The 144179-nt window shown below is 43.6% G+C and overlaps 4 protein-coding genes across 8 annotated transcripts in view; 3 read left to right on the top strand and 1 right to left on the bottom strand.

Annotated features, from left to right (window-relative positions):
- Positions 1-50307: 50307 nt before the first annotated feature.
- LOC309690720 (activin receptor type-2A-like) lies at positions 50308-58191 on the top strand. 2 transcript variants are annotated; one of them, XM_082507994.1, is made up of 12 exons: positions 50308-51759; positions 52153-52372; positions 53032-53150; positions 53270-53424; positions 53998-54021; positions 54319-54462; positions 55473-55616; positions 55815-55948; positions 56019-56133; positions 56838-56976; positions 57279-57409; positions 57561-58191. In XM_082507994.1, exons 1-12 carry the CDS (start codon positions 51705-51707, stop codon positions 57750-57752), a joined length of 1572 nt encoding a protein of 523 aa, XP_082364120.1. In that variant the 5' UTR covers positions 50308-51704; the 3' UTR covers positions 57753-58191. The 2 variants fall into 2 exon arrangements, with proteins under 2 accessions (XP_082364120.1, XP_082364121.1); XM_082507995.1 differs by lacking the exon at positions 53998-54021 and having other exon boundaries at positions 50311-51759.
- Positions 58192-61145: 2954 nt separating this feature from the next.
- LOC309691605 (uncharacterized protein) lies at positions 61146-66392 on the top strand. 2 transcript variants are annotated; one of them, XM_082509388.1, is made up of 5 exons: positions 61146-61451; positions 63691-63742; positions 64616-64771; positions 65005-65097; positions 65279-66392. In XM_082509388.1, exons 3-5 carry the CDS (start codon positions 64658-64660, stop codon positions 65516-65518), a joined length of 447 nt encoding a protein of 148 aa, XP_082365514.1. In that variant the 5' UTR covers positions 61146-61451; positions 63691-63742; positions 64616-64657; the 3' UTR covers positions 65519-66392. The 2 variants fall into 2 exon arrangements, 1 of the variants encoding a protein (XP_082365514.1); XR_014272067.1 differs by having other exon boundaries at positions 61169-61451; positions 65238-66392.
- A 755-nt stretch (positions 66393-67147) lies between these two features.
- On the top strand, positions 67148-119464 carry LOC309691493 (kinesin heavy chain-like). Of its 3 annotated transcripts, none has more exons than XM_082509173.1 (26): positions 67148-67469; positions 77049-77136; positions 77226-77299; positions 77385-77489; positions 77723-77771; positions 77894-77949; positions 88046-88133; positions 88228-88352; positions 88440-88544; positions 88688-88836; positions 88939-89087; positions 91035-91204; positions 94859-94927; positions 95006-95212; positions 96044-96190; positions 96272-96460; positions 96580-96697; positions 96811-96887; positions 97008-97117; positions 97320-97421; positions 97741-97801; positions 103123-103194; positions 103543-103647; positions 108758-108974; positions 109069-109236; positions 116199-119464. In XM_082509173.1, the coding sequence occupies exons 1-25, from the start codon at positions 67338-67340 to the stop codon at positions 109227-109229; spliced, it is 2925 nt and encodes a 974-aa protein (XP_082365299.1). In that variant the 5' UTR covers positions 67148-67337; the 3' UTR covers positions 109230-109236; positions 116199-119464. The 3 variants fall into 3 exon arrangements, with proteins under 3 accessions (XP_082365299.1, XP_082365298.1, XP_082365297.1); XM_082509172.1 differs by having other exon boundaries at positions 96990-97117; positions 119050-119464; XM_082509171.1 differs by having other exon boundaries at positions 96990-97117.
- A 6977-nt stretch (positions 119465-126441) lies between these two features.
- arhgap15 (Rho GTPase activating protein 15) overlaps positions 126442-144179 on the bottom strand; it is a 23025-nt gene continuing 5287 nt past the window's right edge. The window contains exons 4-13 of the mRNA XM_082508570.1: positions 137929-138069; positions 137743-137832; positions 137544-137642; positions 137256-137385; positions 132302-132436; positions 129544-129642; positions 128056-128133; positions 127525-127659; positions 127166-127271; positions 126442-126790 (exon numbers count right to left, since the gene is read on the bottom strand). Of these exons, the coding sequence (XP_082364696.1) occupies positions 126607-126790; positions 127166-127271; positions 127525-127659; positions 128056-128133; positions 129544-129642; positions 132302-132436; positions 137256-137385; positions 137544-137642; positions 137743-137832; positions 137929-138069 (1197 nt within the window). The 3' untranslated portion in view covers positions 126442-126606. The remainder of the gene's footprint in view (positions 126791-127165; positions 127272-127524; positions 127660-128055; positions 128134-129543; positions 129643-132301; positions 132437-137255; positions 137386-137543; positions 137643-137742; positions 137833-137928; positions 138070-144179) is intronic.

Raw genomic sequence — 144179 nt, 5'->3', positions numbered from 1 at the left:
CTGAAGGCTTTTCAGTGAGTTTTTTGGACTTCCTGATAATAATGAATAATGAGTCGTCCAGCCTGGAAGTAATAAATGCATGAACTAGTTTTTCAGCGTCACTCTGAGACAGGATATTTCTAATTTTAGAGATGTTGCGCAAATGGAAGAAAGCAGTCTTACATATTTGTTTAATATGTGCATTGAAGGACATGTCCTGGTCAAAAATGACTCCAAGGTTCCTCACAGTGTTACTGGAGGCCAAGGTAATGCCATCCAGAGTAAGAATCTGGTTAGATACCATATTTCTAGGCTTTTCAGGGCCGAGTACAATAACCTCAGTTTTATCTGAATTAAGAAGCAGAAAGTTAGCGGCCATCCAGGTCTTTATTTCTTTAAGACATTCCCGCAGTTTAACTAATTGGTGTGTGTCATCTGGCTTCATGGACAGATAGAGCTGGGTGTCATCTGCATAGCAGTGTAAATGTATGCTATGTCTTCTAATGATGCTGCCTAAGGGAAGCATGTATAATGTAAACAGAATTGGTCCTAGCACTGAACCCTGTGGAACTCCATAATTAACCTCAGTGTGTGAAGAGGACTCTCCATTTACATGCACAAACTGGAGTCTATTAGATAGATATGATACAAACCACTGCAGTGCAGTACCTGTAATACCTACAGCATGTTCTAATCGCTCTAATAGGATATTATGGTCGACAGTATCGAATGCTGCACTGAGGTCTAGCAGGACAAGCACAGAGATGAGTCCACTGTCAGAGGCCATAAGAAGATCATTTGTAACCTTCACTAAAGCTGTTTCTGTGCTGTGATGAGCTCTGAAACCTGACTGAAACTCTTCAAATAAACCTCTGCAGATGATCTGTTAGCTGTTTGACAACTACTCTTTCAAGGATGTTTGATATGAAAGGAAGGTTGGAGATTGGCCTATAATTAGCTAAGACTGCTGGGTCTAGAGATGCTTTTTGAGTAAAGGTTTAACTACAGCTAGCTTGAAGGCCTGTGGTACATAGCCGATCATTAGAGATAGGTTGATCATATTTAAGATCGAAGCATTAATTAATGGCAGGACTTCTTTGAGCAGTTTTGTAGGAATGGGGTCTAAAAGACACGTTGATGGTTTGGAGGAAGTAATTATTGAAGTTAACTCAGAAAGATCAATTGGAGAAAAAGAGTCTAACTTAACATCAATGGTACTAAGAGTAGCTGTAGATAATATTACATCTGTGGGATGATTATTGGTAATTTTTTCTCTAATGATAAAAATTTTATTTGTGAAGAAGTTCATGAAGTCATTACTAGTTAACGTTAAAGGGATGGTTGGCTCAAAAGAGCTCTGACTTTTTGTCAGCCTGGCTACAGTGCTGAAGAGAAACCTGGGGTTGTTCTTATTTACTTCAATCAGTGATGAATAGTAAGATGTTCTGGCTTTGCGGAGGGCTTTCTTATAAAGCAGCAAACTATTTCTCCAGGCTAAATGATGATCCTCTAAATTTGTGACACACCATTTCCTCTCCAGATTACGAGTCATCTGCTTTAGGCTACGTGTTTGAGAATTATACCACGGAGTCAGGTACTTCTGATTAGAGACCTTAGTTTTCACAGGAGCTACAGTATCCAGAGTCGTACGCAGTGAGGAGGTGAAATTATTAACAAGATAATCGACTTCTCCTGGGGTAGCGTTCAGATAGCTGCTCTGCTCTATGTTGGTACAGGGCATTTAAGATGATAACAGTGGCTGGATTATATTCTTAAACTTAGTTACAGCGCTTTCAGAAAGACATCTACTGTGATAAAGTCTACTCTCCACCGCTGTGTAATCAATTATTGTAAATGTAAATGTTATCAGGAAATGATCAGACAGGAGAGGGTTTTCAGGAAACACTGTTAAATGTTCAGTTTCTATGTTAAAACAAGATCTAGAGTGTGATTAAAGTGGTGGGTGGGTTCTTTTACATTTTGAGAGAAATCAATTGAGTCTAATAACAGATTAAATGCCATGTTGAGGCTGTCATTTTTAGCATCTACATGGATGTTAAAATCACCCACAATAATTATTTTATCTGAGCTCAGAACTAAATCAGATAAAAAGTCTGAGAAATCAGACAGAAACTCTGTGTAAGGCCCAGGTGGACGATAGATGATAACAAGTAAGACTGGTTTCTGAGTTTTACAGCTGGGGTGGACGAGGCTAAGCATCAGGCTTTCAAATGAATTAAAAGTCTGTCTGGGTCTTTCATTAATTAATAGGCTGGTGTGAAAAATTGCTGCCACACCTCCCCCTCGGCCTGTACTTCGAGATTTCTGGTAGTTAGAATGACTCGGGGGTGTTGATTCATTTAAACTAACATAATCATCCTGCTGCAACCAGGTTTCTGTAAGGCAGAGTAAATCAATTTGTTGATCATTTATTAATTATACTATGAAAGAAGAATGTATTTAAAAGTTGTTAATTAAATTGCTAAGCAAATAAGCTACTCAGAAACACCACTGTGTTTGAGCAGGAACAGGAAGTGATACTCTACCGCAGAGCGAGCGAACACCAAGTGACAGCGCCACCAAGAGTCAGGAGGAGCCAGTTGATGGTGTGTAGCGGGAGGTAAACTGTTCCACAATATTGGAGCCAAGGTTTGAAAAGCACGATCACCCTTCGTCTTCAAACGGGTCCGTGGAATGGTAAGAAGACCACTATCAGTGGATCTAAGGATCCGGTTTGTAGAGTAGGGTTGGAGAAGCTCAGTGATATAAGTGGGGGCTTCACCTTGTAGGGACATGAATGTAAAAGTGAGGATTTTAAACTGATATCTATACTCAACCGGAAGCCAGTGCAAGGATTTTAACACAGGGCGATACGGGAGAATTTATGACTGGGATAAAAGCCTTGCTGTGGCATTTTGGACCACTTAGAGGCGATTTAGGGAAGCCTTAGACAGACAAGAAAAGAGTGCATTACAGTAATCTAAATGAGTGGAGATCAAGGCATGGACAAGCATCTCCAATTCGCCTGTGGATACAATAGTCCTGAGTTTGGCAATGTTTCTTAGATGAAAAAAAACAGGAGCGGGTCACAGACTTGACATGAGCATCTCTCACCCCCATTCTCTGCGACCTGCTGGAGCAGGGGGGCTAGGACTAGGAGGAGGAGTTGGCCGTCCGACTGCGGTCTGGAGTGTGGAGCCTTCCTGCTGCTGCGGAGTCGGGGCGGTCTGCCTCCCCCCACCGCAGGGAAAAGGGAAACACCACCTGGGTCTGGGTGCAGTTCCCCCCTCCAGGGGCGGGGGCACCTAGACCCGGTTTGTAGAGTACGCTTGGGGAGTGTGATCGTGTGTACAACGTCTCTTTATGTCTGTCTCCACGTTGGTTGAGTGTGGAGTAAGTGCATATGAGAGCATGAGGGTGGGAATGGATGTTTGTATCTGTGTGTGCCTGTATGTCTGTGTCTATATGTCAGGTTGGGTGTCAGGCGCCACCTCTCTGGGGACATCTCAGGCCCTCCAAGGTTTGGAGGCCTATCTCCCCCTACCACCACTTCCCCTGCCAGTGGCAGACCCCCTCAGACATCGGTGCGTTGGTGGTTCTTTGTGTCCGGGGATGGGCGTCCAGGTACACACCGGCTCACTCCTTGGTGGCCGCTTATCGGGGCCTGGAGCCTGGGGCTCGCTCGGGCCACTTCGGAGGTGGGGTGCCCCCGGCCTCTCGGCCTGGGGCTCGGTCACTCAGGCACAGCTGGCTGCCGGCGGAGCTCACGGGCGCGTCACTGCAACTCCCCCTGGCTTCTGCTCCGCGGCTGCTGAGTGAGCCCTCATCTGGGACTCTCCTCAGCTCTTTCCGGGACAGTGGTGCAGCTGCCCCTCTGGTGGTCTTCCTTGGTCTCTTGTGTTCTGGGGGCCTCTGGATGTCTGGAGTTTTGATCTCCTCCACACCTGCTTCATGCCCTGGAGGACGGGGCTGTGGCCCCCCCACACCCTCTAGCAGATTATTACATGAAGGAACCTTTTAAAAAACAAGCGCGTCCATGCTCACAGGTGTACACACGGGTGATCACACCCACAAACTACACCCTTTTTGGCTCCTACCTCAAAGCACACTGTGTTCTGTTGATCTTATGTGCTGCACAATAATGTTTAACATTTAGTATTTACTGTCATATTCCCATATATCATTGTGATGTTGTTTATTCTATTACTCTTGTTCTCTTCTGCTTGCTTTCTTTTTTCTTTCTCAGCAGGTGATCCAGGTGATTGATATATGCATTTTTTTTTCTCTGCCCGTTCTGTTGGTTTTTGTCTTTTGCCCTTCTCCCTCGTCCCTCTTCTCAGCTGTTTCTCTTTCCCTCTTTCTTTCTCCCCTTCTTTCCCCCAGTCAAGTCTGTCCCGTATTCAGTAAGTGAAAATAAAATAAACAATAAAAGGTGAATCAAATGGACCATTACGGCAAGGCTGGGATGGTCAGTTTGGTAAAGTAAATCCGTTGGGCATCTTTCTTTGCCTTTAGACAACAATTCTGATGCAAAAGAGCCAAACGGGACAGGCCAAAAAAAAAAAAAAAAAAGACATGAGCATCAAAAGACAGAGATTGATCAAAGATTATCCCAAGATTCCGAGCGGTAGCTTTTATTGAGGATGAAAAAGGACCCAGACGTTGACTACTTTGGGACTTGATGCTCTCTGGGGCAAAAATCAAACACTCAGTCTTGTCTGCATTCATCTGCAAGAAATTGTTTGTCATCCAACCATTAATCTCTTTAAGACAGTCCATTAGAGTGGATAATTTGTGTAATTCCCAGGGTTTAAAGGAGATGTACAATTGGATATCATCTGCATATTGATGGTAGGTAATTTTTGAAGATGATAATGATATGGCCTAAAGGAAGGATATATAATGAGAATAATAGAGGGTTTAGAACCGAACTTTGCGGAACACCCGATGACACAGCCATCATGGGGTGTATCTGGGATGATCAGGAAGAGGAGTACAGAAGTCTGGTGAGGAACTTTGTCGCATGGAGTCACACAAACCACCTGCAACTCAACACCTCAAAGACTAAGGAACTGGTTGTGGACTTCGGGAGGTCCAGAGAAGGTCCACTGCCGGTTCAGATAGAGGGGGAGGAGGTGGAGGTGGTCAACAAGTACAAGTACCTCGGGCTGTGGGTGGACAATAAACTGGACTGGTCATGCAACACAGAGCACCTGTATAAAAAAGCCCAAAGCCGACTGTACTTCCTCAGGAGGCTGAGGTCTTTTAACATCTGCAGGAAGCTCCTGAGGATGTTTTACCAGTCGGTGGTTGCTGGAGTACTTTTCTATGCTGTGGTGTGCTGGGGGAGCAGCACAGCAAAGAGGGACTCATCCAGGCTGGAGAAACTGATCAGGAAGGCTAGCTCTGTGGTCGGCATGAAGCTGGACACTCTGGTGACAGTGGCAGAGAAAAGGACATTAAAGAAACTGCTGGACATTATGAACAATGCTGGGCATCCTCTGCACACGGCCATAAACAATCAGAAGAGTCTGTTCAGTGACAGGTTGCTTCTCCCAAAGACAAGAACTAACAGACTTAAAAACTCCTTTGTCCCACACGCCATCAGACTGTTTAACTCCTCTCTGGAGGGGAGAGGGAGGGGAAACAGGAGGACAAAGGAGAGGGAACAACTAAGCTGTAGTGCCTCTTCACCTCACTGTACAATACCTTGTGCAATACTTTTTGTAAATAGTCAACAGTGCAATAGACTCAATACTTGAAATGTGCAATTCACTTGTATTTTTATTTTTTATTCCTATTTATTCTATTTATCCCCTTTGTATATTTTATTTATATTTGTCTCTGTATTTATATGTGTGTGTGTGTGTGTGTGTGTGTGTGTGTGTGTGTGTATATATATATATATATATATATATATAACAATTCTGTAACTGTAACTTCGGTCGTTGCTGTGCTTTTTTTGGAAGTTGAATTTCCCAGAGGAACCCACCCGAGGGATTAATAAAGTTCTATCTTATCTTATCTTATCTTATCTTAATTTAGCTACAGCTGAGCGAAAGTTTCCCACCGAAACTAAGAATGTTCTATCTGCCAGAAATGAGGTGAGCCATTTCAGAACAGATCCAGATATCCCTACCATATGATTTAAGATAAGATAAGATAAGATAAGATAAGATAAGATAAGATAAGATAACCTTTATTAGTCCCACACGTGGGAAATTTGTTTTGTCACAGCAGGAAGTGGACAGTGCAAAAGTTATGAGGCAAAAATTAGAATACAATAAGAATAAATACAGTACACAACTGTACAGAATAGAATAAAATAAAATACTATATACAGTAGAATAAAATAAAATAAATATACAATAAGATAAAAATAGAATACAAATACAAATACTATATACAACTGAGTAAAAATACAACGATGACAGAAAGGATTATTGCACTTAGTATTATTGCATATGTATGGATGTGTGTGCTTGATCAGTTAAAGTCTTTATTATGGAGTCTGACAGCAGTGGGGAGGAAAGACCTGCGAAATCTCTCCGTCCCACACCGTGGGTGCCGCAGTCTCCCACTGAAGGAGCTGCTCAGTGCTGTCACAGTCTGCTGCATGGGGTGGGAGATGTTGTCCATCAGGGATGACAGCTTAGCCGCCGTTCTCCTGTCACTCACCACCTCCACTGGGTCCAGAGGGCATCCTAGAACAGAGCTGGCCCTTTGGATCACCCTGTTCAGTCTCTTCCTGTCCCCAGCAGAGATGCTGCCGCCCCAGCAGACCACGCCATAAAAGATAGCAGAAGCCACAACAGAGTCATAGAATTTCTTCAGGAGTGGGCCCTCCACCCCAAACGACCTGAGTCTCCGCAGCAGGTACAGCCTGCTCTGCCCTTTCCTGTAGAGGGCGTCTGAGTTATGAGTCCAGTCCAGTCTATTGTTCAGATGAACACCAAGGTACCTGTAGCTGTCCACAGCCTCAATGTCCATACCTTGGATGTTCAGTGGTTGCAGTGGAGAATGCTTGTGCCTGCGGAAGTCTACCACCAGTTCCTTGGTTTTACTGGCGTTGATCTGGAGGTAGTTCAGCTGGCACCAGTCCACAAAGTCTTGGGTCAGACCTCTGTACTCCTTGTCGTCCCCATCAGTGATGAGGCCGACTATTGCAGAGTCATCAGAGAACTTCTGCAGGAAGCACTGGGTGGAATTGTGGGAGAAGTCTGCAGTGTAGATGGTGAAGAGGAACGGAGCCAGAACCGTTCCCTGTGGGGCCCCCGTACTGCAGACGACCCTGTCCGACACACAGCGGTGGATTAAGCGGTGGATTAAGATCTGATGATCAACGGCATCGAAGGCCGAGTTAAGATCCAATAGGACAAGGACTGAGCAATCACCTCTGTCCATCAAAAGTTCATTTGTGACTTTGAGGAGAGCAGTTTCTGTGGAGTGTGACTTTTTAAATCCCGACTGAAGATTATCAAGAATGTTATGTTTCTCCAGTGCCTTCTTTACTTGGGACCAAACAACTTTTTCTAATATTTTAGAAATGAAAGGAAGTTTTGAGATGGGTCTGTAGCATGACTGAAGAGTTGGTACCAGGTTCGGCTTATTCAGCATAGGTTGAATAACACCCTGTTTAAAGCACCTGGGGACAGAGCCAGACAGCAGGCAACAGTTTATCAGTGTGACCACAGAGGGCCCAATGGTGTCAAAAACTTTGCAAAATAAAGAAGTAGGTCGGACATCAACTGGACTCATTGAGGGTTTCATTTGGGTCACTATTTCTGATAGATCTTCTAAAGAAACTGGGTGAGAGGATTAGGGATGGGTATTGATAAGATTTTCACGATTCCGATTCCATTTTCGATTCTGTTTAATGATTCAATTCTTTATCGATTCTCTTATCGATTCGCATCCTCAGGACCTTCTATCACTGTGCCATTGAGAGCATCCTCACTGGATGCATCACCACCTGGTATGGCAACAGCACCGCCTACAACTGCAAAGCTCTCCAGCGAGTAGTGCGGTGTTCTGAACGGATAATTGGAGGTGAGCTTCCCTCCCTCCAAGACATCTACAGGAAGCGGTGCCTGAGGATCATCAAGGACTCCAGTCACCCCAGCCATAAACTGTTCAGACTACTTCCATCAGGAAGGAGGTTCTGCAGCATCCGGTCCCGTACCAGCAGACTGAGAGACAGCTTCTTCCACCAGGCCATCAGACTGCTGAACACGTCATAGACACCTCAGCTTCACTACTGGAACTTTAACATTATGCACTCCATACTGTACAGTAATGCCACTGTTTTGCACATGTCTCAACTCTGTATATTTTATTTTATTTATTTTATATATTTTATTTATTGTTTACTCTATTTAATTTGTAAAATATGTGTACACACACACACACACACACACACGTAGAAAAATATTTAGTATACACATCCAGAAATGCATATACTATTATATATTGTACCTATATTTATTAGTTTCAGATGTAGCCATTCTTGTATTTTGCACAACTCTGTTGCTTGTGAAGCTCGCACACAAGAATTTCACTCACATGTGCTGTACCAATGTACCTGCACATGTGATGTGACAATAAAAGTGATTTGATTTGATTTGATTTAAAAAAGGAGAACACTAAGGTCGAATAGCTTAGAACTTTGTTTTATATCTTCTCTTTGAACAAGATAGAAATTTAGGAGTAGCATGGCCTTACAAACCCAACAGTGAGATCTTAAGAGATCCAGCCTGCGGCTCTTCAATGGGGTGTCACAGGGTCCCCGGGGAAAAAAACTGTAAATGTAAAATAATAAAATAAATATTCTTCTGTAGCAATAACAAAGTATAACATAAATTATTCTGTAGCCATTACACAAGAATATCCAGTAATGTCCCTGCCTACAATTAAACACATTCACTTACTGAAAATCATCTGCTGTGGCAAATGGGTGCAAGCCTTTGACCACAAACTGAGTCACTGCTCGGTGACATTCGTCTATCCTGGCCTGAAAGGAGACGCTACCGGTAGACTGCAGCGAGAACTGCTAGCATCTGAGCCAGACTCTGTCTCTCTCATCATCGTCACCTAAATGCACAGTAATGGCAGGTTTTGTAATAAGGCAGATCACGCTAACATAATATGTTAGTTGATTATTTACCTGCCGCATTAACGGGAGAGGACGTGCAAACGTTACCGCTGCTGCTGGGTTGAGATTCATGAGTCCGGAGCGGAATTAAAAACACGACATTCATTCAAGGTCATCGCGTGTTTTGTGAGCAAATGCTTTTGCATATTCGTAGTGTTTCCTCCCTTAAATTAAATATCTACTTTGCAAGTATTGCAAGTTGCCCTGTTGTGATCCGTTCTCGTAAAGTATAATCAAACTTTTGAGCGTTTGAGCTGCCATGTTTCCTGCCAGGTAAATGACGCTCCTCAACGTGGTGACGTCATTCGGGGCGACTGGATTCAATAAGGGAATCGTTTGCAAAAGTGGCAAACAATTCCAAGGAACTGAAACAGTGGGAACCGGTTCTCAACAAGAACCGGTTTTCGATACCCATCCCTAGAGAGGATTCCATAATTAAAGGGTGTGGAAGATCATGGTTGAAGGGACTATCTGAGCTAAGTTTCCTCTTACGCCACTGATTTTATCTTGGAAAAATCTTAGAAACTCACTACAGTCCTTATCTGAAAAGACAGGTGTACACGGAGTGCCTCCGTGTGTGATCTGCATTTCAGTCCAGTTGTCTGGTTCGGCCTTGGCTGTGACATCCCTTAGGCAGTATCATTAGAAGACATAGCATACATTTTCACTGCTATGCAGATGACACCCAGCTCTATCTGTCCATGAAGCCAGATAACACACACCAATGAGTTAAACTGCAGGAATGTCTTAAAGACATAAAGACCTGGATGGCCTCAAACTTTCTGCTTCTTAATTCAGATCAAACTGAGGTTATTGTACTCGTCCCTGAAAATCTTAGAAATATGGTATCTAACTAGATTCTTACTCTGGATGGCATTACCTTGGCCTCAAAAATAAGAATACCGACTTCAAGTACATCACAGAAACTTGTCTCCTATAGAAATTCAAGATTCAAAGCGTTTATTGTCATGTGTGCAAAGAAAAGCATTTCTCTCTACAATGAAATTCTTTCTCTGCTGTTCACACACAGATGCGGGTTAATATGTACAAATTGATCAAATACAAATAGCATGAATAAATAAATGAGGACAAAAACATTTAAGTATTAAATAGATATATGTGCAAAAAAAACTATAAGCTTATGGCATAGCTCTGATGACACAGCCATTATTGGAAGTGTGGAGATGGGATGGGTAGAGGAGTACAGAGGACTGATTGGTCGGTTTGTGAGGTGGTGAAAGGAGAACCACCTGCAGCTGAATGTGGCTAAAACAAAGGAGCCTGTCGTGGTGTGTGGAAGGAGCGGAGTCGAACGCAGATCTCCTTTTGCAATGAGACAGTGAATTTCTTTACAGTGTGAAATCATAACAGTCCAGTGTGAAATCCTTCGGCTGTGGCTCCCCATGGTCAATTCACCCAGCTCCCGAAAGTGCAGTATGGCGATAGCAAAACAGGCGACACTCCGTGCGTTAAATCCCTGCTCGTGATTCAGCTCCCGTGTTCTCCTCTCCACCTGCTGGTGCGAAAGACAAAAAAGAGTGAGAAGCAATCCAAAAGGGAGTATGAAAGAGCACGCGATCTAAACACTACTAACGAGCTTAGTCTAATGATCCAGCGCTGACTGAAGCCTGGTCACAGCGTTAAATACATCAGGGTCTGCCGGCGGATAATTCACGGCAGCTGGTGAGTGTTGATTAATCAGCGGTATGCAGAAACTCCGAACGGAGCTACTTCCGGGTTGGCGGACCCGCCTCCAGGGAAGTAACTGAGTTACAAGATTCTAAAAGTAATTAATTACTTGAAAAGTAACTATTGTGTTACTTTAAAAAAACGTTTAACCCTCTGGGGTCCAGGGTATAATTGGCCATTTTTAACTACTTTTGATGTTTCCTCTACATTTCACCTTTAAAAACTATTTATTTGCCTTGTTTGGTATCATTCTTTTCAGCACAACCTCACGTGTCTGAATTTACAGTTACGTTTTCATTTTGACATACTGTATTAACACAATTGATCTAAAATCAGACAAAAAACATGAAATCAGAGTAGAAAAAGTTATATTTTTTACTGTAACAACCACAAACATGTTTATTAAATCATATTTCATAACTTTAAATGCAAATATAAATTGTCAATTTTAAAATCATATGCACAGGTTTTCAAACAACAAAATTATTTGCAGCCATTTACCTTTTACCTTGATTTTTTAAATAAACATTTCAAACTATTTACAGAACAATCAGCTGTTCTTCAATAAGATGCCACACAAATTATTTGTGCCACTCCAAAAACATAGTTTCTGTCCACTATAAAGGAGAACATCACAGCCTGATACCTGCAGGTCTGACAGCAGCAGGTGTGTCACTCCTGTTTCTACCTGGAGACAGCAGTCGCCTCATTGTTCTGACACACAACACAAAACTATCCACAACACTACACACTAACTACACACTCCAAACACGCTAAACGTCACAAATTTAGTAACGGCATTACTTGTAACCCTGTTATTCCCATCACTGCTCCCATCCCCTCCATAATACACTGGACAATCTGAAGAGCAGTTTCAGCAACAGGCTCCTTCAACTAGGCTGTCTGAGGGAACATTACAGGTGGTCATTCCTTCTGCTGCTGCATCTATCTATCTATCTATCTATCTATCTATCTATCTATCTATCTATCTATCTATCTATCTATCTATCTATCTATCTATCTATCTATCTATCTATCTGTCTGTCTATAGAGAGAGAGACATGTATGTATACACATGTATTTATCTTAATATTTATTTATCAATATCTCTGTTTCTACACTTCATTTCATATGAGTACTAGATGTTTGTTTGTGTATTGCTGCTATGACAGCTCAATTTCCCTCTGGGATAAATAAAGTCTCTCAGACTCTGATTCTGATTAACACTGTGAGGAACTTTGGAGTCATTTTTGACCAGGATATGTCCTTCAATGCACATATTAAACAAATATGTGGGACTGCTTTCTTCCATTTGTGCAACACAGCGTTCCCTCGCTATAACGCAGTTCACCTTTCGCGGCCTTGCTGTTTCACAAATTTTTTTGTATTTTGCATTTTTTTAATTTATGTTTTTTATTTTTTTACAGAGCATTGTGTTCTGCGTCCTGTTTGGCTGTAGACCACTGTTGGAGTCAAATTGTTAAATGTTCTCATTGTGTTACATAAATTTGTAAGTCTTAGTTCAAGCAGCAGGATCTCTGAGCACCTCTCCAGCCTGTTTGTTGGTGGGGAAGGCTGAAGTGTGTTATTACAGGGACATCTATGTGATGGTTCTGTTTTCTTGCTTAGTAAACTTCCTGCCTTTATGACCAGGACATGTCCTTCAACGCACATATTAAACAAATATGTAAGACTGCTTTCTTCCATTTGCGCAACATCTCTAAAATTAGAAATATCCTGTCTCAGAGTGACGCTGAAAAACTAGTTCATGCATTTATTACTTCCAGGCTGGACTACTGTAATTCATTATTATCAGGAAGTCCAAAAAACTCATTGAAAAGCCTTCAGCTAATCCAAAATGCTGCAGCAAGAGTCCTGACAGGGACTAGAAAGAGAGAGCAGATTTCTTCTGTTTTGGCTTCCCTTCATTGGCTTCCTGTTAAATCCAGAATTCAAAATCCTGCTCCTCACATACAAGGTCTTAAATAATCAGGCCCCATCTTATCTTAATGAGCTTGTAGTACCATATCACCCTATTAGAGCACTTCGCTCTCGCTCTGCAGGCCTACTTGTTGTTCCTAGAGTATTTAAAAGTAGAATGGGAGGCAGAGCCTTCAGTTTTCAGGCCCCTCTTCTGTGGAACCAGCTTCCAGTTTGGATTCAGGAGACAGACACTATCTCTACTTTTAAGATTAGGCTTCAAACTTTCCTTTTTGCTAAAGCATATAGTTAGGGCTGGACCAGGTGACCCTGAATCCTCCCTTAGTTATGCTGCAATAGACGTAGGCTGCCGGGGGATTCCCATGATGTACTGGGTGTTTCTTCTCAGGTGCTTATATACCTGACATTTTGTCCTGCTTTCGTCCACTCACCCCAAACCAATTTCCCATATGGCCCCGCCCCTCCCTGAGCCTGGTTCTGCTTGAAGTTTCTTCCTGTTAAAAGGGAGTTTTTCCTTCCCACTGTTGCCAAAGTGGTTGTTCATAGGGGGTCATATGATTGTTGGGTTTTCTCTGTTTTCTCTTTGTTACCGCAGGGTCTTTCCAATTCAAAGTACCATACGGCAACTGTCTTTGTAATTTTGTGCCAAAATATGAGTACCACAGCCTTCTGCAGCTCTCGACTCTTCTTTTTTCTTTTATTTGTATAAATTTTATTAGCACGCTTTTCTGCTTGAGGTGACCTTTAGGTGATAGTCGACCGCAGCAGGAGCATGATGTTGGAGTGTGTACTTCATTCTGCACAGCTGCTTCAGGTCCTCAGAGGATCTGCAAGCTGCCTTTAAAATGGGCAAATGAAGGCCAGAGAATTGTGCAGAGATGCATGAACCTCACAGATGTTCTTCATAAATGTTCTTGAGTCATTGGACCATAGCCAAAGGGTTGGTGTTGTTTCAGGTGTGCAGGTGTGCAGGATTTAGACTCTGATAATATTGTGACTGCAGTGAGCTCATTGCATCTGTTTTGGCTTTCTACTGCACTTCATGAACACCTGCTCCTCTCAGCTCCCCTCATCCCCCCTCCCCTCTCAGAATGGAGGGTGAGAGGATAGTGTCTGCTGTCTCACCTCTGAATGCAGTTTGGACCTCGCACAGTTAACACTGGTTCCATCTCATAGCAACTGGGACTCAAACCAGAGTCAACATCAACACTAATGAGTTCTGTTAAACCTGACCTAAGAAGTCACTGACTCTGGTGCAAAATAATCCCTGTGGGTCTGTGCATGTGTGCTCTGAGCAAACTTGTTTAAATGAGTGCAGAGAGCTGAGTTCTTCATTTAGTGAAATCAGATTTAAAGAACATCAACAGAACTGAAGACGACGCTGATCTGAGATCAGACCGAAGCTGCTGCTGAATATCAGAAAACTGCAGAGACAGAAAAAAAGATGCAGGAAGTAAAACTCCTCAATAATTCAGAACGAGGAGCGTGAGATGAGGAAGAGAAGTTTCATTAAAATCATACTTGAATGGAAATGAATAAACAGAGAACATCTCTGCTTTGTTAATAACAACACCTGTAGGCCCCGCCCCCAACCACAGGACAGGAGGATCTGCTGCCGGCATCCCGGTTAGAGCTGAGAAATTTTTAATGTTGTGGCTGATAGATGTGTGTGTTCTAGCATCAGTGTGGGTGGTGTTTAACACGAGCCGGACTCTACTGTGTGAAATGCGTTCACATTATCTCTGCTGGATAAACCTTCAGTCTGCCTGAACCCACAATAAAACCAGCACAGCTCTTTGTTCCAGCGTGTTTACGCCTCAGGAGGAGATCCAGGACCGATGAAGGATCAGAGGAGGAGGAGGAACACAGGAGGTAACGGCAACAAAAGGAGGATGAGACGAACAACAACAACACAAACAGTAGCAGCAGCACAAAGAACCACGTAATTCTCCCATTCAGCCAATGTGTGTGATCAGGGTGTAATCCACACACACACACACTGAGATGGCAGTCCACTTCTGTCAGGTCACATAACCTACAAAGACAAATTGATAGGCACTAACATCTGGAGGTACCACAAGGCAGTTAGTCCAGATGGGTTAACCAGGAGGGCCCTAAAAGGGTGTGCAGACCAGCTGGCTGGGGTCTTCACTGAGACCTTCAACACTTCACTGTCTCAGTCCTGTGTCCCGCTGTGCCTAAAGTCAGCCACAGCTGTCTCACTGCCAAAGCAGACCAACATTAACAGCCTCAGCGACTACCGACCAGTTGCTCTAACGCCTGTTATAATGAAGTGCTTTGAGAAACTGGTCCGACATCACATCATGTCCTGCATGCCACCCACACTCAACCTGCTCCAGTTTGCACACAGAGCTAACAGATCTACTGAAGATGCCATTGTTACAACGCTCCACACCACCATCTCTCACCTGGAACAACAGCGGTGTGACACCAGGCTGCTCTTTGTTGACTTTGGCTCTGGTTTTAATATCATACTCCCGGCAAGACTAACAGTAAAACTGCTGGATATCGGACTTCCTTCTACCACCTCCTGCTAGATCAGAGACTTCCTGTCAGACCGTGTACAGAGTTAGAGTGGGGCCTCATCTTCCCTCAGCCCTCAGCCTTAACATCGGCTCTCCACAAGACTGTGTACTGAGCCCCCTACTGTAAACTCTGTACACACATGACTGTGTTAGTTCCCACCCAGACAACGCAGTCATCAAGTTTGCAGATGATACCACCGTGGTGGGGCTCATCTCTGGGGAGACGGCGTACAGAGCTGAGGTTCAGAGGCTGTCAGATTGGTGTGCCGACAACAACCTGGACCTCAAAACCACCAAGACAACAGAGCTGGTAGTCGACTGCAGCCTGTCAGCATCAATGGGGAGTGCGTGGAAAGGGTGTCCAGTTTCAAGTTCCTGGGTGTGCACATAGACACAGACCTCCAATGGTGCTCAAACACCTCGGCTGTTGTAAAGAAGACCCAACAGTGTCTCCACTTTCTGACAATCCTCAGAAAAATCTTTGGTCTCTTTTTTCTGATGGTCTCTTTGCTGTGATGGTCTCTTTGGGACACTGTGTTTCGTCTGTTTACTCTTTTTTGTTCCTGGTCCAGCCTGTCGGGGGCGCAGCTCCTGCTCCACAGTTGTTCTTAATGGTTAATGGTCTTCAGCTGCAGGTTGTCTGAATGCTAACCCAATGACTCTAAATAATTTCTCTTTGTTAACTGAAGCAAGAGAGCTCAGACGTCAAAGGTCACAGACTGCTGTCAGAAAACAGGAAGCATCCTCTGGCTCAGCTTGAAGGTTGTGTGAAGATCGTGCAAGGCTTTCCTTGGTGCAACTGTCACACTGACAGACTTCAGATCTTTTCCTCTGCAGATCCTTCTCACTTGTTTCTGCTGCCTCACACATTAATCAGTCTGCAGGTCATGTGACTGCAATTATGGGCTGTTAGAGGGAAACCAGATTTCATCCATTTGAATCTGGGACCTTCAAGCAGGTGAACCAACATGACATTCTGACATGTTCTCCATGTTCTTTCCCTGAGTCTTTGATGTTGGCTCATAAATGTGTAAAAAAAACTCCCTTTCTCCCAAAGAGGATAATAAACCGTTTATTCAGCCAGTGCAAGAATTATCAGAGATATTTATCAGAATTACTTCTTTAATCTCAGTTTTGGTGGAATCCCCAATGTTGGATCTGCTGCTTCATTACAAACTGCTTCCTATGAGTGAAGAGTTAATCGGTACATCCACTGTTTGAGCTCCACGGAGAGCTGGCATCATATTTATTCTGCTGTGTAGTGTCATGTTATGGTCTGTGATCACCGCCATGTTTTCACCTGCCACTCAGAGCGCTCAGCCTCGTCTCTGCACGCGTTCCAAAGTGAAGGAACGAGTGAAGCTCCTGTTTGAAGTCGTCTCCACAGGAAGCGCAGCAAGAGTCAGAGACGAGCGTCAGACGGAGCAGGACCATCAGTATGTGCATATTAGATTCCAGTTAAAATTTGATTACACGTGTCGTTTTTGAACATTTCTCACATGAAACTGAATTTCTTCACTTCACTCTGGTACTGCCCCACATTTCCTGCTCAGCAGAAACACGACAGCCGTCAATCACAGCCAAAAACACGGCACAGTTTAAGACAGAACAGCTCCACAGTTAATGTACACTCACATACAGTGGGGCAAAAAAGTATTTAGTCAGCCAGCGATTGTGCAAGTTCCCCCACCTAAAATGATGACAGAGGTCAGTAATTTGCACCAGAGGTACACTTCAACTGTGAGAGACAGAATGTGAAAAAAAATCCATGAATCCACATGGTAGGATTTGTAAAGAATTTATTGGTAAATCAGGGTGGAAAATAAGTATTTGGTCAATAACAAAAATACAACTCAATACTTTGTAACATAACCTTTGTTGGCAATAACAGAGGTCAAACGTTTACTATAGGTCTTTACCAGGTTTGCACACACAGTAGCTGGTATTTTGGCCCATTCCTCCATGCAGATCTTCTCGAGAGCAGTGATGTTTTGGGGCTGTCGCCGAGCAACACGGACTTTCAACTCCCACCACAGATTTTCTATGGGGTTGAGGTCTGGAGACTGGCTAGGCCACTCCAGGACTTTCAAATGCTTCTTACGGAGCCACTCCTTTGTTGCCCGGGCGGTGTGTTTTGGATCATTGTCATGTTGGAAGACCCAGCCTCGTTTCATCTTCAAAGTTCTCACTGATGGAAGGAGGTTTTGGCTCCAAATCTCACGATACATGGCCCCATTCATTCTGTCCTTAACACGGATCAGTCGTCCTGTCCCCTTGGCAGAAAAACAGCCCCATAGCATGATGTTTCCACCCCCATGCTTCACAGTAGGTATGGTGTTCTTGGGATGCAACTCAGTATTCTTCTTCCTCCAAACACGACGAGTTGAGTTTATACCAAAAAGTTCTACTTTGGTTTCATCTGACCACATGACATTCTCCCAATCCTCTGCTGTATCATCCATGTGCTCTCTGGCAAACTTCAGACGGGCCTGGACATGCACTGGCTTCAGCAGCGGAACACGTCTGGCACTGCGGGATTTGATTCCCTGCCGTTGTAGTGTGTTACTGATGGTGACCTTTGTTACTTTGGTCCCAGCTCTCTGCAGGTCATTCACCAGGTCCCCCCGTGTGGTTCTGGGATCTTTGCTCACCGTTCTCATGATCATTTTGACCCCACGGGATGAGATCTTGCGTGGAGCCCCAGATCGAGGGAGATTATCAGTGGTCTTGTATGTCTTCCATTTTCTGATGATTGCTCCCACAGTTGATTTTTTCACACCAAGCTGCTTGCCTATTGTAGATTCACTCTTCCCAGTCTGGTGCAGGTCTACAATACTTTTCCTGGTGTCCTTCGAAAGCTCTTTGGTCTTGGCCATGGCGGAGTTTGGAGTCTGACTGTTTGAGGCTGTGGACAGGTGTCTTTTATACAGATGATGAGTTCAAACAGGTGCCATTCATACAGGTAACGAGTGGGGGACAGAAAAGCTTCTTACAGAAGACGTTACAGGTCTGTGAGAGCCAGAGATTTTCCTTGTTTGAGGTGACCAAATACTTATTTTCCACCCTGATTTACCAATAAATTCTTTACAAATCCTACCATGTGGATTCATGGATTTTTTTTTCACATTCTGTCTCTCACAGTTGAAGTGTACCTCTGGTGCAAATTACTGACCTCTGTCATCATTTTAGGTGGGGGAACTTGCACAATCGGTGGCTGACTAAATACTTTTTTGCCCCACTGTATACTCATCAGACATATACCGTATTTTCACGACCATAAGAAGCACTGTACTAAAAGGCGCAGTCTCAGTTATGTGTGCCATTACTGTATTTAACACACACATAAGGCGCACTGGATCATAGGGCGCATACAAGTACCGTATGCGTATTTAAAAATAAAGCGGGAGCAAACCTGAGTTCGGTACTCACATTTTTATTACCAGTAATCGTCATCATCAACAACACACAAGCATACAAGTGTGCATATTTAAAAATAAAGCAGGAGCAAAACAAAGTTTGGTACTCACATTTTTATCATCAATCAAACCCATCGAAGTCCTCATCCTCTGTGTCTGAATTGACCAGCTGCGCTAAATCTCCATCAAACATGCCAAGTTCACTGTCTTCACCGTCAGAGTCACTTTCCGTGCCGTGCGGCTCCTCGGAAATGATGCCGGCTTTTGCGAAAGCTCGAACAACAGTGCCAGCAGACATGTTAGCCCAAGCATCTACAATCCATTGGCAAATTGTGGCGTAACTCGCCTGGCGCTGCCTTCCACTCTTGGTGAAACTGTGGTCTCCATCGGTCATCCATCGCTCCCAGGCCGCTCGCAGCCTTACTTTGAACGGGTGGTTCACACCGATGTCCAGCGGTTGGAGTTCCTTTGTCAGGCCTCCCGGAATGACAGCAAGCTCACAGTTCATTTGTTTCACTAGTTTTTTCACATCGGCTGTGAGATGGGCATGCATAGAGTCACAGATTAAGAGCGATGGTGATGCGTGGAAAAAACCACCTGGTCTCCTTACATACGCCTCCCTCAGCCACTCTTTCATCATTTCCTCATCCATCCAGCCCTTTTCATTTGCCTTAATGATGATTCCTGCTGGAAACTTCTCTTTAGGCAAAGTCTTTCGCTTAAAAATCACCATAGGCGGCAGTTTCTGTCCATTAGCATGGCAGCCAAGCACAACAGTAAAAGAAGACTTTTCATACCCCGTTGTGCGTATCGCTACCGTGCTGGTCCCCTTCTTCTCCACAGTGTGACTCACCGGGATGTCAAAAGTGAGCGGGACCTCGTCCATGTTAGTGATGTGGCTGGGCTGGATGTTTTTGTCGCCGATGTGTTTGCTGCAGTAGGAGCGGAAGATGGCCAGCTTTTCCTTATAATCCGCTGGAAGTTGCTGCGCTACCGTAGTCCTGGTCCGGATGGAAAAATGGCACCGTTTCATAAAAAGTGAAAGTGAAACTGCTTTTAGCCGAATGGTGACCGTCGAAACGCTTCTCCCGCTCGTTCTTTGCTCGATGATCCACCGCTCGAGTCTTTCCTCCAACTCGGCCACACTTCACCCTTTAGCGTTCTCATTGTGTTCTCTACTACGTCCTCATTACAACACACAGGGCGCACTGCGCTATAGGGCGCACCGTACTTTTTGAAGAAAATCTAAGACTTTTAAGTGCGCCTTATGGTCGTGAAAATACGGTATGTCTATATACACTCAAATTTACATAATGTCAAATCTATAAACATCCACATCTAAATATACCACACTGAGTATGTGGTTGTGGCCATCCGATTATTCTGCTCCTGACTCTTGTTTTGAGCTCCTCGCAGACACGAGATTGGGGTCAGACGTACAGGAGAAGATCTGGAGGGGAGCTGACAGGATGCCATGTCGTTTCCCAGAAGAAGATTTTTGTTGTGGTATAAAACTGTGTTGCCTGCTTACAGGGTGATCCTCTTTGTTAAGCAGAGTTCAGGCAGCAGGGGTTTTTTGGTTTACATCGAGGTCCAGCGCGCTATAACTTGTAATTTCAACTACTGAAACGGATTAAACCTGTAAAAGATAGTCGTTCTCCTGTACGTCCTTAAAGAAAAAAACAAACAAACACAAACATACCCCAGGTACTGACAATCAGGTGCCTGATTGGTGCTGGATTAGCAGCACCTGTGAGAATGGACCCTGCTACAGCAGGCATTTGGTATCTACTCCAAGCATGCCATTCTGATGGTCCTTGCCACAGGGGAACTTTGACCAGATATTCCTCAAACCAAGTTCAGCATTATTTTGTTTTTATTTATACATTTTTCATGGACGCCATCCACTTCAGTTTGCCTACCAGCCTGGCATTGGAGCGGATGATGCCGTCATTCACCTCCTACACCGTTCCCTCGCTCACCTGGAGACCGCTGGAAGCAGTGTGAGAATCATGTTCTTTGATTTCTCCAGTGCCTTCAACACCATTCTTCCCACGGTCCTGAAGGACAAGCTGGAGAACTCTGGAGTGGACCATCACCTCACTACCTGGATTTTGGACTACCTCACCGACCGACTACAGTATGTGACAGGGGATTTCTAAGAATCGCCCCACAGTTCTTCAGCTGAGACACCTGAGTTAGAAAACACAAACACTGCAGAAGTTTTTCACTCGCGAGGGCAGTCATGGAACGCAAGACGTGCGCCCCATCACTGTCTGCGTTCTTTATGTGTGTGTGTGTGCAAAGATAACAACGTCACTCAGAGCAACGGTTTTTCCCTTTTCTACATCTGTATGTTCACAAAAAGAGCTGAGGTTTCTCTTCTCTACATCTGAATGTTCTCTGTAGACAGGAAGCAGTTAGTAGCTGAATAAGTCCATCATCACTAAAGTTATTAGGTGAAAAGTCACGTAGACATGTAGATTGCTTATTGATCAATAAAAAGAGCACATCTCATGAAGCTGATCACATTATATACAATTTTTCCTCTGACAGTATGTGAGAACTCAGGGCTGTGTGTCGGACAGGGCCGTCTGCAGTACGGGGGCCGCACAGGGAACGGTTCTGGCTCCGTTCCCCTTCACCATCTACACTGCCGACATCTCCCACAACTCCACCCAGTGCTTCCTGCAGAAGTTCTCTGATGACTCTGCAATAGTCGGCCTCATCACTGATGGGGACGACAAGGAGTAAAGAGGACTGACTCAAGACTTTGTGGACTGGTGCCAGCTGAACTACCTCCACATCAACACCAGTAAAACCAAGGAGCTGGTGGTAGACTTCCGCAGGCACAAGCATTCTCCACTGCAACCACTGAACATCCAAGGTATGGACATTGAGGCTGTGAACAGCTACAGGTACCTTGGTGTTCACCATGGTTCATCTGAACAACAAACTGGACTGGACTCATAACTCAGACGCCCTCTACAGGAAAGGGCAGAGCAGGCTGTACCTGCTGTGGAGACTCAGGTCGTTTGGAGTGGAGGGCCCACTCCTGAAAACCTTCTATGACTCTGTGGTGGCCTCAGCCATCTTTTACGGTGTGGTCTGCTGGGGACAGGAAGAGACTGAACAGGCTGATCCGCAGGGCCAGCTCTGTTCTGCCCTCTGGACCCAGTGGAGGTGGTGAGTGACAGGAGAACGGTGGCTAAGCTGTCATCCCTGTTGGACAACATCTCCCACCCCATGCAGCAGACTGTGACAGCACTGAGCAGCTCCTTCAGTGGGAGACTGCGGCACCCACGGTGTGGGACGGAGAGATTTCGCAGGTCTTTCCTCCCCACTGCTGTCAGACTCTGCAACAAAGACTTTTGCAGCTGATCAAACACACAAACCCACACATGTGCAATAAGACTGCTATATGTGCAATTCTTGTGCAATTCTTCTTCTGACGAAGTTGTATTTTGGTATTTTCCTACTCAGTTGTATATGGTATTTGTATTTGTATTTGTATTTTATTCTATTGTATATATTATTCTATTCTGTTATTCTATTGTATATAGTATTTTATTTTAGTCTATTGTATTTTATTGCATTCCAGTGTTTTCTAATTTCTGCTACATAACTTTGCACTTTTGCTGTAACAAAACAAATTTCCCACCTGTGGGAGTAATAAAGGTCATCTTAGCTTATCTTATTGATGTTTCCCTGGATAAGGTGGAGGAGGTGGCAAGAGGGAAGTCTGGGTTTTCCTGCAACTTGACTTCAGGTAAGCAGAAAAACTGGATGATGAGTTATTGTTTTGTTATTTTATATTTTCACTGTTACTGAAGTGGCTGTTGTGAATGTTTGAACAGCATGCATCATTCATAATGCACAGCACATTTTTCCATCAGTTTATTAGTATTTCAAATATCAGTGTGTCACATTTGCCGAATATCTGTTGTCCTACTTGTTTTCATGAAATACTTAACATTGTTTATTTTAAGTGTTTTCCTTCGTTGTCTGTCTGGAGGATATTGTGTAATGTTGATAATTCACGATGTGAGGTGCCGCCAGTGTTGCCAATTTAGTGACTTTGTCGAGTTTTCAGACCCCCTTAGCGACTTTTTTTCTAAAAAGCGACAAATCTGGCGACTTTTTCTGGTGTTATTGGAGACTTACTTATGACGACTTTTTGATGTGAAAGCACGTATTGCTCTTCTCAACAAGCAGCGGGTGCTGCCGTGGGCACCTCGCCCGTGCCAAAGCGCTCACCGGCGGAGGATAGTCCTCCCCCCGTTGCTATCAGGGCAGAAGATGTTCACACCTATGCGTCCAAACTGCAAATGAATTGCACATGAGCGAAGCCACTGCTCCCGCACTGACTGTAACGCAGTCAGTTCTTCTTTTACTGTTATGTAGTGATGGGATTTCCGGCTCTTTTTAGAGAACCGGCTCTTTCAGCTCGGCTCACTAAAGAGAGACGGCTCTCCAGGTTGTTTTGTTGCTTTAATTAATTTATTATTAACAATAAAATAAAATTATGCACAAAAGGAATTACTAATGTAAAAAAAGGTGGTTTTATTTATATATGTTTATATATAAATATATGTGGTGGCCCCTCGAGACAAAGCACGTACAAACTCCAAAACACATTTCTAGCGTTAACTGAACTTCCAAAACAGAGCTACCTAGATCACTTAAATTACACAATTGAAAGCATGAAAGCATGTGTGTATTGTTTGTGTATTTATACACAAGCACTCATATATATTCAAATAATTTTTAAAAAAAAGTTAATTTACCTGTTACTACCACACACCAAATCCGGTCGTTGGTACTTGTCGGCTTGTGTAGCCACTAGGTAACAAAAGCTCAACACTGCGCCCTAGCATCCTGGAGCACTTCTGTTGTCTTTTGTACGTGCTTCTGAGTTTTTACGTGTTTTGGAGTTTGTACGTGTTTTGTCTGTAGGGGCCACCGTAAATATACTTTTATTTATTCACGCCACATAAAATGTAATAAATAAATCATATAATACAAAAACCCTCTCCGTGAATTGCTACCTTATCGTGGTGGAGCGGTTTGTGTGTCCCAGGGATCCCAGGGGCTATGTTGTCTGGGGGCTTTAGCCCCCTGGTAGGGTCTCCCATGGCAAATTGGTCCTGGGTGAGGGACCAGACAAAGAGCGATTCAGAAGACCCTTATGAAGAGAACATTGAGGGAACAGTTTACCCTGCCCTGGATAGTGTTACCGGGGCCCCGCCCTGGAGCCAGGCGGGCGAGCGTCTGGTGGTCAGGCCTTAGTCCATGGGGCCCGGCCGGGCACAGCCCGAAGAGGAGACATGGGCCCATCCTCCTGCAGGCCCACCACCCGCATGAGGCGCCATAGGGGTCGGGTGCATTGTGTGCCGGGTGGCGGCCAGGAGCGGAGGCCCTGGCAGACTGATCCCCGGCTGCCAAGACTGGCAATAGGGACATGGAATGTCACCTTTCTGGTGGGGAAGGAGCCTGAGTTAGTGCGTGAGGTTGAGAGGTACCGGCTAGATATTGTCGGGCTCACCTCTACGCATGGCTTGGGCTCTGGAACCAGTCTCCTGGAGAGGGGCTGGACTCTGTCTCAGTCTGTCTCAATTATGCAAATTAGGCAAAGACGTCATTTTGCGACTTCTAGCGACTTTTAGGACAGCCAATAGTGATTTTCCTTACAGAGGTGTTGGCAACACTGGGTGCCACACAGTTAAGGGGTGTGGATCGTTTAAAATGCCTTTGTTTACAACGGTTCTCAGATTTAGCTTGAAATCAGAGTATTTCTTAGTTTTACACGTGTTGGTTAGCATAATGTTGTCCTCGTTTAGAGGACGCACCTGCACGGCATCCGCAATCACGCCCACGGCGCGCGAGCCGCGCCTGCCGGTTGAGGCAGCGTGGGTAGCCGCTCCAGCCGGGAGCGGCGGAGAAGCCGCGGGATAAGTGCCCATGCTAGGGGAGTCCACGCCACCCAAGCCCGAGGTCTGCGGGCTGAGCAGAGCGGCCTCACCTCCACCAGAGGCCGGCGCGTGGTGTGGTCCAGCGTGCTGGATGCCTGCCCAGCCCCCCGTGAGCCCAAGCTCAATGCCACGCCGGCTGCGCCGCTGCTTGCCTCATGGGCGGCCCCCGGTCCAGCTCCGGGGCTTCCTTTGGATACGTGGGCGACCCCCGGACCCACTTCATCACCGGCGCCGCTGGATGCGTGGGCCGCCACCAGAACAGAAACCTCCCTGTCGCTTGGCCAGGGCCTGGGGGCGCCGGCAGTCCGGGCTAATCCCCTCTCCTGCTCGCGGTGGGGGGAGTAGGTTCGGCCGGATGGCTCCCTGGCCTCAGTCGGGCGATGGGGGTATGTGGCGGGGCGTGGCCTGCGGTGCCGTGCGGGGAAGGCGGACACACCGCAGACTTAAATATTGTACCTGTCCTCCCTGGCCTCACTTGGCCTCCCTGCTGCTGCGGAGCCTGGGACGGTCTGCTTGCCTCCACCCCGGGGGGAAGGGTAACATCTCTTGGGTCTGGGTTCTGTTTCCCCCTCTGGGGGCGAGGGTACCTGGACCCGGGGTATAGAGTATGTTTGGGGAGTGTGATTGTGTGTACATGTCCATTTATGTCAATCCTTACGTTGGGTGAGTGCTGAGTGTTTGTATATGTGTGCATGAGGGTGGGAATGCATGTTGTGCAATGCAATGCTGTGTGTGCCTGTTTGTCTGTGTCTATATGTCACGTCGGGTCTTAGACTCCACCTCTCTGGGAACTCCCAGGCCCTCCAAGGCCTATCTCCCCTCACCACACTCCCTGCCGGTGACTGATGCCCTCAGGGGTCGATGCATTGGTGGTTCTTGGTGTTCGGGGCTGGGCACTCAGGTATGTACCGGCTCACTCCCGGTGGCTACCTGGCGGGGCCTGGCGCCTGTTGCTCGGTCAGGCCTCCTCCGGGGTGCGGGGGGCCCTCGGGCCTCCGGCCTCTGGGCCTGCGGCTCGGTTCACTCTGGCACAGCTGGCTGCCGGCAGAGCCGGCGGGCATGCCGGTGCAGCCCCCTCTAGCTTCTGCTCGGTGGCTACTGGGTGACGCCTTGTCTGGGGATCCTCAGCTCTTCCCATGAGGGGGGCACGATGCCCCTCCGGTGGTCCTCCTTGGGCTCTCGCACAGGCCTCTGGATGTCTGGGGCCTGGATCTCCTCCATGCCTGCTTCATGCCCTGGGGGACGGGGCTATGGCTCTCTACATCCTCTTGCAGACCATTACATGTGGAAACCATTTGAATACAAGCGCGCTGATCCACACAGGTATGCACACGGATGTTCACTGCTCGTAGACTTAAATTACACCTTTCTTGGCTGCTACTTCAAAGCACATTGTGCGCTGTCTGTCCTGCGTGCTGCACAACAACATTAAATATTTAGTATTTACTGTTGTTTACACTTAGCTAGATTAATGCGATGGTGTTGTGTTTAGTATGTTGCTTTGGGGTTTTTTTTTTGCTTGTTTTCTATTCCTCTTCTCTCAACAGGTGATCCAGGAGATTTTTTTCTCCCCCCTTTCTCACTGTCCCTCTCCCCTTCTGTTTTTCTTTTCCTTCCTCTTTCTCTCTCCCTTTCCTATCCCTCACTCATGTCTGTCCCGTCTGTAACATCTGAAAATAAAATTAAATAAATAATAAAAACAAAGGTCGATCAAATGGACCAATACGGCAATGCCACGATGATCCATTTGGCAAAGTAAATCCATTGGGTATCCTTGTTGGTCTTCAGACAACAATTCTGACGGCTAAAGAACCAAATGGGACAGGAAAAAAAAAAAAAAAAGAACACAAATCCAGCAAGAGTGGTTTTTGGTTTAGTCAGATATTATATTCTGCTTCTTCCACTTGAGAGGAAAAAAATATAATGTGTAACACTGTATGTCCATTAGTGACAAAACTATTGTTTTCATCAATATTACATATTTAATAAGCTTTTTAATGTGATGATACATGAAACAAATATGAATCAAAGTAGGGGCAGCTATCCTATAACATTCACACATTACTATAAGAGTGCAGTGGATTTTCTCAGCTTAATATTTATAAAAATATGTATCTAATGGAGGGCAATGAGTATACAGTACATTCATCTGTTCAATACTTTGGTCCAGACCAAAACATTTCAAAAACTAGCTTCACTGTAAATGGATTTGTGTAGCTCGTAGGAGAGGGACATCAAATTCATTTCTCATATCGTGGGCCACATACGGCGCACTTTGATCCTAAGTGGGCCAGACCAATGAAACTTCCTTTTCTATCAGACATTTAACTACACATTTAATCCCCGAGAAGTCTTAATACCAGGAAAAGAAGTGCAATTTCAACGTGATAGTCTCGCATGATAAATGTGTAAAATTACAGAAAAGGTTGTGGTAGCTCATTCCCTTGACAAATCTTTCAGCAGATATTTCTGTAGTAGACGGATAGAAACTGGAACTTTTCTGTTAATTAATTTTTATATACTGCTTTACTTAATAATTATAATTATTATTATTATTATTAATGGAAAAGCTGTAAAATGGTTAAAAGTTTAAAATCTATGCACTCCAAATTTTCCGCAGCTTTCCGTGGGCTGGACTTTGTTGGGCCAATTCTTGCAGACTGGTTTGGAAAAAATGAAACCATTGTGGAAGTGCCTTAAACCTGCATTCTGCCTGAAGGCCAAGAGATGGCAATAGCTGTGGTTGAAATAACTCTTCTGGTCCTATAGAGGTCTATCAGAAAAAAGCGTTCTGCCTTGAGCTCTGTAAACACACCTGATGAGTTTATGCACTCAGTCACTCCTTCAGGATGATATGGAATAAAAAATGAACCAAAAAGATGATTATTCATGGTATGTGCAAAGACTAATAGCCTACCAATGACAAGTTGTTAGAGGACGAGCAAGCAGTTTCATATTCAGACACCCCCCCCCCCCCCCCCCCACGTGGCAAAAAAGAAAAGAAAAAAATATATATATATCGTAGCTGTCCTATGGTTGGGGTTGGTAATGGTGAGCTGGCAGCAGGAGAGCTGCAGCTCTGTGTGTATTGTGAACAGCAACCGTGTATGTGCTAATAAAGAATGCTGCAAAGCATGTTAATGTCACCGGTTCTGCTGTGGTCATTTACAGATATATAATATAACACCATGGAAAACACACATGAAATTAGTCTCTGAGGAAGAAGGTTTATTCTGAGACGGGTGTAATGTAGTGATGAAGCACTCTGGAGCCATTCAGGAAGCTGACAGCAGAAATAGTCAGTATGGAGGAGTTAGACTGAGTCCTGCTGTAAATCTGACCTTTGACCTTCAGATTTTTTCCTCTTCATCATCACTTCTGCGGTTTCATGTTGGTCTTTTCTTCCCTCCCGTTTCCTCGCTTCAGCGTCTCTCCACCTCTCACCTTGTTGCTGGGAAAGCAGAACTTGTTACAGTGCGTTGGGTAACGGCGGTCTGATTCAGACTGCGGTGGCTTTCAGATCGCACCGTCAGCACATTTCATCACACTCAGACCGTTGGCAGGTAACTCAAACTGTCAACGATGTGGCAACTTGAGGCGACCTGCCGCTCCCACACTTCCTCTGTGACCGCCGCTCAAGAGGAACTGCTTTTACCTTCAGTGACCTGATGGCCCAACGCCCTGCTGACAAAGCTTAACTCTTTCCACGTGAGTCACCTCCAACTGTCATCGGTGATCACAAGGAGGAGGCGATTCCTCCTGATTCACACCTGTAGTCCTGTTTCTTTACCCCATGTTCAACTGTCAGCGTCTGACCTGTGGAGCAGTCAGCAATCTTTCTACCACAGGAATCTGAGGAGGCACCAACGTTCTCAGAGATGGCCCCCGACTGAACCACCAGAATAATAAAAACAATGTCCATCTTGTTGTGCCTGAAGCTTCTGTTTGCCTCTGAAAAGGTTCAATTTCTGAATTTGTCTCTCCTGGTTTAGTCTGTAAACTTGTTGGCTCTATGTTCACTCGCAGTGATTCCAGGAATTAGTCTGATCCGCAGCCCTGTGGCAGCTTCTTCGCTGTCAGTTTCATGTAGTTCACCTGGTTTCTATCACAGGTTCAGGCCAGACTGCCAGTCTGTTCAGACTCTGTTCCAGCGGTTAGACTGGCCCATTTTACCTTCAGGGATCAAACCAGAACAGTCTCAACAGTCATCACTGATTATTAATTATTATCGCTGATTATTATTTCTTATTACTAATAATTCAGTTCAATATTATTATGATTATTACTGCCTGTTACCTGATACTGATACTGTTTCTTAATGAGGAAAAGTTATGTTTGAAATGATGGAAATGAAAATTTAAAAAGTTAAAATTGTTGAATTCACATATTAATATTCTTTCATTTTTGTGCTACATTTAAAACATTTTCTGACATTTGATAAAGTTTCTATTCGACCTAGACTCCAAATGTTTTTAATTTTTAATTATTTTTTTATTTGACATTTTATTTGTTGAATCAGATTTTTTTGCACAAACTCTTTTGTTTCTCCTCATCAAAATATGTACATGGATAAATAAATGCTAATTTTCTTCTTTAGTTTTGTGTGTGTGGCACAGCGGGCCTGAGAGGACAGACTTCAAACCTTAGAGAGAAGCAGCTTCATCAGAGCTCACAGAGAAATCAGCAGTGTGTTTGAATAATGAACTAATAACAGCACCGAAGGCAGCGATCACTGTGATACCCAATGTAATGCTCTCTGGGTCTGACACGGGGACACGCCTGGCAGTTGCAGCGGGCTCCCTTGCTCGCTCTCAGACTGTGGCGTTGGACTGAATTCAGGGATTAGCTGTTCCAGGGAGGGAGGAGGGTTTGCTGGCTCGCATCATCCCCCAGAGGATGCTGGGAAAGAGGAGGGAAGGCCCCGAAAAAAAACACCATCCACCCCCATCATCTGTGTGTGTGTGTGTGTGTGTGTGTGTGTGTGTGTGTGTGTGTGTGTGTGTGTGTGGTTGGTATGCAGGGTGATGGCGGCCGACCAACCAGCCCGACATACCGTCAGAGCTGTGGAGGCCCAGAGCTGCCAATAACAGAAATGTTTGAACAATAAAACCTCCACAAAGATTTTAGTGAAGAGAAAAAACAAAAAGCAGCTGTTTTCACAGCATCAAGTGTAACCTTTCACTGTCAGAAACAAGAAGGAAATCATTAGACCTTAGGCTTTTGAACAATCTTGACTCATAGTCATGTTTTTAGTATTTAGTATTCAACAGATTTACTTTTTTTTAATGTAATATTTGGACGGACGGGGGGCGGGGGGGGGGGGGGGGAACAGGTGGAGTGCCCACTCTACGTCAGGGATGAGTTCTCCTGAGTAGGCTGAGGTGTTCGGCCGTCTGACAAGGATGCCTCCTTGCCGCCTCCTGGGTGAGGTGGTCAGGGAATGTCCCACCAGGAGGAGGCCCCGGGAGGGAGTGTGTGAGGAGGACCCAGAAGCAGACGCAGGCGAGGAGACAGACTCAGTTCCAACAAAAGGCGAGCCTTTATTTCGGGCAGATACACGTGGAACATAAATGAAAGCGAAAACAAACTAAAGCACAACAAGACTGATGAACTCTGACTTCACCAGGTAAACTATGAATCAACTATGGCACTATGACGACTATGAACTAACCAAGAAGGTATGACGACTGTGTCCACTATGACTTTAAACTATGACTTGGGAAAAGTAGCACAGACGACCTGACGCCGACTGAACGAAAACACACAAATACACACATGAGGTGATCAGGGGAAGTGGAAACACACGGGGACACAGCTGACACAAATAAACATCATGACACCACAGGGAAGTGAACTAAGACAATGAACAAAGAACACAACACCTCTTCAAAATAAAACAGGAGACATAACAGGACACATACATGACACAATCATGAAACATGACAGACAAACACACACAGATACAACATGACAAACCAATAAGAGACACTTAAACACAGGCATAAGTGAAAGGAAGACACTGACGACAAGGCCACATAGTGCACAGGAAAACACTCATAAGAAGACACAGAATAACCTTAACTAGACCTAAACTTAAGGCAACCTGATAATAATCCTGAAACTTAACATTCTTTCAATGTAGCATAAGAAACCACTAATACCAAATGCACACAAAATGCCGGGTCACAGACCCAGCCCCTGACACCCGCCACCCAGCCCCGGATAAGAAGAAGAAGATGGAAGTTTTTAAACACAACTCTCCTCCTGAGTTCACATTTTATGACTTTATCGTCAAATATCCTCCAAATACAGAGGAGATTATTTTGGTCACTTTTTTACATGAACATCAACTAAATCATAAATGTCAGAGTCTATTTTAATAAGTAGACTAATAATTCATAACAATGTGCAGAAATTAACCGATAATCTGGTGCAGTGTTTGTGTCCTCAAACCTGAACAGATCTGGAATATTTTAATATTCAAAGACTTTCAGGCATCATTTATAATTGATTATCTCCCCAAAACCTTTTTTATAAAGTCAGTGGGCCTCCGTACAAGAGTGATGTGAGTGAAGAGTGAGAACCAAAGAGCAGAGACTCCTGAAGCTGTGAGCAGCTTCAGGAGTCGCAGATGGAGCACACAGAAGAGGAGAAGAGCTCCACCTGCAGGACAAACAAACAAACACATCCAGCTCATTTTATCCTGAGACCTGATAGAAAAGCATCATCATCACTATTATTATTATTATTATTATTATTATTATTATTATTATTATTATTATTATTTATAATAATGTTATTATTATTATTAATAATGTCTGTATTTGTTTTCATCCCCAAACTGAAACAAGCAGCAGGATAAAATCAGAGCTGGAGTTTAAATCTTTACAGTCTCAGAAGGACAAATCTATGGTCTGTCTGATTTGTCTCAATGATACACATATATACTCATATACACTTCACATATGTGTATTATACTCACTGTATACACTGAATATATACATGACTTGTAAAAAGTCACAAAGCACTGAAATGATCCCACTCTTAAATAAAAACACATGACACATGGCTGTGACTGGTTTACCTGTGAAGCTGACCGCAGCGCCGCAGTGCTGAGAGCGCTCAGGGTGGCCGTTCAGCCCATTAACCTCCAGATGAGGGGCTGCTGTGAGCTTTGTCCCACATCAGAGAACAGCTGCTGGTCTTAATGAATCTGCAGCGATGCACATGGAGCTTTCATTACCATCTAAGAGCTGCCTACCCCCCTCGTCTGGAGGCTCCACAGAGGTACGAGCAGAGCTGTGAGAGCTCCACAAATCTGAAAGAACTTCATTCAGGAAAACACACCAGGTTCAAATAAAGAAGAGCCAGCTGCTCCCTCGCTTCCACGTGATTGATTTGCAGATTTCACTTCTAAGTTATCCGGATAACTTTCATGTGTGAACTTTTTATTTCCTTATATAGTGTAATATTTTGTTTTGTTTTAAGATCTAGAGCTTTCACCCCACAGGCCTCACATGTTCTGGATGAATTTAGAGTTGTTTTTAGATCAGTGCTGAGCAGGAAGTGACAGGCAAGTAAGGGAAAGTTATGCTGTGGTAAAGTGAGACACAGCGAGCATTGAACATGACTGAGAACATTCCAGCCACTAATTTTCTCTGCAAGTATGTTCCTGGACAGCTTTTAAGGTTACAGCAGTAGGAATTAAACTCCAACCAACTTCATCACTGGAGGGGCCACAAAGAAGATCTGGACAGTTCGCAGCATTATACTGACCAGTTTTTTGTTCTTATGTGGAAACCAGGTAACAAGGTGCCGACTCCCTCCAGCAGCAAAGGAACACCACCCTCGAAATGAAGCCACACCGAAGACTCACCGGAACCAGCTTCTCCACAAAACAACAACATCGTGGACCTTTTGCCGTTCATACACAAAGCACTGTCCAACTTTGACCCATCCTGGAAATCCCCCATAAAGACTTTCAGGTGCTGTGTGCGTCAGTTCATCCAGCAGCAACAATTACTGCTGAAAACTTAGAGAGTTAGAGAGACTTAGAGCTTATATTGTCACTGAGCGGTTTCTTGCACAGCGAAATTGGGTAGCTGGACCACAAAGGTGGAAAAGTAAACAAAAAATATATACAATAAAGGGGGGGAGCAATATATATATGTATATATTAGGGGTGCAACGATACACAAAATTCACGGTTCGGTTCGGTTCGATACTTTGGTGTCACGGTTCGATATTTTTTCGATACAAAAAAATGTTCATGCCTTTTTAATTTGTCATTTATTAAAATTATAAATATATATTTTAACTCAAAAGTACAGTTTTTAAATTTAACCCTAACCCTTGTGCGCGTTTTTTATTTTGACAGCGAATGCGCACCTGCGGACCACTTATGTGCAGCCCTGGTTATTTAGCTCGTCATATTGCAGCCACAGAAATTCTTTTGTCCATGAAACCATAAAGCTGCACTTTCTTTTTGCCTTATTGATTTGTCATAACTTTTCCGTTTTGCGGTAAGCTTTTCTTTGGCTGTCACTTCTTCACCCTGACCTGTCTTATTTGGCTCAGCAGAACTAAAATATATATCTGTCTGTGAAGGTTCTCAGTCATCCAGGTCATCGTAGTCAAATATAAATCCTGCTGCTTTTACACACGCACTCACATAAGCTCAGCGATTCTCTGCGCGATCAACCTCTCACATGTTTAAGCTTGCTGCGGGAGATTTCACTTGTCATGTTTGCATAGTAAGCTAACAATTAATAAGACGATGTCAGAGGAATTGGTGCACAAATTATCATCACTCACAGATCAGTGCTGTCGCTCTCTATACACAGTTCGCACGATTGCAAAGTGAAAGCAAAAAAACAAGCGCAAATATGTCACATATTGACAGTGGCTCACCGATGCCAATGACATAATTACCCAGCTACATTTCTGAAAGAATGCAAAAGCATTGACATATATTTTTCCTTCCTACAATAGCCCGACGGGCAGGGCAGAGATAGATTTTGGTAGCCCGACTGGAAAAATCGCTAGCCCCAGGACGTCGGGCTAGCGATATTGCGAGCCCTGTATCTGATTGAGGAATCACTCATCTTTGGAAAAGAGAGTTTATTACAGAGAAATGTCTCTTTCCAAAATAAAAGTTATACTATCCGCTTCTTCTGGGAAATGACCTTAACGCCACAACACGGCAAATCTCCGTTAACGAGCTACCCCTGATCGCCCCGGGCATGGGACTAGACGGCCAACACGTTAACGAGCTAACTGCGCTAACACACTAGCTCCCACCCATGTAATTGAGCATTGCTGGCACATCCAACTGTCATGGTCCTGGGCCATGTTGGCCCAGTATTCTTAGTTCTCATGTATTTTTGTATTTTGTTCCTTATTTAGGCCATGTTGCCTGAGTTGCCCTGTTGTGTTGTTCCCTAAGTGCTTTCCCTTCGTGACTCTTACCCCCTGTGTGCCCCTCTGTGTATTCATGAGCCCTCGTCTCTCTTTGTGTTTATTCTATGTTTTCCCCAGCCCATTATGTCTGTGTTCTCCCCGTGCTCTCTCTCCTCCTGTCTGAACCTCTGTACTTCCTGTTTTACTTCGCCCGTCTCCCGTCAGTGTTGTGTTCACTCCTGCCATGTCTTGTTATGATGATCAGTGTCACCTGTGTTCCCCATGTGCTCCCACTCCGCTCGTTAACCCTCTGTGTATTTATGTCTGCGTCTCCCTCAGTTCTGTGTCGCGTTCTCCCTCATGCTGCGTGGATTTCCCTGTGTCTCTCTGCGAGTGTTAGTTTACTTTTCCCAGTTTAGTTTTGTATTTCCTACGTTCTGCCGTTCCAGCATTAAAGCTGTGATATTTGAGTTCATCCCCGTGTCTGTGAGTTTTTGCATTTTGGGTCCTCCTCCTGCCTGCCACACAGCGATCCATGACACCAACATACTGTTTTACTTTAGTCCATGACGCGCTTACCTTCAGGGTCATACGTCACATGAAAACCAAAATAATTCCAAACGCCACATCTGAATGAGGGTGGGGGAGGTTCAATTTGCCATGTTGCAAGGAGAGCTTAACTTCTGTCTCGCTAGCTTGCCCTGCGCTCTTCCTTCTGACTATGCTGTCTGTGTTGAGCGCTCAGTGGATCTGCGCTCGACAGTGCAGCCTAGGCGGAGTAGTCGAACGCAGATTCACTGAGCGCTCAACACAGACAGCATCGTCAGAAGGAAAGTTGATAAAATAAATTACAAATGTTGTATTGTTCGATACATATGCGTACCGAACCGAAAGCACTGTATCGAACGGTTCAATATCGATACGAATATCGTTGCACCCCTAGTATATATATATATATATATATATATGTGAGTGAACTATATAAATGGTGTATGGGTAGACACATTGAACAGGATATTGAAAAGGTTGGTGGTTAGGGTGGAGGTGGTCTTTAATAATCCCCCTGGCTCTGGAGAAACATTTTGAGCTGGCAATTAAGTCCAGAGTGGAGAGTGGACAGCCGATCACCTTCTCTGCAGTTCTGATGACCCTCTGTAGTCTCTTCTTGTCAGCTGTTGTGCAACCAGCGTACCACACAGGCATGGCGTGCACCAGCACACTCTCGATAGTGGCACGGTAGAAGGACACTAGGAGGTCAGTCTGCAGCCTGTTCCATCTCAGAGCCCTCAGAAAATGGAGGCGCTGCTGGGCTTTCTTCACCAGGGCTGATGTGTTTGTGGACCAAGATAGGTCCTCAGATATGTGGGTGCCGAGGAACCCTCCCCTCTCCACATAGTCACCTTTTATGGAGAGGGGAGGGGGATCAGTTCTTGTTTTGCAGAAGTCCATGACCACTTCCTTTGTTTTCTTGGTGTTTAGGGTGAGGTTATTGTAGTCACACCATTCTGACAGTTGCTGGACCTCACACCTGTAGGCGGTGTCGTCATCGTTGGTGATGACCCCATCAGAGTAGTGTCGTCTGCAAATTTGATGATGATGATGTTGCAGGGGTGCGTGGGGGTGCAGTCACTGGTGTAGATGGTGTATAGAAGTGGACTCAGCACACATCCCTGTGGTGAGCAGGTGCTGAGTGACAGGGTGGATGATCTCTGGTTGCCTGACTGATTGTGAGCGGTCTGTGAGGAAGTTTTTGATCCATGCACATGTGGAGGGGGGGAGTCCAAGTTCACCAAGTTAATTTTACTCTTCCTTTATTTCTTCACTAGTAACACTTCATGTTTTTTGGTATATGACCACCAAACTTTACTGGACATAAGAGCTAGGCTTTCTCATCATTCCCTGAAGTTCAAGTTGCAGACCCCACATTCATGTCGCCTGAGATGCCTCTGTTGGTCCGCATAGCCGGCGATAAGTCAGACTCGTTCCTGGTGAGTGATGGCTCCGCCAGGGCTGCCCTTTGTCACCAGTTCAGTTTGTAATTTCTATGGACAGAATTTCTAGGCAAGGCCAAGTGGCAGAAGGCTTTCACTTGGGTGGTCTCAGAATCTCATCTCTGCTTTTCACAGATGATTTAGTTCTCATGGCTTCATCAGGTGATGCCCCCCAGCTAGCTTAGGAATGGTTCGTATCATTCGTATCGTGCTGTGAATCAGCACCTCCAAGTCTGAGCCGGAAAAGGGTGGAGTGCCCACTAAGGACATCTTAGACAAAAACAGCAGCTTCGACATAAGTCTAAAATCATTATTAGCTGACAAATACAAACCAGTTTGGGGTTTATTGTGGCTGAAGAAGAGGTAGTTTAAAAATATGAAGAGGAATTCCACTTGAGGCACTAATACTTACAATAGTGAGGATGTTAGGGCCAGTTGTCTACAACACATCTCTGAGAAATGGCATGGGGACCAGGTCCAGGGCACAAGGATCAGGTTTCATACGCATGATTATATCAGTAAGATAAGGTAAAGTTCAAGGAGGAAAGAGCAGCATATTGGTCGATCAGAAAGGCCTGGAGATGGGAGCAGAATATGAGCTCTGATAACTCTCAGTTTCTTCAGTAACAAACCCTCACAAGTGTGTGAGGCAGGCTCACGTATAGCTGTACTCGTGGGATGCAGGACATAATTAAACAGGACTTTGGGACAATCAGAATTCTTTGTAATAATCTCAGAGAACCGATTTGCTTTGATGGTGCGCTAATATCTATTCAAACAGTCTCTAAACACTCTTTAAGAATAAGCTTACTTTTCCCTGGAACACTCTCTCACAGTCTGTTTCTAAAACCTAAAAGAGAATTATGGATTTGATCAACTGGTCTCTGAATGCTATTGACACCCTTTTCTCAACGAGAAGTCTGGGCTCGGGAGAGCCTGAGTGCCCTGGAGGGACTTTCCCTGCCAGATACACGATGGACGGGTGGCAGGAATGGAGGGTTGTGTGTCTGGCGGGACTGTCGTTCGAGGACGCTGAAGATATCTACCTATTCGGAACCATGGTAACAGGGTTCTTGCTGATCGGAGCTGGCTTGGCCTTGGCTTATCGGAGAATTAAGAAAGCGGAACCGGCTGTTCAAACCCCCCCAAGGCTGCCCGCTGGGATTGAAACGATGGGACGAGGCGTGACTTCTCAGAACGGGCTCATTGAGAGCAGCACGGTTAAGAGCTTGGAGACGCTTACAGCTGCCGTGAATACTCAGAATAACACCTCTGAGCGTACATTGGATTACATCGTGGAACAGCTCACTGCGGTCGTGAGTTCTCAGAATCGGCTCTCTGAGCAAACGAATGACAACACCACGGAACGCCAGTTTGATACCATCATCGGGAAGCTCGCGGTTCTCCAACGGGAGATTGAGAGACCAGTGTCGGAGTGTTAAAGAACAGCTTGAAATTCTCATGAGTTGTGGCAAAAGAAAAATCACCATCATATTCCGGCTACCCCTTCGGCGCCAGCTGTGGGCTCAAGGCTGGAGCCGAACAACAACACCCTGATAACGACTGTGTTGATACTGTTCCTTCCCATTCCATGCAAGGCCACCTGGGTTGGCTGGAAGACTGTTTACTTAGCCTGGCAGGGCGAAGGACACTGTCTCAGCTGAACTATGGACACGCACACACATACTGATACTGATAAGCACTCACTGACGCATCACCCTCCCTACCCCGGATCCAACGCCACCTCCAACGCTTACTTCCCCTCTGATGTGGACATCGGGTCAGCTGGAGGCGCAGTTGAAGATTGCAGCGGTCCCAGATCAGCTGTACACACTGGAACACTTTCCCATGTTGCTTGTCTGTGTTTATTGTGCTATGGTGTGTTGATATCTGTGCATTCCTGTATTATCCTTCTGTGTTACACATTTCGATGTTTTTTTCCTCGCTACCTAGCCTGACCTGTCTCCCCAATGTGATGTTTGTGTATTGTATGTACGGTCGGCAAGGTCTGTCATCTCTGCAACTGACAAATAAAGGCTATCTCATCTCCCATCTCATCATGTTTCGCTGCACTGCTGTCACAAGTGACACTATTTAACCAAGGTGGAGTTTTTATTTACACGCTTGTCAGGTTTATCGTGTTTCATATGTTTGTATCTGTATGATGTCACAAGAGTAGAGCAGGTGAGTGTCACCCACCTGCTCTACTCTTTTGTGAGAGGCAGCCAATGAGGTTCAGGTTCAGGTTAATGTTTATTCGTCTAACAAAGTTTCTAAATGTGTGAAAGATGATTTCAGACTGAGGTTAAGCTGACTGCTGCCACTGCCTACTTACACTCAGGTGCCTTCATGAAGCAGCGGTCCAGCAGCACAGCTCTGTGAGCTGGACGGAGGCTCGGCCTGGTCTGTAGAGTAAACAGGAGGTTCATCAGCCTCGTCCCTGTCACAGTGTCCTGTAGACGTCCCACTGGGTAAAATCACTCAAACTCTGGCAGCCTGTAATTCATCTGCAGCTGTAAGCGCATGAGCGGCGACTGATGGCGTTCAGTGTTTGCTGCTAATCAGCTCCTACTCTGTATTCATGTGAAGTGAGCTTGGAGAGGATAATGGGCAGCTTTCTGCTGCAGACTATGACCCAGCCCTCCAAACCAAAAAAAAAAAAAAAGATTTTAGAAAAACCAGACGGCTGATAATGTGAATAAACATGGAGTGCTGCAGCAGAGGAGTAAAACTGTGACACATGACTCTGGACTGTACCTTAATGACTGCTGAGGATCATTAAACATACAGAACCTAAGACCGGCTGATGGAGCTCACAGACATACTGAAACCAGCTCTCAAGATCTGGGTCTCTGGGTGCCTGTGAGTCGGCATTCAGGGCTGATGTTTGTGTAAAGAGGCATTAAATCAATAAAGTGTGTTATTTATCACGAGGTGTGTAAACGAATGGGACGATTGGGTGTAATAATGACGCAACTCCCCATCTCTTTAGAAGGACAAGCCTTGCTGTGATTGGCTGCCTCAGTTTAATCTTCATGAAGTGTTTTTCTGGCAGTAAGCTCAGCTTTTTGGCTCGTTCCTCGCTTCTTATTGTAAATGCACCCACAGTGTTTCAGAAAGAGACCCAGCCCTCCTCTCTGACACTTCCCAAAGAACTGAAACTGAAGATCTTACCTGGGCTGAAAAACCCTGCAGTTCTTCTAATGTCCACCAGAGGCAGCAGTGATTTAGTCCCCATAAAATTAACACGTTTACAGCCTGGCGCACAAACTATTTGGTCTCTATATATAATTTGTCCTTTGTACCAACTGTACGAAGGTTTCTATAACTTACCTGTTTAAATTATTAGGGGCGTGGCCTCTTTGACTGACAGGTCAGCGGCAGCACAGGTGGCTGTAGCTGCTAGCTTGACCTGAACTGGACCTTTGTGCTGTTGGAGCATTTGTAAAGACATCATGTGACCAATAATAAGGCTCCTGTTAGGTCATTGTACTAACAGAGCATACAAGGAGGTGGAGCTCCAGTTTGGTGCACTGTGAAATTAAGGATTTGATTTGTGTGTGACTGAGCACTGATTAGCAGATAGCTAACTGTTTCTTTCGATGAATTTCCACTAGGTTAGATTTATGGTTTATTATTTATGGTCAGTGCTGCTGTAGATTTGCTGGATCATAAACACAGGAGCTGTCAGACTGCAGAAGCTGCTACTGTCAGTTTTGGAGGGAATGGCTCAGTCTGAGGATGTGCTAGCTGATCTTAAAGAATAGAGTCTCTGTAGTTTCTATGCTCATTACTGTCCCATAGAGACAAACCTGCATACATGGTGATTTCCTGTGTCCATAAATCCCCTGAACATCATGTTGGAAGTTTATTTTAAAAGCAGCTCTTGTCTTTGCAGCTGTTACACTCAAACTCGGCAGTGACCTCAGAAAAACATCCGCTGTAACTGTTTTAAGATCTAAGATAATGTAAACTGCCTGTTTCTGGAGCTGTGATTGGACGATGGGTGGACACCGTGTCATGGTTATTGGTCTGGTGTCAGAGGGTTTATGTTTGATTATTAATATTCCGTGATTTAGTGGTTTTTCATGGTTTAGTATTTTGTACTCTTAAATGACTTTTCTGATCTGTTGGCTGAAATTATGCCAAAATATGATCATGTCCTTATTATTGGGGACTTCAATATTCATGTGTGCTGCCCTGACAAGCCAATGGCAAAGGACTTTTTAAATCTTATTGACTCTTTTGATCTTGTGCAACCTGTGTCTGTGCCTACACAAAAATATGGGCACACGTTGGATCTTGTTTTAACTCACAATTTACCTGTCTCTAACTTAGAGGTTTGTGATGTTGTATGGTCAGACCATAGGCCTGTCCTGTTTGAGGTTTTCCTTCCTTGTACTAAAGTTAATCTTCCTCCTGTTGCTGCTAGGAGCTGTCGTATTTTTAACCCTTCCTCTGCTGGACAGTTCTCTATTGTTTTTAATCAGAACGGCGGCCTTCCTGATTTCATATGCAATGATACAGAAGAACTGAGTACGTGGTTTTATTCTGTCTGCCAAACTGCTTTAGATTCAGTGGCCCCCTTTAAGCTTAAGCAAGTTAAAGCCAAATCTGAACCCTGGCTGAATGAGGACACCCGGGCTGCCAGAAGAAAGTGCAGGAGAGCTGAACGTAAATGGAAGAAGGATCAACTTCAGGTGTCATACCAAATGTTACAAGATTACTGGAATTCTTACCAGAAAACTGTAAAAGATGCTAAGAGGAAACATTTCGCTACTATTATTCAGGCAAATTGTCGTAAGCCTCATGTCTTATTTAAGACTATTGACATGGTCCTTCATGCTCCACAGTCTTCTGTCGAGTCTTCTCAGGAAATTTGTGAAAACTTCCTACACTTTTTTATTGATAAAGTGCTATCTGTCAAAGCACAGACTTCCCAGTCCGTTCCCGACCCTTCTACCCCTGTCCCTAGTTCTGCTGTCTTTGACAGGTTCGAGCCAGTTTCCATGCTCTGCCTGCAGGAGTTGGTTGCTCACATGAAGCCCTCAGGTTCCCCTTATGATGCTCTCCCTCCTCGATTTTTCAAAGAGGTTTTTCTCACTATAGCATCAGCTGTACAATCCATTGTAAATAGTAGTCTGTCCTCTGGTGTTGTACCTGTCAATCTCAAACATGCGGTGATTCAGCCTCTACTCAAGAAACCTGCTCTTGATCCTGATATTATTGCGAATTACAGACCTATTTCCAAACTGCCTTTTATCTCAAAGATTCTTGAAAAGGTAGTTTACAAGCAATTAATGTCCTTCCTAGAAGAACACGGTATTTTAGAAGTTTTCCAATCTGGTTTTAAAGCTTTACATAGTACTGAATCTGCCCTTTTAAGAGTTTTTAATGATGTGTTTTTGGCAAATGACTCAGGTGACTGTGTTATTATTGTGCTGTTAGATTTAACTGCTGCTTTTGATACAGTGGATCATAATATTTTAATTTCCCGTTTAGAGCAGTTGGTGGGTATGCGGAGTACCGCACTGCAGTGGCTCAGATCCTATTTGGCAGAGCGAACTTTCTCTGTGAAACTAGGGGAGTTTGTATCCTCTACTGCTTCTCTTCAATGTGGGGTTCCACAGGGTTCAGTTTTAGGCCCGCTTCTTTTCTCTCTATATCTCCTACCCCTTGGGTCTATTTTCAGGAAACATGGGATTTCTTTCCACTGCTACGCCGATGACTCCCAGATTTATTTCCCACTTAAAAAGATAAATGGCTTCTCAGTAGACCCGCTGCTCAGATGCCTTGATGAAATAAGGACTTGGATGGCTTTGAACTTTTTACATTTTAATGAACAGAAAACAGAAGTGATGGTTTTTGGTGGCGCTTCTGAGGCCACTATTATAGATCTTGGTTCACTGGCACAGTATGTTAAACCAGTCATCACTAATCTGGGAGTTAAAATAGAGGCAAATCTTAAACTTGAAAGCCAGGTCAGAGCTGTTGTAAGATCTAGCTTTTTTCATTTGAGGGAATTAGCCAAAATAAAGCCTATCTTATCGAAACAGCATTTTCAGACAGTAATCCATGCCTTTGTTACTTCTAGGCTGGATTATTGTAACGCACTTTATTTTGGGGTTAGTGATGCGTCCATTAGGCGCCTGCAGGTTGTGCAAAATGCTGCAGCACGTCTTTTAACTGGAACAAAAAAGTTTGAGCACATTACCCCTATTTTAATTTCACTCCACTGGCTACCTGTACATTTTAGGATTGTTTTTAAAATTCTCTTATTTGCTTTTAAATCTCTTAATGGCCTGGCCCCCCCCTACCTCTCGGAGCTACTACAACCATATACACCTGCCCGTTCCCTTAGGTCCGCCAATCAGCAACTCCTTAAGGTACCGAAAACTAAGTATAAACTTAAAGGTGATCGTGCTTTTGCTGTAGCTGCTCCAAAGTTGTGGAATGATCTGCCCTTGCATGTTAGGCAGGCCTCTTCTCTCTCTGAATTTAAAAGTCTTCTTAAAACATATTTATTCGCTGAAGCCTTTGGCATTGATTAGAGGGGTTGACTCAATTTGTTTTAACATGTTTCAATTTATTGTATCTATTTATTTTATTGTATCTCATTTTAATTTTCTTTACGTATGCTATTAACATGTACAGCACTTTGTGAAACTCTGGTTTTATGTTAAAGTGCTTTAGAAATAAAGTTGGTATGGTATGGTATGGTACTTCTAGCTCAGTTATTCTTTGGTATTTTGGTGATTTCTAGTCTTGAGGTTTTGTTACTGTGCCTCTCCCGTGTTCTTTGTCTTACGTCTGGTCATCATGGTTTCTATGTTCATGTATTTCCAGTTTCCCGTGTCCTGTGTTATTCTGTTTTGCTTTCTCCCTGTCTCGTGTGTGATTAGTCCCAGCTGTGTTTCCCTGGTCCTCACTCCCTTTTTACCCTTTGTGTATTTAGTCCTCTGTCAGTTCGCCTGCTGCGTTTCTCCTCCCATGTTTCCATGTTTCGTTTAGCTTACCCCAGTTTAGGTTTTTGTTTGTTAGCAGCACGGTGGCACGGTGGTTAGCACTGTTGCCGCACAGCAAGAAGGTCCTGAGTTCAGTTCCAACATCAGGCCGGGGTCTTTCTGTGTGGAGTTTGTATGTTCTCCCCGTGTCTGCGTGGGTTCCCTCCGGGTACTCCGGCTTCCTCCCACCATCCAAAGACATGCAGCTTGTGGGGATAGGTTAATTGGATAATCCAAATTGTCACTAGGTGTGAATGTGCGAATGAATGTGAGTGCGAATGGTTGTCTGTCCCTGTGTGTTGGCCCTGCGACAGACTGGCGACCTGTCCAGGGTGTACCCTGCCTCTCGCCCTATGACAGCTGGGATAGGCTCCAGCGACCCCCGCGACCCTGAAAAGGATAAGCGGAAGCAAATGGATGGATGGATGTCTTCCTTTTGTTTATAGTTTTGTGTAGCTAAATAAAGGCTCGCTTTTTGTTCATCAGCTCACTCTGCCTCCATCGTCTCATTTTGGGTCTGCATCCTCTTCACTCCACGCCGTCTGCCTTTCTGGATATAGAAACCTGTTTCTTTTATTTTACTGTAAATTGCTTTGGTTATAAATGTGCTATAGAAAGAGAATTTACTTACTTATTGGTCCACAGGTGGAGACTAAACTCAGTTTTGGTTGGGTGTCAAAGGTTCTGACAGTTTTCATGTGGTTGGATTCGAGTAGCACAGCTAATAGAATTAACTCTGCTGAAGAATTATAGCCGAGTTTACAGTCCCAGTCTTAGGAGACCAGAACCGAATGGACCCGGTTTAAAGTAAGCCCACGGTGTCAGTGCTGAAGCCTACCTGAGTTCCTGTGGACCATGAGAGGCTGAGCTTTGTGATGATGAGGCTCGTTGTTCTGCAGACTGAGTTTCTCCTGCCTCCTGAATGAGAGCTGTTATCTGCTGAGGATTCATTTAAAACACGTTTTGAAACTGGAAATGAATCGGCGTCTTATCGAGGCTGCTGCTCATTTTAAAATCAACATCATTTCACAGGCGTGCTCGGTTTCTGATAGGAAACACTCAGGGTCGGGATAAATGATGGGCTCTCAGGCTTTAATTAATCACACTTGAAAAGACTTTGACCTTCTGGGGAGAAACAGGAAGTGTCAGATGTGACGGGGAAACGATTGCTTTAATGAAGCCTGTATGATCAGAAGTCGGAGGACTTCAGGCCACCGTCAGAAACTTTCCTGATGATCAGCTGACATCGTTTAGCTCTTCCGAACATTTCAAACCAACAAAGAGATGAAGGAGCTGTTTTTTTTTATTTTTTATTTAAACCGGCCTCCAACGTTCAGACACGTGAAATTAAAGCTCCCCGATCACACTTCCTTTGGTGACCTCTGGGTCAGATCGCTGTTTCAGCTCCTGTCAGAGGCGGCGAGGACGAGTCTCATGCTTCAGGCTGGAAATGTGTCTGACTGTTTGTGTTAGGAAATCACCACAGGCACCGCCCTCGCCCACCGATAGAAGCTCATGACATTCATGGTTAAATTTCAGGTCATAAACATCTGCGTCAAATAACATTAAATATTAAAGAAACAAAACAGGCAGATAAAATAGAAATGCATTCAGTTTACAAAACTCATTAAAAATGTAATTAAAAAAATCAAATTCCTGTGACATCAAATAATGTAAACAAAATACAACGAAATGGGACATAAAATTAAAGGAAAATAAACAAAATGCTATTTCAAAGAAAATAACAGATTAAATCAATTTATACAAATAATATAACATTTAAAATATTAAAAGTAGTTCGATGGGTCTCAGTCAGGCAGGTCATTGAACATCAGCACACAAACGTCTCCAGTTTGCTTTGTTTGGATGGAAATCGAAACGCTGCGAGAGGGCGGGGCCAGAACATGACAACGGCGAGGACAGAGCCCGTTTATCATTGTCGTCGGTTATTTAGACGCTCATCTGCGTCCTGAACATTCACCAATCAGACCTGATCAGAGGTACAGACAGAAACACACAGTAATAGTAAGTTTAGTAGCATACATGTCAATATCTAATAACAGTAATTATGATATAAGGACTGATGTTCTGAGAAAAGCTAATCAGTTTATTGATTATTGAGCTTCAGTTTAAAAATATATTGATATGATGATGTTGGTGGCTGTGGGACATTACGGATCCTCATAGCTGAATGATGATGCAGCAGCAAGTGATCAATATCACTTATAGTATCAGAGGAACAAGCAGCGATAAGTGAAGAAGCAGCAAAAAGAAACAAGAAGCTCAGAGTGATGATCGCAGTCACAGACTAACAGGAAACAGGAAGTCAGACTCAGAGGAGACACTCTGATAGACGAGGTCACACCCATTATTTTATTTCTCCTGCCTGATGAAGACTCTTCCTCCTCGTCCAGCTGTAATCTTTAAATTCCTCATTATCGGACAGAGTGGCAGCAGATCGAGCTCTGATTGGATGAAGGCGACATAATGAGCAGCAGCTCCTGCGGCGTAATGAGACTCTGCCTCACAAAGACTTCTTGTCTTCACCAGGAGGAGGTGAGAAACGGAGGCGCCGCCGGGGTCAGGAGGTCATAGATAAACGCTTCGTGTCCAGACACTCTACCGCCGCCATCGATGGGTCTCAGAGACAAAGTTCGACCTTCAAGTCAAGCCTACCCGGTGTTACTTGCCTGCAGCCTCTGGCTGTGAACTGAGAGAACTCTGAGGGGGAGAAGTGATTATTGATTGATGATCAGTAAAAGCTTCAGACCAGTTTCAGCCTGCAGAGACGATTGAGCTGCTGCTGCTTCTTCTGTGACTCAGATTAAAGCCTCCCTGCATCCTGACACCTTCTTTCTGAGAAATAAACCAACAGACAGGAAGCAGAGCGACGGCGACACAAAGGCCGAGTCAGAGGCGCTCATGCAGAAACAACAAGGCGCTAAAAGGCCGTTTGTGGCGTCTCCATGTGGTCGATCTTTGACTCGCCGCCAGCTGAGCAGAGAAACCGGCATGATGTCCGCCGGTTGCCAGCTCGCTCAGACACCGGGGCGCTTTTCTTCCTCCTGACTCAGAGCAGGTCTGCAGGACGAGGAGGAGGAGGAGGAGTGAAGGCTCCCTGCGGGAGCAGGAAACACTCGTCAAAGGAAGAATGGGTGTGTTTGGAGAGCCCTCGGGTGCGTTTGGTTTTAGTGTTGGCTGCAGAGTTGGTCGGCCAGCGGGGAGGAGACGCTTCCACGGCTGAGCCGCTGTCACTTAGCAACACCACCTTTTAGCTGGCTGAAAGCTCAGGAAGTCCCCCAACAGCAGGACGGACACCATGAGAGACGCTGCCACCGTCCAACGGGAAGAGGAAGAGATTAACCCTTCAGTGACAGCAGGAAGCAAAGCGGTTAACAACACCCGATCAGTGACTCCATCATGTATGATTAATTATTGTTTCATCTCCACACACAGGAGGAGAAACAGGAAGTGATGCCAGCTGTGGTTATGGATGTCTGAAGACTATAAACAATCTGCTATCAAACCCTCCACTCACAGGAAGATGGCTCTATGGTGAAGCCACTGACCAATCAAGGTCAACCTCTTGCTGCTGAGATCCCTCCCACAGGTAACTCCACACAGAGTTTTTATAGAGACTAAAATAGAGCGATGAAGATTTTTCAGATTTGGTCTCGGTGCTGGGACGTGTTCGAGGCCCTCAGTGTTATAACAGTTGTGATCACATATATACATAACCAGCAGGTCGGACTAACTTGGTCTGTGGACTTGTTCAGGTGTTTCTCTGCAGCTTGTTGTGTCAGCCGTCCCTCCTCTGAACAACAACGAACAAAAACTAGGCAAATATATAAAAGTGGAAAAGTTCAGCTGCAAACTCGGATTAATGATTCAGTGTGGATCTGAAAGAAAACAGCTGAGCGCGGAGGATATTCTGACTCTGTGACCTGCAGACATCTGTGTGTGTGTGTGTGTGTGTGTGTGTGTGTGTGTGTGTGTGTGTGTGTGTGTGTGTGTGTGTGTGTGTGTGAGTCTGTGTGTGAGTGTGTGTGTGAGTGTGTGTGTGTGTGTGTGTGAGTCTGTGTGTGAGTGTGTGTGTGAGTGTGTGTGTCTGTATGTGAGTGTGAGTGTGTCTGTATGTGAGTGTATCCTGCTGCTCAGAGGTTCGATGAATGAAACATCTGAAGGTCGAGTCTTTGTTCTGGGGCTCGGATCTGGCTGCCAACATTATGACACAGTGCATTATGGGAAGCGACGGGAGGCGTCCCCCCAAACATCATGTTGAGGCTTTTATTCTTTCATTTATTCACTCTGGTTTATTACAAACTCTCTCTCTCTCTCTCTCTCTCTCTCTCTCTCTCTCACACACACACACACACACACACACACAGAAACACACACACTCACACTCAAAGGTTAATATTTGTGTTGAAAATCATAAGAACAGGGACACACTGACACAAAGGCTGGAGTGTGCTGCTGCCCCCTGCTGGTCACTCTCCTGCCAGCAGCCACTGATAACAGCGGGCTCAGTGTGACTCTGACCTGTGGTGTTACAGCCCCCTCTGCTGGACTCACACCATCACTGCTCCTCTCTTCATCCCAATCAACAGAGAACTTGGTCAGAGTGTTTGACAGATGTCGGGACAGACATCTGTCAAACTCAGCCACACACTCAGACACAAACTAAACAATAGTGTAGCTGTGCAGTGAGGAGTGCTAAGACCTCTACACTGCAGACATCAAACAGCCACTTCATAAACACACAACATAGAAGAAGAACCCCAAACTGTGCTTCATATCCTGACTCTTAGGACCTCCACACCTGTAGTTTTACTCATTATCAGTCAGAGCTCTTCCTCATCCTCCTCCTCTTCTTCTTAGGTGCAGCCCTATAAATTTGGTACAACCTTTGGCCTCTCCCCTTTTCTACAGTCCCCCTGTGGGAGAGGTTGGGGTCATTTCTTTTCCAACACTAATTATATCTTTATCCATCCTGATATTTCTGATTGTGTATTTTAGTTGTGAGGGTCTCACAATGGTTTCACCTGAAACCTCTGCTGATAATCACCCACACCTGTTTTCACACCTTGGCTCCCGTGATTATGGCGATGATCAAAAATGGGTCCATGACCCTGTTAAGGGACCACTCCCAACAGGGTTTAAAATCAGGGACTCTCCATCATTTACATTATCATAGCGCCCCTCGAGGCAGACGTGTTTGCTTGCTCCGCTCTCAGATGCCGACTTGTTGTTGTTTGTTTTTTGTTCTTTTTGCACTGGATAAGTGCTGTGCTCTGTTAACATATCCGCGACAGGCACTAGTGGACATAGGTAACTCACACAATCTCTGACTGTCCTCTTTTCCCCGGATATGTCCACTTTTCACGTTCTGTCCGGGGGGATTTTCGAGATTGATGAAAATGTCCTGGTTTTCCTACAGAGGACCCACATGTGTGACGTCATCCCTGAGCTGTGGCTGTGAGTGTTGTTCTGCGCTCACAGACGGGACAGACAGCACGCAGTAGTGATGTCTGGTGATGTTTAAAACCAGCCAAAGCGCAACTGCAGCTTTCAGACGAACTGCAAAAGAAATTTCCGTCGTACCATCCCGATACTGGTCATTTTTCTTATAGAGATGAGACCTTGTTTCTGTACTATTATCTAATTCCAGAGGTTTTTAAGTTATTTTCTGCCCTTGTTGACTTGTAAAAGTCTATATGACATTTTTGTTTCACCATTCATTAACCAAGAGAAGTCATCGTTTAAATATGTTAAAATTTTCTTTAAGCAAACAGTATTACTAAGTTCTTCATGACTGGGCCAAGCGTCCTCTTTTTTGGAAATCAAAATATGGTCACCCTAGTGTGCTTTCATTAAGAAATCGTGGCGGTGAAACGTGCAGACTATCCAGAAGCACTGTTCGCCAGACGTGGAGTTTTTAATGCTACATGCCGCCCTTACTATCTGCTGCGGGAGTTGTCAGCTGTGTTTTTGGTCATTGTTTACATCCAGCCACGCGCTAACTCCGCAGCAGCGCTCGGCAAACTCCTTGACGACATCAGCGCATTAGAGACAACTCATTGAGACGCTGTTTTTATCGTCGCCGGTGACTTTAGTGAGTGCAACTTACGGACTGTACTCCCAAAATACCATCAACGTGTGGCCATTCCTACCCGTGACAAGAACACCCCTGGATCATATTTACAGCAACATACAGGGTGCATACAGGGCTGCACCACGTCCTCACTCTGGACAGTCTGATCACATCTCCCTGTTCATGTACCCGGCTTACAGACAGAAACTGAAACCATCAAACCTGTGAAACTGTGGACCCCAGAGACTGCGAGTATCCTACAGGACTGTTTTGCCCAAACAGACTGGGATGTGTTTCAAACTGCAGCCACCAAGGGGAACTGCTCTGTCAATATATGCAGGTTTTAGATGTGTCCTTGATCCATCACAGCTGATTTAAATGGCTAAATTACCTCCTCAACATGTCTTGAAGTTCTCCAGAAGCCCAGTAATGAACTAATCATTTTTTTCAGGTGTGCTGACCCAGGGTGATATCTAAAACCTGCAGAACACCAGCTCTCGAAGCCTGGAGTTGGACACCCCTGCAGTATGCCTACTTTAGGTAGCTTTAGGTACCTGGGTGTCTACATCACTGAGAACCTCACCTGGACACTGAACACCCCACAGCTGGTCAAGAAGGCTCAGCAGCGGCTGTATTTCCTGAGGAGGCTGAGGAAATTTGGTATGTCGGCCAAGATCCTCAGCTGGTTCTACAGCTGTATTGTGGAGAGCATCCTGACCAGCTGCATCACTGCATGGTACAGCAGCACTACTGCTATGGACCGCAAACGCCTGCAGAGAGTGATAACAACTGCAGAGAAGATCATCAGGACCCCGGTGCCCTCTCTGCAGAGCTTCTACCATCGCACAGTCCAGAGGAGAGCTGCCTCCATCCTCAAAGACCCCACACACCCCCAACACGGACTGTTCACACTTCTGCCCTCAAGACAAAGGTTTAGAAGTGTGAAATCCAGAACATCTCGACTCAACAACTCCTTCTTCCCCACTGCCATCAGACTCTTGAACAGCTGACCTATTTTAACAGTAATAATATTTTTTGTACATCAGGTCATCTCACATATTGCTCTTTTGCACATAAATCTATTTAATACTTCAGATGTTTTCTCCATTTATTTATTCATGCTATTTGTATTTTAGCTATTTGTACATATTAACCAGTCTGCGTGTGGACAGCAGACAAAAAAAATTTCATTGTACAGAGTAATGCATTTTCTTGCACACATGACAACAAACGCTTTGAATCCTTGAATTAGATGAATTTGGTGTTAGAAGTGAAGAAGCTTCTTGGATGAAAAGTGAAATGTCTTCAAGATGTTAAAGAAGACCAGACGTTTTTCTTTCCAAGCTCCTTAGACTACCATGACCTGGATTACTGAGGACCTACATGATGTTAGTTCAGTCGCTAACTGCTGTTTCCACCACCAAGTGACGAAACAAGTTTAAAGTATAAATCTCAAAGGCCAGAAAGTTTATAAAGCATTTTTAGATTTTTTAGGTTTTATTTGGATTATAGTACAAAAAAAATTAATAAAAAATAGTTTTACTGAATTTTGATTGGTTTATGGAGGTTTCTTTCCGCTTTTATTTTTCTCCATTTTTCTGACAGCCCACCAACCTCTTTTCAGTGGGCGGGGCTTTTCCCTCATTCCATGGGCTCTACACACAAACACGGCTAATCATTGGTGAATAAATGGGGCTCCGGATTGTTCTAGGCATCCTATTGGTTTTTGCAGGTGCCCGTCAGATGATCGTGTACGCTGTGACAGGTGACTTTGGAAAACTGTGAAAAAAAACAAGCTGATCGCAGCGTAGCCGCCATCTTCCTCCTGCTGTCGGCCTCAGAGTGTGGAGTGGAAGTAATACGGAGACTAGGTGAGGGAGAGGCGGACAGGTCGGCTGTACGCTGTGAGCCAGTCCGGGATCGTTCACACGGCGCTTCCTCCCGCTGAGCGAACAGACGGGACGCGGATGCGGTTTGAGGTTTTCCTCCTCGGAGCTAAGCTAAAGGGTAGCCGGGCCAGCTAGCATCCGTGTGACCGAGCAGTGATAATCAGAGGCGGGCTGAGGCTACACCTCCGCCCGGCTCTCTGCGGGGAGGTGAGTTTGATCCAGGGTCACAGCACAGCTGAGGCTTCGCGGAGAATGGTGCAGGGGTCCAAGGTGAACTGTGCTTCATGGCCGGAGGTTCGCTGATGGAGTTACTCCAGATCAGTCCTCTGATTGATAACCTGTCAGTTCGTCGATAAACCGATTTCTGCAGCATAAACCTTTACAGCACCGCTCCAACCCGGCGAGCAGCCTGTACTGGTCCTCAGGTCCGGATCTCCTGACAGCGCACCATGTCTCAGGGCCTGCCCAGCTCCTGGGACCCTCTTCCCGAGTGCTCTCACGGGGCGTCCCGGTGAACGGACCGCAACCGCTGCTTGGACTGGGACATGGTTCCGGTGCCCGGAGTCCTGTTGTCAGTCAGAGGGAGCGTAATCCCGGATTAGGATTGAAACTAGGATTTATCTGAGCAGCACCATGGGATCCGCCACCAGGCTGGCCTTCAGCGTCCTCCTAATCACCTGCTCCTCAGGTGAGCACACCTGGCTCTAACATCATCACCACAGACACAATCAATTAGAAACCAGAGTGTAATTCTGATGTCACAGGAAACAAGCCCCAGTAAATAACTCTGAGCTGCTTTGATCCTAATCCAGGCTCAGAGCTAAGATAGGCTAGAGCAGTCAGCTGTGTGTCAGTGATGCTGTCTGCTCACTGAAACGCCCCAGGGCAGCTATCCAGCAGCTTTATTTCAATGGTGTATATCATATATAGGTGATCTTCAACCACAGGTCACCTCAAACCTCCTGCAGAAAACCTGCTGATCAGATATTGGTCAGTTATTGATTAGCTCTTGAGCTGACAGGAAACAGCTGATCTGTACCTGTTTCAGTCACTCTCACGATGCTGTATGCTTCCTCCTCAGGTGCAATCCTGGGCCACACTCAGACTCAGACCTGTGTGCTGTACAGCTACAGCTCCTCCTCCTCCTCAGTGGAGGGCCGAGGGAACATCAGCGGCGTGGAGATCTGCTCCGGGCAGAAGGATAAGCGGCAGCACTGCTTCGCCACCTGGAGGAACACCTCCGGTCAGGTGACCGTGGTCAAACAGGGCTGCTGGCTTGACGACCCTAGCTGCTATGACAGGTAGGTGGGGCCAGAGAGGTCATGCTCAGGTAACAACAGGAAGTAAAGGAGCGCTTCTGTGGTTCAACAGGAGGATAGCAGAGTTTAGACCTGATCGGTTTATTGATTGATGATGCTCCCAGACCTGAACCTGACTTTGTTCGAGTACAGAGTGGTGATTTTATAAGTCCCCTCAGGGCAGGTGTGTTCAGGTGTATGTCTACCTGTAGTTGAATTGGTTTGCCCACGTGTTGCTGTAGGTTCACTCGGAGGACCAGAGTGATTTCAGGAGAAGAAGAGCTAGCTCACACTCACACACTCTGAATTAGTTAGATAGCACTAAGAACTTAGAAAAGTGTTTGTGTGAATGAGCGAGTTGTATAAAGCGCTTTGAGTGCTCAGAGTAGAAAAGCGCTATATAAGAACCAGTCCATTTACCATTACCTGTCACCAGTCACCCCATGTATCAATCAGAGCAATTGATCAGTTTTCATATGTGAACTGAGAGGTGCTGTAAAAGCTCACCTGTGTGAGCTCATGTGTGAGGTCACTTGAGAGTTCAGTGATAAAGCTGAAAGACATTAGTGCGTGTGAGGAGGAGACATCAATTGGGAGGGGGGGGTTACTTGAGTGTGGTGACCTCACCTGTGCATCAGCTCATCTGTGCTGTTTCCTGATAGGTGGGAGTGTGTCGAGAGGAAGGAGTCCCCTGACGTCTTTTTCTGCTGCTGTGAGGGAAGTCTGTGCAACCAGAAGTTCTTCTACCTGCCCAACAGCAACCACACGCCGCCGCTGCCCCGTACGTACCTGCTCATCTCGCACCTTATTCTGAAAATCTTTGATGTTAAAACGGAACCTTATAGTGAAAAGCCTCCTGTACTTCATGTTGTAACCTCTTTTCCGTGTGTGTTTCCATAGCGACAAATATCCCACTCACACTGCGACCCCCGGTGGTCACCGCGCTGATGTATTCGCTGCTCCCCATCATGGCCGTTGCCATCATCGTCCTGCTGTCCTTTTGGATGTACCGACACCACAAACTGGCCTACCCACCTGTGCTGGTGCCCACACAGGTGAGACCTTCTGTGAGGAGTGGGTCATGTGACAGTCAGGTGACTTCCTGCTCTGAGTTTAAAAAATGAGGAACAAACTTTTACAATAAATGCTTCATAACAGCTTTAATCAGCTGTCTGTTCTACAGGAAGTCCCAGCAGCAAGTGAACAAACTCGTTCCAGGTAAACACTGAAGCCAGGTGTACTGATCAGGTGTTTGTCCTGACACGTTCCTGCTGCTTAGTCCAATCAGGAAGTCAGGAACACCGTCAGGTTGACGTTCAAAATAAAAGACCTGAAGCACTCGCAGGGTGATCAGGAAAAACACTGTTTCCATTGTAACAGCACACAGAGCTGGTGTTTGTTGTAGTTTTTAACAGCATCATCAACTCTGTCACGTGACTGTGTCATGTGACATGGATGCTCTTTTTGTTACCTGTGTCTTCACCTCTGGGGTGGGAGGGGCTAAGACACGAGGAGGCGGTGACACATAGCTGGAGTAGTGAGGCAATGCAGATGTTTCAGAGGGAGGCTGTGAGTTAGCTCCACCTCTTCCTGTCTGTGTGACTCTGAGCTGTTTCTTTGCCTCTCAGCACGCCTTTCACATCATGGTCGAGGTAAGGAGACCCACTGAGCGTGCTCTGTCACCACCCGCCTTGTGTTCTCCCACTTTGGGTCTCTGAGCACCTTTATGTTTTGTGTCACATGATGTCTGCACGTCCCGCTCCTTCCTTGCCCTGCATGACTGTGTCAGCACGCCACACCGCCCATCTTTAGGCCAGCCCACTCTCATGGTTCTGTCACTCTGTGTTTTTAATGTACACATGTCCATGTGGGTGTGGCCCGACAGCCCTGACAAGATGTTCTTTATTTTCCTGTATCCTCTGTCTCTGATCTCCACCTGTCTCCCCCAGGAGACCGGCCCCCTGCCCCCCTCCCCCGTCCTGGGACAGAAGCCTCTGCAGTTGCTGGAGCTGAAAGCCAGGGGGCGCTTTGGCTGCGTGTGGAAGGCTCAGCTGCTCAGTGAACACGTCGCCGTCAAGATCTTCCCTGCCCAGGTCAGTGTGTGTGCCGTTAATCTTAGTGTGATATTGTTAATACAAGTAGCCCATTTACTACACAAGTGCTTACAAGCACTTTGGCAAAACGCTTGGCTGTGAGAGGAGCATCAGAGCGTTGGTCTTCACGGCTCTTCTAACATCCAGACACTGATGACCTTCATACAGCTGAGCACCAGCAGTCACATGACTGAAACACAAACATGTACGCACAGCTCGCACTGCTCATTTAACAAGAACAACAAACGGGTCAGATGTGAGAATGATTTTGTTTATTGTCGTAGAAACAGAATAAATGTTAAAAACATTATCTGATCCTTTGTGTGAAGTCTTCATGAGCAGCTGCGCCAGATGTTTCTGCTCCATATACATGAGCACATCTGCGTGAGGGAATAATGATGAGCGGAATATTCGTTTCCAAACACAGTGACAGCGCTCCAGTGAGACGTGAAAGTTAAATACAACGATCCAGTTTTGATCAAACAGATTTTCTCTAAAACACTGAAATAAGCCAAACATGATGTTTAACCTCCACTGAGTGGCCAAAGCCTGGGGAGATTTAAAAATGATGTGGCAGGAGTCAGGGAGAATAAGCCTCGACCTTTTGGTCAGGTGACACCTGGCGAGGCAAACTGGCCGTTCGCCCAGAGGGAGGTGATGTTTGGAAATATCCGTATCTACATTCTCGCCTGAAACGTCTTAAGAGTTACTTTGTGTCACAGAAACGGGCACATTTCAAACTTCTCTCACAGTTTTAGCCGCTCTCCTCCACCACGGCCACTTTTGAGTTTCAGTTCAGTTTTATTTCCACAGCACCAAATCACAACACCAGTCGCTTCGAGGAGCTTCATATTGTAAAGTAGATTCTACAATAACACATATTTTCAGATGAAATGCAACCTAACCCTTTGAATTGATGTCTCACAAGAGCACATGTTGAGAAATTACCTCTGTGTGAGGTCACAGTTGGGCCACGCCCCTGACTACTCTGACCTCTGACCTGTGCTCAGGAGCGTCAGTCTTGGCAGAACGAGTTTGAGATCTTTAGCCTGAGCGGGATGAGACACGAGAACCTGCTGCAGTTCCTCGGCGCTGAGAAGAGAGGCAGCAAGCTGGAAACGGAGCTGTGGCTTGTCACCGCCTACCATCACAAGGTAACAGTGACCCCCGCAGGCTGGAGGTGGAACTGCAGAACACTCCTAAAACTCCATTAGAACCTGGAAGAACGTGGAGCGTAGACGAGTTGGAGCGGGTTCAGTTTGTGAATGTGTGGACAGAAGACTGAGTCACTCTAACAAATTTGACCTCTGACCCTCAGTCTTCACTCTGTGTTCTCCATGACGTGTTTTCAGGGTTCCTTGACTGACCATCTTAAAGCCAACGTTCTCTCCTGGTCTGAACTGTGTCGGATCGCTCAGTCTATGTCCCGAGGCCTGGCCTACCTGCACGAAGACATACCTGCATACAAACCCGCCATCGCACACAGGTACGAGCGTACAGGCACACACACACACACACACACACACACCTGCCTGACAGCTCTGTGTGTTTTTCAGGGACTTCAAGAGTAAGAACGTCCTGCTTAAGTCCGACCTGACTGCCTGCATCGCCGACTTTGGCCTCGCTCTCAGGTTTGAGGCGGGAAAGTCTCCAGGTGACGCTCATGGACAGGTGTGTCCACCTGAGCTACGCCTCTGTCACGCTTTGTCATTACAGCAGTGACAGTGTAACAGTCAGTGGAAACAGAAATATCTAAGAGTGTTTAGCAAATGCATGATGGAGTTCCAGGTACACTGAGGTCCAGGTGAGGACAGTCTGGGTTAGGAAGAAGCAAATAGCTCCATCTGGTGGCTGATGGGTAAATATTCAAGGATGTTTGATAAAAGAAGAATAATTAGTGCTGGGATGTTGAGCTGGCCTGATTGCAGCTGTGCACAGCAGGGGAGGCGTAGCTGAACGGAGCAGTGTCCAGAGTGTGGGGAACCAAAGAGAGAAATGAGAGCAGAGCGGCCAATCAGAGGGTTTGAGGAGGTGAAGCTGCAGAGCGGATGGTGTGATAAACTCACTGCGTTTACATATTAGTAGCAGCTTTGAGGTTGGCTCTAAATGAGCTGTGTTTATTTACCGGTCACAGCTCGGTCTCCACAGTAATGACATCATTTAGATGCTGTTGTGTTATTACAGAGGTTTAAAATATGTGTGAGGACCTGCCATGAGGTCAGAGGGGGCGGGGCTTCAGATAAGTGCTGCGTAACAAGTTCAAACTTTATTGATATCAGTGATGTTATCCATGTCCCCTCCACCAGCTCCTCTGCTCTTTGTAGTTGTGTCATATCACCTCAGTAAACAGCTGATCTGGTTCCTGTCTGTGTCAGGTGGGGACCAGGAGGTACATGGCCCCAGAGGTCCTGGAGGGCGCCATCAACTTCCAGAGAGACTCCTTCCTGAGGATCGACATGTACGCTGTGGGGCTGGTGCTGTGGGAGCTCGCATCACGCTGCAAAGCTGCTGACGGTATGAAACGCCAGAAGGTCACCTGACTCACCAGGTCAGCACGTCAAAATTTAACAACAGCCCCGGCCTAGGCCTGGCCAGGGTCACGCCTGGTTGGTTGTTAAAGTTTGACCTGCTTACAAAGAATGGTTATGTGACATGTGAAGAAACTGACATGAACATGTCGTTGTGGTCGGTGGAGGCCAACGCCGCCGTCCTGTGTTTACGTCTTCACCTGCTGTGTGTGTGTGTGTGTGTGTGTGTGTGTGGCAAAGTGAAGACTGTCATTGACTGATCCGCACACCTGGTTTTCTGTGGTTCAGGTCCAGTAGATGAGTACCTGCTGGCCTTTGAGGAGGAGGCGGGTCAGCATCCGTCTCTGGAGGACATGCAGGAGGTGGTCGTCTACAAGAAGCTCAGGCCCACAATCAGAGAGTGCTGGCAGAAGCACGCCGTGAGTCACTACGCACAATGCACCAGCACATTACCCACAGCCGATGCATTTGTTTGAAGCATCAGGATGACCTCACCGCTGGTGTAGTTTATAAAGAAACAAGTGCTATGTTTAACCTCTGATCCAGGTCTCCTCTCTGCCCCCCCGGCAGGGTCTGGCTCTCCTCTGTGAGACGATGGAGGAGTGCTGGGATCATGAGGCGGAGGCGCGGCTGTCAGCGGGCTGCGTGGAGGAGCGCGTCGTGCAGATGCAGCAGTCGAGCGTCACGGCCCACGAGGAGATTGTCACGGTCGTCACCATGGTGACCAACGTGGACTACCCGCCCAAAGAGTCAAGCTTATGATCAATCAGAGCAGGGCAGGGACGCCAAAATAAAAGACTTCATGTAGGATGGAGAGTACAGATGTCAGAATAAAAGAACAAAGCCTGTGACTGTGCTACAGGTGTACAGGCTCGTGCAGGTAAGCACAGCTGATTGGGTCATCAGCAGGAAGTCTGATCAGGAACAGAGACAAACTTTATTCATTTTTTCACCTCCTGGAGCTGACAATCGCGTCCGCCATGAACCTTTTCACCTCCGATGACCTAGTCTCTCAGTCCTCGCCGCCAAGAGGTCGGTCTGACCTTCTGGTTCGTCTCGGGGTCAAACTCAGTTCTAGTAAAGCTGCTACATGTGGTCTCACTGAGTCAGTCAGGTGAGGACATCAGGAAACAATCATGTGATCAGATGTATTGATTATCGGAGAATAAAAACATCAATCGGTTTTACAGGAACACAAACAGAGCCGTATTTTTTATTTTCAAACACTAATTTCCTGTGTGAGTGTGTGAGAGAGAGACATGTAAGCTGACCTCTGACCTCAGCATTGTTTACTGATCCTGAGTTCTTCATAAGACGTGCATGCTGTGGAGACCATGCTTCTGTGTGATGCCATCTGAGTAGGCGGGGTCAGACTTAGGAGTCTCTTAGAGAAACAGGAAGTCATTTGATCATCAGGACAGGCTTTGATTGGTTGGTTATTTAGCAGCTGAACTCTTTGGGTGTCACCTTAAGCTGAGCAGCTGGAGGTCAAAGGTCAGCAGGACTGTTTTAACCTCAGATGAAGCCGATGATGTCAGCGAACACATCACTAAACCTGTGCTGCATTCAGAGCGTCTGTTTTCTGACTGCTGAATCTGTTCAGATGAGAACATGTTGCGTTCAGGTCCCTGTGCAAATCGAGGATCGGGTTTCCTGATTGGTTTCAAATATCCTGACATCAGGCTCAGGTCACGTGATCATTGTTCTGAACTCAATCGGGTAATCCAGACTTTCTCAATCAGCTCTAAGCATGGTTAGGAAGGAGGCGGAGTCAGAAGCATGGACAGATGTGCTGACAGCAGGTATATGAGGATCAAACACCTGCAGACAGAGCAGCAGGGACTGATGGAGCTGATGGCACTATCACACTCTGACATCACTGCTGTGAGTGATGTCATCAGTTCACAGGTGCCGTTACTGTAGCTGCACGCCTGACGGATCAAACACACCTGAGAGTGAAGTCGGTCTACAAACTTCAGTTAACTTTAAAGTCTGCATCAACAAAGTAATGCTTTACTGTACTCAAAATTACTGAATTACTCTAAATTCAGTAATTTGTTGTTTGTTCTGTTGTTTGTGTGCCACAAAGGCTCTTTGGTTCTTTGCAGATAGAAAGGAAACAAACAGGTTTGTTTTTTTTTCTTCCTGCTACAATCATCTGATTTCAGTTGGTGTGTGGAAGGACGAGAATGGTGGAGCGGTCTACAGCGATCGATAGATATGGATGTGACCTTTATTTTTATTGCACAAAAGAAGAGAGCAACCGTAAAGTGCAGTACTGTGTCCAGGACAAACAGCTGCAAACATCTGGGCAGACGTGTTCATCTGGATGTTTTCAGTGGGAGAAACTTTACATCAGATGACTACAGGTTTCCAACCTTATTAACAAAATCACAGAAACCAAACAACCTCCGACTAAACGGATGGCACAACACGGAAGAGCTCAAGGAACTAACCTCCCAGCCCATTGTTCAGTGGTGCTAGTGTCAGTCATCATACAAATGTCATGTTTATAAGGTGGGAAACCTGCAGTCAGCTGAGACTGAAGATGTTACCTGGCTGATGATGAAAGGTCCAGATGAACAGAATCCACTTTTTGAGATTACTGCTTTGTCTTTTATTGGCTCAGGGGTTCACGTGTGAAGAGTTGGGGGTTTGATACCTGGTGTTAGTGTGGTCCTGGTCCTGAGACTGGAAGGTTGAACCAGGAAGTGTGTGTGCTGCAAGTCCTGTGCTGAGCCAATGGCAATAAAGGAACAGCTGCACTGTGATTCAAATGCTTTTTAGAGCAGCAGCGTGCTGTGTGAAACACTGCCCCCTGCTGGTAAACCCCAAAATGAAAGCAGTGGTGATGGCAGCAGCCTGACTGCCTGTGGGGTTTGATCAAAGAGGAGGAATTGTGTCTGTAGGTTCTCAGTCCTCCAGGTCAAGGTGATCTAAGGAAACGACTGGATGTATTTCTGATTCCTGAAGATGTTTCACAGACTGAAGCTTCTTCAGTTCTAAAACCAGATGGTGGAGCGTCGCAGGTATTTAACCCATAGTGGGAGTTGTACCTTTTTGACCCACTGCTGACCATGTGTCTCATCACATGAGCCAAGGTGTGAAAAAGGCTCGGAAGTGAATTTCTTCACTGTATCCTGTTTATCCCACAAACCTAACAGTGAATCATGTTCTGCTGCAGAAGAAGAAACCAGAACATTTAACTGTGTGGTCATCATTATTATTATCATTATTATTATTGATGCTGTTGTTGTACAGTCTGTGATGTAAGAGAGTTTGATCTGTTTATGAAAATCATCATGTCCTCTGATTGGTCATCAGTCGTCCAACCTCTTCTGATTGTTTATGTTTTGAAGCAGTCTGAGATCATCAGAGGATGAACTGGAGACGAATGACGAGTGGAACGTAGATCAGTGGATATACTGATCACAGGCACACATGTTTCTTCTGTTTTCAGATATTTGCCAACTAAATTAAATTTGAATTAAAATTTATATGTTGATATATGTTAACCCTCATTCTGCCGGCATATTTAGCATACCGAGTATTGACGCCTTTCTGGGGACTCAAAACTAATTTACTGTGAAATTTAATATGTTCTAATAAAATGTCCACCCATCCATCCAGATGTTACTAACAACATGTGCTGGGTAGGTCTGCCTACTTAAATATAATGTAATCTTTATTCCATTTTAAACAGAAAACAGCTGATACAGGGGTGTGTCATACTGAATTTATGGTTAGAAAGTAAAAAACTGTCCTAATTGAGTATTTCTACACAGTGGTGTTAATACCGTTACTCCAGGAGCGTAACCGAATACTTCTAGAGATCAGATCATCAATGACCCTGAGCATACTCTGATTTATCGGGTTAATTATTTATTCTAATCATGAAGTTGTCAGAAAATTCAGATTTTTGAAACGGGAATGTTTCTCAAGCCTTCTGAAAATCCACCAATCCTCTTCTGCTTGTCCTCGTCAGGGTCTCGGGGGTGGGAACTGGAGGCTAGCCCAGCTTCCATAGGGCAAGAGGCAGGTACGGTCTGTCACAGGGTCACACAGAGAGAGGGAGAGAGAGAGACAACCATTTGCACTCATATTCACACCTATGGCTAATTTAGAATCACCCCACACTGAAAAAAGTGATATTGTCTCCTTTTAAATATAGCATATTATATTTTGGTATATCTTTTCAATTCAAATGAGTAATTCCTGTCTACATATATAATTCGAGTAACTCCAGAATACATTCCCTGCGTTTTAATCCAATTAATTTTAGTTAATTAAATGTAGCTCAAAATGCTTAAGTATGTTTTTCATAGCCTCCTGCTGGGCCATTTTGCGCATGCGTTAGGACAGGCCACCATTTTGCACGCGGACTGAAGAAGCGGACTCTTTGTGTGCTGCAAGCGGGCTCAAGTTAATCGCACAACTTCATATAAAGGTGGTCTAGCTTCGGTAAGTAAACCTTTTACGGTCGTTTTTGTTTTATTTTTTTACCTCAGTCAAAGCATGTTGACTCTTTAAGACGTGTGCACATGGAGAAAGAAGTCTAAGTAGTTGTACACCTCTGAACTTTGTCATGAATTTGACTTAAGCTAGCTATGTGCTCTATTAGCTACTGCTCTATTAAAAGAGTAATTGTATTGATGCGTTAAAATGTCATATGTTTTTAGCTTAGTTCTTGTGGCACACTTTGTACTAACAAATTATGGAACGAGGCAATTTCTCTGTAGTTAGCTGTAAAGTTCACTGTACAGTCGCCTGCAGTTTTAAGTTGAGAAATCGTCCCTCCCGCCACAACATTGGCATTAAGGAATAGTCGGGCAGGGGAGGGGGCTTCTGAACGCACCTGCACAGTCAGGGGTGCAGTAGGAAATAAGTAGGATTGGCGTTGCACAACGTCTTTTGTGCAGAAAAAAATAATGGTTGTAAACTGTGGAGGAGAATAACTCAGTGGTTGCCAAAAATGTGAGATCAAAAGGCACTGAGAGTGATGTTTGTCAGAACTGAAATTAACTCAGAAAAGAAGTTGCTTCACTTGATAGAGCTGTTGAGTGCAAGACCTGTCAGCGGTCTGGTTTAGCATTTAAAGCCTCGCTACGTGCTTCCAAACCGCTGCATTTAATCTCAGAGAAAACTAACACAGAGAAGTAAAGCAAGTGTGTAAGTTCATCTCTTTATGTTTGCATAGTATTTCCATGTTGAGCTTAACAACCGATGTATGGAGCCACAGCTGGACTGGCTGTCGGAGTTTTGTATTGAGGGGGAAAGGAAGCGATTTGTTTTATACTTCAGCTAGAATGAAAAAAGACACAAAGCTGGAGTTATTCGGTGTCTTCATGCTGAACAGCTAAAACTTCTTCCCTCATTCTCCCCCCTCCCTCTCCTGTTGCTACTTCAATCATGAAACTGATCGATTATCAGGTGATCGGCTTTTCTGTCGCTAGTCTCTCTCATTTGTTAGTCACCCAGTTTGCGCTAGAAAGAGGAAAACGGCAGATAAACAACAGCAGCACGTTTAAGCTTGATAAGCTGTTGCTAGAATTTTTTTAATATTACTTCTAGTATCCGCTTATGTTTTCTGGAGCCACAGCCGTAATAGCTGCTGGTCATGATAGTTTGGATATGTGGTGAGAAGGAAACATGAAGGTGAAACCAGGAGAAGTTTTTACTGAATCATCAGAGCTGAACAGGTGATGGAGAAACAGGTTTACATTTTAGGTCACATGAATGAGTTGAAGGGAAGTTATGAACTGTTTCTGAGAGACAAATAACACCAGGATCCTTTTCTATGTAGCTGACATCTGGTAACTGTGCAGGGGCGGATCTAGCAAAGTTTTGCCAGGGGGCCAGGTAGGGCATTAACAGGGAAAGGGAGACACAAAGACATAATTTTCTTTCTTATTCTCATTTAAAATGTCTAGCTTTTAATAAATAATTATTCTAAATCTTACTACCAAAGTGGTGATCTGGTTAAATGTATAGAGATCCATTATTGTATGTAGTAAATATTAAGTCTAATATATGCCCTAGTAATAGTAGTACATATAGCACTTTTTCCTTTGGGAAGGTACGCTGTCTGCGCTGTCTGCAACTGTATTGAAGAAAAATGTTGAATCAAATTATTATAGAAAAATAATTGATTTCTGTGCATTAAAGTAGATTACGTCAATTAAGCATTATCAGGCGAAGGGTGCGGGGTGGTTTCCTAATATTTTTGCTGGGAGTTGGCAGTCCTATTAGTTAGTTTAATATTTCTATGTACTGTTTAGAATACCTGAATAAGGAGGATGGTGTAAGTTTTTTAGGTTGATCAGTATTGCTGAAGTATAAAATATTTTGGGTGCAGTGTATTTTTTGCATACAGGTATAACAGAATAGCTTTAATGTTTTGTTTTTAAAACTGAGTATGAACTTATACAAAATGCAGCAAAATATTTATAAAAACAGTTTTATTTATTATAAAATACACTATATCGGATTCATATCGGCATCGGCAGATAATCAAATTTATGATATCGGTATCGGACATAAAAAAGTGGTATCGTGCCATCTGTAGTTTGCACAGAGGCACAAATAAGATTTGTTTTGTTACAAGGGAGTATCATGAAGTAATGCACTAATGGCTTGGAAACGGTAATTGTTTGTCTTTCTAAAGTTTTTTTTTTTTTTTTTTGTCTTCCTTTTCTGGCAGATTTTCTTCCCCTTATGTGTTACTGTTTATTCAAGAAGATGGTGTTATTTTGGTAAGTACATGCAAATTCCTTACATATTTATCACAACAGTATTTGTCACAGTATTGCAGGGACAAGTTTATCTATCTCATCTTAAGGGTTCTTGTGATTATTAATATTGATATTAATTAATATCAATTAATATATATGATTAAATTTCTTTTATCCAGGACAAAAGAAAAAAAAAACTTGCGAAAGTGAAATGAAAAACAGGAATTTAGTTCTTGTGAGTTAAGAGGATGCAGAGCATAGGGTTAGATGGAGGTGGATCATTCACTGTGGTGATCCCTGAAGGAAACAGCCAAGAGAAAAAGGATCAGATTGCAAAAAAAAATGTGGTTTGTTTGCATACATGAGTCCTTACGGTACCCACAGGACTCCTGAAGTATAAGTACTCTGAAGTTTGCAGAGCAATTTCAGAGATGTTTGGGGCTTACATGGCAAGCATGTTTTTAGTTGCACATCTAAATTTTCTCTGCTCTCTGTTGCTGATGGCAGAGTTCTGCCCCGCTGACCTCACAGGTGAGACACTCCCACCAGTGGACAAAGAGCACAGGAAAATGTGTTGCCAACCACCTGAAACAGACAAATATCTGCTTTTTAAAACCCTTTAAACCCGTTAAATGGACTGATGCCATTCATTTCTTCTTTGATTAACAGTAGTAACATCCTTCATGCACTGTATACTAACCCATATGATAATCATGCTTTATGAAGTGATGGCAATTGCATTGTAGCATTTAATGAAGAAATAACAAAATAATCATACCAATGTTTAAGCACCAGTCTTCTTTTTTTCTGTGTGTGTGTGTGTGTGTGTGTGTGTGTGTGTGTGTGTGTGTGTGTGTGTGTGTGTGTGTGTGTGTGTGTGTGTGTGAGATACAGGTAAATGCTGAATTCCAGTGTATTACAACACTTCAACTGGAGATGACCTTCGCGGCACAGTTAGACAGAATTACACCTCAGTTGATGACAGTTTTCCAGAAGAAGGGCGGTGTTTCTGGGCAGAAACTTGCCCACCACTTGCAGATCATGCAAGAGGTAAATCTGAATATTGCAAATTCTATTTGGATTTCTTTTGTCTTAAGTGGCAGGTCACTGGTGAGTCCAATAAGCCGTTTTAGGTGACCAGCCAAGCAATCTAAATTTTGAAATTTCATATATAAATTTTATTTACTATGTTTGAACTGACATATGATAAAATTTACTTATTGCGAATGTCAGACATTGTTCTTTTTTCCAAATTGGTTTAATCAGCAACTCTCTTTAAACAGGCTGAAAGTGATGTTAAAGTGAAAAGGGAAGCACTCAGGGCACTTTGCCTCTACCTTGGTGAAGAGGACGGAAGCCTTATTCGGGAGTTCTTTGTAAGTCATTTAAGTCATTGTAAGCAAGTCATCTATACACACACTTTTTAGATAGATATCTGTGTGTGTGTGTATTACACACACACACACACACACACACACACACACACACAAACGACTAGATTGGAATTTAATTGTAGAGTTAATTGTTTTTTCTTTTACCTTTTTATTAAATGTTTAGGACATTGAAGGAGATGATATCCAGAGAGACCTGAAGAAACACACCATGGGCATTTATGTCATCAACAGGGAGGATGGACAAAATGGACATTATGATGACATTGGAATATTTGTTGAAGGGGAGATAGTCATGGACAACATTGGATCTCTGGCGCAAGCTTGTGCATTGATGCTTGGAGTAATCTATGCACTAAACCTAGCCTTCCCCAAGGAATTGAAGGACTATTATGAATTCATTTAGAAAGTGTTGATGGGATTCGATGGTGAAAAGCTCTCCCCCAAAGTCTTTGGGCTGAAGAACAAAATTGCTACTGGATAGGAAGATTTCTAAAACCACACATCAAGAGAATGCTGTTATGTAAATTACCAATGACTGGTGCTCTTGTGAATAGGAGTGAAACTCTTGTACAACCATCATTTGTTCTGTGTTATGTTTCGATTGAACATTTTAACTTTCAATAATGAATGTTTCACGTGTGGTACATTTGAGTAGCTTGAAGAGCAACTTTGTAATTATTCAGTTATAGCTGCTGCCCTGCGTATAATCAGTGTTAACTCAACCGGATAAAAAAAACAAAAAAAACCATTCATGATTACCACACTGCAGCACACTGGTAACACTTTAAAGACTATTAATTGTTTTGAAGCGAGTATGTTAGGTCAGAAAATATGTAAAACATTCAGAATCTTCAAGGAAGGACTAGAATGGAAAGACAGTGGTCAATAAGCAGTAAGGAAAACACAAGTTTAATTTTAAGTCTAATTACCTTATTAAAATGCAATTTCTAAATATGGATCGCAGAACAGCAAGTCTGAAACTGGTTAGTTTGTGGATGCATCAGTTTCTAATTGTGATACATTATACTGCTGGTAGTGTTTTATTCTTTTATGTAAGGAGTTTGGTTTTTTTTTTCTTTTTTAGAGGAAGAGAAACATTGGTTAACATTTCTCTTGTCTGTTGTTTCTGTTTTGTTTGAATACAGCTTTTTAAAGCTACTAGTTCATAGGCAAAAGTTTTGTAATTTGTATTATACAAATTGCAGCAATTTCCCTTAGAGATGTGGATTCTTATTCTGTTTGCAACAAATTTTGCATTAATAAATGATGTGAAAGAATGTTGTAGTTTTCATTATTGACGTTTTTAAAAACTACAAATCAGGGTAAGCAATATTTTTTAAGTAAACTTAACTTAATTGAAATAGAGAGAAATTAACAATTTGATTGATTTGAATATAAGTTTGGGACATAAGTGTAAAGGAAACAAATTATTCTGGTACATTTAACACGACCTTAGTTGGACTTACTAATAATATTTGACTAAGACGTATCCACAACAGTTAAGTTAAAGTAGCTTAAAAATATATGTTGGTTTTACTCGCTTAAATTAAATTCAGTGTACTTAAAAAATATTTCTGGATTCAAACAAATTTATTTCGTGCAACCACTTGTCATAAAAAAATTGAGTAAATTGAACAAAACATTTTTTTCAGTGCACTAACGACACCTGTTACACAACTGTGGGAGAAGCACCTGGAGAGAACCTGCACACTCCACAACAAAGGCCCCGCCCAGGTGGGGGCCAAACCGCCATCCTGTTCCTCTTATGAGGCAGCAGTGCTAACCACTGTTCCACCTTATCACACATTTATTTCTAAATTAATAAACTTTGTTCTATTCACTTATTTTAAAAACCCTTCTGACGAATAAAAAAAAAAGTATAAATGTTTATATGAGTTTTATTTTGTATCAATTTTGTTTTTCAGGGGAAAAGTCGATGAAGTCTTAAAGAGCCTAAAACGTCATGAGTCAAATATGACCCATTGGCTTTAACCCGAACTAAATCATGTTCACGCTGGATGTGAAGGAGGACTTCATGTCCCATGGTTCTTTGCGGCTCGGTGGTCCAGGGTGGACCTGTGAGAGGTGGAGCCTTCAGCCTCCTGATGGAGAAGCAGTAACCGGAGATCGCAGCCTCTGAGCGGACCGTGTGGACCCGAACCAGAGCCGAGCCTCCCGGTTTGTGTGTGTTTCCGCGTGCGTGTCGGTGCTTCTTGTCGGTGATGGAGGCGGCGGAGGGTGGCGTGTGCGGGGTGAAGGTGATGTGTCGCTTCAGGCCGCTGAACGAGGCGGAGCGGAACCGCGGAGACAAAAACATCCCGAAATTTAACGGAGAGGACACCGTGGTGGTGTCGGTGAGTACGCGCGCGCGCGCGCGCGCTCACACACACACACACACACACACACACACACCGTGGCGGTGTGTGTGTGTTGTTTAGTGTGCAAACAAACCTGCTGTGTGTAACTGCAGAACCACTGCACGCTGCTCCTCCTTAAATCAATCAGTGCATTGTTTGCATTGATCAATCAGGAGCAGCTGCTTCAAAGCAGGAGAGTCAAACATGTTCACTGCAGTTCTATTTATACAGCGCCAAATCACAGCAACAGTCGCCTCAAGGTAGATCCTACAATAATAACAGTCATATGACCCCCTATGAGCAAGCACTTTGGTGACAGTGGGAAGGAAAAACTCCCTTTTAACAGGAAGAAACCTCCGACAGAACCAGGCTCAGGGAGGGTGAGAGAAGGAAGACAGGATAAAGACATGTTGTGGATGAGAGACAGAGATTAATAACAGATACGATTCAATGCAGAGAGGACTATTAACACATAGGCTTTTTCCCAATTCAGGGTTTGCATCCTTTGGAGGATAAGGCCTTCACTGTAGACCGAGAAGGCCGGAAGTGCGATGCTTGTGAAATAGGATGTCTAGCTTCCATTGCACTGCTCATGTTGCCTAGCAACCATGATAATAACTGCTGGAAACATTTCATCTGGCATTGTTTGACAGAAATGAAGGACAAATTTCTTTTGTTCATCTGTTTGTTTTACATGAGCTCTGTTTGATTTGATAAGTATCTGAGGCTGAAACCACAGGACTGTAAAAACATGATTGTTGGGCTTCATTTCTGTACTGAACAGTTGTTTGACGATTAGCTAATACATAACAATTAGCTAATGTTGTTCATGACACTAAAGTCACTTCACTGGTAATGTAAATGTAATATGGCCAATATTAAAGTTATTATTATATTAATCATTATTAGTTATTACCAGTGTTGGGCAAGTTACTTTGAAAAAGTAATTAATTATAGTTACTAGTTACTTCATCAAAAATGTAACTGAGTTAGTAGCTGAGTTACTTTTCCTAGTAATTAATGACTTTTAGAATCTTGTAACTATTGCATTACTTAAAAAAAAGTTTAACCCTCTGGGGTCCAGGGTATAATTGGCCGTTTTTGACTACTTTTAATTTTACATATACACTTAATTTTAAGTTTTCATTTTGACATACTGTATTAACACAATTGATCAAAAATCAGACAAAAAACATACAATCCGAGTAGAAAAAGTATAAAGTATATAAAAGTATTTGTTACTGTAACAACCACGATGAATCATATTTCATAACTTTAAATGCAAATATAAATTGTCAATTTTAAAATCATACACTATAAAAAGAATAACCCTATTCAAATTTAAAAAAATGATGTCCAATTGTCACATCCAAAATATTTGACTTCATAGAATCCAAATTGAGTCACTTGATATGACCTGATACTTTTATGTTGATATAAACAATATTACTAGACTTGGCTGAAACTTTAAATTTTGCATTGATCCAAATTGATTTTTTTTACATAGAACCATATTTTAATTATTGAACCAAGCTAATATATTGAAATTTAACCAACCTAATGTATTCACATCGAACCAAATTAACATGAACTAATATGTTTGTGTTGAAGCCAGGTAATTGATTTACATATATTCAAACTATATTTTTTACATTTCATTTTATTTCAGTTCAGAAATGCTCTGCATTTCCTATAAAAAACAAGACAGTTGGCCAACCAATTATTTCAAAATTATTTATTGTTCCAAACCATTTTGACTATAATCAATAGAGAGGATTAGTAATATACAGAATTAGTGCTACGGCAGAAATTATTAGAGAAATGTTTGTTTTATAAAACCTGCAACCTTTTGAAAACCAGTATAAAACCTGCAATCTTTTTAGAACTGGTATAAAACCTGCAACCTGTCTAAAACTGGCATAAAACCATTATAAAAACTCTTTTTAAACCAATTTGCAAGTACTCAAAAATGTTTATATGTGCACTGTGCCTGTACAATGTAAAAAAAAAAAATCTACACATGTATCAATGAAATCAACTTAAATCTCCCTTTCAAATGGGTGTTCTTATAATTTTTGAATGTAGAATACCACTGCAGGCCAACCAAGTAAAAAAACCAAGCACACATGCACATGCACATACACATGCACACATGCATGCAAACACACCACTGTGCAGTGTTAAGTTCACAATTAAGTTTGCGAATCTTAGAGGTCATCTTGTTAAAGTCAAGCTCCATCATAATCTTTTGAAGAGCCTCAAAGGTGAACCTGAATCCTCGTGGATATTCCATATTAAGAGCATAACAGAGTCCAAAGACCATTGCCACTCCAGCTGCCACAGAAGGCAACTCATTCAGGACTTCCACACCATCAATGATTATCCCGATGTCTTGAGGCTGATGTAGGAGGCTTGAGTTGTCCCATGGTGGTACTCTGCAGCTCTTCCTCAGCTTCATCTTTCTGGGATATCTTGAGGTAAAATATGGAACAAAATGTACAAGTGAAGAACTGAAGTCTGGCACACCTGATAAATCTTTGACCATAATAAACTACTATTTTGACAGTTGTTTGGTCACAGACTATTAGAACAATTATTTGACTAATCAGATTGTGAATTGCATAATCATTAAATTAAATCAATGGTGGAACATTTTCATAAATGTTCCACAAAGCCCAAGAAAAAAAAGAAAACAATACAGAACCCTAAGATATTAACTTGATGAGTTGATTAATCGTTGCTGTCCTACATTAATCACTGCATTTAATAGCAGAGTTGTCAAATTTACATCAAGAGACTGCATCCCATGTAGAGACAGAACAGATATGGACATACCATGTATTCTTTTATCAAGGTTCAAGGTTCTTTATTTGTCACATGCATAGTTATACAAGTATAACACACAGTGAAATGTAACCTGACACGCTCCTCGACATGTGCAAAAAAATTGGGGGGGGTGTAGAGGAAGAACATTATATATATATATGTGTGTGTGTATATATATATATATATATATATATATAGATATATATAGATATATAGATATATATATAGATATAGATATATAGGCCTGAACCCCCTCAGTGAGATCATTAACAAGACTGGCTACGGATACCGACTACGGAACGGAGCAGTTGTCAGCCACCTCCTGTACATGGATGACATCAAGCTGTATGCCAAGAGTGAACGAGACATCGATTCACTGATCCACACTACCAGGCTATACAGCAATGACATTGGAATGTCGTTCGGACTGGAGAAGTGTAGTCGGATGGTAACAAAGAGAGGGAAGGTAGTCAGAACTGAGGGGATTGAACTACCAGAAGGCAACATTGCAGACATAGAGGACAGTTACAAGTACTTGGGGATCCCGCAGGCGAATGGGAACCATGAAGAGGCCGCTAGAAAAGCTGCAACCACCAAGTACCTGCAGAGGGTCAGGCAAGTCCTGAGGAGTCAGCTGAATGGTAAGAACAAGATCCGGGCCATCAACACGTACGCCCTGCCCGTGATCAGGTACCCTGCTGGGGTAATAGGCTGGCCAAAGGAGGAGATAGAAGCCACTGACATAAAGACAAGAAAGCTCCTTACCATGCATGGAGGGTTTCACCCCAAGTCCAGCACCCTGGTGAGTGTCAGCACCACAGTCCAGGATGAGACAACGAACATCCAAGAATACATTGGGAAGATGGCCCCAACTGACCGAGTGCTCAGTGAATACCTCAGGCAGCAGAAACCCAAGAAAGAGGAGGGAGACGAGGAACCATCATGGAAGGACAGGCCCCTGCACGGTATGTACCACCGGCAGATAGAGGAGGTGGCTGATATCCAGAAATCCTACCAGTGGCTGGACAAAGCTGGACTGAAAGACAGCACAGAGGCACTAATCATGGCAGCACAAGAACAAGCTCTGAGCACAAGATCCATAGAGGCTGGGGTCTATCACACCAGGCAAGACCCCAGGTGCAGGCTGTGTAAAGATGCCCCAGAGACAATCCAGCACATAACAGCAGGGTGCAAGATGCTAGCAGGCAAGGCATACATGGAACGCCATAACCAAGTGGCCGGCATAGTGTACAGGAACATCTGTGCCGAGTATAACCTGGAAGTCCCGAGGTCAAAATGGGAGATGCCCCCAAGGGTGGTGGAGAATGGCCAAGCTAAGATCCTGTGGGACTTCCAGATACAGACGGACAAAATGGTGGTGGCTAACCAACCGGACATAGTGGTGGTAGACAAACAGAAGAAGACGGCCGTAGTGATCGATGTAGCAGTTCCCAATGACAGCAATATCAGGAAGAAGGAACACGAGAAGCTGGAGAAATACCAAGGGCTCAGAGAAGAGCTCGAGAGGATGTGGAGGGTGAAGGTAACGGTGGTCCCCGTGGTAATCAGAGCACTAGGTGCGGTGACTCCCAAGCTAGGCGAGTGGCTCCAGCAGATCCCGGGAACAACATCGGAGATCTCTGTCCAGAAGAGCGCAGTCCTGGGAACAGCTAAGATACTGCGCAGGACCCTCAAGCTCCCAGGCCTCTGGTAGAGGATCCGAGCTTGAAGGATAAACCGCCCGCAGGGGCGTGCTGGGTGTGATATATATATATATTAGTATAGACATTGGGTGAATGTGCAGTAGTAGCAGCAAGCAGGTGAATTCTGTACATTAATATGAATAGACATCTGACAATTCCTCAACACGTTCTCCAAGGTAGATAATGAGAGATTTAAGTATACACTCCATCCTAATGTCAGCATCAGCATCCTGCAGGAACAGTTAAAATTGTTACTTTGCAATATGGAGAGTATGCTGCGTGAGAGGAATTTTTTTTCACTTCTCTATCCTCATGAGGTGACTAATGCCCCTTTTCCACCGACAAATCGGCACGGTGCGCTTGAGAGCAGTTCAGTTTAGCGCGGATGAACTCGCTTGTTGCGGTGGAAACATAAAGCGGATGGATGTAACTGGGAACAGGGGCGAACCCATCTGGCTATGAAAAGTCACGCGCAAAAGTCTTTGTCCGCAACGTCACAGCCCGAAGAACAACAACAATCGCGATATATGTGTGTTTTTGTACTTTGCTCTGTCTGTGGTTCATTTTGATTGGTTTGATTTTTGGTTCTTGTGGAGGAAGTCGCCATGGTCCAAAGTTAATGGAGTATGGTTGCTGGGAGTATTTTTTTAAAGCCTTTTGTGGGAGCGCTTCTATATCACATCACGTGGGCACCACACACACCCGGGCCAATCAGGTGTAAAGGCGGTGGAAAAGCATCCGCAGGGGGCTAAAGTGAACTGAGCCACACCGTGTTCTGTCGGTGGAAAAGCGGCATATGCTTTCTTGTCCCTAAATAAAAGTTTATACGTATATATGTATGTATGTGTATCTGGCGAGTGAGAGTGAAAATGTGTCTCCAAAATAAATTTTGTTGTAGTTGTGCTCTGTACTTGTATAATGACAATAAATCTCTTCATTCATTCAAGAACAAAGCCCACACTTCCTTTCAACATTTTAAAAGGTCACAACCATAATCACTGACGTTACCAAAATAAAACTGTAACAGGATACAAATTCTCATTAGATACAGGGGTTAAAATGCTAACTGTCATGTTAATAGTTAATTATATACACCCTACCTGATCAAGAAACTCTAGGATTATGGCAGTTTTTGCTTTGGTTGTCCCTCCTTTCTTTCTGATTATTTTAAGTAGCTGTGGGGAGTGCTTGTCCAGCTGGACCATGAATCTGGTTAGCAGGGGAACTGCAGTAACCCGCAGAAACTCTGCATTAATCTGTACATGAGTAGACAGTGTACAATACATTTTTTTAAAGACCAACTTCCAACAAGAAAAAGTCAAAACATATATTTCCCATTTCCAAACTATGATAAAAGGCATTAGTACAAAAAAGTTATACGTCTTCCATCTGAAATAGACCTGGCCATCTTTCCAAGAGGTTCTTATTGTCAGGCTTCTTATCCACAACCTCTTTCCTCCTGAATTCGAAGGTCCTGGCCATCAACACACAGATATTTATATGAAGAGAGACAGAGACAAACGTGCGCGCACAAACACAAGCTTGTGTCTAGAAACCGCGAGCTCACCAGAAAAATTCAAACGAAGCGGAGCACGGAGTTATACTATGAATGTTATGAACTATGAACTTATGCTAGCTAGCTGTATCCACCACCGATGCATCGTGGTAACGCTAGGTAGTTAGTATACTGGTAAAAAACGGCTTTTTGCCTAACTTGCATTCCCGACTGTGATGGTCGGTTGCTGGTAACCAGTTCTAACGTCGCGCCGGATAGCTAGCTAGCTTGTAGCTAGCAGCTACAATCATGCAAAAATTGGGGGTGGCTGTCGACCCAGCTTAAATGGGGTTATTTTCTGCAATTTTGGCAATACAAATTATAAAAGCTTTTGTAACACACTTGGCTTTACTTACGTTTATTTTCAGATGAAATTAATCAAAGATGTGACACGATGTTTCCAGCGGCCATGCAGAATAAAAATGGGTCCCGGTCTATTTCTGGTTGGCGTGTTCAAGTGCAAATCACTTTGACTCAAATTAAAGATATTATCTGTTCAACATGAAAAGAAATATATGTTTTGAGAGAAATCAAAAACTTTGCGTTGTGTCCTTTGTACAGATATTTAGTTTCATCCAAATCAAAAGTGGTATTTTAAAATGCAAAAAGAAAGAGTTTCACAATCAAATCAATGATTTTATTCTGTTTTGAATGGCACTTATTAGATTGAATGAATGACTGCATGTTAGACTTTTTTCAGTGTATGCACAAGTTTTCCAAACAAAGTTATTTGCATCCATTTACCTTTTACCTTTTTTAAATAACCATTTCAAACTGTTTACAGAACAATCAGCTGTTCTTCAGTAAGATGCCACACAAATTATTTGTGCCACTCCAAAAAAATAATTTCTGTCCACTATAAAGGAGAACATCACAGCCTGATACCTGCAGGTCTGACAGCAGCAGGTGTATCAGTCCTGTTTCTACCTGGAGACAGCAGTCGCCTCATTGTTCTGACACACAACACAAAACTATCCACAACACTACACACTAACTACACAAGACAACACACTAACTACACACTCAGACACAAACTTAACAACGTAGTGTATACTGTACAGTGTAGTGACGAATGCCCAGACCTCTACATTGGAGAGACCAAACAGCTACTTCATAAACGCATGGCACAACATAGAAGAGCCACCTCCACGGGACAAGACTCAGCTGTCCATCTGCATCTAAAGGTCAAAGGTCACTCTTTCCAGGATGCCAATGTTCACATTTTGGACAGAGAGGACAGATGGTTTGAAAGAGGAGTGAAAGAAGCTTCTATGTCCACTGTGAGCAACCATCTTTGAACAGAGGGCGGGGCTTATCACACCAACTGTCTGCCATCTATAATCCAATTTTGAGATCCTTCCCAGATGCCTGAACGCCCACTCACATCCTGGGCCTCTTGACCTTAGTGAGTCACATGATAGGGTGGGGCTAGGTCTTAGAACTGAAGAAGCTTCTCAGCTGAAACCTCTTCATCAAACTTAAAGAAGTCCAGCTGATTTTCTTGTCTTTTCAAGCTCCTGACGCACTGACCAACTTTTAGATTGAAATTAAATTATTCAGCAGCAGCCTGACAGAAAGTGCAGACACAGGCTGTTTACTGATGGAGCACCAACATCTGTCAAAGCTCTGAACCTTTAAAATGTTGTTTGACATCAATGACATCATTCAATCTCTAATGTGTTGACATCTGAAGAAGAAATGTAATCAGATTACCATCTGGCTGTCCACAGCTGCAAAGATGGAGACCAGATATTTTACTGTACTGATAATCAATCACACATTGATGTACTGAGGACTGATTAACTGTGATTCAGATAAATTCTCTCCCCTCTGAGCTCTGACAGAGACTTAAGTTAACCTGTCTGTTATCATGATAACTGAGACTGAATGACTCCTCTCAACCTGAAAAAGACTCAACCTGTGAAACCTGTTCCTGAAACGTTTTCAGTGAGAGGATTAAACATGTGACTGTAAACATTCCCAAATGCCCAGTGTTGTATGGTCCTGTTTTTCTCTTGTTCATAACTAAACGTGAAGCACTTTGTTGCTTTCAAATGTAGAAATAAAACCGATCATTGAAAAATCCTCAGAGACAGCTGCACTCTCTGAATTCTCTTGTTTGTTTGTTTTAGACTGAACTTTATTTAAACTAACGAGACAACAGTGAAAGGTTTGTGGTGATTTAACGAGCCCTCATTAAACTCAGACTGAACGTCTTGTTTTTGTTCTCATTACCTCCCCTGAGCCTCTGACCCTTGACCCTACTCTTTATATAAAGGTAAATCTGTTGTAGTGGTAATTCCTCCTGTTTGGCAATAACAAGATCCATTTTTTGTTTCTTCCTGCTGCTTCTCCTGCTCTGGTAAAAAAAAAAACACCCATAGGCCCACCCCAGTGCATGCTGGTCCTATACCAGTCTCTTTATTTATAGAAACAAAATGGCCCTACAGCTCTTACTGACTAATTGAACAAGGTAACATCAAACAAACAAAACATTGAAACAAATATTAACCTACAAATAAACTTGTAAATAAACCCCAAAATATAAGTAAACTAACAACAAACATTAACAACAAATTTCAAAAATAATAAAAATAAAGAACAAATAGCTCCAACATCTGTTATTGTCTCGGTATTGTCTGTTTGTTTTTCTGAAGGAGAAACTGAGACAGTCATGTGACCATCAGGAGTCCCATTAAACTATAAATTCTATCAAACTTTATTTAAAATCACAGTGGAGACACTTTGTAAAAAAATAATAATTAGATTTATGTTCAGCTTTCAAGGGAGCCAAGGCCGCATTACATAAAGAAGGTCAAAGTTCAAAGATCTGAACATTAACTGATGGACGTTGAAGATCTCAGAGGGGAGCACTCACACAGAGGAGGCAGCAGAGCTGAAGGTCTGCTGTGGGGCTGGAGATGGTCTGACAGGTGCCATCTCCAGCCACCTCGTGCTGACGAGGAAAGCATGGAGGGGTTTGTAGATGTGGGACGGTCAGTGGAGGTGCCTGTGTGGACTGACCAATCAGGACAGCTCAGCAGGAGTCCAACCAGGAGGTGATCAGGGAAGCTCACTGTGACCTCAACGACCAGCGGACGGTTGGTGGTTTTGATCCCTGGTTGCTCCAGTCGCCATGCCAAATACCCTTTGGTGACATACTTACCCCGAGCTGCTCTGTGAGACCTCCATCAGAGTGTGAATGTTGTATAAATGCAGATACATAAGAAGCACTCTCTTTTTACTCCTAGTTTTGTTTGTTAAAACAGAAATCTAACAGTCCTCACTGACTTACATTGATAATCTTGGCTTCGATGTGTTAAGATGTTACTGAGAGACTGAAACATCACACCATAACACTCAGTGTCAGTGAGCAGGGTGTTTTTTATATGACCTCTTCATAGCAGGAGGAGACTGTCTGCTGACAGCATAAATCTTTTTTTTTTTCAAACAGAGGCTTTTAGTTTTTACAGTGTGTTTCCTGTGTTTCAGGGGAAGCCATATGTGTTCGACCGAGTCTTCCCCCCAACCACTGAACAGGTTCAGGTGTACGACACCTGTGCCAAGCAGATCGTCAGAGGTCAGTGCAACATATTCCATTAAAGAAGGAAAGTGACTGAGAGGAAGTGACGGCTGTAAACGGCGTTTGTTTCTTTGTTTGTGCCTCAGATGTGTTGGGAGGATATAACGGCACCATCTTTGCTTATGGTCAGACCTCCTCAGGAAAGACTCACACAATGGAGGTTGGTCTGTTGTTTTGTAGTTTATTTTCAGGTCTTTGTTTTGGTGTTATTTGAATGATTAATTAAATGATTCGTCATGTTTCAGGGGACCCTTCATGACCCTCATCAGATGGGCATCATCCCTCGTATTTCCAGAGACATCTTTGACCACATCTACTCCATGGATGAGAACCTGGAGTTCCACATCAAGGTGATTCTGCTTGTGAAACAAATATTTTTATGTTGTTTTTGTGTTTCTGTTGTCAGATCTTAGGAAAATCTAACTGTAAAAAATGATTCTTCATCTTAATTCAAAGAAATATCATCATTTGATCAGTGTAGCATCATTTAATCTCCAAAGTGTTTTTATTCTGAATCACAGTTTTTCTTTTTAGAAGACTGAACATGTTTAACGTAACATAAACACTGGCTGTGTATCTGCAGGTGTCTTATTTTGAAATCTATCTGGATAAAATCAGAGACCTGCTGGATGGTGAGACCAACCCTGAACCTTTACTATGCTCATATAGAGTTGAATAGAATAGTAGAGTAGAAATAGAGTGTAAGTACAATCAAGCTAATGCTAACTGCTATGATGATGCTTTCATGTTTCAGTGTCAAAGACCAACCTGGCTGTTCATGAAGATAAGAACAGAGTTCCCTTTGTGAAGGTAAATAAATCGTGTTAGCTGCGTTTCGACTGCAGGAACAAAAGTCAGCAGAAACTGTCTCCAGATGTTTGTTTCCACAGCTGTGGGGATCCACTGGACTCACCTGGTAGCCTAAATAGTGACTGGATATAACTGCAGAGGCCTGAACTATTTTGGGTTAGAAGGTGGTTCATTCTTACTGGGGTAAATCGACACAGTAACTTATGCTGTGAATTTAACTCGCTCTGGAGCCCGTTTAGATCCAGATTAGACGTCAGCAGGTATGAAGCACCGCCCACTGACCAATCAGTTCTCCAGAATACAGCGTCACAGTTCCTGGATGATCCGTCAGAGGTTTGTGTGCAAACAGTAGGAGCGTCTAAAGTTTTCTACTTCCATGCAAAGACATATTAAATCATAAATATTAAATAACAAATAATAATATAGATGTTTAGACACAGTGTTATTAATTTATAAGCGTAATTATATGATTATAAAACAGGACACCTGCACTCTACCTGCTGAGCTCAGATCAAATATGGACATAGACTCATGTCTGAATCGTTAAACGGCAGCTGAGAGAATAGGCAAGGCAAGTTTATTTATATGGCACAATTCAACAGCAAGGTGATTCAAAGTGCTTTACAGAGACATTAAAAAACAGAAACAACTAAAAAGCATGATTTAAAAAGAAAAAGAAAAAAAGGAACGGTAGATAAAATCAGTAGTTAAAATGTAAGTTTTGAAATTTAAGCTTAAAAGTAAAACTTTTAAGGATTTGGTGCTTTATTCAAATGCAGCTGAGAACAGGTGAGTCTTCAACCTGGATTTAAATAAACTGAGTTTTTCCGCTGATCTGAGGCTTTCTGGGAGTTTGTTCCAGATATAAGGAGCATAAAAGATGAATGCAGCTTCTCTGTGTCTGGTTCTGACTCTGGGAACTGATAAAAGACCGGATCCAGATGACCTGAGGGATCTGGAAGGTTCATACTGGGTCAGGAGGTCACTGATGTACTTTAAAGTCTATCCTCTGACGGACAGGCAGCCAGTGTAAAGACCTCAGAGCTGGACTGATGTGGTCCACTTTTTTGGTCTTAGTGAGGACTCGAGCAGCAGAGTTCTGAATGAGCTGCAGTCCTAATGTGTTTTTCTAATTTTAGCTCTGCATCCATCACTACACCCAAATTTCTCGCCTGGTTGGTGGTTTTTAGGTGTATAGATTGAAGTTCTCTGGTGACCTGTAATCATTTTTCTTTGGCACCAAAGACTATTACCTCAGTTTTGTTTTTGTTTAGCTGGAGAAAATTGTGGCACAACCAGTCATTAATGTCCTCAATGCATTTACCAAGAGCCTGTACAGGGCCTTGGTCTCCTGGTGACATTGTGATATATACTTGTGTGTCATCTGCATAGCTGTGGTAGTTTATTTTGTTGTTCTTTATAATCTGTGCCAGTGGGAGCATGTAAATGTTAAACAGAAGGGGTCCCAAGATGGAACCTTGGGGAACTCCACATGTGATACTTGTCTGCTCAGATGTGAAGTTACCTATTGATACAAAGTATTTCCTGTTTTCTAAGTATGTTTTGAACCAGTTTAGTACAGTTCCTGAAAGACCTGCCCAGTTCTCCAGTTGTTTGAGTAATATGTTGTGGTCAACTGTATCAAATGCTGCACTGAGATCCAGTAAAACTAAGACTGACATTTTTCCACTGTCTGTATTCAGACATATGTCATTAAACACTTTGGTCAGAGCGGTTTCAGTGCTGTGATTCTGACTAAAACCTGACTGGAAGGCATCATAGCAGTTATTCTGTTTAAGAAGTAATTGAGATGTTGTGTGTGGCCTCTGTTACATGCTGAGTCAGCCAAAGTTGCCCAGAGTGTTACTCAGGTCTTTAGTCCCTTTGTCCTGAGGGTTGTCCACATGGATGTTAAAATCCCCAACAATAATTACACAGTCGAAATCAACACAGATCACAGACAGCAGTTCACTGAGATCATTAAAAAGTCTGTGCAGTATTTGGGAGGCCTGTAAACATTAAGAAACACAACTTTGGATGGGGCCTTCAGCTGTAAAGCCACATATTCAAAAGACTGAAAACTTCCAGGAGATAGCTGCTTACATTGAAATGATTCATTAAATAAGACAGCAACCCCTCCTCTCCTGCTCACCCTGGCCTCACTGATAAAACTGTAGTTAGGAGGGGTCGTCTCGATGAGAACAGCTCCACTGTTACTTTGGTCCAACCAAGTTTCAGTTAAAAACATAAAATCACGGCTGTGCTCAGTGATTAAATCATTAATTAAAAATGTTTTCCCAGCTAAAGATCTAACGTTTAATAAAGCCAACTTAAGTGTTTTAGAGGTATTATTTGCCCCCTCGTGTTTGGGAGCAGTCTGTGGCACACAAGCTATGTTTACTATGTTTAAAGATCTTTTAGAGTGCAGCTCTCGGTGTTTTGACCAGGCCACATGTCTCCTGTCACCTAAAAGTACAGAAATTTTAAAACCTTCTAGTAAACAGGGTCCCAGCTTCTCCTGGGAAAAGTCACCACTGCCATAATCTTCGCAGCCCGGACCCTCCACACATCAGACTGCGGAGACAGAGCATGAAGGTGGTAAGAAGGAACTGGGGGGGGGGGGGCAATGTAACTTCGATTGCTCTGTTGGGGGCGGGGCTCGATGGCGAACCTTTGGCTGTTCTGGTTGGGGGTTTGTGGGGACAAAAAGGGATTGGGCCGGGGGGTAGATCTGATCCCAGCATTGACCCGCTCCATCATCTCCTCAGTGAATTTCAGGTGTGGGGAGGAGGGAGAAAGGGAGGGGGAGGAGGGTGATGACCTGTCAGGGGTTTGGGGGACTGGGGAAGGTCGTGGTCCCTGGTCCTGGTCGTTGGTGTTGTTGAGAGAGTTGGAGGCAAATAGGGACCCCTCTTCTTGCCTCAGACGTCTCTCCTTTCTGAGGCTCTTCCCGGGTGGGGGCAGATGGAGCTCCTCCTCAAGGTTTCTGCTGGGCTTTGTCTGTTCTTGCAGTACTGTTTGTTCCTCTTTATGAGATAACTCCTCATTTATCTCAGCCTTGGCACCAAGCACAGATGGATGACGTATGGAATAAAACAAGTTGGAGGTGAACAGTTTCACCCCTGACTTGTTAAAATTAAATCCATTTGCTTTAAACAAATGCCTGTGTTCCCCAAAAATATTAAAATTGTTGATAAAATGCACTGAGTGGTCAGTACTAGTGATGGGATTTCTGGCTCTTTTTAGAGAACCGGCTCTTTCGGCTCGGCTCACTAAAAAGAGCTGGCTCTTTCAGCTCGAATCCGGCTTTTTGGGTTGTTTTGTTGCTTTAATTAATTTATTATTAACAATAATATAAAATTATGCACAAAAGGAATTACTAATGTAAAAAAAAAGTGGTTTTATTTATATATGTTTATTAGGGGTGCAACGATATTCGTATCGATATTGAACCGTTCGATACAGTGCTTTCGGTTCGGTACGCATATGTATCGAACAATACAAAATTTGTAATTTATTTTATCAACTTTCCTTCTGACGATGCTGTCTGTGTTGAGCGCTCAGTGAATCTGCCTTCGACTGCTCCGCCTAGGGTCGACAGTGCAGCCTAGGCGGAGTAGTCGAACGCAGATTCACTGAGCGCTCAACACAGACAGCATCGTCAGAAGGAAGAGCGCAGGGCAAGCTAGCGAGACAGAAGTTAAGCTCTCCTTACAACATGAACCTCCCCCACCCTCATTCAGATCTGGCGTTTGGAATTATTTTGGTTTTCATGTGACGTATGACCCTGAAGGTAAGCGAGTCATGGACTAAAGTAAAACAGTATGTTGGATGTGCCATGCAATGCTCAATTACATGGGTGGGAACTAGTGTGTTAGCGCAGTTAGCTCGTTAACGTGTTGGCCGTCTAGCCCCATGCACGGGGCGATCGGCGGTAGCTCGTTAACGGAGATTTGCCGTGTTGTGGCGTTAAGGTCATTTCAACGAGATTAACCTGAAAGCACTAGTGGGAACACAACGAATATGACTGCACATTTACGCCGACATCATCCTAGTGCAAAGACAAGTGGAAGCAGAAAAAAACAAGCAAGCATGCTACTAACTTTAGCCGAGTCATTTAGACAGCTGTTTAATATGCTGCTGAGAATATAGCCCAGAAGAAGCGGATAGTATAGCTTTTATTTTGGAAAGAGACATTTCTCTGTAATAAACTCTCTTTTCCAAAGATGAGTGATTCCTCAATCAGATACAGGGCTCGCAATATCGCTAGCCCAATGTCCCGGGGCTAGCGATTTTTTCAGTCGGGCTACCAAAATCTATCTCTGCCCTGCCCGTCGGGCTTTTGTAGGAAGGAAAAATATATGTCAATGCTTTTGCATTCTTTGTAGCTGGGTAATTATGTCATTGGCATCGGTGAGCCACTGTCAATATGTGACATATTGAAATCGCGTTTGAATTTGCGCTTGTTTTTTTGCTTTCACTTTGCAATCGTGCGAACTGTGTATAGAGAGCGACAGCACTGATCTGTGAGTGATGATAATTTGTGCACCAATTCCTCTGACATCGTCTTATTAATTGTTAGCTTACTATGCAAACATGACAAGTGAAATCTCCCGCAGCAAGCTTAAACATGTGAGAGGTTGATCGCGCAGAGAATCGCTGAGCTTATATGAGTGCGTGTGTAAAAGCAGCAGGATTTATATTTGACTACAATGACCTGGATGACTGAGAACCTTCACAGACAGATATATATTTTAGTTCTGCTGAGCCAAATAAGATAGGTCAGGGTGAAGAAGTGACAGCCAAAGAAAAGCTTACCACAAAACGGAGAAGTTATGACAAATCAGCCTATAAGGCAAAAAGAAAGTGCAGCTTTATGGTTTCATGGACAAAAGAATTTCTGTGGCTGCAATATGACAAGCTAAATAACCAGGGCTGCACATAAGTGGTCCGCAGATCCGTATTCGCTGTCAAAATAAAAAACACGCACAAGGGTTAGGGTTAAATTTAAAAACTGTACTTTTGAGTTAAAATATATATTTATAATTTTAATAAATGACAAATTAAAAAGGCATGAACATTTTTTTGTATCGAAAAAATATCGAACCGTGACACCAAAGTATCGAACCGAACCGTGAATTTTGTGTATCGTTGCAGTCGGGCTGCAGCGAAGTGAGGTCGGCTGCCGTGCTGGATGCTCTGCCCTAACTTCTCCACTTTTTGCAGTTTTTCGTCACTTTTTGCTATATCTGCGATAATCTTGCATGGGCATCATGCAAAACACACAAATCCGCTACAGTAGAGACACTTTGGTTTCTATTGGTCTGCAATACACGAACATTTCACCATGTTTAACTCCGGACCCAACCTGGCCAAAGGAGATCCTGAGAGAGAACAAAGGACGCGACCCTAAGCGACGGCCTCGAGGTAAAAGAGCCGGCATCAGGAACAGGCTACGGGCTCGCGCACACCGCGCACCCATGCCCAGTATCCTGCTAGCCAATGTTCAATCCATCGAGAACAAGCTTGATGACCTCAGAGCCAGAATCAAGTTCCAGAGAGACATTCGGGACTGCAACCTCCTCTGCTTCACCGAGACTTGGCTGAACCCAGCGATACCAGACCACGCCGTGCAGCCGACGGGGTTCTTTTCGGTTTACCGCATGGACAGGACAATGGAGTCGGGGAAGAAAAGAGGTGGTGGAGTATGTTTGATGGTGAACAACAGATGGTGCGACAGCACAAACATCTCCCCACTCACACGCTCTTGCTCGCCCAATCTGGAGCTTTTGATCGTTAAGTGTCGCCCTTTCTATCTCCCTCGGGAATTCACTGCAGTCATTGCCTGCACTGTTTACATTCCGCCTCACGCGGACTCGGACACTGCCTTATGTGAGCTACATGAGGCTCTCACACATCAACAAACACTTCACCAAGATGCCGCACTCATTGTTATGGGAGATTTTAACAGAGTGAATCTCAAACGGACATTTCACAACCTTCACCAGCACATCAACTGCCCCACCCGGGGCACAAGGACATTAGACCACTGCTACACCCCGTTCAAGAACTGTTACAAGGCTCAGCCCCTGCCGGCATTTGGAAAATCGGACCATTCCGCCATCTTCCTCATGCCTGCTTACAAACAAAGGCTAAAGCAGCAACCACCAATCAGGAGGGAGGTCGCTCGCTGGACGGACCAATCGGTGGTCGCGCTGCAGGACGCACTGGATGACGCAGACTGGGACATGTTTCGGCGCAGCTCTGATGACATCAACATGTTTACGGAAGCGGTTGTGGGATTTATCGGGAAACTAGCGGACGACACAGCAGAAAGAACTATCATCCGAACGTTTCCCAACCAGAAGCCGTGGGTGGATAAAAACATCCGCGACGCTCTGAGATCACGCACCGCTGCCTACAATGAAGGGCTTGTCTCCGGTAATATGGACCTATACAAGGCTGCGTCCTACAACGTGCGCAGCGCGGTCCGAAAGGCAAAGCGGAGCTACGGGGAAAAACTAGAGTCACAGCTACGACAGTGCGACTCTAGGAGCCTGTGGAAAGGACTGCGGAGTATAACGGACTATAAACGACCAGCTTCTTCAATGATGAATGCAGATGCTTCACTGGCTGATGAGCTGAACACGTTTTATGCTCGCTTCGACGCCGCAGCAATTAAAACAACAAACGGCTGCGCGCGCTCGGAGTGCACCAGTGAAGAAAATGCATTCGTCATCACAGAGCATGCCGTGAGGAACACCTTCAGGAGGGTGAACACCAGGAAGGCAGCAGGACCAGATGCAATCCCTGGCCGGGTCCTTAGAGCCTGCGCTGACCAGCTAGCACCGGTGTTCACGGAGATCTTCAACCTCTCCCTGGCCCAAGCTGTGGTTCCCACGTGCTTCAAACAGTCCATTATTGTCCCTGTTCCAAAGAAACAACAGCCCGCTTGCCACAATGACTACCGTCCAGTAGCACTGACTTCAATTGTGATGAAGTGTTTTGAAAGACTGATGACACTTCTTCACTTCCTGCCACCATCGACTCACTTCAGTTTGCTTACCGGACTAATCGTTCCACAGACGATGCCATATCTCACCTGCTCCACACATCCCTGAGTCACCTGGACACTGGCAGAGGGAATTATGTTAGGCTGCTGTTCGTGGACTACAGTTCAGCATTCAACACAATAATTCCCTCTAAGCTTTTCACCAAGTTGACGGATCTAGGACTCAGCTCATCACTGTGTCAGTGGATCCTCAACTTCCTCACAGACAGACCCCAATCAGTGAGGGTGGGAAAACAAGTCTCCCCCTCCATCTCACTCAGCACTGGAGTGCATCAGGGCTGTGTTTTAAGCCCCCTGCTGTACTCACTGTACACTTATGACTGTGTAGCCACATCCGACACCACCTCCATTGTCAAGTTTGCTGACGACACTGCTGTTGTGGGCCTGATCTCCGACAACATCGAGACGGCCTACCTGGAGGAGATTAGGAACCTGGAGACCTGGTGCCAGGAGAATAACCTCCTCCTAAACATCAGCAAGACTAAGGAGCTGATCGTGGACTTCACTACAAAGCAAGCGAGGAATTACAAACCCCTCATCATCAGTGGCACGCCAGTGGAGAGAGTGGACAGTTTCCGATACCTGGGTGTCCACATCACTCAGGACCTGTCATGGTCCTGCCACATCAACACCCTGGTTAAGAAAGCCCGTCAGCGTCTCTTCTTCCTCAGAAGACTTAGAGACTTCCATCTGCCACTGAAGGTGCTCAAGAACTTCTACTCCTGCACCATCGAGAGCGTCCTGACGGCAAACATCTGCACCTGGTTTGGGAACAGCACCAAGCAGGACAGACGAGATCTGCAAAGGGTGGTGCGCTCGGCAGAACGCATCATTCAATCAGAGCTCCCTGACCTGCTGTCCATCTACACCAAGCGGTGCAAGTCCAAAGCTAGGAAGATTATGATGGACCTCTCCCATCCCAACAATGGACTCTTCTCACTGTTGAGGTCTGGGAAGCGCTTCCGCTCCCTTAAGGCCAAAACAGAGAGAATGAGGAGGAGCTTCTTCCCCCAGGCTATTCGGGGCCTGAACCAGGTGTAGGACTGGACTCTCCCAAACACGTCACTATAAGACTGGACTCTCACACACGTCACCACACGCACCACCACACATTTCCTATAATCCTATAATTCCTATAATTTATAATCCTTATCTTTATAATCTCTTCTGCTATTTGCACATTCTTTACTGTAAATTCCTAAGTTAATTTGTAAATTTCTGTAGTAAACTGTAAATTGTAAATATTGTAAAACTTTTCTTCTGTCATTTAATGTGCATTGTACAGCTACAAGCATTTCACCCCCAATGTCATACTGTGTATGGTTATGTGTGTGTGACAAATAAAATTTGAATTTGAAAAAATTTGAATTTGAAACTGCACAAATTGACAGAAACACTGAAGCAGCTCCACATTTTATTCTTATTGGACATGTATGTCCTATTTGTCAGGTGACAGGAGAACCATCACAAAGCTCAGAGAGTAATAGTGACACAAGATCACAGGTGAAACTGGATGATGACCTGGTGGTTCATGACTGTATTTGAAGCACATGTGTGACTGCATGTATGTGGAGTGTCTCACTGTTATTTATCAGGTGACAGAGGCAGCTCTGCCATGTTGTAGCTTGGACAGAGGTGAAGAGGCGAGGTCACTGGTGACTGACTGATGATTTTCTGCTATAGATTAACTAGTATTTATTATCATGACAATTGTTAGGCTGCTGATGTAAATTGACTCATTAGTGTATATTTGACAAAGAATCTGAATTGACATGTCTCACTTTTTATATGGAATATGGCTGAAGTAAACTAAAGTCTAAAATACTTAGTCATTTGTTTAATAGTAATTTAACATTATATAATTCACATATAAAACTATGAATTGTAATTTTTAAAAAGCATGTAGAATAGCATATGTAGGCAAGTATATTTCTCCTTTCTTTTAATCAAAGCAAAGACAAAAAGGAAAAAAATAAGAAACAGGGTTCGGTGGTTGAATCATCCGTCCCCACCAATTCCAAAACCAAATCTACGCCCTTGGTCCTCCCCCTTCCAGGAGACGTGATTTATGTCTTGGTTTTGCACCAAGACAGTTCAAGGGGGGATTATTGCTTGAGGATTTATTATAATGCACAGAGTCTACTTTCTTGGTCATGTTATCTGTGCTCCTTAGCTGTGTACTAGTTTGCTCATCGCCATTGTTTTGAATCAAAGGCAAGGTTGTTTCATTTCCACACAGTCCATTTACCTCCACGTTTACTTCTAAGCGATGAATTTTTGTCTCCAGTACTGCAATCTTCTGCAGGAGGCTGTGGTAGTCATTTGTGGAGAGGGGAGGCATTTGTTGCTAGTTAGCCTAGCGGTTAGCACCTTTCCAGGCTATTGAGGCTGTTAGGTGCCCAGACGCTGTAATCAGGCTTCAGCTGTGTGTAGGCCACAAACATACAGAGCGCTGAAGATAAGGTAACTATAAAAATTTTGCTGTTTCTGTTAAGAACACTTTAGTCCTAATGATCTATAAATGACCAAAAGCTATTGCAGGTAAGCTCATGCGGGAAAAAAAGGGAAAAAAAACAGCATAAAAATCAATAAAAGAAGCAAAGCATTTAAAGAGCAAAGAGAGGAAGCATCCACACTCACAAAAAGGGGAGGTACAACCTTTGTGAGGAGCAGGTCATGTTTTCTGGATCTGGTTGTCACAGAAAACTCTGTTTTATTCTGGTGATTTTGAAAATGTTTAATTGTCATTATGCTTGATTCTGATCTGCTGATGAGTCACCGCTGGAAACGCAACACAACCGACCACATTCATTCAAGTTTCCACGTCTCCTTTATGGAGCTGTGGAACAGTAAGCTTTAATATTAAATTGATATATTATATTCGTTCAGTTTATGGAGAATTTTGTTTGTCTGCTGAGTCTCACAGGTGTGCTGTGGGTGCACGCCGCCTCCAAACAGCCATATTTACCGCATGTCTGCAGCGTCCTGCTGCTGATACTCTACTGATGTGTGTTTCATTGTCAGGGCTGCACGGAGCGCTTTGTTTCCAGTCCCGAGGAGGTGATGGACGTTATCGATGAAGGAAAAGCAAACAGACACGTCGCTGTGACCAGTAAGTCTTCACCTGTACGTGTGATACTTCCGCCCCGACCATCGTGTGTTTGTTCTCGGATCAGTTTACTGAATGGGGTTTCTTCTTCATGCAGACATGAACGAGCACAGCTCTCGCAGTCACAGCATTTTTCTGATCAACATCAAACAGGAGAACGTGGAGACGGAGATGAAGCTATCAGGGAAACTTTACCTGGTGGACCTGGCAGGCAGCGAGAAGGTCACACTACTCCATCACACTCAGTGAGCACCTGTTCTCTGTAAATTTCTGCTTGCTGACACCTGGATTGTGCTTTCTGCCATCCAGGTGAGTAAAACAGGAGCAGAGGGTGCCGTTTTGGATGAGGCTAAAAACATCAACAAGTCTCTGTCTGCTCTGGGGAACGTCATCGCTGCCCTGAGTGAAGGAACGGTGAGTCTTCATGTCTCCGATCTTCAGGTCTCTGACATGTATGCCTGAAATATTCTGGATTTAACTTGATTTGTTTGACAGAAACGTCACAGCTCACCTGATTTTCAGGTGAAGTGATTGTCACGTGTCTCGTGTGTCTCTAGAAAACCCACGTTCCATACAGAGACAGTAAGATGACCCGGATCCTTCAGGACTCTCTGGGTGGAAACTGTCGAACTACCATCATCATCTGCTGCTCGCCGTCTGTTTACAACGAGGCTGAAACAAAGTCCACGCTCATGTTTGGACAGAGGTACGGCAAGTCACCTGATCAGAGGAAAAAGCAGAGTACTGTGGTTGAAGTACGTCCTCCACAGATCTGAGTGTTTCTTCATTCCGCGTCCTGTTGTTTCAGAGCTAAAACCATAAAGAACACAGTGTCTGTGAACCTGGAGCTGACCGCCGAGGAGTGGAAGAAGAAGTATGAGAAGGAGAAAGAGAAGAACAGGAGTCTGAACATCATGATCCAGAAACTGGAGAATGAGCTGAAACGCTGGAGGAAAGGTGAAAAAAGATGTTACTTCAGGTTTTCACCTGGAGACGGCATTTATACTTCAATCTGCCTGCACACTCCAGACAGCTCAAAACCCACGATTGATATTGCTCTCTCTCACCGCTGGCACTCCCACAACTTTTTACTCAGAGCTACCGAATACCCATGTTGTCAAATAATCTGATTGGTTGATGTGGTGCATTTTTCACCAACAGCAAAGGGGGCATCATGTTTGTTTGTTTTTCAGTTTTCTTCCTGCACTAAATGTGACTATCCAGGAAACAGCTGTAAATGATGTATGTGCTTTAAAGTCCACAGTTTCCACAAAGGTGGAGTGAGACTGCATCTTGCTGCTACGTCATCTTAAATCTGTCACGTGTTTTGGAAGGCAGGTCATTTGGTGGTGGCACGAACGCATTCTGCACTTTAATTTTTTTCACATTTGGTTCTGGTACCAAAAGAGTTCGGTTAGAGAAAGATCATGATTTTTGCTGGACTCAACCCTCTGACATCAAACTACTCCTATCAGCAAGTCTCCCCACGTGACAGCCTCTGGTCATATATTCTGGCAGCTTTTCCTAAATGAGCTTTAATGATAAAAAAAACACTCATCCTTTAACATTTACCAGCTTTGTTCCAAAAGAAAGTTTAAAAGCTTTTTCTTCCTCCTGGAAGGTAAACGTCTGCCTCCATCTTTGTGTTACTTTAGTCTGTAAAGGTTTCACTTCAGGACTCTGAAGTAGGACAGAGCAATGTGGCCAAAAATATTTATCATGATATACATTTGAAAATTTGTGATAACGATATAACTGACGCGAGAAAAAATACTTTACAACTCCACAACTTTATTAGTGCAAACAATTATGCAAATTCCTCGCTGACAGTCTAACCAAAAGGCATTTCCAGTGGAAACTGGCCGACATAACCTCAGCATAACCATTTATAATATCCACAAAACTTAAAAAGAGGTTATACACACACAATACGGTAACATTATGTTGAAGCACAGTACATATTACACCTGTGGCTCCTGACTACGATGCCATAATGCTCCGACAATCCATCAAGCGGTGCGGCTTTGTAGCTTAGCAAAGTCATATTAAAACATTTTTGACAGATTTCTGAGCGCCGTGCACATAAAATCGGTTCGAGGTCAGTAAGCACAACCAGAATTCATACATAAGGCGCACTGTAGATTTTTTGAGAAAATTAAAGGATTTTAAGTGTGACTTATTTTCCGAAAAACACGGTAATAACGACGGCCCGCTAGCATGCTCTAACAAAAACTGTGCTTTGTTGTGTGTCTGACGGACAAAAGCTAAACCAGTTCCACACCACTGAAGTTGCAGCATTTTTACAAACCAGTTGTGGTTCATCTGATCAACGATCCGCTTTCGCCCTTCTCATTCTCTGCCATGCTTTTTCTGCCATGTGCTCATGAAAACAAAGGCACTGCGCATGCATGTATCACCATATTCTATTGCGATATTTCATTTTCTTATCATTGCCTAACATTATACCGGTATTACCATGAACGGCATGATATGGCCCAGCCCTATTTTGAAGGTTTCCGTTTCAAGGTTTCCGTGTCACGCTTTGATCAGTTCTCTTTAAACTCGTTTTAGAGAAGGCAGTGACAGTACCAGGGAGCGTTTTACATGCAGCTATTCACCTGTCCACTAGAGGCTGCTATACTGTACACGTGGTATTAGTTTGTTTAGGAAAGCTGTCACTGTGAACCGTTTATGATGGAGAGTCTCTTAATATTTTGTCAGAGTGGAGCTGTTTGTGTCTGAGCCTTCATTTTGCGTCTGATTGAATTCCTGTTTAGTTTCTGTTGGCAGCTCACTGATAAGACTCTCAGCTGCAGCTCCGTCTCTTGTGATGTGAGCATGTGGCCAATGTTTTATTCATGGATCCTGATTTGATTCTATTATCAGTCATTTTGACTCCTCCAGGTGAGTCTGTACCTGTGGAGGAACAGCTGGGCAACAGAAACAAGAAGTGCAGCAGCGAGACAGCAGCAGCGATTGACAGCTTGGCTCCGCCCCCTGTCGCCCTGTCTGTGGAGGAGAAGTCGCAGTACGAGACTCTCATCACTGACCTGTACCAGCAGCTGGACGACAAAGTGAGTCGCACCTGTACCCTGTGTGAGGCCAAACTATTTAAAAGCTCAAAGACAGCAGTGCTTTTCTTTTAAAGCAGGGGTCCCCAATCCCAGTCCACGAGGGCCGGTGTCCCTACAGGTTTTAGATCTCACCCTGGGTCAACACACCTGAATCACATGATCATTACCAGGCCTCTGGAGAAGTTCAAGACATGTTGAGAAGGTAATTTATCCATTTAAATCAGCTGTGATGGATCAAGGACACATCTAAAACCTGCAGGGACACCGGCCCTCGTGGACTGGGATTGGGGACCCCTGTTTTAAAGGATTGTGGAGGTCTCATGACGGCAGCTTTGACTGCGGAACAAAAGATTTTTAAAAGGGATCACTACAGGTTTTCCCTTAGTCAGCAGTTGTCCCTCTCCTAGATCAGCTGGAGCTTTCTTTAGGCGCCTTCCCAGCTTTGACAAATGTCCAGCTGTGATAACCACATTTGCTCAGGGCCTTCTTGATGTAATGAACATCATATCAAAGAAACTGACCTCACAACCCAGTGTTAGTCAGTGGTGCTAGTTTCAGTCATTGTGCTAATGTCCTATTTATAAGGTTGGAAACCTGCAGTCAGCTGAGACTGAAGAGGCCCACCTGGGTAATGATGCAACGTTTCTCCCACTGAGAACATCCGGATGAGCACAATCAACCTTTGGAATCTTTAGTGAAGGTTACAAATGATCTTCTTGTGGCCTCTGACAGTGGACTCATCTCTGTGCTTGTCCTGCTAGACCTCAGTGCAGCGTTCGATACTGTCGACCATAATATCCTATTAGAGCAATTAGAACATGCTGTAGGTATTACAGGTACTGCACTGCAGTGGTTTGTATCATATCTATCTAATAGACTCCAGTTAGTTGATGTAAATGGAGAGTCCTCTTCACACACTGAGGTTAATTATGGAGTTCCACAGGGTTCAGTGCTAGGACCAGTTCTGTTTACATTATACATGCTTCCCTTAGGCAATGAGCATCTGCATTTTAAAATTGGCTTCACCGCTGCTACAAAAAAGTAAGAAACACTTAGTAACAATAAATAATTACTGTAAAAGTAGAACAGTCAAAGTCTGATTCTGCCTTTCTAACCTGGATTTCATTCATTATTTTCTCCAGGTAGTTCTAAACACTCTGGATTCTCTGATTAGTTCAGCTGCCATTCCTCTGCTGCTCTGCACCGCTTCGGTCATAGACTCCCGCTCTGACCCACCCTGTCACCATCACCTACATATTTATTGATCAGTCACAAATAGCTAGCTCTTAGTCATGTTAAAGCAGCTTTTACATCAAAATGTATGTCAATAATTGTGTTGCTAGGCAACACCTCTGTAGTGGATAATTTATGCCGGGTCAAAACATCCTCTCCACTTCTAGGTTATAGTGGTCATAATTATTTGTCTTTGGATCCCACACACCCAAAATTCAGTATTTGATGAGTAAGTCCATTTTAGAAAAATCGGGAAATATGAGATGATAGGGTTTTATTTTAACAAGGTAACAGTAAAATAATAATAATAATAATAATAATAAACTTTATGTATAAAGCACACTTAAAAACCAAGGGTATGCCAAGGTGCTTAACAAGTAAAATAGAGTATATGAGGAGGATAATAGAAATAGGACCAAAGCAAGTACTAAATATGCAAGCAGAAAACTGTCACTAATACATAGGAAAGCAACAGGTACAGAGCAAACAAGAATTTAAATGAGCATACAAGTGCGTGATATAAAATCATAAAAGAAATATTAACTAGAGGGAAAGGCAAGATTGAATAAGTGGGTTTTTAGTCGTGATTTGAACAGTGCAATGGAATCAGATGCGCGGAGGTCGAGAGGAAGGGTGTTCCACAGTACCGGGGCAGCCAGAGCAAACGCACGGTCACCCCGAGACTTCAGTCGAGATCTGGGTTGGGTCAGAAGTAGTTGAGTGGCAGATCTGAGTGTTCTAGCAGGAGTATGTGGTTTGAGAAGTTCACTAAGATAACTTGGCGCTAATTTATTAATAGTTTTGAAAGTAAGAAGTAATATTTTAAATTGAATACGGTACTTTATGGGCAGCCAATGCAGGCTAGCTAGGACAGGGGTAATATGGCAAAATTTCCTGGTACCTGTTAAAAGGCGGGCTGCTGCATTTTGGACTGTTTGCAGTCTAAGAAGAAGAGAAGAGGGAAGACCATAGTACAAGGAGTTACAATAATCCAACCTGGAGGTCACAAAAGCGTGAATAAGCTTCTCCAGGTCCTCATGCGGAATATAATGCCTAGCCTTAGAGATAAGGCGCAGTTGGTGGAAGCTAGATCTCACTACAGCAGACACTTGCTTATCGAGTTTGAGCGAGCTATCCAGCAGTACACCCAAGTTACTGACATAGTCACAAGAAAAACTAGCAAAGGAACCCAGGGCAGCACAGAGTTGGGCACGAGGGATTTTACTGTTGAACACCACAATCTCAGTCTTCTTATCATTTAAAACGAGGGAATTACTCAGGAACCATTCTTTGACCTCCCGCATGCATTCTTGAAAGTAGTGCAGGGACACAGCAAGGTCGTCAGTAAGTTCAAAATAAATCTGTATGTCATCGGCATAACAGTGGAAGGCGATATTGTATTTTTCAAAGATTGCACCTAAAGGGAGCAAATACAATGAGAAGAGAATAGGGCCTAAAACTGATCCTTGAGGCACACCACAACAGACCGGAGCGGAGGAAGAGGCGAAGGTGCCTAAGTGAACTGATAAGGATCTATCAGCGAGGTATGATTTAAACCAGTCGAGGGCAGTGCCTCTAATACCCACAGTGTGCTCAAGTCTTAGTAATAAAATGTTATGGTCTACCATATCAAAGGCCGAAGAGAGGTCCAGTAAAACTAGGACCATAGAGCGTCCAGTATCAGTGATTACAAGAATATCATTAAGAACTCTAACCAATGCTGTTTCAGTGCTATGCAATGGCTTAAAGGCAGATTGAAATTTCTCAGCAATATTGTTCGTGTCCAAGTACGCCTGGAGCTGGGAGAGAACTAGTCTCTCCAGGATTTTGGACAAGAACGAAAGCTTAGAGATCGGTCTATAGTTTGAAAGGTCATAACAGTCAGAATTTCTTTTTTTAAGAATCGGGTGGACTACAGCATGCTTAAAGGACAAAGGAACACAGCCTGAGAGCAAGGAAAAGTTCATAAGAAATAGGATACTAGGTCCGATTACATCAAAACAGTCCTTAGCTAAACAAGATGGAAGAATGTCAAGCACAGTATTGGTGTTATTCATTTGAGCAACTAGCCGCTTAAGAGTCAAAAGTGACACAGGCTCAAACTGGTGGAAAGTTGAAATGCACTCAGGAATGGGGAGAGGATATAAAGCAGGGGGGAGGGAGGACTTAAGAGATGAGACCTTTTTTAAAAAGTGATGCCAAGGGATCAATGGACAGTCCACGCCAAAATTCCAGCATGTGCAGTAACCCCGGAAAGCATGCAGTGTCTTCTGGATAGTGTGTGAAATTATCTGTTGTCACAAGTTGCATGAATGGGCCAGATCTTGTCTGGTTTTGTACAGTCAGTCTTCTTAACGCCTGCTGTGGTAACTAGCTGGAAGACATGTTTAAATCATTAAACTCTGTCTGATTGATGTTTAGGATGATGAGATCAACCAGCAGAGTCAGATGTCTGAGAAACTCAAACAGCAGCTGATCGACCAGGATGAGGTGAGTCTCACCTGAGTGTTACATTCCATACTATCCACTGATCGATGGATCACAGGTTAATCAATAGCTCTCCACCAGCTGCTGGCATCTATCCGCCAGGACTATGAGCGGCTGCAGGAGGAGCTGTCCCGCCTGCAGAGGGAAAGCGATTCAGCTAAAGAGGAGGTGAAAGAGGTGTTGCAGGCGCTGGAGGAGCTGGCTGTCAACTATGACCACAAGAGTCAGGAGGTGGAGAATAAGAACCGCTGCAATGAACAGCTGAACGACGAGCTTGCTCACAAAACTGTGAGTCCACAGTCAGAGGGATGGATGGATGTTTGAATGGATGCATGGATGGATTTTTGGATGGATGGATTTTTGGATGGATGGGGGTGGATGGATGTTTGGATGCATGGATGGATTTTTGGATGGATGGATTTTTGGATAGATGGATGAATTGATGTTTTGATGGATGGATGGATTTTTGGATGTTTGAATGAATGGATGGATTTTTGGATGTTTGGATGGATGGATGGATTTTTGGATGGATGGATTTTTGGATGGATGGGGGTGGATGGATGTTTGGATGCATGGATGGATTTTTGGAAGGATGCATGGATGGATTTTTGGAAGGATGCATGGATGGATGCATGGATGGATTTTTGGATGGATGGATGGATGGATGGATGGATTTTTGGATGCATGGATGGATTTTTGGAAGGATGCATGGATGGATTTTTGGAAGGATGCATGGATGGATGCATGGATGGATTTTTGGATGGATGGATGGATTTTTGGATGGATGGATGAATTGATGTTTGGATGGATGGATGGATTTTTGGATTTTTGAATGAATGGATGGATTTTTGGATGGATGGATTTTTGGATGTTTGGATGGATGGATTTTTGGATGGATGGATTTTTGAATGTTTGGATGGATGGATGGATTTTTGGATGGATGGATTTTTGGATGGATGGGGGTGGATGGATGTTTGGATGCATGGATGGATTTTTGGAAGGATGCATGGATGGATTTTTGGATGCATGGATGGATTTTTGGAAGGATGGATGGATTGATGTTTGGATTGGATGGATGTTTGGATGGATGGATGTGTAATGAACCTGCTGTGTTTCCAGGTCAGTCTGGAGGCTGTTCAGAGGGAGCTGTCCTCCCTGCAGGAGCTCAGCTCTCATCATAAGAGGAGGTCAGCGGAGATCGTCACTTTGCTGCTCAGAGACCTCAGTGAGATCGGCAGTGTTCTCGGAACCACCGAGCTCAAAGCTGTGAGCCTCAAACTAGTTCTTCTTCTCATCTACTTCTACTTTTCATGTGTCTGAAAACAAACTCTGATTCTGTCTCTTCAGATGACTGAAGTGAGTGGAGTGATGGAGGAAGAGTTCACCTCTGCCCGACTCTACATCAGTAAGATGAAGTCTGAAGTCAAATCTCTGGTGAACCGCAGCAAACAGTTGGAGGTCAACCTGACAGAAAACACCTGCAAGATGAAGGCGAATGAGAAGGAGCTGAGCACGTGCCAGCTGCTCGTGTCGCAGGTGAGACAAATACAAACTGAGACACACACACACACACACACACACACACACACAGCCTGTCTGAACAGGTGTGATGATAAATTCACCTGTGCTGTTTGTTTGTGTGTCTGCTTGTGCAGCTCCGGGCAAAGCTGGGGTCTCTCACCGATGACCTCCAGAAGGTGGAGCAGAAGAAGAGGCAGCTGGAGGAGAGTCAGGATGCTCTGATGGAGGAGGTCGCCAAGCTCCGCGCTCAAGGTAATACTGCCATGGTTACAGGAAACAGTAAACTCTGATTGGCTAATTTTTAAAAATCCATCACAGGTGAACAGGTAGAAACAATAAGAGACTCTGTGTTTGTGTGTGAGCAGGTCAAATGCACGAGCTGACAGTGATGGACAAAGAGAAAGAACACATGAGCCAGCTGAAGGATGTTGTGGAGATGAAGGTAAACATGGCGTGACGTCACTGTGAGCAAAGTAACAATCAACAGTCTGTCAAAGCTAAATCAGTGATAGAGGTGATGGAAGTGTCACTGTGTGTTCTATAGAGAACGCTGGAGGAACAGATGGAGAACCACCGGGAGGTTGAGAACCACCGGGAGGTTCATCACAAACAGCTGAGTCGACTCCGAGATGAGATCGATCAGAAACACAGAGACGTCGACCGACTCAAAGAGTGAGTTATTGATTATTATTGATTGATTATTGATATTACTAATTACTGAGTGATTGAGCTGCTCTCAGACTCTTCTCAGCTGTTCTGGGTTCAGTCACATCGTTCATTTTAAAGAGATTTGTTATTGGTCAGATTTTTGCTTCAAGCATGTGTTTTGTCAGAGTGTCGAGCCGGCTGTTTCCAGCTTCTTTGTTTCTTTCAGCGTGAATCAGGCTCTGCAGCTGGAAAACAGGAAGCTTCAGTCTGACTTGGACAAACTGAGAGCAGAGGATCAGAACAAAGACCAGAAGCTTCAAAAGCTCATGTACGTTTGTCCCTCTGTTCTTGCAGTCGCCTCAAACATCGTGATTGAGGTTTTAGCGCCATCAGACATGGTTGTGTCCACATTCAGTTCACGATATAATCTGTGACGTCTAAGTGTGTCAGACAGAAATCATATATTTATTTATCATGTTATTTTTCTCATTTAAACTCCTGCGCCGCTCAGATGACATCATTGCATCATGTTGCCTCCTTCTGCTTCCACCTACCGTTTCTCTGACCAATCAGTGAACTCACATTAACAGGCAGTGGGTGTAAACGGAGTTCAGGTGGGTCATGCTAAACTCTGCTTGTGTCTTCAGGTTTGTGAACGAGAAGAGAGAACAAGCCAAAGAAGACCTGAAGGGTTTGGAGGAGACAGTGGTATGAGATTGTATTTTCACTGGCATAGATGCTCAGGGTCCAGAAGTGCTTCTGTGCAGCACCACAGTGGGTGTTACATCAATCTATGACTGAAGTGCAGATTTTCAATTCAACTAAAATTTTATATGAACTGTTGAAATGCGTGCTCAATCATCCAGATAAGGAAATCCATAAAAGTTGATTCTGTTTATCTTCTCTTTATGTATTATTGTAGGTCTACATTACAAGATAAAGCGCCTTGAGGCGACTGTTGTTGTGATTTGGCGCTGTATAAAGGATTACTCCTGAAAGTCTGCAAATAAGCTCTTCAGTTAAGGGCCTCCAATTCAATTTTTCAATTTCATTTCGTCATCAGGACGCTACAACACAGAGCAAACACCATCCCCACAGACACAGCGGCCAGGGAGGCAGAAGAACATCAAGAAGGCCCTGAGTAAATGTGGTTATCCCAGCTGGACTTTTGTCAAAGCTGGGAAGGCGCCAAAAGAAAGCTCCAGCTGATCCAAGAGAGAAGGACAACCGCTGCCTAACAGAAAACCTGTAGTGATCATGTACGTGTCAGGAGTATCAGTACAGTTGAGGCGCATTTTTCCTAAACACCGGTTCTCTGGGGCTTTCAAGCCCCAAAACATGTTGCGCCAGAAATTGGTCCACCCCAAGGATCGGGTCCCCCGACACAAACAGAGTAACAGAGTGTACGCTGTTAAGTGCAGGGGGATTGCCAGGATTTATAAATCGGAGAAACCAAAAAACCTCTGGTGAAGCGGATGGCACAACATAGAAGAGCCACCTCGTCAGGCCAGGACTCTGCAGTCTTCTTGATGCATGCAATCAATAACTTAACTGCTTAAATAACTTTAGGCCTGTGGCCCTCAAACCAATTGTGAGTAAATGCTTTGAGCAGCTGTTTTTGTAGCACATCAAGGACATTCTCCCAATAAACCCAGATACCCTTCAATTTGCATACAGAACCAGTCTATCCATCTCCACCACCCACCACCTTATGCTGTCACACCTGGAGAGGAAAACACCACAGTCACTGACTTCAACCACTTTTAACACAATCATCCCACACCAGCTGGTGGAGACACTGATGCTTCCAGGTGTGGACACTGCAACCTGCAACTGGGTTCTCAGCTTCCTGACAAAATTCAATTCAGCTTTATTTATACAGCCCCAAATCACAACAACAGTCGCCTCAAGGCGCTTTATATTGTAAGGTAGACCCCACAATAATACATACAGAGAAAACCCCAACAATCATATGACCCCCTATGAGCAAACACTTTGGTGACAGTGGGAAGGAAAAACTTTTAACAGGAAGAAACCTCCGACAGAACCAGGCTGAGGGAGGGGCGGGGCCATCTGCTGCGACTGGTTGGGGTGAGAGAAGGAAAACAGGATAAAGACATGCTGTGGAAGAGAGACAGAGATTAATAACAGATATGATTCAGTGCAGAGAGGTCTGTTAACACATAGGTTGTGTCCAAATTCACGGGCTGCATCCTCCTGAGGATGCATTTGTAGTCCGATTACGTCACAGCGACGTGACGAAGGCTGTCCACCCTGTGTAGAGCTTTCCTCTCTGCCTCAGTGCAGTTTCTGTGCCACACGTTGATGCCAGAGCACAGAACATTCTCCACCGCACATCTGTAAAAGGAGATGAGGACTGAGCTCTCAAGTCTTGCACATCTCAGCCGCCTCAGGAAGTAGAGCCTCTGGTGAGCCTTCCTGATCAGGCTGGAAGTGTTTTTCCAAATGAGGTTGCTATCTAGGTACATACCCAGGTACTTGTAGCTGGGTACTACTTCGACTGCAGATCCTCCGACGTGCAGGGGTGTGTGTGTGTGTGTGTGTGTGTGTGTGTCTTCCCCTCCTCAAGTCCACAGTCATCTCCTTCATCTTCTTCTCATTTAAGCAGAGATTGTTTTTCCTGCACCAGTCCTCTAAGTGTTCCACCTCCTTCCTGTAGCCGGTCTCATCATTGTTGGTGATGCAACCAACCACAGCTGCAAACCTTACAATATGACAGCCTGGATGGTTGGGTGAGCAGTGTGAACAGGAGGGGACTTAGCACACTCGTGTTAGGATCCTCAAAGCGGGCGCAGAACTGGTCGAGAGCCTCAGGCAGAGAAGGATCCCTGGGGCATTGTGTATCCCTAGTTTTGTAGTCAGTGATGCACTTACCCCTCCACATACTGCGTGGATCCTGGGAAGAAAAATAACAGTCTATCTCCTGTGTGTATGTGGCTTTGGCTCTCGTGACGCCTGCAGTCATTTCTCTTCTAGCCCTCCTGAGTTCCTGTGCGTCACCAGACCTGAAGGCGGCTTTCAGCAGGGCATGGACTTCTTCTTTGTTTTCTTTCCCGCCTGTCCCGTTTGGCTCTTTTGCCATCAGAATTATTGTCTAAAGGCAAAGAAAGATGCCCAACGGATTTACTTTACCAGATTGACCATCCCAGCCTTGCCGTGTTGGTCTATTTGATTTACCTTTGCTTTTATTGTTTATTTTATTTTATTTTCACTTGCTACACTTGGGACAGACTTGACTGGGGAAAAGAAAAGGGAGAAAGAAAGAGGGGAAAAAAAACAGCGGGGAAGATGAACGGTGATAAAGGGCAAAAAACAAAAACCAACAAAAAAAACAGACAAAAAATACAATCACCTGGATCACCTGTTGAGAAAGAAAAAAGAGAAAACAAGCAAAAAAAGAGAGCAACATAATAAACAACATCATGATGATCTATGTGAATATAACAGTAAATATTAAACATTATTGTGCAGCACGTAAGATCGACAGCGCACAGTGTGCTTTGAGGTAGGAGCCAAAAAGGGTGTAGTTTGTGGGTGTGATCACCCGTGTGTACACCTGTGAGCATGGACGCGCTTGTATTTAACAGGTTCCTTCATGTAATGATCTGCTAGACGGTGTGGGGGGCCACAGCCCCGTCCTCCAGGGCATAAAGCAGGTATGGAGGAGATCCAGGCTCCAGACATCCAGAGGCCCCCAGAACACAAGAGACCAAGGAAGACCAACAGAGGGGCAGCCGCGCCACTGTCCCAGAAAGAGCTGAGGAGAGTCCCAGATGAGGGGTCACTCAGCAGCCACGGAGCAGAAGCCAGAGGGGGTTGCAGTGACGTGCCCGTGAGCTCCGCCGGCAGCCAGCTGCGCCAAAGTGACCGAGCCCCAGCCGAGAGGCCGAGGGCACCCCACCCCCGAAGGGGCCCGAGCGAGCCCCAGGCCCCGACAAGCAGCCACCAAGGAGTGAGCCGGTGTGTACCTGGACGCCCATCCCCGGACACAAAGAACCACCAACGCACCGATGTCTGAGGGCGTCTGCCACTGGCAGGGGGAGTGGTGGGGGGAGATAGGCCTCCATACCTTGGAGGGCCTGAGATGTCCCCAGAGAGGTGGCGTCTGATACCCAACCTGACATATAGACACAGACATACAGGCACACAGATACAAACATCCATCCCCACCCTCATGCTCTCATATGCACTTACTCCACACTCAACCAACGTGGAGACAGACATAAAGAGACGCTGTACACACGATCACACTCCCCAAGCGTACTCTAAGCCCCGGGTCTAGGTACCCTTGCCCCTGGAGGGGGAAACTGCACCCAGACCCAGGTGGTGTTACCCTTTTCCCTGGGGTGGAGAGAAGCAGACCGCCCCGACTCCGCAGCAGCAGGGAGGCCCCACACTCCAGACCCCAGTTGGACAGCCAACTCCTCCTCCTAGCCCCCCCCCCCCCCCCCCCCCCGCTCCTACAGGCAACAGAGAATGGGGGGGCAGATTGAGAGGTGGGCAACGACGCCAGGGGTGAGGTTGTACACCCTGCTGGTCTTCTGGATGCCGTGCAGCGTGCCCGCCCCCAAGGTCCTATATGTATGTGTTATGAGAGTGTGAGTAATGTGAATGTCTAAGTTGTGAGATAAAATTAAAGCACAGGCGGCCAGAAGGGGACGGGGGGGGGGGGATGCCTCCCCTGACCCCTGGTGACACACCTTTACCCAAAGGCCTTGCATGTGTGGGTGATTGTGGTGGAGCGGGAAGAGGGAGGCAGCCGGAGATGGGGAGGGAAGGAAGGGAGGGGCAAGTGGCCCCACCCTGTGCAGAGTCACCGTCACTGGGGCACACAGTGATGGTTTTTAGTGTGGTTTGGAGCGTCGTAGTGGGGGATGGTAGGCAGAGACCAGCATAATACAGATGTGGTCTGAGAGGCTGAGGTGGGGCGGGGTACTGCTCTGTATGCATCTCGCATGTTGGTATAAACATGGTCCAGCGTGTTATTTCCCCGTGTCGGTATGGTGACATGCTGATAAAACCTTGGTAAGATGTCTGTCAGGTTTAAGTGGTTAAAATCCCCAGCCACTACCTAAAAACCTTCCAGGTGCCTATTCTGAAGCGAGCTGATGTGATGGTGTAGCTCCTTCAGTGCGTTGTTAGCATTAGCATGCGGTGCTATGTAGGTTGCTATGACAAAAAACTCCAAAAACTGAGAAGGTGAATAGAATGGGAGACTTTTCACAGTCATGAGTTCTACATCCTGAATTGAATTGACTGAAGCCTAATCTTGAAAGTAAGATAGTGTCTGTCTCCTGAATCCAAACTGGAAGCTGGTTCCACAGAAGAGGGGCCTGAAAACTGAAGGCTCTGCCTCCCATTCTACTTTTAAATACTCTAGGAACAACAAGTAGGCCTGCAGTGTGAGAGTGAAGTGCTCTAATAGGGTGATATGGTACTACAAGGTCATTAAGATAAGATGGGGCCTGATTATTTAAGACCTTGTATGTGAGGAGCAGGATATTGAATTCAAAATGGCAGCCACAGATGAAAAACCATCTCAGTCAGCACACCTCAGGGGTGTGTCCTGAGCTCGCTGCTGTTTAGACTGTTTACACATGACTGTACAGTCAGATCCAGCACCAACCACATTGTGGTTTCCAGATGACATGTCAGTGCTCGGTCCCATCAGTTACGGCGTTTAGTCCGTTTACAGAAAGGACATGAAGCAGCTTGAAGTCAGGTGTAGATCCAAAAGTCACAATCAATGTGGACAAAATGAAAGAGAGTGATTTCAGGAGGCCCGGCAAAGATCACCACACAGACCTCACCACAAATGGTGCTGCTGTGGACAGGGTGAGTAGTGTTTAGTTCCTGGGTATACTTTTGTTAAACGTCTGAAAGTCTACTCTTCAGTCACATGCTGGATTCTTGGTTTCCTCTGTGATGATGTACAGAAGCAAAATGATAAAGTCCAAAATGTCTTACTGCTGATGTGAGACCAGCTGAGTCTCTGTTTCCTCCAACAGGCCAAAGAGCTGCAGATGCTCAACGACCTTCGCAAACTCTTCATCGACGACATCGGAGCTCGAATCAAGAATGTAAGAATAAAAAGTAGCTTTACTTTGAGATTCAGAGCAGCAGAGCTTTGATTCGTCACACAATTGCTGATGTCACTTCCTGCTTTGAATGGTGTCGCTGCTCCAGGTTTACAATAAGCTCATTTATCATTTTCCAGCTTATTTACATTCAAATTTAATAAAGTTTAAAGAGTACCATTGCGACATTGCATTTCCACTGATGTTAACCTAACTGATCTGCCTCAGTCCATTTTGTGAGGAGTTTTAGGGATCAGTGTGTGTGTGTGTGTGTGTGTGTGTGTGTGTGTGTGTGTGTGTGTGTGTGTGTCCGTCCAGTGATAAAGTCTCATGTGTTATTGTCATGATCAGAGTTCAGAGAATGACAGCGATGAGGCTGGTGGCAGTTTGGCTCAGAGACAGAGGATCGTCTTCTTAGAAAATAACTTGGAGCAGCTCAGCAGGGTCCACAAGCAGGTGAGTGATCTCACCTAGTCTCTAAGCCCTACCCACAGGGTCACCCTCAACTGGTGTCTCCCCCATTGGAAGTTTGTGTTTCAGTTTTTAAAACCAGGATCTTTAGTGTGGGTCTGTCATTGACAGGTCACTCTGTGATTGGATGTTTGCTGATGTTGTGTTTGTTGGCAATTATTTCTTGAAATATGACAGAGTACAGATCCTGCAGTGAAGCTTGTGTCTCCAGCTGTGATCCTCTGTGTGACCATGTGAATGAGAAGCAGTCTCTCAGGTATAATAGTGCATAAAAGCCTAAGAATTTAGACGTGTAGACAGTGTAGAAGCTTCCAGGTGAAGGGACACTAAGTCCTATGATAAGGTGGAGACTTAGGCAGTGATGGGAATAACGGCATGTGATTACAAGTAACGCCGTTAATTTTTTCAGTAACGACTAATCTAACTAATTACTATTTCTATCGTAACGCAGTTACCGTTACTAACAAGAAAATGCGGTGGCGTTACTATTTTTCAACAAACAGACGGTTGAAGCTGTGTTCAGTTGACCACATCTTATATCAGTTGCATGGAAATAGCTGTAAGTAATGTGGGCGCTACAGCTTTCAGCAGCTCCGCACGTTCCCGCTGACAGCAATCACTTTCTGCCTGATGATCACTTTTTCTCACAACACCTGCAGCTTAGGGTGCAAAACAATCGCACGAGTGCTGCTGTTTGACTGAGGAAGAATAAAGTAGTCGTGGTAAGCCAATCACATGACCACTTAAAGACAAAGCAACAAGGTGACATATACCCAGAGGTGGGTCGAGTGTCCAAAAATTGTACTTAAGTAAGAGTAGCATTACTTTAAAATATTATTACTCAAGTAAAAGTGAAAAGTAGTCTTCAAAAATGTTACTCAAGTAAGAGTAAAAAAGTACTTGGTGAAAAAACTACTCAAGTAGCGAGTAACTGTTTGAAATGTCTGATTTATTTTATAAATAAATGCTATCAGACAAACAAAAATAAATATACAAATTTTAGTATTTTCAACAGGAATATATGTAAAAACATCAACAAAATTTTTTCCAGATTTCAGTTTTTCACAACATAAAGCTTTTTTTCACCAATACCTACAGTAAATAATATAAACATATAAACAGTGCAAACAATTTCCAGTGACAAGATATGCTGTAAACTTTATATTAATTTTTGGAGATGTTTTTTACTAACTCTTGTTGAAAAACAAAATCCTGTCATTCATATCCCGCACAAACAGTTTGCAATGAATTCCAGATTAAGTTTAAAATAAGAATGCGTGCAAGGCTAAGCAGTGCTAGCCAATAGATCCTCCTGTTTGGCTGTTACTCTGGGAAAAGACGAAAGACGGTGATGGAAGCGTGACTGGAGCTGCAATGTAGCCTATATAATATTTATATTGTACGAACGTGATAATTATGTATTTTGTAATAACGTGATATTATATTGTTCAAACGTGAAAGGTATATTGTTAGAACAATATACTTTTCTATTTTTCTTTTGGCTGGGTGGCAGCTCTACGCTTCCGTATCCAAGGCTTTTCAATGTGACCTCACAAAATTGTGACGACTACAACAACCATGAAAAGAGTTGGATGGACATTGCTGCTCAATCACAGTTGCCTGGTCAATGTTTTTCATTAGTAATTTAGCAAAGTTGACAGTGGTGTGTGTGTGTGTGTGTGTGTGTGTGTGTGTGTGTCTGTAAGACGGAGAGAGGGAGAGCAAGAGACAGATTTTGTATGATAAGCTTCATGTTATGGACGCACAGTTTGAGCACTCAGGTCGCATCAGAGCATCAGGCCGTGTGAGACCCTACATCGTGACCTATGAACTTCTAACCCCTGCAATTCAATTGTACAGTTTGAGCAGGAGCTGAATAATGCGACGGGAAAAAATCGCACAGTGTTTGCCCAGCTTAATGCAGACTGTTTAAACTAAACAAGCTGCTGCTTCACATAATAAACCCTGTCAGCTGCAGTATTGCCTTCTGTTTTAACAGTTAAAGCAGTAGAGACGAGCTGTTTGCATGTGCGTGGAACTCTAGCGTCATTAAACAGGCTAGCTGTTAGCTTATAGCTCACGCTAGCTGACCAGTGAGCAGTTAAAAAGACAGCTGAAGCTGCACAAAACACCCACAAACTTGTCTCTCTACAACGTAGCGCCGAAAATATGACTCGCAGCTTGAGCTCGACACAGCTGCTGTAACATAAGACTGACATCCAGCTAACCACAGCTAAAAAGATATTTAGAGAAAACTTACCGTTTCCTCAGGTTACACGAGCTGAGTTTTTTTCACGCTGAAAAGTTAGTTTGTTTTGGCTCTCACTGAAGACACCGACGCTGAAGACATAGCTGTTCTTTTGTGCTGCTTTTAAGAGAAACATTCTTTGTATATGAGGAAAATGCTGTTCATCCTCTTCAGCTGTAGCGTAGACGACTGGCTCTGCCATGTTTTCATGTTTCTTCTTTCTGTGTGTCCGCTACTTTGAAATGCTTGGGCCGCTCTGCCCGCCACAGTTTCAAACTGGTCATGACTGGTCATGTCAACTCCTCAGCAAGGAAAATCGCTATTGGCTGTCCTAAAAGTCGCTAGAGGTCGCTAAATGACGTCATCACCTAATTTGCATAATTGGTCATGCTAATATAATTGTAACCTACGCTGTTGGAGAGAGAAATAACATCATGGAAGAGACACAAAGTGAGCAAAAAACGTCCTAAATGCATTTAGAATTTATTTAGAACTACAAATTAAATTTCTTTTAGCAATTTTTTTTAATGTCACAATTCCAACCCTGTTCCTTTATCCGGGCTTCGACCGGCAAAAGTGACCCGAAATAGGCGCTCTGGTGGAGTTACTTTATGTGTGTGTGTGTATGTGTGTTTATAAGTAGTTTTAAACCTTGTGATCCACAAAACAGCATAACAGTAAAAGAAGAACTGCGTTACAGTCAGTGAGGAAGCAGCGGCTTCGCTCATGCGCGATTCATTTGCAGTTTGGACGCATAGGTGTGAACATCTCCTGCAGCTGGGGGAGGACTATCCTCCGCCCGTGAGCGCTTTAGCACGGGTGAGGTGCCCACGGCAGCACCCGCTGCTTGTTGAGAGTAAGAGCAACACGCCCTTTCACGTCAAAAAGTTGTCATAAATAAGTCTCCAATAACACCAGAAAAAGTTGCCAGATTTGTCGCTAGTCGCTTTTTAGAAAAAAAGTCGCTAAGGGGCTCTGAAAACCCGCTAAATATAGCGACATAGTCGCTAAGTTGGCAACACTGACTGAATGGCCACATCTGATTGATAAAAAAGTTACCGGAAACTCCACTGGCGGCATGTTATCTAATGTGTTAAACTAATTATTTTTTTAAAAAGTAACGAGTCGAATTTTGCAAATGTAGCGGAGTAAAAGTACCGTTTCTTCTTCACAAATGTACTCAAGTAAAAGTAAAACGTATCGTGCAAGAAAGGTACTTTAAAAGTAAATTTTTTTTCAAAAACTTAAGTAAATGTAACTGAGTAAATAGGGTTAGGGTTAACCCTAACCCTAACCCTACCCACCTCTGTATATACCAGTTTTTAAATTGTGTTGATAGGCCACATAAAACCAGACTCATGATAAACAATATATACGCGTGTTTTTTCCTCAATAGTTTCTTCACATTCACTGTCTAAGGACAGCGCAGCAAGCACTCTCTGCTTATGAGCAAACCCCCCCCCCAAAAAAAACCCAAAACAGGGGAAGTTTTAGGAGTGGCGGCAAGAGAGAGAGAGAGAGAGCGAGTTTTGAGATGTGAGAGATTTGTGACGTTTAGCGTGTTTGGAGTGTGTAGTTAGTGTGTTGTCTTGTGTAGTTAGTGTGTTGTGGATAGTTTTGTGTTGTGTGTCAGAACAATGAGGCGACTGCTGTCTCCAGGTAGAAACAGGAGTGATACACCTGCTGCTGTCAGACCTGCAGGTATCAGGCTGTGATGTTTCCTTTATAGTGGACAGAAATTATTTTTTTGGAGTGGCACAAATAATTTGTGGCATCTTATTCAAGAATGGCTGATTGTTCTGTAAACAGTTTGAAATGGTTATTTAAAAAAGGTAAAAGGTAAATGGATGCAAATAACTTTGTTGTTTGGAAAACTTGTGCATATGATTTTAAAATTGACTATTTATATTTGCATTTAAAGTTATGAAATATGATTCATTAAACATGTTTGTGGTTGTTACAGTAAAAAATATAACTTTTTCTACTCGGATTTTATGTTTTTTGTCTGATTTTAGATCAATTGTGTTAATACAGTATGTCAAAATGAAAACGTAACTGTAAATTCAGACACGTGAGGTTGTGCTGAAAAGGATGATACCAAACAAGGCAAAGTAAATAGTTTTTAAAGGTGAAATGTAGAGGAAACATCAAAAGTAGTTAAAAATGGCCAATTATACCCTGGACCCCGGAGGGTTAAACACTTTTTTTTAAAGTAACAGAATAGTTACTTTCCAAGTAATTAATTACTTTTAGAATCTTGTAACTCAGTTACTAACTCAGTTACTTTTTTGAAGAAGTAACTAGTAACTGTAATTAATTACTTTTTCAAATTAACTTGCCCAACACTCCACTAGGGACCGCTTGAGACAAAACAACATCTGGCGTCTCAGTCAGGGTTGCTTTCACGGTCACTAAGACAACAGGCTGTTAGGTGAAAGGTGAGTGAATAGGGAAAAGCACTTAGTACATGTTTAGCAGAGTTTGTAGGTGCTGCTCCCCTGGATTGGACAAGGCAGATTGCTGAGAAGCTGGGACCAGCCCGAGGCACCGACGATGGGAGAATTAAGTGTAAACTATGATTTCTCCCCATCAATTTTAATCAATCAGATAGATGCACAGTCTCATATAAAACTTTGTATACTGATAAGTTGAGGAACTCTGATCTGCAACTTTACAGCCTGTGGTCTTCTGAACAAAGGGGATCCATGTACATGATAACATGTAATCATTCATCGCCTGCTTTAATAAATAATAATTAAAGAAAGAAGTGTTTTACCTGGGATTCCTCAAGGTGGATAAACAAACACGCTTTCAAGTCACATAACTGACAGTAGCTGTTTCCTCCAGCTGGTTCGGGATAACGCTGAGCTCCGCTGTGAGCTGCCCAAATTGGAGAAGCGTCTCCGGGCTACAGCGGAGCGAGTGAAAGCTCTGGAAACTGCTCTGAAAAATGCAAAAGAGTCAGCCGTGAGGGATCGCAAACGCTACCAACAGGAAGTTGACCGCATCAAAGAGGCTGTGCGGTCCAAAAACCTGTTCAGGAAAGGACACTCGGCTCAGATTGGTGAGAAGATAACTTAAAACAAGTCAAGTCTGATATGTGATGTGATAGGCTGTTTGTCTTTACCTAAACTCACCTGTTACCTGCATTCATATAGCCAAGCCAATAAGAGCCGGTCATCAGCACCATCAGAATCCGTCCTTCTCCCATGCTATCCGACCTACCATCAGAGGAGGGGGTGCAGGGTCCAGCCCACAACACCAACCCCCCCGACACCAACCTCAGCAACATCTCCACCAGAACAGCAGCAGCAAGTAGGCTCCAGGTGAGTCACACCTCAGAAACCATGGCACACAACTACAAAGCTTCAGCCACAACTTTATTTCTGTCAGCACTGCTTGTCAAACTGATCTGTTTTATTACAGCTCATTAAATAAAATGCTTGGGAGCTTTTCTACTGTATATTTGAGTGGAGGAAAACAGGATAAAAGACATGCTGTGGGAGAGAGCCAGAGATTAATAATAACTAATGATTAAATGCAGAGAGGTGTATAAACACATAGTGAGTGAAAAAGCTGACTGAAGAAGAAACACCCAGTGCATCATGGGAATCCCCCAGCAGCCAACACCCACATAGCAAGCAGGTCTGGCCCGGATCTGGTATCAAGCCGGGCCTGCTGGTTGACTTCTGGCATGGTAAGTGGTATGTCATCCAGATGTGGGCCAGGCCTGGCGTAGATGCCACTGTTTATGTTCCTATTTTCCTATTTTAGTTAGAAGACCCAAATGCCATGTTGCAATTAGAGATGGCACGATACCGATACCGATATCATAAATTTGGATATCTGCCAATACCGATATGAATCCGATGTAGTGTGTTTTTTAATCAATAAAACTTTTTTTAATATCTTGCTGCTTTTTGTATAAGTTCATACTCAAGTTAAAAAAAACACTAAAGCTATTCTGTTATACCTTTATGCAAAAAATGCACTGCACCCAAAATATTTCATAGTTCAGCAAAACTGATCAATCTAATAAACTTAAACCTGCTCCATCCTCCCTGTTCTGGTGTTTTAAAGAGTAAGCAACCTAACTAATAGGGTTCTAAAACTCCCAGCAAAAAACCCCAAAAAATAGGGAACCACCCTCCACCTCATGATGCTTAATCGACGTAATCAACTTTAATTTGATGCAGTGTGGAAAAAAAAATACACAGAAATAAATTAATTTTGAAGAGTAATTAAATAGATTCATCATCTTTCTTCAACAGAACTGCAGACTGCACAGATGGTTCCCTAAGGAAAAAGTACTATAGCTTACTAGGGTATATTAGACTTAATAGTTACTATATACAGTAATGGACGACAGACAAACGCTTTTAAATCTCCAATTCTCTTACTCGCATTGCTCGGATCCATATTGGAACCTGGGCAGTGTTGGGGAGTAACGGAATACATTTACCGCGTTACGTATTTAAAATACAAAATATGAGTAACTGTATCCGTTACAGTTACCGTTTAAAAAGGTGGTATTTAGAATACAGTTACTTTGTTGAAATAAATGGATTACACAAGGGTATTTTCCTGTTTCATATTATCGCGGGTCAGGACTGTTTGGGTTTTGTTTGTTTTGTTGTTCCAGGCGGCAGCGTTATGGTTGCCATGGTTACAGGGTAACGCTCTCTCTGTGTTTCCTGGGTGAGAGAGCACCTTTTTGTTGTTGTGCTAAGCTAATAGGCAGAATGCTACAGGCATCGCCCTAAATAATGTAGCCTCATGGGCAGTGTAGTCCGTGCTGCAGGGAGAATGGACTGCTATACACGTTATGTGTCTGTGAGCGCGAGGAGGGAGAAAAAGGAGAGTAGAAAAGTACGAGTTGTCATCGAGCAGAAACAGGAGCTGGAAGCACATATTATTATAGCATATATAGCATATAATAATAACCACTGCAGCCAAACAGAGAGCCTGACGAGCCCAGTTGTAAGTAAGCTATTAAGACTTAACTGTACACTGTTCGCGTTTTCCTCCGAAACAATAAGTTCCGTTGGAGCAGCCTTTCAACGCCTCTCTCTGTCTAAAACTTGACCCAGAGAACAAAGTAAAGCTATTTTTCGGCTACGAGCCCAACACGGAACCCGACGTATTAGTCAGAGGTCCCTTTACTACGGTTTGGAGCCGCGGACCTTCAGTAACAGTAATAAATCACACAGCAATAGTACATTCATGTAGTTGTAAAAAGCATGATAATATATTAAGAAATCCAAAGTATTCAGAATATGTTACTCTCATTGAGTAACGTAATAGAATACATTACAAAATACATTTTGGGGCATGTATTCTGTAATCTGTAGTGGAATACATTTTAAAAGTAACCTTCCCAACACTGAACCTGGGTGACGCCACCCTGTTACGGCTAGACTCCACCAGTATTTCCTGCCTACCCCTTCCCAACCTGCACAAGAAACGTTACAGGAAACGGGGTAATAGGAGTGTTCTTCGCGTCCGCCTCAAGGCTTACCTTAAAGCAAGGGCTACGGATTATCCAAATGCTGGCCAGGATAGTCTACGCTTTCTCCCCTCCTCCGGAGATAAAGTTTCTTCTCTTAAGTCCTCGCTTCCTTTAGTGTCGAGCCCTGTTTCTTCTCCTGGTTGTTCATCAACCTTCCATCAGTTTGAGCCCGTGTCACTCCTTACTCTTAAGCGATTAGTTGAGCAACTGAATAATACTAATCCTATATATATCCTCCCATCTTGCATAGTATAGGTATAGTATATCGACCCGTCAGCTTTTAAACATGCCGTAGTCCAGCCTGGTCTTTAAAAAAGGAACCTTGATTATAATGATTATGTTAATTGCAGGCCGAGCTCCCATTCCTGTCTAAAATTCTCGAGAGGATAGTTTTTTCACAACTCCTGTCGTATTTGGATGCGAATGACATTATTGATAAATTCCAGTCTGCCTTTAAACCACGTCATAGCACCGAAACAGCTTTGCTTAGAGTCCTAAATGATCTTCTAATTGCTGATACTGGATGCGCTGCGGTCCTAGTTCTATTGGATTTATCCTCGGCATTTGAAATGGTCGATCACAGCATGTTGTTAGCGAGGCTTGAGCATAATAATAATGGATTGGATTTATACAGGGAGTGCAGAATTATTAGGCAAGTTGTATTTTTGAGGAATAATTTTATTATTGAACAACAACCATGTTTTCAATGAACCCAAAAAACTCATTAATATCAAAGCTGAATGTTTTTGGAAGTAGTTTTTAGTTTGTTTTTAGTTTTAGCTATTTTAGGGGGATATCTGTGTGTGCAGGTGACTATTACTGTGCAGAATTATTAGGCAACTTAACAAAAAACAAATATATACCCATTTCAATTACTTATTTTTACCAGTGAAACCAATATAACATCTCCACATTCACAAATATACATTTCTGACATTCAAAAACAAAACAAAAACAAACCAGCGACCAATATAGCCACCTTTCTTTGCAAAGACACTCAAAAGCCTGCCATCCATGGATTCTGTCAGTGTTTTGATCTGTTCACCATCAACATTGTGTGCAGCAGCAACCACAGCCTCCCAGACACTGTTCAGAGAGGTGTACTGTTTTCCCTCCTTGTAAATCTCACATTTGATGATGGACCACAGGTTCTCAATGGGGTTCAGATCAGGTGAACAAGGAGGCCATGTCATTAGTTTTTCTTCTTTTATACCCTTTCTTGCCAGCCACGCTGTGGAGTACTTGGACGCGTGTGATGGAGCATTGTCCTGCATGAAAATCATGTTTTTCTTGAAGGATGCAGACTTCTTCCTGTACCACTGCTTGAAGAAGGTGTCTTCCAGAAACTGGCAGTAGGACTGGGAGTTGAGCTTGACTCAATCCTCAACCCAAAAAGGCCCCACAAGCTCATCTTTGATGATACCAGCCCAAACCAGTACTCCACCTCCACCTTGCTGGCGTCTGAGTCGGACTGGAGCTCTCTGCCCTTTACCAATCCAGCCACGGGCCCATCCATCTGGCCCATCAAGACTCACTCTCATTTCATCAGTCCATAAAACCTTAGAAAAACCAGTCTTGAGATATTTCTTGGCCCAGTCTTGACGTTTCAGCTTGTGTGTCTTGTTCAGTGGTGGTCGTCTTTCAGCCTTTCTTACCTTGGCCATGTCTCTGAGTATTGCACACCTTGTGCTTTTGGGCACTCCAGTGATGTTGCAGCTCTGAAATATGGCCAAACTGGTGGCAAGTGGCATCTTGGCAGCTGCACGCTTGACTTTTCTCAGTTCATGGGCAGTTATTTTGCACCTTGGTTTTTCCACACGCTTCTTGCGACCCTGTTGACTATTTTGAATGAAACGCTTGATTGTTCGATGATCACGCTTCAGAAGCTTTGCAATTATGAGACTGCTGCATCCCTCTGCAAGATATCTCACTATTTTTGACTTTTCTGAGCCTGTCAAGTCCTTCTTTTGACCCATTTTGCCAAAGGAAAGGACGTTGCCTAATAATTATGCACACCTGATATAGGGTGTTGATGTCATTAGACCTTCTCATTACAGAGATGCACATCACCTAATATGCTTAATTGGTAGTAGGCTTTCGAGCCTATACAGCTTGGAGTAAGGCAACATGCATGAAGAGGATGATGTGGACAAATTACTCATTTGCCTAATAATTCTGCACTCCCTGTATAGCCCAAAGCACTTTACAATGCCACTATTCATTCACTCTCGCATTCACACACTGGTGGATGCAAGCTACGGTTGTAGCCACAGCTGCCCTGGGGCAGACTGACAGAAGCGAGGCTGCCATATCGCACCATCGGCCCCTCTGGCCAACACCAGTAGGCGAAGTGTCTTGCCCAAGAACACAACGGCCAGGACAGAGAGCCCGGGGATCGAACCGGCAACCTTCCGGTTACAGATGCGCTTCCCAACCCCCTGAGCCACGGTCGCTCTCCAATAGGTCCTTCTCGGTCAACCTGGGCACCTGCTCTTCCTCCGCTGCACCTGTCTGCTGTGGAGTGCCTCAAGGATCTGTGCTGGGCCCTATTCTTTTCTCGCTGTATATGCTCCCTCTAGGTGCAATCTTTGAGAAATACAATATCGCTTTTCACTGTTATGCTGACGATATACAGATCTACATTGAACTAGCTGATGATCCTGCTCTGTCTCTGCACTGCTTTCAAGAGTGAATGTGTCAGGTCAAAGAGTGGCTCTTAGGAAACTCTCTTATCTTGTCAGATGCAGGGAGACATGGAGAGAAAAACATAGGATGACGTAGGGAGATAACACAGACGAACCGGCAACAGGCAGGATAACACACAGGGCTTAAATACACACAGCAGTAATCAAGGGATGGGAGTCAGGAGAGGAACACACATGGGAAAAATCAGAGCTGATGAGACAGGGAGACGTAAATTGAACACCCTCACATGAGACAAAGACCTTCAAAGTAAAACAGGAAACTCACACACGCAAAGACAGACTCAGAGACGCGGGCTTAACACAGACCTGACTACAATAGAGGGGATACACAGAACCAAAACGTAAGAATAAACAAAGATACATCAAGAAATCAAAGATTAACAATACAGAACAGAAAACACTGGGTCACAGACCCAGGACCGTGACATATCTTAAATGATAATAAAACTGAAATCGTTGTATTTGATAGTAATATTCCTCGCGGACAATTTCACGATGCCTTTGGTTCCCTTGACAGCTCCCTCTCTGACACTGTTAGCAATTGATAAACAAGTGTCCGCTGTAGTTAGATCTAGTTTCTACCAACTGCGTGTCATTTCTAAGGCTAGGCATTATGTTCTGCATAAGGACCTGGAAAAGCCTTTGTGACCTTCTGGAACTGGGAGGTTTGAATCTATTACCCCTGTTCTAGCTGACCTGCACTGCCTACCCATTAAATACTGCATCCAATTTAAAATACTGCTGCTTACTTTTAAAATTATCAACAACACAGACCGTGCGTTTGCCTTGGCTGCACCACATTTATGGAATAACCTTCCTATTGTTATCTGCGCGTCTGACTCTATCCAATCATTTAAATCACAGTTAAAAACCTATTTATTTAACCTTGCCTTTCCTGCTTGTTAATGCCTGCATCTGATCCCTAGACTTACTCTATTTTACCTTTTATACATATCTTTTGTGGTTTTGTGCTTTTAACATGTTTTACTTGATATGCATTTTATGCCATTCCTGTGTATTAGTAACACTGACCTGTTAGCATACTTGGTATTTTGTTATGGTCCTATAATGTTTATAATATTTCTGTCTTATTTTCTGTCTTTTATGTGAAGCACTTTGGTATACCATTGGTTTTTAAATGTGCTCTATAAATAAAGTTGTATTGTATTCTTTTGTTAGAGGATCTTCGGGTAGAGTTTTAAATCTCACATTGATATTCCAGAAGAGCGTAGCGGGTGTATGAGAGTCTTTGTATCTTTCACACACATGTTGTGTAATAGGGGGCAGAATCAATAGAAAAGCAAACAAAAAACAAAATAATGCACCTGTTTTAGGAGCCGAAGTAGCACGCTGCCATCACATCAATCCAAGATTAATTGGATTCCTCACAGTGTTATTGGAGGCCAAGGTAACGCCATTTAAAGTATCTGGTTAGATATCATGTTTTTAAGGTTTTTAGAAAACCCTGATGGACTAATCCCAGGCTATCGAGACTAGCAATTGGGACATGGAATGTCACTTCACTGGTGGGGATAGGTAACGACAGGCCAAGAGGACCATGGGTCAGGCAGTAGCCGAAGCAAAAACCTGGGTTTAGGTGGAATTCGGAGAGGCCGTGCTGAAAGCCTTTTTAATTCTACTGACATGTCATCTGTATGAAAAAGCAGAGTCTGTGTACAAGGGGGGGCGAATTGTCAATCACCGGGAGTGAGGCCACTTAAACAACTCCATGGTTGCAGAAGTCCTGGGGTGGAAGAAGTTTGGCCTAAGTTCCTGAAGGCTCTGGATGCTGTAGAGCTGTTTTGGTGGTTCCCATCTTTGCCCTCCCAGGAAAGTCTATGCCAGGGTGCTGGGAAAGAGAGCACATATCTACATGGATATTAAAGTCACTCGCTATAATTATTTTATCTACACTGATAAAAAGTCTGAGAAAACTGAATAGGAACAAACTCTTTCTCCCGGGTCAGAGTATGTTTAATATTTAATGTTGAAACCCTGAATTAACTGTTTAATCAGTCAGTTTGTTAACTTCTTTCTGAGTCGTCATTTTTTTAATCACTCCCATTCTTCACAGGTAGCAGATGACTCTGGATCAGTTTCCTTTTCTGTGGATCTTTGAACTCTCCTGTTTTCACCACTCTGCCTATACTGGAACCACACCCCACAATGTTCTGCCTTAACAGCCATTCCACCTTAAACAATCCACCTTAACAGCCTTGCCAGCTTAACAAACATTCCACCCTAACGCAGGTGCTCTCTCTGACTGTTTTCTGAATTTTTGTTGTTGTTCTTTATTCTCAAACAATCAAATATCTTCAAAGAATTACCGCTAAGAAAAGTTAGTATCTTCTTTTTTTTTTTTTTTAACTAAATGACATTTTTAGATTTTGGGGTCTCTGTTGCCTTTATTACACAGCACAGTGGAGAAAGAGAGGAAGGATGCTCTCGGATCAGTTCTGCCTGGTCGCTGCATCTGGTTGCCTTTAGCTGTGAGCTAAACCTGAGTCTGAATCTGAGTCTGTAAACCTGTCAGTGTTTACTCATCATGTTTAAGACATTCAACTCTCAGATTTAAAGCAAACAGATTTTTCACAGAGGTGCAGAATTCCTCGTTTGAAATTAAATTAAAAAATAGTTTATTATCTTTAAAAAGTGTTATTCTCCAAACCTAGGTAATCTGGAAATGCTGCTCCCTGATTCCAACTCCACCCAAGGACAAAAACTTTTAGCAGTCTAAACTCTACGCAGCCGTTTGTTGACTTCGGCAGTGAGCCACGCCAAAATAAAGGTCCCTAATGTTCCCTGCCCAATATGAAAGTCAAACAACAGATAGATTTCTAACCCAAGGTCCTACTCAAACAAGAGAAAACAGATTTCAACAGAAAAGGCTTCTCATTCATATCAGGCTGCTGCCGTGTTTAACATATAGTGAAAGAATACTCCAGGTTGTCTAATTTACAAAACTATTAATAACTATTTACAAAGAGCTTGATTAGGTCTCACAACGCCACACACACAAGTTCACTCACTTTACTCACTAATGAACTTTTTGACTCAGGAGTTTCACACAGAGAACACTCAAAAGTTACCATCAGAAACACACAGCTTGTTGTCCAGTCTGGGAACAGGAATCCAAGCAAACAACTCGGCTGTCAAGATATACCCACACAGGACCCTGGGAGGGAGGAGAGAGAAAAACCCACACCCACATTCTCTGGTGGGAGGGGTCACACAAATAAAAACACACATAACAATGATACTAAAATCAGTCAGGGCTGTAGACTAACTTTTTGCCACAGTTGCCTGGTGCACCTAACTTTTTTTCCTTAGGTGCACCACCACCTGTCAACACAAAGTTCTTTGTTTGGAGCACATTTCTACAAGAAAGACAAGTTACTGAAAAAATTGTTTAAAGTGCTTCACTGAGCTGAAATTTAAACTTAAAACATCTCAAGATATATTCAATAAAAAGAAAATGTAAATTACAAAGACCTGAAAGTGCCTGACAGGCTTCAAAATGAACATCTCAGTATCTGAACAGCTTTATATCTTATGGACCCTCCCCCATTACAGTCACATGGCCCTCAGATGTCCTGTAATCTGGCCTTTTCCCCCTTTTTCCCCATGTGTCTGTGATGACACCTGTAACCCGGGCACACGTGACATCATTACTATACATGGGGTTTACCTTCAAGACATTTTTCTTGTGAAGAATTATTTTGGACTTGAACTTAGTGAACGGAACATCTTCTTTGGGAATATCGTAGGCAATGTTAAACTTAATCATCACATCGGCCTCCTGTGACGACCTGTTTGCTGCCGCTGAAAGGCAGTGGGGAGAAGCCAGTGCATTTATCGCAGCATATAATGTGTTTTCTGAATGCACTGCTTTTTCAGCGTTTCTTTTTGAAACGTATTAGCTGCAGTCACAAATGCAGTATTGCCGGCCACAGTTTCTCCACACTCACTGCAGTAAATGCAGTGCGTCATGTTGTCAGCTTTACTGTATCTTAGCCAGGGAAACTGGTCAAGCCGCTCTCTTCCCAACGTATACACTTTACGCCTTTACTGTCAGTGGGCTCTGAGTCCATCGTATGTGGCTCATTATCTGATGCCGTCTCTGAACCAGTGTTAGACATAACCTGAGAGGTTGATGGCTCCGTGTCAGAGCACTCGCTATGAATTTCAGAGGGATCAGGCCTTAACGAAACAGTTATCAATCGTTCTTTTCATCTTTTCTCATTACCCACAACTACAGCCACTTCTATCGGGTCTAGGCTGCTCACCTCTGTCTATCTGCCTGCACCTTCAAATGTACACACACAGGCTTACATCTGGACCATGACCAATCAGAGAGCTCCTGCCCCTCACTATCTCTGATTGGTTTAGACCACGATACAGGCATAATGTGTGATGTTTTCTTTACTTGAATGACTGGTTGCACCGGTGCGACCTAGGATTCTTTTAGTCACACCACTGAGAAGTTAGGTCGCATGTCACACTCTAGAGCCTTGTTTATGTTGATGCATTAAAAACCTCAAATCTTTTTTTTTTAATGAAACAAATGTTTCTCACATTTTTTTTTTCATTTTGAAATAAAAATTTCAAAGTGTTACAACTTTTGATTATATGAGTTTTTAAACCATAAATATGATTGCAGCTTTAAAAGACGCTGCTAGAGGAATAAAATTCAGGAAATTCCAGGAACATGATCGAAAGTTTTTCTTTTTTTCTTTTTTTAAAAAATGAATTTAAAACTTGTTTTCCTGACGACAGTGTTGGATTGCAGATATTGATTGTGTGTTTTTAATGTGTTTATTACTGAAATGTAATTTAAGGAGTTTATTTTACTGTTTATTTATTAGCTTAAAGTGAAAAATGTGTATGTTACTTTTGTCACCCAGCTGGAAATGATCATGTGTCAGTGTGTTTGTGCGTGTGTTAGTGTTGTGGTTGTTGTTGTGAATCTGTAGTAAGTTTACAGAGCGGCGAGGCTGATGAATGACAGCTTCAAAGTGACACGATCAGCTGATGGCAGATGTTGTGAACAGGAAGTTAGTGGCATGATGTCAGCCAATCAGAACATCATGTTTTCTGCAGTGTTTGTGGTCACTTTACATCTCCAACATTATTCAGTATTGAAAGCAAACTAAAGCACATCTGTTTGTAAGTGTTTATTGATGTATTGGTAATGTTTACGTGCTGCTAATGAAAGTGTTTATCATAACTATGTTCATAATGTGCTGTAAGAACAAAGTGATACTGAAGTGATTCACAGGTTGTTGTAAAGACATCGAACATCACGTGTTTCTGAACTTGTCAAATAAAGTGAAAAATTGAGTGTTTATCTGACATCAGGAATAGCGTTTACTTCTTAATCATTTATTTAAACACTGGAAAAATTTGAGATCGGATGATTAAACTGATAAATTTTTCATATACAGGTCAGTGATGTATCTGGCTTAAGTAGTTAAGCTCGTGATTAATTACAACAGCTGTAATCGGGTTTATGTGAACTATTGGCATCGTTATTTATTTATGTTATATTTTGCACTCTGTTTTTGTTGAGATGGTGTACGCATCTTCAACACATTTGCTATTTTAACTGTCTTAAGGAGTGGAATGTCCCTTCTATTTTTTTTCTGTTTCTTGTAAAAAATCTAATAAAATTCAAGTCTTAAAAAAACACTGGAAAAATTCTAGAATAACATTTATAAAACAGACTTTTAGTCAGCCTCTAATGAACTGCCACTTTACCGTGACACTTTGGGGGTATCCAAATTCATGGGCTACATCCTCCTGAGGCCGCATTTGTTGGCCGACATGCCGAAGGCTGTCCAGATTCGTAGACTCCTCCAAATGCAGCCGACAAATGCGTCCTCCTTTTCTCCAAATTTGAAGGATGGGTCGGGTGTGTCCTTCGTGGCCCACCATATCCCAGAATTCATAGCGCGGCCCAGCCAATTCCAGTTTCCAACAATGGCGGTCACTACTAAGTTTTTAATATTAGGCAGACTACCACCAAATATGAATTCTGCGAACATTAGTCTCCTGCTAAAACCAGGCAAAGACCCTTTATTTCCCTCAAGCTATCGTCCAATTTCTCTTTTAAATGTAGACCTTAAAATAATCTGCAAAACTCTCTCAAAGAGATTAGAGAAAATAACCCCCTCTTAATTCATCCTGACCAAACTGGTTTCATAAAAGGTCGGAACTCCTCAACAAACACTCGTAGATTACTTAATTTAATAGACTGCTCATACAATAAAAACATCAAAACCATAATATTATCTCTAGATGCAGAAAAAGCATTTGACAGAGTTAACTGGAAATTTTTATTCGCAACTTTACACAAATTTGGTTTTGGAAACTCTTTCATAAACTGGATAAGAATATTATACAATTCCCCAACAGCTCGTATCAGAACAAATGACCAGACATCCTCCAGCTTCTGTCTCCTGAGGGGCATCAAGACAGGGATGCCCACTCTCCCCTTCACTTTTTGCAATTTTTATCGAACCTCTAGCAGCAGCATTTAGACAGGCTACAATTAAGGGCATAAAATGTAAGAACATAGAACATAAAATCAGTCTCTATGCGGATGATGTGTTGCTTTTTCTGCAAAACACACAAACCAAGCTCTCTGAGGTAATTACTCTAATAAACTGGTTTTCAAGAGTTTCAGATTATTCAATTAACTGGCCAAAATCTACAGTTCTTCCCATTAACTGCTCCTTCCATAATTATTCCTTTGCCCCACTACAATCTGGAAATATTAAATATTTAGGTATTAATGTTTCTCCTAAGCTTTCAGACTTAACTAAATTAAACCACATCCCACTTCTAAAGAAAGTAGAAGGCGATCTGACTAGATGGAAATCTTTACCCATATCACTCATGGGAAGGGTCGCCACTATAAAAATGATGATCTTGCCAAAAATAAATTACTTATTTTTGATGATCCCTAACAAACCATCACAAGATTGGAAATATATGAATCCAGAGATCTGAACCAAATTCCTTTGGAAAGATAAACCCCCACGTATCAGCTTAAAAACGCTACAAAGAACCAAGGATAGAGGAGGATTAGATCTGCCTAATTTTCACCAATACTTCTTAGCCAACAGGCTTCAGTTCATCTCAGAATGGTTAAAACATACCTTCTTAGATGAGCCCTGGCTAGATGTTGAACAGGCACTATGCAAGGATCTAGAGATTTCAGACCTACCATTTATTAGCTCAAACATCAAAAGACATGAATGCTTTAAAAGTATCAACATCAGCTTTTCTCTGACAGCATGGTGGGAGTTTCTAAAAATAACGGAGTCTTCATTAATCCCATGCAAACGTACACCTATCTGGAATAACCCTGACATATTACAAAACAATAATATGATTAATTTCCCAGAATGGAGTTGTAAAGGAATTAAATACTTAGAATATATATTAGAGGGAACAGAATTTATTCCATTTGACAGACTAGTTGCACAATATGGGATCAACAAGAAAAGATTTTTAGAATATCAACAAATTAAATCCATAGTAAAAAAGAAATTTAACCTCAGTCAAGTTGAATTACAAACACCACCAAGTGCGGTACATTTTCTTACTCTTAAATCCCCCAAATTATTATCTAAAATATACAGAACACTTTCTAAATTAGATGAATCAATATCCCTTCCTATTGCAAAGTGGGAAGCAGATTTATCAGTCAGCTTAGACCAAAACTTCTGGTCTCAGGTATGCTTAAAAACCTTTAAATTGATTAAAAATCCCAGTCTGCAATTAATACAATACAAAACACTACATAGAGTGCACTATACAGATCATCGGATGTTCAAGATGGGCTTTACATCTTCCAACAACTGCTCACATTGTCAAGGCAATACACCAGACAATTACATTCACGCTCTTTGGTTCTGTCCACCAGTGCAGAAGTTTTGGCACGAGATATGTGAAGACTTATCAAAGTGTCTGAAATGTAAAATTCCAACCTCCCCTTTAGTATGCTTGTTGGGAAAATTGGATGAGGTCACTACAGAAACTAATACAGTCCACATGGTTTTTACTGCCCTATGCATCGCCAAGAAAACGGTCCTCATGAACTGGAAAAATAAAAATAATCTTAATTCTAGCCAATATAGAAACCTTCTAATAGATCACATTAGTCTCGATATAGCCTCTGCCACCACATTAGATCAATCCCTCTGGGCTCCTTTGATCGACTCCATCACCTAGCGGGGGTAGGGGGTCGTGGTTTGGTCCCGCCTTAGCTACTGTGGTTGATGTGGAGTTGGGACGGGCTTAGGGCGCCTGGAGGACCCCTAGAGACGTTATCCCTGGAGGGCTTAACCCGGGGGTTGTGTTCATAACCTGGTTAGTGGCTCTGGTCGCTCTTAGAGGTTGTTCTCCTCGTGGCTACGTGCAGCGGGGCTGGAGGATGGTCTGTACTGGTGGACGTAGGTTACTGGCCTGGCTGCCCCTGAGTGGATCCAGGGCAGGCGTGGAGGTTTGGGGTTCGGGGGTGCTTCGCCTCCGTGCTGGGGCTCTGGCTGGGCCTTGGGGGCTTTGGTCCTCGTCGGTGTGTAACCGAGGTTGTGAGTGGGTGGGTGCACGGGGGCTCAGCCCTGGCACAGGGGGCCTCTTGTGCATCGGCCTAACTGGGGGGCTCTTCAACTGGTGGGGAGGTTGTTCCATCCTTGCAGGAGTCCACTCTGCAGGTGGGGGAGAGACATAGGAGAGGTGGAGAATAAACTTAACCTGGGTGTCTGTTGTCTTGTGTAGTCTGGGAGATGATTGAATGTTGGGGTGGGTACAGTTTCCTCTGCGGTGGGGTAGGGTGGGCTGCCCCGGGTCCTGTGGGGCTTGGCAGTGCTACCGTAGGCCCCGGTCTGGATGGACCTGGGCTCCCTTGCCTTGGTGGGTACCAGAGGACGGGGGTGCCTACTGGGGTCAGCGGGGGAGCTGGCCCTAGGGAGGGGCATCCTCCCCTCCCTCCTTTTCCTCCCCATCCCCGGCTACCTCCCTCTTCCTGCTCCACCACACTCACCCACACAGGTAGGGCCTTGGGGTGCGGGTGTGTCACCAGGGTGTAGGGGAGACATTCCCCCCCCCCCTCTGTCCCCTTCTGGCCACCTGTGCCTCAATTTTATCTCACAACTTAGACATCCACATTACTTACACTCTCATAACACACACATATATATAGGGCCTTGAGGGTGGGCACGTTAACGGCGTCCAGTGGACGGTCTGTGTACTCAAACCTGCCTCTGGCGCCGGTGCCCACCTCTCAATTTTAAATCCATGTAGACATTGAGGGTTCTCGGAAGGGGCCGTGCTAACACCTGCTGCTCTCTGGCAGCAGCAGCACCATGCTCTCCCTTGTTTTAAATGTACTTTAGAACAACACGCAGCAACACTACACATGAGCGGGAGGAGGGAGGTATGGGGTCTTCACACACCCCCGTTCTCTGCTAGCCATCGGGGCGGGGGGGCCGGGAGGAGATGTTGGCTGTCCAATTGGCCTCCCTGCTGCTGCGGAGCCTGGGACGGTCTGCTTGCCTCCACTCCGGGGGGAAGGGTAACATCTCTTGGGTCTGGGTTCTGTTTCCCCCTCTGGGGGCGAGGGTACCTGGACCCGAGGTATAGAGTATGTTTGGGGAGTGTGATTGTGTGTACATGTCCATTTATGTCAATCCTTACGTTGGGTGAGTGCTGAGTGTTTGTATATGTGTGCTTGAGGGTGGGAATGCATGTTGTGCAATGCAATGCTGTGTGTGCCTGTTTGTCTGTGTCTATATGTCAGGTCGGGTCTTAGACTCCACCTCTCTGGGAACTCCCAGGCCCTCCAAGGCCTATCTCCCCTCACCACACTCCCTGCCGGTGACTGATGCCCTCAGGGGTCGGTGCATTGGTGGTTCTTGGTGTTCGGGGCTGGGCACTCAGGTATGTACCGGCTCACTCCCGGTGGCTACCTGGCGGGGCCTGGCGCCTGTTGCTCGGTCAGGCCTCCTCCGGGGTGCGGGGGCCCTCGGGCCTCCGGCCTCTGGGCCTGCGGCTCGGTTCACTCTGGCACAGCTGGCTGCCGGCAGAGCCGGCGGGCATGCCGGTGCAGCCCCTCTAGCTTCTGCTCGGTGGCTACTGGGTGACGCCTCGTCTGGGGATCCTCAGCCCTTCCCATGAGGGTGGCACGGATGCCCCTCCGGTGGTCCTCCTTGGGCTCTCGCACTCTGGGGCCTCTGGATGTCTGGGGCCTGGATCTCCTCCATGCCTGCTTCATGCCCTGGGCGACGGGGCTATGGCTCTCTACATCCTCTTGCAGACCATTACATGTGGAAACCATTTGAATACAAGCGCGCTGATCCACACAGGTATGCACACGGGTGTTCACTGCTCGTAGACTTAAATGACACCTTTCTTGGCTGCTACTTCAAAGCACATTGTGCGCTGTCTGTCCTGCGTGCTGCACAACAATATTGAATATTTAGTATTTACTGCTGTTTACACTTAGCTAGATTAATGCGATGGTGTTGTGTTTAGTATGTTGCTTTGGGTTTTTTTGCTTGTTTTCTATTCTTTTTCTCTCAACAGGTGATCCAGGAGATTTTTTTTCCTCCCCCCCTTTCTCACTGTCCCTCTCCCCTTCTGTTTTTCTTTTCCTTCCTCTTTCTCTCTCCCTTTCCTATCCCTCACTCATGTCTGTCCCGTCTGTAACATCTGAAAATAAAATAAAATAAATAATAAAAACAAAGGTCGATCAAATGGACCAATACGGCAATGCCACGATGATCCATTTGGCAAAGTAAATCCATTGGGTATCCTTGTTGGTCTTCAGACAACAATTCTGATAGCTAAAGAACCAAATGGGACAGGCAAAAAAAAAAAAAAAAGTTTTTAATATTACTCTTATTAATCTTTCTGGGTCACAAAATAAACTTTTAACATGTTATAAGGTGAGAAAGTAGCTGTGTAAACTTCAAATATCTGCTCAGTTTATCAAGACATCGCATATTTGCAAAAGTGCGCCGACGTTTTCAGAGACCCACTAGCTCGATAGCTGACCGGGGCGACAACAGCAAACTACCTGCACATCGTTTCCACATCCCCGCGGTCTTTGGCTACTCAGGTTAAAAATGATATAGAAGTCACTCAGATAACTTAAAAATGTTATTGTTTGGCTTTTTCAGTATTTTATTTGTTCCTGAGTAAATCGTTTTGGCTGAGATTAAAGTTATAGTTTTCACACAGCTGAATAAACGTCAAACAGAAAACTGATTAAACAGAAGTGTGAGATGGTCGAAAGTTTACTCCAGTGTCCTAATATATTTTAGATAGCAAGGAACAGACGGCTGAGCTTAGTAAATTTTAATCAGCGAAATCTCTAAAATATATTTATCAATAGGAACTAGTCAAGTAAACTTGAGATGTACCTTCAGTATCTTCGTCTCTCACAAGATGTGCAACCTTTAAAATCTCAAATAATTTTTAGAACGTTTCATTTCTGTTCAGTTAAAATATCTTAACATACAAACACGAACTAGTGGAAACTTATGCTGTTTACAGGAATTTAAAATCACCTCTTTTTCTATTCTTATTAAATAAATTTTTGTCGCTGTAGTCTGATGTGTTCAGACCACAAGAGAGAACCTTTAAAAACTTTAATCGGTTCAGTACCTCCTGGCAGAATTCATTGATTAACTGTCAAACTCACAAACACACATCAAACTCTTTGTGCTGACAGATTAACCCTTTCTGGACTGAATTATTCACACATGAACATATTTTCCGTTATATTCACTCATTTTAACTTTTGACACACAAATTATTGTCTGAATCCAGTTTGTTTTCTGTTTTCTGCTGTAGATTTTTTAAATGCGTCAGTTCTCACTAAAGTTGGATGTTTATGTTGACTTCAGGCTCTATTGTTTCTTTTTAGTCAATATTTATACTGCAAGACTGTCTAGAAACAAACACACTAATCATACAAATCATCTTATTTACTCACCATCATTCAATAACTTTAAAATAATCTTCAGCAATATTTTACCAATAATATGACAGGGTTTGTTTGAGATGTTCATGTGAAGCCTTGAGTAGTGTGAATGCTATATTTGAAATAAAAAAAACATTACTAAGATTCATGTTTCATACATGTTTGCTCTGCAGGCTAATTTTGTGATAATGCAGCTGAATTTTATAATGACACTAGGATATGTTTTAAATATTCAGTGGTAGGTTATATACAGAAAATCATTAGAATTATTTATTGGAGTACTGTATATTTTTGTATTTGAAAACAACACCGATTGTGGCAGAGGTAAAAGGGTCAAAACATTTAATTATAGATTTGTGCTAATGCAATATAAACTCTGACAAAATATCTTCTGAAAATTCCAGTTTTTACATCCCGGCCCAAACCAGACATGGCTTCTAATATCTGTAAACGTGAGTCCATCAGCTGATTTGGTCCCGCTCAGCACCTTTTACTTCCCGTCCAAGTTGAAGATTTCTTGGCTTTCAGTGAGAATGAACTCCACAATCTGATTCTGATACACCATGTTGACCGCCATGTTTCCGGCGTCCAGTTCAGGCCACATCAGCGTTGGACCGAACACGATTCCGATGCCCTGAGTGGACATCAGGTTCTTCCTGGAAAAGGCCAGAACTCTGCAAAAGGAAAATGCAAACGTTAACATGTCCTTTAAATTAGCTAACAAAGCATCAAACAGTGTACTATGTGCTACCCATCCTGAGTTTATAAATACGACCCTTTCTGATGGTGCCTTTCTGATTGTGTGAACATCAAATCAAATCACTTTTATTGACACAGCACATGTGAGTGAAATTCTTGTGTGCAAGCTTCACAAGCAACAGAGGTGTGCAAAATACAAGAAACATAAGATACAAGCCAAATATATGGACAGGAATGTAAGAATTATCACTTGTTTGTAAAGTAATATGTGCAGTGGTTTATTCCACAGTATTCCACCTGAACACTGTAAATGCTCCTAACAGGTGAGGTTCAGGTGTGTGTTGGATTACTTGTGCAGGTGGCTGAAGAGAAGCTTCATGGTGTCATGGTTGGGTTTGGGCAGCTGCTGTATCAGTTTCTTCACAGCCTGAACTTTTTGTTTGGGTTCTTTGATCTCTGTTAAAACAAATGACAGCAGCATTAGTTTAACCTTTAGATTTCTAATTGAAGTTGAAACGTTTTTAAACTTGGGGGGGGGGGGGGGGGGGGGGAGAAAAGTCTTGTTCAAGCAGTCTGGAGATTCTGTCTAAATACAAGTCTCATTCTTAAAGTGACTTGACCAAGAGCAGCAGAGATTACAGAAATAAAAGAACCATTTTATGAAGTCATCACAAACTGAAGATTTATAACAAAGGCAGGTTTTACTCACTGATGGCCTCCACAAAAGGCTGGAAAAACCTAAATGGAAACAGTGGCTCCGGCAGTTCACGGAAAAACATTTTGAGGGCTCCGGTGACGACGTGGACATCCTCCCACTGACTGTGTTCCAGGTCCAGGTCCTCCTCTGTGGGACAACCATGGAAATATTACTGAGCAGGATTTTATGAGAAGAGGTCAGAGCACATTGTTTTACCATTTTATATGTATTGGTTTTTAACTTCAGAGTCTACTTAGGAGGATTTAATACATTTTGATATAAATTATTGGTGTAAGGCCATGCCACAAGCACTATTTTGATGGGTTTGGTTGACTGACTTAGTTGCTTAGCTGTGTATCGAGGTTTAATTTCTTAATAAAATTCTGTTTCATTTTGTAACCTGCATTGTTTGACTCTTTGTTTTAATCCCCTAGCTTTGTCAGGGCAATGTAAGACTTACGCTGATTAATTATAACCCATTTTCATAAATGAAAGGGAAATTAACTACTTTACAGCTACTGTAAAAGCTACTGTTTAGTTGACCTTCATCGACGAGGAAGCGAAGTTTCTGGATTGTGGCCAGGTTTCCACTGACTCTGTAGATCCCGTCAGCTTCCAGACCTGCAAAGAGATACACTTTATTAAAAACCTTAATTTAAGTCTGAGCTCATTCAATAGATCCATATGTACTACTCGTTGCTAGTTAATTGTACTCAAACAGCTTTAGCTTTCAGGAAACAGAAACTAAACATACAGTGTTTTCCCCCTTCCTGAATTTTTCATATGTTTGTCACACTTAAATGGTTCGGATTATCAAAAAATTTTAAATAGACAAAGATAACACAAGTAAACACAAAATGCAGTTTCTCAATGAAGGTGTTTATTATCAAGGGGAAAAGTCCAAACCTACGAAAACTGATTGCCCCTGTAAATGATCCATGGCAGACCTGACGACATTTTTATGCTTATAAGCATCTCTTTATTTCAGATTCTCACGGTTGTTGTCACAAACACACGACTGCAGCTCTAAAGCTGCCAGCCACACACATCACCAACAACAACAGCATTACAGCAGTCCGCATAACCAGCAAGGCGTGATCTCCTGCAGCAGCACCACAGACCACACCCCACCACAGTGCCCTAAACCTAATAACTGGTTGGTCCATCGTTAGCAGCCTAATTGCAATTGTGATAACTAGCAATGAATCTTCTACAGCTCTGTGGAGGAATTTTAGCACATCCGAGGTTATTTGAGCATGAACTGGCTTTATAAACTCTGGGTTCAGGTCAGGACTTTGACTGGGCCACTCCAAATTCTTCATTTTGTTTTTCTTAAGCCACTCGGAGGAGGACTTGCTGCTGTGTTCTGCTGCAGAACCCACGTGCACTTCAGTTTGAGGTCACAAACAGATGGCAGCACATTCTTTATACAACAATTCCATGCAGAAGTACTTTTTAACTTTCATAGAGATGCAGAAACTTGACTCTGGCTCATGCATTGGTCAGCATGAATCTGAGTCTTCTTAATTTCCAGATGGAACTCAAGAAGAGGGCAAACACTTTTTCATACCACTGTACCTGTGTTTAGAATCAGAATAATGCCAAAAGAAATCATGTGGTCACAGTTACACACACACAATAACGGTAACAGACTGAACTAAATAATACAATATATTACAAAGTTTACAAAATACAAGAAATAACTCTAATATATAAGTAGCTCAGTTGTAAATATCCAGAATATTGCAGAGGTGAAATATATATGATTGACGTTTTACTCTGACCTGTAAAACTTTGTTAGTTATTATTTTACTGTAAAGCATGTGCAACGGGGTGTAACTATTGTACTGTGTACTGTAGATGGCCACGGGCAGCAATGATTTCCTGTGTCGTTCATTGGTGCATTATGGATAATCTCAGTCTCTCACTGAACGTGCTCCTGTGACTGGCAAGGATGTCAAGGAATGGGTGGGAGAGTGGGTGTCCATATCTTGCACAGTCATGTCTGAGTTTCAGTATCAGTAAACGTACCTCGTTTCTCAACGGCGTCCACACAGATCCGAACAAACTTTGGTACCGTGGTCCCTTCACGCTCACAGAGACTCGACAGATGGCAGCCAAACACTCGATCTGAGACAGATGTTATAACAATTTGATCAATTAGAATTTTTGTTAACTTAATTATTAGATTAAGCACATTTTGAAAGCCAGTTCACTCACAAAAATCATTTTAAGCTTGTGTTAGGGCCAGGGTTAGGTTGTAAAACCGAACCTGTAAAACTTCTGCAAAGGTAACACTGTATATAAAAACACGATGTTATTTTATTTCTTAAACCTCTCTAGTCTGCCAGCAATGCTGTTGAAACAAAATTTAAGATAAGATAAGATAAGATAACCTTTATTAGTCCCACACGTGGGAAATTTGTTTTGTCACAGCAGGAAGTGGACAGTGCAAAAGTTATGACGCAAAAATTAGAATACAATAAGAATAAATACAGTACACAGCTGTACAGAATAGAATAAAATAAAATACTATATACAGTAGAATAAAATAGAATAAAAATATACAATAAGATAAAAATAGAATACGAATGCTATATACAACTGAGTAAAAATACAACGATGCCAGAAAAGATTATTGCACTTAGTGTTATTGCACATGTGTGGATGTGTGTGTTTGTTCAGTTAAAGTCTTTGTTGTGGAGTCTGACAGCAGTGGGGAGGAAAGACCTGCGAAATCTCTCCGTCCCACACCGTGGGTGCCGCAGTCTCCCACTGAAGGAGCTGCTCAGTGCTGTCACAGTCTGCTGCATGGGGTGGAAGACGTTGTCCAACAGGGATGACAGCTTAGCCGCCATTCTCCTGTCACTCACCACCTCCACTGGGTCCAGAGGGCATCCTAGAACAGAGCTGGCCCTTCGGATCACCCTGTTCAGTCTCTTCCTGTCCCCAGCAGAGATGCTGCCGCCCCAGCAGACCACACCATAAAAGATAGCAGAAGCCACCACAGAGTCATAGAAGGTCTTCAGGAGTGGGCCCTCCACTCCAAACGACCTGAGTCTCCGCAGCAGGTACAGCCTGCTCTGCCCTTTCCTGTAGAGGGCGTCTGAGTTATGAGTCCAGTCCAGTCTGTTGTTCAGATGAACACCAAGGTACCTGTAGCTGTCCACAGCCTCAATGTCCATACCCTGGATGTTCAGTGGTTGCAGTGGAGAATGCTTGTGCCTGCGGAAGTCTACCACCAGCTCCTTGGTTTTACTGGCGTTGATCTGGAGGTAGTTCAGCTGGCACCAGTCCACAAAGTCTTGAGTCAGTCCTCTGTACTCCTTGTCGTCCCCATCAGTGATGAGGCCGACTATTGCAGAGTCATCAGAGAACTTCTGCAGGAAGCACTGGGTGGAATTGTGGGAGAAGTCTGCAGTGTAGATGGTGAAGAGGAACGGAGCCAGAACCGTTCCCTGTGGGGCCCCCGTACTGCAGACGACCCTGTCCGACACACAGCCCTGAGTCCTCACATACTGTGGTCGGTCGGTGAGGTAGTCCAAAATCCAGGTAGTGAGGTGATGGTCCACTCCAGAGTTCTCCAGCTTGTCCTTCAGAACCGAGGGAAGAATGGTGTTGAAGGCACTGGAGAAATCAAAGAACATGATTCTCACAGTGCTTCCAGCGGTCTCCAGGTGAGCGAGGGAACGATGTAGGAGGTGAATGACGGCATCATCCGCTCCAATGCCAGGCTGGTAGGCAAACTGAAGTGGGTCCAGTGATGAGCTTGTTAGGCGCCGAAGCTGAGCCAGGACCAACCGCTCCAGGGTCTTCATCAGGTGGGATGTCAGAGCCACCGGCCTGTAGCTGTTGAGGTCCTTGGGGCGTGAAGTCTTTGGCACTGGTACAACACAGGAGGTTTTCCAGAGCTGTGGGACTCTTCCCAACCTCAGGCTCAGGTTGAAGAGGTGCTCCATCACCCCACACAGTTGGTCCGCGCAGGACCTGACGACCCTCGAGCTGATGCCATCTGGGCCCGCTGCCTTCTTGCCATTAATCCTCCTCAGTTCCCTCCTAACCTGGGTGGTTGAGAGAGACAGGCTGGAGCCTTGTGTTGAGTGTGTATTGGATGCTGTTGTTGGGGGTGGGGAGGAGTGAGCAGGGTGAATAGAGGAGGTGTGAAGTGTCTGAGGTGTCAGAGGTGGAGCAGCAGCAGTGGGGGTGGGTGAGTCTGCAGCCGATGTTGTAGACTGTCTCATGGTTGAATCAAATCTGTTGAAGAAATGATTCAGTTCATTTGCCCATCTCACATCCCTCCCAGGCAGAGAGTTCTGCTGTTTGTGGTCTGAGATGGTTCTGAGGCCTCTCCAGACTTCACCAACGTTGTTTTGCTGAAGCTGGTTCTCCATCTTCTGCCTGTAGCTGTCCTTCCCATTCCTTATCAGTCCCCTCAACTCTCTCTGCATCCTTTTCAACTCCTCTTTGTCTTTGGATTTGAAGGCCCTCCTCTTCTGCTTGAGGACAGCTTTAATTTCTGGGGTAATCCAAGGTTTGTTGTTGGAGAAACACCGTACAGTCCTGGTAGGTACGGTGTTATCCACACAGAAATTAATATAGTCAGTAATGCATGTAGTAAGGCTGTCGATGTCCTCTCCATGGTCGTCACAGATCACCTCTGTGTTAACTTAAACTGTTAGTTAAGTTTTAATTTTTAAAAAAGACATTTCTAAAGGAAAGGAAGCAAGCATAAAAACACGACTGGAAAACAAGGCTTCAGAAAAAAGGCTGAAGCAAAACAAGCAGAAACCTTTTATCAGGCCTTTCTCCTGTAGAGTCTTCATGGATGGACGTCTGATGATGAATTTCTTCAGCCGGTTTTTCACTCCATTCTTGTCTGCGCTATCTGAGGCGCTGTGCTTCAGCTTTGAGCTGCCAAACATGTCTACAAAAGAAACAGGTTGAGGTACAGCTTTGAGATACTATGTAAAACAAGTGTTGTTGTGATTTGGTGCTGTGTAAATAAAACAGGATTCAATTAAGTTGAATTGAATGTAAAAGGGTTAGGGATTAAAAAAACAGAAATTAATTATTTTCAAATCTTATAAACCCATATTTTACTCACAATAGAACAGAAAACACACACATGCGCTCATTTTGAATTAGATGGCAGCAAAACATCAGCTCTTCCCATATGGAAAAGAAATAGTAAAAACATATATGATTTACTCATGAAAGTGGCTACTTTCATGAGTAAATCATATATAAATCATATAAGGCTTACATGATTTACTCATGAAAGTGGCCACTTTCTCATTACTTTCATATATTTTTTTTAGTAAGTATACAAAACATACAAGTTTCATTATATAATTTTTCAAGGAATCTTATATGTGTTTTCACTCTTGTATGCTTTTCATACAAGTTTCATACAAGACAGATAAAAACTTTATAAGATTTATATATATCTTTTCCATATGGGTTGGGACAGATCAAAAAAAAGCTGGATAAGTAAGTGGTACTAAAAAGAAACAGCTGCAGGAACAATTTGCAGCTAATCAGGGTAATTGTATCCAATCACAACAGTGTTTTAATGGATGCAAAACGATTGTAGCCAATCTTTGTACAGTTTAGGCACAACAGGAGCTCTCAGAAGTGAAAAAAGGCAGAGGTTCACCAATCTGCAAAAAACTATGGTGGAATAATGTTCAGAATAATGTTTCTCAATATTAACTTTAAATGATGTCTCTCATCACCCATATTCTGATGATATGGTTACTAATCAACCAAAGACCCAGACAGACTTTTAATTCATTTGAAAGCCTGATGCTTCGCCTCGTCCACCCCAGCTGTAAAACTCAGAAACCAGTCTTACTTGTTATCATCTATCGTCCACCTGGGCCTTACACAGAGTTTCTGTCTGATTTCTCAGACTTTTTTTTTATCTGATTTAGTGCTCAGCTCAGATAAAATAATTATTGTGGGTGATTTTAACATCCATGTAGATGCTAAAAATGACAGCCTCAACATGGCATTTAATCTGTTATTAGACTCAACTGGCTTCTCTCAAAATGTAAAAGAACCCACCCACCATTTTAATCACACTCTAGATCTTGTTTTAACATATGGCAGAGAAACTGAACATTTAACAGTGTTTCCTGAAAACCCTCTCCTGTCTGATCATTTCCTGATAACATTTACATTTACAATAATTGATTACACAGCGGTGGAGAGTAGACTTTATCACAGTAGATGTCTTTCTGAAAGCGCTGTAACTAAGTTTAAGAATATAATCCACCCACTGTTATCATCTTCAATGCCCTGTACCAACACAGAGCAGAGCAGCTATCTGAACGCTGCTCCAACAGAGGTTGATTATCTTGTTAATAATTTTACCTCCTCACCACATACAACTCTGGATACTGTAGCTCCTGTGAAAACTAAGGCCTCAAATCAGAAGTACCTGACTCCGTGGTATAATTCTCAAACACGTAGCCTAAAGCAGATGACTCGTAAGCTGGAGAGAAAATGGTGTGTTGCAAATTTAGAGGATCATCAGTTAGCCTGGAGAAATAAGAAATAAGAACTGAAGGTTTCTCTTCAGCACTGTAGCCACTTCTTCACAAATAACATTTTAACCATTAGAGACAAAATGACCCATAATCATCACACAGATGTAACATTATCTACAGCTACTTTTAGTACCATTGATATTCATTTAGAGTCTTTTTCTGTCACGGTCTGCCATTCCTCGCTGGTCGACCTGCCATGTCTGTGTTGTATTTGGATTTGTGTTTTCTACTCCGGGGGCCTGTTCTTCGTACGTCGCTCACTACATCCAAGATCACATGACACATCCAAGACCAAACCATCGCGCTAACCGTGAGCTCGCTAATCCGGTTCCCCGAACACACCTGCTGTTGACGATTAGTACAGCTGGACGCAGTAATGTGACATCACTGGGTGTCGTAAAAGGGGCTACGCATCGATAGTAGAAACATTGATCGGCAACCCTCTGATTGGTCGGCGAAAATGTCGAAAGGGCGTGCACGGTATTTTCCGGCAGCAGAGCAAGAACTCATGAGTGCGGGATTTCAGGAGTTTCAGAGTTTAATTAAAACGCAAGAGAACACTGCAAAGGCTGCAAAAGCAAGGAGAGAGGGCTGGCAGAAAGTTGCTGACAAATCAAACTCGTAGGTAATTTAATAATAATAATAATAATAATGGATTCGGTTTATATAGCGCTTTCCAAGGCACCCAAAGCGCTTTACGATACCACTATTCATTCACTCCCACATTCACACACTGGTGGAGGCAGCTACGGTTGTAGCCAGGCTGCCATATCGCGCCATCGGCCCCTCTGGCCAACACCAGTAGGCGGTAGGGTAGATCTATCATATGACACTATATTGTCCAATATCATATGGCATTATATTATATTATAATATGTTATATTATATCCCCTTTCACATTAGAGCCACAACAGGACCCACAAGAACATGGGAACAAGTAAAAGTGGAATACAGGAGTATTCTACAGAATGGTAATATTTATCTCTTAGATTGCTTTTCGTCTCTTGGCAAGGTAATACTGGCCTGTAATACTCTGTTAGTTTGTTCATAACAGCAACCAAGAAAAGGGCAGAGGAAAAAAAGACAGGTGGTGGTCCTGCACCCCCTCGTCAACAAGTTGGTTAACTAAATAATACCCTCACGGGAATATCGATATCTCTCAATGAGCACACTGTCGCGCTGAGCTAAAGGATCCTGTCTATCCCGCAATATACGCTGAATTCTGAGGACTCTCCTTATCAATCTTGCACCTTCCGCAATGGGTTGCTCGCGTATACGGACAGGACATGGCTGCGACAGACTTCCCAAATCCACCTTCGCTTTTATAGCCGTGGTCTCTCATCTTGATTACACGAAGTAATTTACAATTACTACTCTGAAATATGAATTACATCTGTAATAATCACATACATGTAATAGAATGTTAATAGTACATTTCCCTTTTTTAGGAAATGACCTGTATGTATCTGTGTGACATCAATAAAAGGATCAGGTGCTGCATTATCTTTAGTTACATTGATAATATTTATTTATGGTGAAACAGTGGTGGAATATCGCTGTTGCTTTCGTATAAATGAAGCGGACATACCTGCGTGGCCGCGATCTAATCCTGTTTACATAAAGTAAACCTGCTCCCGAGCAGGTTTACGCTTACGGCTCTGTTGCTATGACAGCAAGTCCCGGATGAGCTTCGGGGAACCGAACGATCCAGGATCACGCGAAATCGTCAACAATCTAATCCAGCTAACTTACTTAGCGAGGTACGAAGAACAGGGCCCTGGTCTGTGCATGTTTGTGTGCATATGGTGGTGTTTGTGTTTTGGTGCAACACCAGGCCTGAAGAGTTTCCCGCCTTGGAGTTGGCCACCCCTCCTGACTAATCATGCTATCCTGATGCTGATCAGCCTTGTCAGTGGCTCTCTACTTAACACAGTAGCTGACACTGTATTGTTGAGGAACACAGTCAGTAATCCAGCTCGTCAAGGTGAAAGTCTCCCAGGAGATTTACGGGAACATGTGGAGATAGCTGAGCACCATTGTACAGAGATAGAGCTGTAAGTTGTATTTTCACTATGAAGAGAAGTCACTGCACGGTAGCATTCAACTCCAGTGAGTAGGATGCTGTGATTTCCATGACTGTTAGGATTGATGACAACATGCAGGTATATGGTAAACAGGTCTCCAGTCCTGATAGATCCATGAGGGGCTGATCCCTGGGAACGAAGGCCAGGAAGAGACGAGCCAGCAGAGGAGGAAGAGCAGACCACGCAGCTTGGCCAGGCCCGACTTTTGCTCTCAGACTGCAGGAAATGACATCTGGCTGGTCAGTGTTTTTATTGTGGCAGATAAGGACACTATGCAGACACCTGTCCCACGTGGCCGAAAGATTTTGTCCGTCAGTAGCAGTAGGAATGCTGGTGGGCACGATTGAGGACGTCTCCCTACCTAGACTCCAGTGTTAGTGTCAGGTTTATATTGGCCTGCAAGTGACGATGGGTATCATCACTTGCAGGCCATTCAGATCTCCTCTTCCTGCAACCATGTTGAAAAGATTAGTTCCTTTCTGTTTGATGATGCTTGTATCCTTCGTTCTCGGTTATCCATGGCTAAATACACATAAACCCCATATTGACTGGTCCAAGGACTGTATTTGTCATCCAGCAAAGAAGGCGTCTTTGCTGGATTGTTGAGTTATTCTCGTCAGTACAGCTCTGATAATCTGTTTCTTGTGTGATTTCTCAGTTTATTCTAACCACGGTTCTCCTGTGCATAGACTCCTGGACTTGTCCTTATCCCTAGATCTGTTTCCCTGGCAGCGTGGCGTGGAGTAGGTGAGAGTGCTAATGACAAATGCGAGAGGAGCGAACGAGCAGAGTGTGCTTCGCTTTTTCCCTTGGACCAATGAAAGTCCCTGCCCCCATACACTGTTTATAATTTCACATAGTGTGTTTGTAAATACACTTGTGACTGTAATTCTAGTTCAGCTGGTCTGCGCCTGAGTCAGTTTCCGCCCGCGTGACATTATTACCTTAACTTTTTTTAGGAGTTGCACAGCTGCTTTCCACCTCCAGCAGTTATGGAGCAGTCATGATAATTTAGATGTGAATCATGTTTTACACACTAATGGTTTCTGTGGCTTTAGCTGCTCACTGCTGCTTTGTATAAATACAAATCATTATTCCTCAGACTCACTGATAGATCGTCGGTGTATTGGGTTACGTTGTTTGACACCAGGAGAAGCAGAGCCATATCCAGGTAGGGAGCTGTGTCTGGGCAGGTAGTCTGTACTGTTTGATCTCCGCAGAGGAAAACCTTCTTTAGTCTGAGCAGAAAAGAGGTACAAGCAATCTCAGGAAGATTAGTTTGATAAGTGATCAATTTGTCTTTTTGAAAAGAAATTCACAAAATGCACAGAAATAATTTATAATTAATGAACAAGGAATATAGTGATGATGATTTTAAAGGGTGGTGACTTCTTACTGAAGAGTCGACGGTCTTTTTGATGGCGTCGTACCATTTGCTGGCAGTGGAGTAATTGTCAGTCTGGACAAGGTACTCACTTCCTGTGCTTGTTTTAATCTAGAACAGGTAAAAACAACCAAAAAAACCAATTCATTTCTGTACCATCTATTTTAAATAACCAGAGAGAATAAGCCATCAGCAGCAATTAAGTGTTCACCTGGAAGACATTTTTCCTGCTTGATTTCTCAGTATTCCACTCAATGAATGCTCCACACAGCTGAAGCACATCTGCCTTACCTCCTGGTTTCTAAGCGCAAAGACAGTAATGTGATGGGTCACACAAGTTAGACATGATAAATATAAGTAGAGATACACTGACAGTAGTGATGAAAGATTTTTATACCAGTCCAGTTTCCTGTTTGTCTTTATAAAACATTAACTGGTCTGAGGTGAGCACAGTCCACACTGAAGACCAGTTCTTCCTCTGCTTCTTACCACTGTCTGAAATTTTAGCCATATTCATGATTTCACCTTTCAAATCCACCTGGAAGCATACAAAAGGGAAATTAAGGAAGTGTTCAGACGTTTTATACATATGCTGTCGAGAGCGGGGGGGGAGAATCATCAGAAACCCAGAAAGACAAACTGAACATGGGACTTTACATCAAATCTATTTTAAAATAAACAGTAACTCTAAAGGTTAGCCATGTTTACTTGTGAAAAACTAATCTGAATGAACTGACATGCATATTTAATCCATATGTCAACCAAACCAAGATGTCAGTGAACTCTCTGTAGACACCGATAATCAGACTCACTTGTGGGGATCAGAACAAGCCACTTCAAAGCTTTGAACGTTCCTGGCCTCACCAGTAGTTCCATCCAGATGGCTATCCAAATCTGCATGTCAGATTTGGATAGCCATCTGGATGCAAGAGGAATTTCTCTGACTCTGTGGGGCTCCATTAAAACCCAGACAGCCTCGGGTTAAACCTGCGCCTTGGTTTAATGACAGCGCTCACGCTGTCAAGAGGGAACGTCACCCAGCAGAACCCAGATGGAGAAAGGAAAAACTGCATGTATCATTTCAAATTTTCAAAGACTGCTGACATCGCTACCAGAAAACTGTCAAAGAGACAAAAAAGGGCATATTTTGAAAATATCATTTCTTCCAACAGTCCTAACCCATGTGTGTTATTTAACACCACTGACTCTGTTCCTAATACTCCACTGAATGTCTGTTTGGAAATTTCTCCTGATATTTGCAATAATTTTCTGAGGGGTTGTTGTTTTTTGTTTTTGTTTTTTTGGTTTTTTTTGTCACCACCAGGGCTCTGATCACAGCTCCTGACTCTGACCCCTCTTTCTCTGTCCCTTGCACTGCTGTTTTTACTCAGTTTGAGCTTGTGACGCTCTCCACTTTAGAGGATGTGGTGCACCATATTAAGCTCACAGGTTCCCCACGGGATCCTTTTCCTCCACAATTTTTTATTTTTAAAGACATTTCTCCTAGTATAGGACAGTATGTCCTTGACATTATTAACAGCAGTCTGTCTTCTTGTATGGTTCCTGCAAATTTCAAACATGCAGTAGTGCAGCCACTGCTTAAGAAACCTGGCCTTGATCACACAGTCGTGGCCAATTATAGGCCTATTTCCAAGCTGCCTTTACTTTCCAAGGTTTTAGAGAAAACAGTTTTTAGTCAACTTCAATATTTTCTAGATGATAATGGCATCCTTGAGGTTTTTTCAATCAGGTTTTAAAACCCTTCATAGCACAGAATCTGCATTAAGGGTTTTTTAATGACATCCTTCTGGTATGTGATTCGTTCTGGTCTTGCTTGACCTAGCTGCTGTTTTTGACACCGTAGACCACAATAGTCTAATTCTTGATTAAATGATGTAGTGGGTATTGGTGGCTCTGCACTTAGTTCTCTTGGCCAAATAAGACCTAAACCAATTGTCTCCACCAGCCTTCTCAGTTCTGAATCATCTTCTGCTCCTCTGTCATGCAGCGTCCCACAGGGCTCCATCCTTAGAAGGTCAAGGTCAAATTTATTTATATAGCACATTTCAAACAGCCGATGCTGCACAAAGTGCTTAACAATATAAAAATGGTATTAAAAAGCAACAATGTAGTACAATAATAACAATAAAAAAACAAAAGAATTAAAACAATAACTAAGACTAATTCAAATAACAGCAAAATGCTTGGGTCATAGTGTGTTAAAAGCCAGGGCATAGAAATGTGTCTTTAGTAATGATTTAAATTGCTCAAGTGTTTGTGCAGATCTAATATTTAAGGGGAGACTATTCCAAAGTCTGGGACCTGCCACAGAGAAGGATCTATCACCATGAGCTTTGAGATAAGTCTGTGGGATGGACAGCATTAATTTTGAGCTAGACCTCGTGGTTTTTCCTGGAGCATAAGGAGGTAAGGAAGGGCTCGGGCATTAAGTGTCTTAAAAACAAAAAGTAAAAGTTTAAATTGGATCCTGTACGAGACAGGAAGCCAGTGTAAAGAAGCTAAAACTGGGGTTATATGCTCTCTCCGTTTGGTACCAGTTAGCAGGCGAGCAGCTGCATTTTGGACCATCTGAAGACGATGGATGGAGGCCTGATCTAGACCATAACACAATGAATTGCAGTAGTCTCATCTGCAAGTAAGGAAAAGGTGAATAACACGCTCAAAGACGTTAGCCGGGAGGTATGGCTTTACCTTGGCCAGCTGTCTTAACTGAAAAAAGCAGGACTGAACTACTGCACTTACCTGCTTATTGAATTTAAAAGAACCATCAATGTAGACACCGAGGTTTTTTACATGTGTTTTACAATACGAGGAAAGGGTGCCCAGAGTGCTGTCGATATGATTAAAGTTGCCAAAAATGACAACCTCAGTTTTACTTTCATTTAGCTTTAAAAAATTTAGTAACAACCACTGTTTGAAATCGTCAGCGTAATAAGAGCTGGGGATGGTCTGACCCTGCTTTTAAAGGTAGATAAATCTGCAAATCATCAGCAAAACAGTGAAATGAAATGCTGTACCGTGAGAAGATGGAGCCCAATGGCAACAAATAGAGTGCGAACAGGGCAGGACCCAAAATAGAGCCTTGAAGTACACCGTATTTAAGAGGGGCTATTTTGGAGTTGTGGGGGCCCATATTGACATGAAAAGACCTTTCTGACAAATAGGACCGAAACCACTGGAGGGCAGATCCTTTTAGGCCAGCATGAAATTCTAGCCGTGATAACAGGATGTCATGGTCGACCGTGTCAAAAGCTGCTGACAAGTCCAACAATAAAAGGGCAGCAGGGCTGCCAGAGTCCAGAGTTAAAAGAACATCGTTAAAAATCCTTAAAAGTGCCGTCTCAGTGCTATGTAGTGATTTAAAACCAGATTGAAATTTTTCAGAGATCATATTAAAATCAAGGTGGGCCTGCAACTGTAGGTAGACCACTTTTTCCAAGACTTTAGATAGAAAAGGAAGCTTTGAGATAGGCCTGTAGTTGGACAGAACAGTTGGGTCCAGGTTTTGTTTTTTTTAAGAAGAGGCTGAACTACAGCTTGTTTAAAGCATGATGGGACGCAGCCTGTAGCAAGGGACGTATTAATTAATCTCAGGATAAAAGGCCCAACATTAAAAGTGAGTTAAAAGTGCTTTTAAGGAAGCTTGGAGGGAGACGGAGGGGCAGTGTGATGATCTTAGGTTACTAATAGGGGTGGGTTTTGATAATTGATTTATCGATTAAAATCAATTCAGGCTTGGATAACGTGATATCGATTTATTAAAATCCTGAATCTATTTTTTTATATTAATTTATTTTGCCCGAAACGCCAGAATCTCTGGTGAAATCTCACAAAATTTCAAGAACCACCAAACAGCTAAAACAGTAAATGAGAGCAGGAACACGGATTCTGCACAAAGATGTAAACACAAAGCTCGGACCCGCCGACGGATCAGAATCAGTGAGATGTGACTTTCTCACCCAACGGCACGGACAGGGTTGGGGCTGAAAGCCGACAGCTCGCTGATTCTGATGTCCGCGCTTTGTGTTCACGCCCTTTTTGCGGTGATTCTAAAGCTGTTGGTTTTATCTCTCTTCAAACATTATTGACCAAACCAGCAGCAAAAGATCCAAACTAGCTTCACATAAACATTGTCATGAATTCACTCTGACTTTTGCTGTTCTCTGTCTGTCTGTCTGTCTGTCTCTCTCTCTCTCTCTCTCTCTCTCTCTGTCTGTCTGTACTTCAAGAACAGTTTTCCATCTAAAAATCTGTTTTCTGCATTATTTGCTTGCTTGTTACAAACAAGTCTACCGTTGTTTACAGGCTGTCGGCCGCTGTTTTTTTTCCCCTTTTACTTACTTCTGAAAAGAAAACCTAATTTCTGCTGTTCAACAGGCTTCTGAACAAATATAAACTTTTTAAAATTTTGCAAAATGCAAAACGCTCAGCTGTGTCTGTAATAAAACCGCTGTAACTTCAGAGGTAATGTTCATATGTTGATTAATGGTTTTCTTTCGTTTTTGATGTACTGTGGAATATTTTAATAAAATCCAGGCCAGGAAAATCACCTTCATGTTTTTCTGTGTTTTATCTTCAGCTACTTTGACACAAAGGCCTCTGCTGTGACGCTCACACCTTTGATAAAGTCTGGAAAGTGTCAGCTTCCTTTTTATAGATACAAAAATATGTAAATGTACTGATCTGAATTATAATATTTCTGACTGTCTCAGGCAAAATTTCCCAGATTTTAATCGAATCGAATTGAATCGAATCGTGGATCGAATCAATTCGGGACCTTGTGAATTGGAATCGAATCGATTCTAGAAATCAGTGACGATACCCAGCCCTAGTTACTAACTACCGCGGTCAAGTCATTAAGGGAGACGGGATCAAACTGCTCTAGGACAGCTGAGCACATAGGAGAAAGACAATGATCTCAAGCAGCAGACGACGAGACAAGAGCCCTAATCGATAGAATCTTGTCAATGGAGCAATCGAGTCCAAAATATCAGTGCAGGTAGAATGAAGAATGTCCGAAAGGTCCTCAACACTCTTACAGTTGGAGTTCATTATTCCAGAATCCATAAAGGCAGCAGAAAAAGCGGGCGCTGTCAGAGCATTAAGAGCAGCGCAGCGTTACAGTGAACAACACAGGAAGATAATCGGAGATGCGCAACTTGGATATTTCCGTGATGCACACATCCAGCCCGTGGGAGAGCACCAAGTCCAGTGTATGACCTTTTTCATGCGTGGGACCGGTAACCCACTGGGTCAAGTTAAAAGAGTCAATAATATTTAAAGTCCTTGACCAAAAGTTTAGAGTCACAGCAGACATGGATGTTAAAATCACCAAGGATGAAAAAACTGTCGAATTTAAGAACGATTCCAGCCATAAAACCTGAAAACTCTTTGATAAAATCCTTTTTAAGATGGAGGACGGTATATGAGGGCACACAGCAAAGGCGCAGCAGAGTGTAGGTGTAACTCAAACAGTTGGAGTTCAAAACTAGAAAATGAGTCGTGCTGTAATATTTGATGAAATCGTGAAATCGAGCGTTGAACACGGTGGCTAAGCCTCCCCCCCTACCAGAGGGCTGAGGGAGAGTGAAGAATGAGAAATTAGGAGGAACCAGTTCCAAAAAAGCTCCAGACTCACCGGGTTGAAGCCATGTTTCTGTCAGAAACAGAAAGTCCAACTGTTGTGACTTTAGGAAGTCGTTTAATACAAACGTCTTGTTTGCTAATGATCTTACATTTAGTAAATCCATTTGGAGTGTGTAGATCCTAACATCAGATGTTCCAGCTTGGTTAAGTGTACGAAGATTTCTGTGGTCCACACCGCATCCACGGGTCCGAGGCCGCTTAGGGAAATAGAATGCTGAGAGCGGGGGATCAAGTGTCATGGGAGCTCCAGGGACAACAGGCAGGATCCATCTAAAGATGCACTCTGCTGGTCCAGTAGTTCCACGAGAAGCATGGAGAAGAGCTCGGACTTTGATGAGTGTACCAGCCCGCTTTCCTCGTTTCCTCGGGTGCTTCTTCCAGGAAGTGGTGTAGGAGTGTTGGCACAGATAAACCGGAATACAGGGCTCAAAAAGTGGTGGAGGAGGCCCATAATCATCTCCTGTGTCCGTTTGTTTAAGAGCCAGGTCATACGATGCTTTGATTTCTAAGAGTAGCTGGCGATTGTACACACGCAGAGCGAGGGCATTTTAGGATCAAATAGAAAAGGATAAGGCTAGCGAAAGCCAAAGCAAAGCTAGCAGAGTTGACGGACGTGTCGCCGTGCATACTGCTGGCGCCATCTTCCTAAGAAGGCATGGGATCTCTTTTCATTGCACATGCTGATGAATGCCAGATCTATTTGCCACTAAAGCAGAAGGATAGCATCTCCATAAAACGTGTTTTGACATGTCTAGATGACATTAAAGCTTGGTTGGCTTTAAACTACTTAAATTTCAAGTACAAGAAAACAGAATTGTTGGTGTGTGGACCCAGTGGTGCCTGTTAGTCCTCCTGTTGATTTTGGATCCCTGGAAGTTTATTTTAAACCTGTAATTACTGACCTTGGTTTTAAGTTGGACAGTGGTTTTAAATTGGACAACCAAATCAGAGCAGTGGTGAAGTCCAGTTTTATTACTTAAG

This window comes from Aulonocara stuartgranti (genome assembly GCF_965226115.1).
Source record: "Aulonocara stuartgranti genome assembly, chromosome: 16".
Classification (NCBI taxonomy): domain Eukaryota; kingdom Metazoa; phylum Chordata; class Actinopteri; order Cichliformes; family Cichlidae; genus Aulonocara; species Aulonocara stuartgranti.
This window is presented reverse-complemented; position numbering and strand designations above follow the sequence as displayed.

Bases quoted from the DNA above. Each gene is read 5' to 3' on its own strand.
- LOC309691493 (XM_082509172.1), top strand. From the start codon at position 67,338: ATGGAGGCGGCGGAGGGTGGCGTGTGCGGGGTGAAGGTGATGTGTCGC. The intron at 96,191-96,271 runs GTGAGCCTCAAA...CTGTCTCTTCAG, and splicing joins GAACCACCGAGCTCAAAGCT to ATGACTGAAGTGAGTGGAGT. The intron at 108,975-109,068 runs GTGAGAAGATAA...GCATTCATATAG, and splicing joins AGGACACTCGGCTCAGATTG to CCAAGCCAATAAGAGCCGGT.
- LOC309690720 (XM_082507994.1), top strand. From the start codon at position 51,705: ATGGGATCCGCCACCAGGCTGGCCTTCAGCGTCCTCCTAATCACCTGC. The intron at 54,022-54,318 runs GTAAGGAGACCC...TGTCTCCCCCAG, and splicing joins CCTTTCACATCATGGTCGAG to GAGACCGGCCCCCTGCCCCC. The intron at 57,410-57,560 runs GTGAGTCACTAC...CCCCCCCGGCAG, and splicing joins AGTGCTGGCAGAAGCACGCC to GGTCTGGCTCTCCTCTGTGA.
- LOC309691605 (XM_082509388.1), top strand. From the start codon at position 64,658: ATGACCTTCGCGGCACAGTTAGACAGAATTACACCTCAGTTGATGACA. The intron at 64,772-65,004 runs GTAAATCTGAAT...CTCTTTAAACAG, and splicing joins ACTTGCAGATCATGCAAGAG to GCTGAAAGTGATGTTAAAGT. The intron at 65,098-65,278 runs GTAAGTCATTTA...TTAAATGTTTAG, and splicing joins GCCTTATTCGGGAGTTCTTT to GACATTGAAGGAGATGATAT.